This window comes from Silurus aristotelis (genome assembly GCF_946808225.1).
Source record: "Silurus aristotelis genome assembly, chromosome: 24".
In the NCBI taxonomy this organism is placed as follows: Eukaryota; Metazoa; Chordata; class Actinopteri; order Siluriformes; family Siluridae; genus Silurus; species Silurus aristotelis.
In genome coordinates, this window is record NC_139597.1 from 14,411,249 (window position 1) to 14,539,627 (window position 128,379).

At 37.2% G+C, this 128,379-nt stretch overlaps 1 protein-coding gene across 4 annotated transcripts; it reads left to right on the forward strand.

Moving 5' to 3' along the window:
- The first annotated feature begins 34,358 nt into the window (after window positions 1–34,358).
- Window positions 34,359–109,475, forward strand: sfmbt2 (Scm like with four mbt domains 2). 4 transcript variants are annotated; one of them, XM_083528351.1, is made up of 22 exons: window positions 34,412–34,608; window positions 46,341–46,491; window positions 54,646–54,740; window positions 58,572–58,812; window positions 64,628–64,648; window positions 83,111–83,199; window positions 84,351–84,594; window positions 86,509–86,606; window positions 90,489–90,590; window positions 91,031–91,178; window positions 92,606–92,688; window positions 93,679–93,805; window positions 95,288–95,401; window positions 96,196–96,238; window positions 96,655–96,719; window positions 99,510–99,649; window positions 99,893–100,002; window positions 101,759–101,934; window positions 104,117–104,286; window positions 105,644–105,883; window positions 106,772–106,903; window positions 107,088–109,475. In XM_083528351.1, exons 2-22 carry the CDS (start codon window positions 46,425–46,427, stop codon window positions 107,226–107,228), a joined length of 2,646 nt encoding a protein of 881 aa, XP_083384477.1. In that variant the 5' UTR covers window positions 34,412–34,608; window positions 46,341–46,424; the 3' UTR covers window positions 107,229–109,475. The 4 variants fall into 4 exon arrangements, with proteins under 4 accessions (XP_083384478.1, XP_083384477.1, XP_083384479.1 ...); XM_083528350.1 differs by having other exon boundaries at window positions 34,413–34,608; window positions 46,336–46,491; XM_083528352.1 differs by lacking the exon at window positions 64,628–64,648 and having other exon boundaries at window positions 34,359–34,608.
- The last annotated feature ends 18,904 nt before the right edge of the window (window positions 109,476–128,379 follow it).

Consider the following 128,379-nt stretch of genomic DNA (forward strand, 5'->3'; position numbering starts at 1 on the left):
AAATTTACTTGTGCACACAACCTAATAAGCTCAGACATTAAATTACAGCTATGAATTGATAACCTGTGCATGCGATATAGGACATTTTATTGCTCGAACAATTCTTCTATTTGACCAAGTAGATGCTTCTTTGCTAATTAACAATTGTATATCCAAAGAAATCAGTCTTTCAGATAAGATAAGTCTCCTATAATAAACTAAATGTTAAAATTCTTTTAAAATTCTTTTTTTTTTTCTTCTTCTAAGAAATCAGAATGAATAAAGGTCTCAGCAAAAAGGTCCTTCGGTGCCATTCAAATTTCACATACAATTTAAGCAGGTCCTCTAATAAATTTCTCCGAATCTTTTTTTATTTATAGATATTGAATAATTCCATTTATTTGAGGAAAAAAACTAAATATTCAAAATATTTCCTGTCCTTCTACAGCAGTTTTAGGCTTTTCTACTACTGTTTCTCCTTTGTGCAAATTTTCATACCTGTCTTAGTGCCTCTTTTCTCAGTAATGCTGTGGTTTTTATTCCCACATGAACTCTTTTGATAATTTCCAGGGGGTACACTAGGCTTTTTGCTACATTAATTCAGCCTTTTCAAAACCTGTTTTTACAACATTCATCTTCAATTTCTGTGCAAAATGATGTGTGAAATCAGACTGTACTTAAAGTTTGTGCTTCTTCAATCTACTCGGCCATAGTTCCATGTCACTATATGCTGAACCAGATATCAAGTCAATAGTTCCAGGCACGGTGCCAAGGTCAATGTGGGGGTTGTTAAATTCTTTATATAGATTATATAGATTCAATGCAATCTCGTCCTAAATCTTGTTAAATGACAGAATTTCATTTAAGATCTAGGGTTAGGGTCAGGGTTAGGATTGATACTTTAATATTGATAATATATACTTTTTGTGCTAGGTTGACATGCAACAGTGTTATCGCTTTCAATGCTTGAAGAAGGTTTACATAAGCGCTGATGATATGCAGGTTGGTTCTTGTAAAATCCATCTTTCAAAGGGATGAATACAAACATAATTCTTAATAAACAGGTAAAACTGAAACCAGTACAAATCCCATAGAGCACAACAAAAACATTTGCATTAGCATGGGGTTTTTATGAACGAGCAGTCGGATATAAAGCGTACAAGAAAAAGACTACCTATATGTTTTTATCCTTATTCAAAGGTCATTGTAGTTTAGTTGTGCATAGAACATGATGGAGAATAAACATAGAACAGGATAAATAAATAATAATTGATTACAAGTTTATAAAGTTGTAACAAGTTTATAAAGCCTATTTATAAAACTGACTTCTGGTCTAACGGTCTTATGGAACACACAAGATCCTAAAAGGTGGAGTTTTATGAACATGACCCACCTGATTCTTGTTAAAATTCTTGTTAAACGCACCATTTAATTATGCTACTACTTCTTTACACTATTTTTTTCGAAAACAAAAAATCAGGTACAGGCATTTCTAATCGAGACCAATTAAAGACTGAATTGATTAAATAAATGTAATAGGATTAAATCTAGATACAGTTACAGATTTATATTTTAGAATTAAATATGGATTGTTCCATCTTCACAGTGTGTCTCTCTATTTAGTCTCTAAAGTCCTGCTGATGACTTTTGCACTTTGCCTTAGGCTACACTTGTAAAGTTTTTCCTGCTAACAGGGGAATACTTGTATTTTTTGGGACGCTATAAATAAATGTAGCTGAGAATAATGAAGGAATGCTATCTGTAAGCAGAACAGCATCTCTGGGTAAACATCCTAAGATGCTCGGCAATAAGTTGAAATCATTTGTCCGTAGTTTGCTGATAGAGTTACACTTTAAACTTTAAAATACAAATATTAAAATAGTGTTTCTAAAATACTAAGTGAAATGTGAAAAGACTAATCATTTCGAAGACCGAAAGCAAAATGAAGGACTTCGAAAAACAAATAAACAAACAAACAAATAAATAAATAGGAGATTATCAGACTTTAGTATAAATTAAACACAGAAACACTTACAAATTACAGTCATGTAAAAGAACCTGCAGATATTTAAGAAAGAAAGACATGGTGTTAAAGATCACTGTGATTGTAAAATTGATAACGTATGATGCGTTTTATATTTATCAAATATTTTTTATATTTAGCAAATATTTATTGTTCAGTGAGTCCTCAGACCCCTGAGAGTTTCACAGACTGTAAAAAAAATAGTCTTTATTGTTACGTTTACTGAAGCCGAATGTGTTCCTGTTATAAAATTCGCTTTCTTTGTTTTTACTTATAAAAGAGAGTAGTCAAACTTTAAAATAGGACACAAGTATGAACTTTGAACTGTACACATGTTTGACTCATGTGGCAGCATGCAGGTTTATGAAAGTTTAAAGGAGCTTAGAGAAGTCTCTAATTAAATAAAACATACTGTAAACCCGCTTTTCCTTTCTTTAAATTAATGCTACTGAGTAAATCAAATCTATGTAATTATGTATAAACCATTGTGTTTTTGTCTTTTTGTTAATGTTAATGTCTTTTGCCTTAAAATCAAGTCCGTTCTGCTACTAATTATCTCCTATTGCTTATAAATCTTGTGGGAAATATGAGACGCCAGCAGTCAACGCCATTCTCTGGACACACAGGATGTGTGAGGCAAACGCTTCATGTTTTAAGCATTTATACTCTTGTCACATATGCACACGATCATACACAGTGTATTTATGTACCCAGACATTTATGCATCTTTAAAAAATGTTGTAAATTTAACTTCATACATTAAATTATATGTATAGGAATATTAATGATTTATAGGTATGGGAATATGAGGGATGCATAAAGTTTTGCATATACATATGCATAAAGTTGCAGATATGAGTGTCATAGTTAAAAGTTATTCTCTATCAATATGATAATATAATTATAATATTATATTATATTTCATTTTTTCCAAAAGACAGGCAGATAGATAGACACAGTTTTATTGTCATGGTTTAGTACAGGTGCTAAGTAGAAAAAAAAGAAACATGTACTAGTAAAGGTTTCCTCTGAAACACGATTCTGAAGAAGAATGCACTTGATGTCAAGATTATTTATTGAACTGAATGTCATCTTTCAAGAAGTTTCAAAAATCCATCCGCAGTTTTCCTTCTGTTTATCAGAGGGACACAAAGATGTCCTCGGTCAACTGGGTGGCTTTACGTTGGATTCTCCATAACATCAGCTATTAGAAACATGTTCCAAATGTCATGGCTCATGACAGATAAATAGATGATTTGTGAGGAACTGGCTTGCTACCAGGAAATGAGGGGATGGAGAAAATAGAGGAATGGAGAAGGAAGAGAACAAAGAGAGAGTAAGACCGGTCTTATATCCCCCATGGAATGGAATGATCTTTTGTCTCTCTGGGTCACGGCGATGACTCAGACTCAAACACACACACACGCACGCACACACACACACACACACACACACACACACACACACACACACACACATACACACACACACACAAAACAATGTGGTATGAAACTGAAAGGTGGCTCTGTGCTGTAACTGCAGTCACTGATACACAATAACACTATTGAATGTGGAGAAATACAGTACACTGTTATGCAAAACATAAATATCAACTACAGAAATCAACTGTTCATTAAAATGAATGAAATATTCATATTGAAAACCTTACAACTGAAACTATATTTTAGTTACAAATTGAAAAAACATCAAGCATCATTCACCAAAGGGATCAAAAAAAGTGTCAACAAAAGACAAACAGTGTAAGTTAATAAAGGTCTCACAGTGATTCATTTTTCCTGGAGAAAATCCAGTTGGCAAATTATGTCCTACAAGCACATGCCCACATCCCCACAAACCATACACTCATTTTTGTTCTACTATCATTATAAGGACCTTCCAGTCAGATAATTATCAATGCAGTTTGCTAGTAAAATACTAATGCAAAATCTAAACCTATCTATAACCTAAACCCAGTAATTCTATTTAAATAATTATAAAATATTTAAGACTAAATCTGTCAAATACATTTACAGCATCACATTCGGAGCAGCTTACATTTAGCTCATCCGAACAAATAAGTAAATTATGGGGTTTAGGGGTCTTGCTCAGGTGCCCAGCAGAGGCGGCTTGGTGTGAATGGGATTTGAACTCACGGCCTTCAGATTTAAGGCTCAATGCCTTAACCACTAAGGTACCATTTCCCCAAAGAATCCTGCCCTCCTGAACATTTGGTTAACATTCATATTAGAGCTCAAGCAATATGCTACAGATGCAGGTTGCAGTAGTGCGCCTTGGAGTGGCCAAATCGCAGTCTGATTTATTAAAGCAACAGCTTCAGGCAAAATAAATTTCCATCCATTTTAAATCTGACAGGAGCCCATGCTGTTCATTTCTGCTGGCCTTACAGCAGTACGTGATTTGATACTCAAACTGAAACGTACATTCGGTGATAGAGCAGCAGCAGTGCACCCGAAAGAAACGGTATGAAATATATTAATATACAAATATATATACAAACTTAAGTCATTGATTAAGATTTTAGGCCAGAGTTTAGGCTTGCAGAGAAAGTCTTGCTGGCTCTGATGGCCAGCCATATATACATATGTATGTATATTATATAGATAGTACTGTTTCCTGTTTCACATCAGGCTGCATGTAAAACAGCATGCCATAAATGTTTCTTGTTTAGTATTTTAGATATAATGCATAATTGTATGCTGATATGGTGCTTAGAAATTTAGGAAGACCACTATAAAAAATGCAGCTGATGGTACCGAAGATAACGAAAATAAATAACAACGGTACAGTAAATAAAACTTTACTTTTTTTTCGTCCTTTCTCCATGGGTAAGGGTAAATTCCTTTTGATTTTACACTAGATATGGTTAGACGATAGCCGAGACATAAAAATTAGGGAGTAATTTCCCCTACTGGGTCTCATTACAAAATACAGCATGTACTGCAGTAAAATATGAGCCTAAACAACAGCTGTAAAGAGAAGAGCAGAGGCCCAAAACCCACTGACGCACACACACACCCAGCTGAGCTTAGTCATCCATGTGTTTCCCCAGATTGTTCCCACACTGATCAAAGTAGCATGGACCACTGTGCTCTATTCACTGTCCTGTATTTTTATGTTATTTGTCGGTTTACACTGTCAATGAGCCAAGGTTATTTTAATAAACACTAAGCCATAACCTGTTATTATTTCTGTGTACAGTATTTATTTACAGTGGCTCTGAGTCAGAGTTGGAACATCTTAATATGTTTTTGTATACCAGGAGCACCAATTTCTTTTTACATTGTAAAACAATAATTTTTTTTTTTTAGACCAATTCTATATTTTTTACACTGAAAATCAGCTAACGGTATATTGCCTCATGGGTATTTGGAGAGGCATATAACCAATAAATTTCAGTGTTGTATTATGCTAAAAAATCTTACTGTTTCTGTGAAACCTTAGTATAAAAATACAATAATCTCACAAAAGTGAGTGCACCCCTCACATTTCAGCAACTCTTTTTGTATATCTTCTCAAGAGACAATACTATAGAATTGAAACTTGGATATATTTTGGATGAGTCAATGTGCAGCTTGTATAGCAGTACAGATTTACTGTACTCTAAAAATACCTCAACATTATTGTCTAAATAGTTAGTAACCAAAGTGAGTACATCCTAAATGAACAACAAAACTGTGTTCAAAGTGTCAATATTTTGTGTGCCTTAATCCTCCTAGATTGCTGGACACCATCTGAGCCAAACAAGTTAATCCTGATCTTATCAGACCACAGAACATGTTTCCAGTAATTCATGCTAGGGTTGTCTTTAGCAAACTGTTTGCAGGCTTTCTTTTGAGCCAACTTCAGAAGAGTCTCCTTCTGGGACAATGATGCAAAATGAATTGTTGTAGTGTGCGGCTTAACAATGACAAGTGGACCTTCTGCTTCTGCCACCTCTGAAGCAATGCTGCCGCACTCATGCGTCTCTTTTCTGAAGGCAGCTTCTGCACCTGACACACAGCAGAAGGACTCAACTTCTTTAATGGACCCTTGTGAGGTCTGAGTGAAACCTGTCTTGGAAAACCTCTGTACGACCCTGGCCACTGTACTGTAACTCAGTTTCAAGGTGCTACCGATCTTGTAGCCTCGTCTTTTTTTGTGGAGAGCAAAAATTCTAATTCTCAAATCCTCAGAAAGACTTTACCATGAGGTGCCATGTTGAACATCCAGTGGTCAGTATGAGAGATTTCTACGCAAAGCACTAAATTTTAACTGCTCTAATACAAGATACACAAATTGTATGGTCCTGACAAACAGACAAAAACATAAACATGATGAATAGGACATGTGGCTTTGCATGGTTACACGATGTACACCTGTAATCACTTGTTATACCTGTGTACTCACATTTGTTGCCAGTTATTTTGACATTAATGGCTGTATGTTGACTTATTTTTAGAGGACAGTAAATCTGAACTGCTATACAAGCTGCACATTGAATACACTAAAATATATTCAAGTTTCATTTCTATGGTATTTTCCCTTGAGAATATAGGATAAAATGGTTGCTGAAATGTACTCACTTTTGGGAGATGCTGTATATAACTATAGAAGTCGATCAACATAAATTTGGCTGCTATAATACATCATGAGCGATTTGGGATTTAAAACCATGACCTTTTGCTCAGAAGACCAACATCTTAGCCACCGAGTGACTTTCCCCATTCATTAGAGATACATTTATGGGGACTAATTTATGATGCTTAAATTTATATTCACAATCTGTTTACTTCAGCTGCTTTGGAAAAAATGTCCATTGCAAATACATACAAGACAAGTTTATTATCTGTTTTAGTGGTCTGTAATATTCTAGAAATTGATCATAATTGAGGTTTAGAAGCTTCTACTTGCCCAAGTTAGTTAGTTTATCCCTAATGAGTGAGCCAGTGACGAATGTGGGGTGGAAAAACTCCCTAAAATAGTAAGATGAAGAAACGTTGAGAGGATCCAGACTCAAAAGCGAACCAGTCCTGATCTGGGTGACACCGAATGTCCATTCATTACAGTTCATCATTGTAAGGGTGTGCAGTGATGGGTGGTTAAGTGCAACATGTGGTCCTGAGCCATCCTAGTAACTCATTCGCCTCCCCTGCCAAATTGCTGTAAAACCCCTAAACTAGCTTTCAGTATATACTTTTTCCAGTTACCTGCCCACACGTAGGAACCTATATAGGTTTTGTTTTCAGTAGCTTTGTGCTTCTCAGCTTTGCCATTAGGTGTCACTGTAGTATGAACAATAACATGGACTCAAACTATGTCCCCATTTCTCACAGGCCTTCTGATTTAATATACAGTTTCTCTCAAATGACCTCTGGGTTGCTCCTCTTTTAAATGACTCCGCATGTCCCCTTTTGTGGGATTTACTGCTTGTAGTAAACGCTCAGCACATTCTAATGGGTTCTTACACCGTTTTTTGTCAAAGGGTATAATTCTGTAAAGAACCTTTAACAACCGTGGAGCCTTTCCATTGTAAAAAAGGTTGTTTGTAGTAAAAAAGGATTTATATATAGAATAAATAAAGGTTCATCACACTCAAAAATCTTAAAGCCGATCATATATAATTTTATCATTAGCAGTTCAATGAACTGGACAGAATATGTTGGAACTGATTGTATGACGTATATAACCCTATATAACCAGTTAATAATTAATGTTAATATTTGATATTTCATTTGCTTAGACTTATATATTTATATGCCTTAACCTTAAGGCCTTAATTTATTGGACAGTTGATAAAAACATGTAACTGCACATGTGCACATCTGTCTGGTTTTTTTTTTTTTTTTTGGAATACATTTATTCTCATGTAGTTGATCTTTTTGTATTTTTTTTTATTTTCTCATTTCTAATTTATCAAAGGCATGACTAGTGGACTGTTCCAGATCCTATTGGTCTAGATGAGAATGTGAATGTGTATGTCCTTAGTTTAGTTCTTATAATCCAGTTCTTCCAGTGTATTTACTGTATCCAGCACATCTCTGTGTGTAAATGATGAAATATTTAACTGTTTTGCAATCTGATGTTGAGGTCTATTATTCTGAGATTGTTCCACATCCTTTTTCACTGATCTTTACCTCTGCGAGACTCTAAAAAGTGTAAAATACACTATTTATATCCATATATCTTCTAACTGACCGGTTGTCAATCTAATAAGTAGCAAAATATTTTTCCAATTGTTTCATAATAATAACATTGATACAATAACAATAATATTCTTTCCCTAAAATAGTACATTTCCTCAGTTTAAACATTTGATGTGTTTCCTATGCTCTATTGGGTTTAAAATATGGGTTTATGAGATTTGCAAATCATTGCATTCTGTTTTTTGTTTACATTTTACACAATGTCTTAACCTTTTTGGGAATTGGGGTTGTAAATGATATGATCATAGTCTGTCCTATCATCACAGCATCACCAGCTGACGAGAAGAACCCACTGCTGTAAACTGCTAAAACCATGTTTTTAGCACACTCTAGTGGCAGACTATGGCAGCTCTCTTACAGCTCAGGGTCAAACCCCCTCCTGTTTAGTGGCATAATGAATAGGCGTGCTCCTGTTGCTTAGACTTCTCTAATGCTTTGTTTATTTGAGTAAACAGACGTCAGCAGCAGGCGTTTTATACAAAGAGCAACGCGAAAAAACCCTGATATCAAATTTCATTGGGCATTTACAATCTAATTATATATTTTACTACGTTGACATATTCTTTCGCCTTTTTCATCTTTTTTCTTACTTCTGTATTTTTATATCATGTCTGCTATTCTTGGGATTCCTATTATTTGCAGAAATATTATAGTAAAACACTGGCAAAAGTTTTCAATTCCTAAAGAATTTGTGTAATGTATTCCTGCACAGTATACAACTAGTAAGAAATATTGAAATATGCAGAATGAAATATGAAGTCTATGTAACCACAGTGCGACACCAATAACAACCACAATAACAGCAAAAAGCACAGAGGCTCTGCACACAGGACTACATAAAATATTAACAACAAAATTGCTAATGCATTGCTCTTAATGCAGTAGAATGTAGTCCAGCTAGCTGAATCCAGTTTAGATATTCTCTTCAGTTTCTCCTTAGTGTACGCAAGTGAACAATTTGGTGTTTATCAGATCAACAAAAAATCTCCAGTGTAGACATCAAAGCAGAGGCAAATCCATAACTAAGAAAAAATGGCTGGTTTATAGCAACAATTAACCAATACCAGGATGTTTATCATTACAAATTGCTATGAAAGTGTTTCATAAACTAGACAGATCAGATCAACAGGAAGACAGTGACTAGTAGAAATATAGACAACCAATATATACACATACTTAGGAATACGGAGAGAAGGTGTGTGTGTGTGTGTGTGTGTGTGTGTGTGTGTGTGTGTGTGTGTGTGTGTGTGTGTGTGTGTGTGTGTGTGTGTTACTAGTAATTTGACAGAGAGATGGATGTAGCGAGTGTGATGCATTGATATTGCTAAATGAATTGAGAGTCTCTGAGGGAGAGACGAGGGGCTTCAGGCAGTGAGCAAGATGAAAAAACAAGATGTGTGTGTGTGTGTGTGTGTGTGTGTGTGTGTGTGTGTGTGTGTGTGTGTGTGTGTGTGTGTGTGTGTGTGTGTGTGTGTGTGCGTGAGCGTGTGTTTTGACAGAGTTTGAAATCTTAAATATTCCAATCCAGGCCCCTTAATGTACATCTATAGGAGTTTTAATAATAACTTATTGATCAGTATGAAAAAACACGGCTCGATTAGTCAACAGCCTAAAGGATTGTGGGTGGTGAATGTGGCCTGGAATTATTTTACTGGTGGTCAGTGGGAATTTTAGCCAATTTGAGGTTCCGTAAATGGAAAACTATAAATCACTGAGGAGTCAGAACAGACTGAAGGTCTGTAGTTTTTAATAATAATAATAATAATAAGAAGAAGAAGAAGAAGAAGAAGAAGAGCAAACATAATGTGAAATTTTTACATTATTAACACTGCCATTTTTCTTTTATATGTTTAGCTTACATTTATTCCTGCTTGCTGTGAAGTAGTCAGAGCAATGTATAAACTTTATACCCTTTTATTAAGTTTTCCATTCTTAGCATAATATTATTCAGTTAAATGCTTTCCATTAAACATCTGGTACACTGCTGTCCAGTGCCCACTGTTTTTTTCTAATTAGCATCTGCATATCAGATGCATATATCAAATATAATAAGTGTAAGTATATAACACATTATGTCTGTATTTAACCCAAGCCTCAGTATAGAAAATATCTTCATGTGGAAAAGCTAAAGGACTGCTCCAAGGTCAAAACTGTTACATATTCCTTTCGTGCTAAGATTTCAAATGGCAAGCAATGGTCTTATGGATTACATAGTGTGTGTGTGTGTGTGTGTGTGTGTGTGTGTGTGTGTGTGTGTGTGTGTGTGTGTGTGTGTGTGTGTGTGTGTGTGTGTGTGTGTGTTCTGTTCAGCAGCAGAAACACTTGGACACATTGTGTGCTGTTCATACAAGCTAAGATATTACAGATCTACTTCATCTCAAGTACACTGTGTTTCAGAGCATATTGGTGATATATACAATAATGCAAAAATTAAATGTGCTTTCAGAGCATTCAAAATGAGCTTCATTATAAGTATGATTTGCATTTCAGTACATACAGTGGAATAACCTCTCGTGTCTGTTTCTTATTTTGAGAATTGTGACATTATGGGGACTGATGATGTGGAATTACTATTGCCATGTGCACTTCATCAGGGACACCTGTACATTCATGCAGTTATCTAATCAGCCAATCATGTGACAGCAGGACAGTGAATAACCTCAAGCAGAAGCAGGACAAGAGCATCAAAATGGAAAAAGATTTTACATTAAACTGAAGTTCCTAAACTGAAATTTGCATGTTTGGCTGGTTTGATAACTGCACAATTGGCATGATAGGTGTACAGGTGTTCTTTATCAATTGTATGGTAAATAAATGTATTAGAAATGTGTTGTTTTTCATACAGAAAATGTTTAAATGCTTACATGCAGTAGGATGAAAACTAGAAGAACAAGAAATTCTTATTCTTTACAGTTAAATTGGGATTCTGTAATTGGGAGGTACAAATGTGATTTTTATTTTTTATGTAATTCAAAAAGACAATGTAAATTAATTAATATAGTTGATTAATGTTGTTTTTTTTCATTTAAATGTTAAATTTACTCTTTAAATCTGTAAAATGTAAAACTTTGAATTGTTAAATAGCATTTGTTTTCTTTAATGTATTATTATTATTATTATTATTATTATTATTATTATTATTAATATTTAGAAAAATCAACTATTATTTTGTAGAATTAACTGTACTAAATTAATATCACACATTATATTTTTATATTTATACAAAATGTAAAAAAAAAAGATTCTCGATAGTCATGATAGCATCAAACACATCAATATAACTTCACTTATATCACTTACATTTTATCCAATAAACCCTCCTGATTTAGATGCCAAAAATGATCAAACAAAATGAAATGTATTATTATTATTATTATTATTATTAAATATTATTTTTACTATTATTTGGAAATATTTAGAAAAATTAACTATTATTTTGTAGAATTAATGCTACTAAATGAATATACTTTAATTAACAAAATGAATATATATATATATATATATATATATATATGTGCTGGTCAACACATCAATATAAATTTACTTATACCATTTACATATTATCCAATAAACCCTCCTGATTTAGATGGCAAAAATTATCAAACAAAATGAACCTAAAATGAGGACTTTATTATTCTGATGTTTGCTTTCCGTAATCTAATTAATAAACCATTACTTATGTTGCACAGTGTTGTATTTACTCAGTTTTTACAGAACTTTACAGAACCTAATCATCAGGAAGAAAAGAAGTTGCTAGCAAAGCATATTATTATATGTGCATGGCATAAATATTTTGTCGAAAGAAATTGTGATTATGTAAACAAGGCGCAACATTTCCGGAAGAACAATGAGGAAGTCAGTTTTGTCAAAACACAAAAACATGTTTGAGCAGAGGCAGGAAGCACACTTTCAATAATAGGAGTAAGTGGTGCCTGCTGCCTCTCGGTGCTCGGTGCTTTCTCAAAAACTTACCAGAAAATCACCATTTTTATCATCACTCTTGGAAACGATGACTCAGGCTATCCTTTCGGTGCTCTCTCAGTGGTTTAATGTTTGACAACATCGCTGCAGTTTCACAGTAATGCACATGCACATAAAGGTCACAGGATTTCAGTTGTTTTTAAAATAGAGTCAATGTACATGTACATGTTCCTGCAGCATTTCAGTCCATAAAAGCACACATTGCGAAAAGAAAAAAAATCTGCGTAAAACACAGTGAGGCCTAGTTTGAAAAAGATAAGAATGGATAGCACAGTTTGCTCAGCTTTGCACATTTCGGCAATCCTGAGGCTGCCGATGTTTTGTTTACTGAGTGTACGTGTGAATTTACACATACCATAATATGTGTGTTAAATTACACTGTGCTTCACTTTCCAATTGGACTTGTGGACTTTTTTTCCACAATGTTGGTGTTACAAATGCTATAAATGTCACCCTAACTTCAGTGTATTTAGATTTACCTATAATTAATGTTCTGTAAATTTACATTTAGATATCAAACATATTCATAGTATTGCAACATTTTTTACAGGAAATTGCTATACTTTCTGATTATTATGTTTCCAGTAATATACTATACAATTATAGGAAAGAGGATATAATAAGCATGCTAATGCTGTAAGTTCTACTTATGACTTTCTGTTCTGTAACTTAAAATCTTAACCACTGAACCACCACTTCTTCAGCAGTGATTTAACCTCCTCTACACATGACTTTTCATGAATTGGTGATGCCTGGACTGAATAAACAGGTGTAAAAGTTAATAACATAACAGTCTATAAATTACATTAAAGTTTATACATCGGGAAAAATATGTTAATGTCGGTCAATTTTTTCAATGCTTCTATTATATGACAGCACCACCATTTAGACAATGTGTTCGATGAGGTAAAAAATCGATCATAGATAAAACATAGATAGATACAGTAAAATGCAGTTTAGCATCTACCAAATGGCCAATAGTAGCACTATGCAAATGATCAAGTGTACAAACAATTTGCATATATATACTTTTTTGAGCTGTCAATCGATTAAAATATTTAATCGCAACTTAATCACACATTTTTGTCTGTTCTAAATGTACCTTAAATTAATACTTTTCAAGTTTTCTAATACTCTGGATTCTTTGTATTTTTATTTTTGAAACCAAACTCAACATAGAGCATGAACACAAAATATTCTTGTGAATGTTTTTAATTAATTATAGTGTTTATAAATACGTGAATCATCAGGACACCAAACGGGACCTTTTCTGTGTTTCCACACGGATGGTTAATGAGGTGATACCGGAAAAACTGTACCCCTCCTAACTTTCATACGGATGACATAATCTGAGAATATTTGTTTTTTAGTTTATTTTAAAGTACACACCAAGCTTTCTATAGATGAATTTATTATTTTTGTGAGGTAATTATTAAGGCTGTTTTATGTGTCTGGGAAGAGAGATGACAGACAGAGAGGGCAGAGAACACCCCCTGTGTGTTTTTATTTTTTATTTTATAAGAGCACAGCGATTTGTTGTTATTATGAGTGTATACAAATTAAAGTAGACCCTTTACAGATTCAAACGATGTATTGCTCTTATCTGTACGGTCAAAAAAGACAAAAGAGGAAAAAATGCCACAAAATGCACTGGGGAGTTTGATGACCCCAGAGGCTTAATTGCCTAATGTGGGCATCATGGCAGATTTTGGTGCTGATTTTAAACTTAAGTAAAAATTATTTTTCGGGTGGAGTTTATTTTTGTATTTTTTTATATCTGAGTAAAGAAAGGATGTCGTAAATAAGTCAGTCAAGTTAAGTCAAGTCAAGTTTATTTCTATAGCGCTTTTTACAACAGACATTGTCTCAAAGCAGCTTTACAGAAATCAACAGTTAAGGTGAATGGTGTGCATTTCTCCCTGATGAGCAGCCGTGGCGACTGTGGCAAGGAAAAACTCCCTTAGATGTTATAAGGAAGAAACCTTGAGATAAGTGTGTGTAAATGGCCAAATGTTAGACACATGGAGCTTCTCCACCTTCTGCTTGAGGATGCCACACAGGTGCTTAATAGGGTTCAGGTCTGGAGACATACTTAGCCACTCCATCATCTTCACTTTCAGCTTCCTCACCAAGGCAGTTTTCATTTTGGGTTGTTATTAAGTTGGAAAACTGCCATTCAGCACATTTTCTAAATGAAGGGCATCGTGGTCTGCTTCAGAACGTCACAGTACTTGTTGAAATCCATGTTTCCCTCAATGGACCACAGCTTCTCAGTACCAGCAGCACTTATGCAGCCCCAGACCATAATGCTACCACCACCATGCTTGACTTTAGACAAGACACAATTTTTTTATTACAAGTTTATCTTATTTTCAGCAGACCACAGGACATGGTTCCAGTAATTCAGATTGTCTTCAGCAAACTGGTTGTGGGATTTCTTGTGAGCCAGCTTCAGAAGAGGTTTCCTTCTGAGACAACAGCCATGCAAACCGACTTGTTGCATGTATGGTGTGAGCACCAACAAGCGGACCTTCCACTTCTGCAACCTCTCTCTCTCTCTCTCTCTCTCTCTCTCTCTCTCTCTCTCTCTCTTTCTCTCTCTCTCTCTCTCTCTCTCTCTCTCTCTCTTTATATATATATATATATATATATATATATATATATATATATATATATATATATATATATATATATACACAGTATATACATACACACAGACACACAATAGTATACAATTACTATTATTATATAACTATTATACTTGCATAATACATACTTAATATGCATTTATTAAGTATGCAGCTATGTACAATATCAACAATGTATATACAAATAGAATACAGATGTAGATATATAACAAACTAGGATATGCTCATTTACAATTATATAAAGTTATAATTACACAGAGATTATACAGAATGTACAGCATGCTGTAGAAGTGCTGAATGATAATTACTGTAAGTAAAATAGTAAATACTTAGTTTTATGTATTCCTCATTGTGTTGTTTATACGGTGTGAAATGCTCTTGAGCTACTGAAAGTGTTCTCACAAAATTAGCACCAAAAAGCTAAGGCTTGATTATGTAGACTTATAATGCATAGTTTAAAAATGGTGTGAATATGCACCAAGATTTGGGACTGTAATTTCACATGTAGTTATGTTTCTGCTTCATACCTTTTAACTCACACAGAAAACAGAATTGCTATTAGAATTTTACAATTAAAATTATAGTTTTAACTTAAATGTAATACCAACTCATTACTAGGAAACTACATCAAGTTTTAGTTTAGCAATTTTTATTTTGCTCTACATAATCTACTAAGCCAGAACTATGAGGAAAGATGAGTTACAAAACATGCCTTTGCATAACCTACATAACCTCCTGTCCAAACATCAAGTTATTTACAAAGATATCCAAATCAAACAGCTCCAAAAACGTTTCACAAGTCATGTCAAATCTTTTGAGATAAAAATTTAGTGGGAAAAAAATGTGCTATGTGGCCCTCTATACAGAGTGTGCCACATAAACATGAAAGTGTGTAGGTGCATACATGATCTTTTCAAATGAATTACACACAGGCAAGAGAAAGAGGGACAAATCAATTGTCTGCCAAGGTGAAAGCACAGCATCAAACAGAACAGGAAACTGGAATTTCATTCATTTCATTTTCTGGAAGTTCTGGAAGTGAAACTGACACAACCTGTATGGGATGCCAACCCATTGCAAGACACCATGAACACACACACACACACACACACACACACACACACACACACACACACACACACACACACACACACACACACACACACATTTAGGGCGCATTTTTGTGAGTAGCCAGTGCTTTTAATTTGATATATTTCATGTAGATATGATGTAAACTGTTTAAGATGTCAATTAAGAAATAAGGTGCTGTAATCCCAGATATACATCCATATGTCATTCATTACTAAACTGTATGGAGTAAAATTTGATTTGATTTGAAAAGAGATATATTTTTTTCCATTATGTAATTCTGAGTTCTGAAGTTAATCGTTATCGTTATCGTTATCGTTATCGTTATCGTTATCGTTGTATTGTACAGCACCATCCCTTACGGTCCCTCCTGCAGGTGGTGAGCCCATGGGAATATTATATTATATTATATTATATTATATTATATTATATTATATTATATTATATTATATTATATTATATTATATTATATTATATTATATATTAACAGAATGCGTTCACTATTACCATAATTAATAACATCTGCAATTTCCTGATGTTTTAAGGATTACAAGTGATGCATTAAATCATTATTATGAAGGCATTTGTCATAAGATATTAATATTATACTTAATTGTGGTACCCATTTTTTATCACAGAATCCACGTCCTGTCAGGTAAAGGCAGTACATTTTTGGCTTTGAGGGCAAAATTTGCATTATAAAATATGTAAATCCTTGCATAGAATTATGATTTACATATTGGGTATTAGTATTTGCATAATAAGCAAGGTGACTACGGCACTTATAATATTTCTTGATTGGTTATTTACATATTGCAGATTTTCAAACAGGACAGGGTAATTAATGTATACATTTAAGCATATTTTTGAAATTCTCAGATCTTAAATTCCTAAAATTAGTATAATCCTGGAACAATTAACATCATTAAGTGATTCTTAGGTTCTTGCTAAAGGGGGATTTATTTATTTACTTATTTTATTGTTTCACAAAATGTCTATGAATATTATTGTGCCAATTTGGCCAGGGCTTGCTTGAAAAAGCCATTATTATATTTAAATTTATATTAGATAAATCTGAATACATAGATATGAGAATTATTTTATAACACATTTTATATTATATATTTTTCAGTAGAGACAAGCAGATACATAATAATAAGTTTGCATTCTTTTTTTCATATTCTGTTTGCAAATTTTTTGATTAGCAACAGAATTGAACTTGATTGAACTCTTTTGCTCTGCTTATTGTAGAAAAATGTCTCCAGGTTACGTATGTAATGGTTCCCCACAAAAGCAAATAGTGTGGATCCTGTTTCTGAAAAATAAAGGAGGTGCTGTGGGGATGCAGGCAGTGTGGCATAGAGATGCAGCGTCTTGTTACCTCTGGGAACCATGGTTACATACATAAACTGGAGATTTTCCCCTTCAGGAACTTGAGCTGCATCAAAAAAAACGCTTTGTGAACGAGAGTCTAATCAAGCCAGGCTGACCAATCCCTGCCTAGTGGGGGAACAGCTAGGACGAAGGACATAGGGGCCAGGAGTGGCACTGAGGTTTAGGCTATAAAATCTGACAAAGGTTAGTGGGTGAACGAGTCTGCCACGTTACAGATGTCCTGAAAGGAAACGCCAGATTACAAAACCTTAGAGGCAGCCACACAGTAAAGTAAGCTCTGACCCCAAAAGGAGCAGGAAGACCAGAGGACTCATAAGAGGAAGCAATAGCATCCACAATCCATCTACTGAGAATCTGATTGTTCACAGGGAGACCTTTCCTCGGAGGGCCATAGCAGACAAACAGCTGCTCCGACTTCCTCCACATTTCCGTTCTGTGGATGTATATGTCATTGTCGGTTTACCTTCTTTTGGTCTGGGAGCTGAAAAGGAGGAGGATAGAATGCCTGGAGCATAACAGGTCATGGGATGACCAAGGGTACCTTAGGAACATACCCTGGTTTAGGGTAGAGGAAGGCACTGGCCAAGCCTAGAGTAAATTCTGGGAAGGATGGGGCTACAGAGAGGGCCTGAAGATGAGAGAAAAGATGGCCAAGATAAACACAGTCTTGACTGTGAGGAACCTCAAAGGCACCTCGGTCAAAGGCACAAAAGGAGGGTTTTGACAGGGCCTCCAAGACAATGGCCAAGTCCTACGCAGGCATTCTAGGTCGTACCGGAGGCCTCAGCCTCTGGGTGCCACGGAGAAAACATGTCACCAACGGGTTCTTAACCAGTGACTGCCTCGCTATGGGGGCATAACAGCACTGAACCCACTGGGCAGTTAACTGAATCTAGGTGGTGGTGTTCACACCATGCAGTGAACAGGCACCACCTTGTGGCGTATGACCTCCTCGTGGAGGGAGCTCTGGATTAAAGAATGGTCTTTACCACCTCAATGAAGAGGCCCACGGTTAGGAGCTGCACCCCCTCAGGGGCCACAGCCACAGCCTCCACAGCTCTGGGTGGAGGTGTATTACTATACCCTCTGCCTAAATCAAAGATCTTTCTTGATAGGAATCTCCCAGGGAGGGTGTTTAAGAAGGGCTACCAGGTCCCACAAACCATCTGTTTTTCCACAAACCAACTCTCTCCAGAAAGGCGGGAAAGGAGAAGTGGTAGGGAAAACCAGGGGTGAGAGTGCGATGTCTTTTGAGTTGCAAACAGGTCCACCTGTGCTCTGAAAACTGTGTTCCCAGATTAGCTCCACCACATCCAGGTGGAGTCACTATTCCCTGGGCCTCGGCCTTGTCTCGAGGGGGCGTCTGCTCCCTCGGTTATGTTGCCTGGGATATATACTGCCCTCAAGGAGAACAGCTTTCTTCGGGCCAATAGGAGGATCTGACTTGACAGCTTGTACAGAAGACAAGATCACAGACCCCCTGGAAGTTGATATTGGAAACCACTAAAGTGTTGTCCATACTGACCAGCACACGGTGGCCCCAAGGTCTGTGAAAAAATGCCTCAGAGCCTAAAGCACGGCCAGCATCTCTAGGCAATTGATGTGCCACATCCGAATGTGGCTCCCCCAGAGACCTTGAGCGAAGCATCCACTCATGACCGCCCCCACCACGGGAGAGACGCGTCTGTCGTAAGCGTAACGCAATGACCAGCACCTCCCTGCACGGGGCCCTGAGTCAGGAACCCGGGATCTTTACACACATCTAAGGCAAGAAGTGCTCTCCAAGTGACCTTGATCGTACGGAGTAGACTGCCCTTCCGTGAGAACCCTAAACCACCACTGAAGGGATCTCATGTGCAGAAGGCCAAGTGGAACCACAGTGAGTGACTTGCCTTACCTCACTCTCTTCACGACTGTGAGGATGGATTCCACATGAGCATGGGACAATTCAGGATCGAATACCATACTATGCCTAAATGGGTGGTCCTCTTTGATGGAGAAAGCACACTCTTTTTGGCATTCAAACTTAACCCCAGTTCCTTCATGTGGGCAAGAACGACATCTTGATCCTGCACCACCAGCTGCTCTGATTGGGCCAATATCAAACAATTGTCAAGATAATTTAGAATGCGGACACCCTAAAGCCTTAGTGGGGCAAGTGATGCATCCACACACTTTTTGTGAAGGTGCAGGGTGAGAAGGCTAAACCAAATGAAAGGACCTGATATTGGCAAGCTTTGGCCGCAAAAGCAAACTTAAGGAACTTCCTGTGTGCTGGAAGTAGAACCTGGACTCTCTGTTTGATGAAGGGCTCACCTAGATGGCCACCCTCCTCAAGAGAGTATCCACTTCCTCTTCCATGACCAGAATCTGCTTGAGCCCTAACAGGGTGGGGGACACCCCATTGAACCAGGGTGGGCGAGACCCGATCTAAATCATATAGCCTCTGTCTACAATGTGCATTACCCATCAATACACGTCATGCTGCTAGATAGTCTCTTAAGAGAACCAGTCTTTCGAGACTGATCTCTGGTAAGCGTAGAGCCAGAGCAATGTCCTTTTGCAGCTTTAGGGGCCTCCTGAGAGGTGGCAAAACCCCCAAGTCTGCTATGGTGCTGGGTGGAAAGCTAGGAGCGTATACTGAGGTGCACAACGCCCCTTGCCAATGGGGTGCCCAGGTGGTCCTGTGTCAGGACTTTTTGGCTGAAACCTTTTGATTGAAGATGATGGTCTGAAGATCAGCCAGGGCTCTGTCCTTGTGCCTCACAATTCACGGTGGTGCTGGGTTGTGGTTGGGGCTGTGCCCGCCAAGCAGCTCTATGTGGGAGTGACGTGGGAGATATCACTGAAATGCCGCTGACTGCTTTTTGACGACACTTTTGGACTAAAGAGGCGGAAAGAATAAGGCTTTGCCCAAAACCTGGACCGCTCGGTCCGGATAAAAGGGTAGACTCCTACCCAGCAGGTGAGGAAGGAAAAAGGAACAAGCCTGTCCCCAGATCCTCTGCCAGGTCCACTTGCGAGGTCCAGGTCCTGAAACACCACTTTGCTTTGTCAAACAGACAAACGCTCCTAGACAAACACACACAGTGCGCTTCCTGAACAAACAGAGCAAACAGGGTTTACTCCAGGTGCTTTTATGGCTTCCTGGTCACTGCGCTTTCCATTGGACTGATTACACATTAAACAGAGCATAGACAAAAAAAGCGTTTTTGACGCAGCTCGAGTTCCTGAAGGGGAAATGCTATTAGCCAGTTTGCTAGCAGGCTGTTGAGTAGAGGTTTGAACTGTCCCAAGTTATAACATTCTCCTGTGTAACAAGATAAACTTTTGTTGCATCTAAAAAAACATTACTTTCTTATAAATTCAACAGTCCTTGCATGTTAGCATAAATTTTACGTACTAGCATTCCTATGCTAATTCACTGCTAAGTCAATGTTTTCATAGCAGCATCTTATGGGTAATATGCGCATTCTCCATGCTACTGAGATTAATGAGTTTTAAATGTTAAAAATATCAGCTATTTCAGAAATAATCAGGATCTATTGCTTTATGCATTATTTATTTTTTCGTCTGGTTACAGTTTCTTTCTCAGCTGCTTACAGCCATTTTCTAGAAATAGTGTGTCAGTTCCTGAGGTTTGCATGTGCAAAAACATGTGCAAACTTGACAACACCCATGAAGAAAACAAAACAAAACGTGCAAGCTGATGTCAAATGAGTCGCTCAAACGAGTAAAATTACACGTATCATCTAGCTTTGTGTATGTGCTTGAATGAATATGCAGTTTGAGATGCTTCTGCAAAAAAGTACACATTTACAGAGTCAAGAGACTTGTGGTAAAACATGCATTTGATGCCCACAGTCTGAGCTGCTATCTCTGAAAGTAATTTATTTTATTTATTTGCTTTTATAAAACCTGTAAGTTAGGATTTTTGGAAGACAAATTTCTGCCACTAATCAGGTTTTATGCCTGGAAGTGTTGGAAAAAACTCATAACAAAGTTGGTTTCATATTAGATGTTTACTGTCTGTTCACACCTCCGAAGCCATCTGCTTCAAAAACAAGGAAGTGAAAACATTTTTTATTTGCACATATTGTATAAGCATAACAAAATCCTTTTGGTTTGGTCTATGTAATGTATTTTGCAATGCATCTCACAGCCTCATACATCAGGATTTAAAAACTAAGCTCTCAAGTGCCCAAGCATCATATTTATATATACTATTCAATTCAAGTACATTTTATTTGTATAACAACAAGCATTGTCACAAAGCCGCTTTACAGGAATACATACTGTAGATATGTATGTAGGGATGGACAGTATTTATGATACATACATACGTATTTAAATTATAAAATTGGATTTTGTCATTTGTATTTGATGGTGTTGATGAAAATGCCTTTATATTTTCTATCAAAACTTGTTTTGTATTTTTGTACTTTTAAAATATGTAAACTACTTTGTAAGAAGTCTACATGATGACATCATAAAAATGCAGCCTCCAAATAATGCCTAATCAGCAGTTTGCCCAGACTTGAGATCAGAACAAAAATGTATCCATATGGAAGAAGGTGGTTAAGGTAAGAAACATGCAGCCTGCCAGCTTTCAAATAGGTGTCCAGTGACTAATAAATAAATATTTAATTGAGGAATATTGTACCCTAATTGAAGTAGCTATTTGGTAGGGTCATGATTTTGCATACGACTGCCTGACACATAATATGTTATTATATTTATGATTAACAATCAAATGGCAAAATAGTTAGAAACTAGTTGCTATAATTACAGGTGCTATCAGTTGTTTTCTCATGAATGACTTGTTTGTCATTGAGTCAGCGTTGCTGATGTAAAAAAGCCCTTCTTTACTGAACACCTAGTAACTAAATTACAATTATGAGAAATCACAGGGTTTATGTATGTACATTTTTACATATGTCATCTGGTTGCATATGTCAGATTTATTGCATGCTCTCAAAAATTGTTTACTTAATTAACTGGGTCAGTGTAATAGTGAAGAAACATATCAAATAGGCCAATTGATGAAAGGTTTGCAAAGAGATTTCTTAAAATAAAATTAAAATACAAACAAATAAAGTAGTTTATTTTGATTCATGGTGTGGATGCTGTATTTTGTAGTTTATTGTAATAAACCTAAAGTGAAGTTATTTGATATTGAATTTTTAAATACATTTTGTTTTATCTTTACCCAACCCTGTATGCATGCATGGATAGATTTTTTTTTACATAAATTTTACATTTATAATTTTTTCTCTAATGAGCAATCCAGAGGAGATGGTGACAAGGAAAAACTCCCTGAGACAACATGAAGAAACCTTGAGCGAAACCATCATTACTTCAGAGACACTGGATAGTCTGATTACACATAATTCAATATTTTTTTTATTTCTATAGCACTTTTAACAATGGACATTGTTTTAAAACAGGTTTATACAGAATCGTTTAAAAACAATTATACTTTGCTCTGTATGATTGTAAGTTTTTCCCTAATGAGCAAGCAAGTGGCGACTGTGGCAAAGAGAAAACTCCCTGAGATGGCATGAGGAAGATACCTCGAAAAGAACCAGACTCAAAAGGAAACCCATCCTCATCTGGGTGGCACCGAATGTGCATTCATTATAGTTCCATCATTGTTGAGGTTTGCGGTTTAGTGATGGCCACTTAAATGCAGAACTGTTCAGGCAAGCTGCGGTCCTAAGTCCAAGCTGCTCAGTAATTTTATTAGGTTTTTAAATTAATCTCGCAGCAATAGTGTTGCACAGAAATGCAGTGGATTTGATCTACTTAATTATAGCTTTACATATCCACCACTTAGAGTATACAAAGAATTGGAATAAATTGAGTCTTTTGCCTGTATTTTCACAGTGCTAAAAGTCTTCTTTCTTGGAGAACTATTTTCCTTCCATCTCAACATGTCGAGAAAACTTACAGAAAAGAACTAAGTAACAGACCAATCAGTTTCCCAGTGCTGTCATATATGGGTTTATACCAAGAGCTGACCAGAAAAGTTTTGTCTCAGTGGTGTAAGGAAAAGTCATGTGAGCTTTAACTATTGCAAAATGTGTGCCAGGCTGCAACCACTTTGTCTATCATGAAGATTATTTCTTAGTAAAAAAATATGGATTATTTTATTTGTTATTGTAACACCACTAGTGTGCCAGATATTTGTGTTTATCTTACAGGTGAAAAGGAGTGGCACATCAACCCATTTCCCTTCACATTTACATTTGTTTTTTCATTTCGCAGCTACTTTGGATATAAGTGCAAAGAGGTTGTGTACAAACCAAGCATCTCACTAAGTATCTACTATCTAGACAGAAGTTTTAGACAATTGTAAAAAGAGCAAAGGGACTTAAAGTCGGATTTTCCAGTTTTAGTTTTTTCAACCTCATCTGTGGGGTATTTGTGATTAACCACGGACAAGAATTTTCCACAGGATTGAGTCATTTTCCACAGGATTGAGAAAAGAACAGAAAACCTGTTTACTTGATACAGATTCATAATTGAGACAGCTGTTGAAGAACGCAGATGAATCCTTCAGGCGAAGGTATATTTCAATATTTGAGATTTGAAAGAGCTTTTTTTTTGTACAAAAATTAATTATATATATAGTAATATAATCTCACCATGTGCTGATGTGATGCCTTAGAAACCATCAGATAGTTTAGAAATGACTTTTTGTTCTTTTTTTCTTTTTTTTTGCAGTGTTCCAGAGTTGGCTGAAATTACACGCAGTAAGATCAACAATGGTAAGATGTTCTTTCGTGTTTTCCTCATCTCAAGCCCATTACTGCATGTTTGAATTTGCATTATACAGTATAGATCCATATATCAGCTTACAACCTACAACATTTAACACCTGACTTCCATTTTTAATTCATTGAATACATGGCAATAATATTGTTTCTGGTCATTAAAAATACGCTACAGATGGATACATGTTACTTTGTTACTTAATGAAAGATACTCAGCTACTTAGTGGAAACAAATTCTGTTGACTTGAAAAGATGTTCAACTTGATAGCATATGTTAAAATGTAATGTGTGCATGACCTGTGCGTATATATTCATAGAGTATCTCACAAAAGTGAGTACACCCTTCACATTTCAGTTTTTAGTATATCTGTTGAAGGGTCAATACTATAGAAACAAAGCTTGGAGATATTTTAGAGTAGTCAATGTGCAGCTTAACCCAGCCATTAGGGGGGCACAAGCCAGTGCACTCTTAGTGCCGGTCCCAAGCCCGGGTAAATGGGGAGGGTTGCGTTAGGAAGGGCATCCAGCGTAAAACGTGCCAAATCAAATATGCGGATCACAAATGAGAATTTCATACCGGATCGGTCGAGGCCCGGGTTAACAACGACCGCCACAGGTATCGTTAGCCGACAGGGTACCGGTGGAAATTGGGCTACTGTTGGCTGAAGGAGGAGAAGGAGAGGAGGAAGACGTCTACAGAGACGACAGGAAAGGGAGCAGTGTAGGAGAGTAGAGGTTCGGGTTGGTACTTTAAATGTTGGTACTATGACTGGTAAAGGGAGAGAGGTAGCTGATATGATGGAGAGGAGAAAGGTAGATATGCTGTGTGTTCAGGAGACCAAGTGGAAAGGGAGTAAGGCCAGGAACATTGAAGGTGGGTTTAAACTGTTTTATCATGGTGTGGATGTCAAGAGAAATTGTGTAGGGGTGATTCTGAAGGAAGAGTACAGTAAGAGTGTAGTGGAGATGAAGAGAGTTTCTGATAGGGTGATGATCGTGAAGGTGAAGGTTGAAGGGATGATGATAAATGTCATCAGTGCCTATGCTCCACAAGTTGGCTGTGAGATGGAGGAGAAGGAAAGATTCTGGAGTGAATTAGTTGAAGTGGTAGATGGCGTACCTAGGAAAGAACGATTGGTGATTGGGGCAGACTTTAATGGGCATGTAGGTGAAGGGAACAGAGGTGATGAGGAGGTGATGGGTAGGTATGGTTTTAAGGAGAGGAATGTGAAAGGGCAGATGGTGGTAGATTTAGCTAAAAGGATGGAAATGGCAGTAGTGAACACGTATTTTAAGAAGAAGGAGGATCATAGGGTGACGTATAAGAGTGGAGGAAGGTGCACACAGGTGGATTATGTTCTGTGTAGGAGATGCAACCTGAAGGAGATTGGAGACTGTAAGGTGTTGGCGGGGGACAGTGTAGCTAGACAGCATCGGATGGTGGTCTGTAGGATGGTTTTTCGAGGCGAAGAAGAAGAGGAGGAAAGTAAGGATTGAAAGAAGAATAAGATGGTGGAAACTGAAGGAGGAAGAGTGTAGTGTGAGGTTCAGGGAAGAGGTCAGACAGGTGCTTGGTGGTGGTGAAGAGGTGAAGGATGATTGGGCAACTACTGCAGGAGTGATGAGGGAGGCAGCTAGAAAAGTACTTGGTGTGACATCTGGAAATAGAAAGCAAGACAAGGAGACGTGGTGGTGGAATGAGGAAGTGCAGGAGAGCATTAGGGGAAAAAGGTTGGCAAAACAGAAGTGGGATCGACAGAGGGATGAGAAAAGTAGGCAGGAGTACAAGGAGATGCGGCAGCAGGTTAAAAGGGGTGTGGCGAAAGCCAAGGAAAAGGCATATGAGGAGCTGTATAAGAGGTTGGACACTAAGGAAGGAGAAAAGGATTTATACCGATTGGCCAGGCAGAGGGACCGAGCTGGGAAGGATGTACTGCAAGTTAGAGCAATAAAGGATGGAGAGGGAAATGTGTTGACTAATGAGGAGAGTGTGTTGAGAAGATGGAGGGAGTATTTTGAGCAGCTGATGAATGAGGAAAATTAGAGAGAGAGAAGGTTGGAGGATGTGGAGTTGGTGAAGCAGGATGTAGATAGGATTAGTAAGGAGGAAGTGAGAGCAGCGATTAAGAGGATGAAGAATGGAAAGTCGGTTGGACCAGATGACATACCGGTAGAAGCGTGGAGATGTTTAGGAGAGATGGCAGTGGAGTTTTTAACCAGATTGTTTAACAGGATTCTGGAAGGGAAGAGGATGCCTGAGGAATGGAGAAGGAGTGTGCTGGTACCGATCTTTAAGGGAGATGTGCAGACCTGCAGTAACTACAGGGGAATTAAGTTGATCAGTCACACCATGAAGTTATGGGAAAGAGTAGTGGAAGCCAGGCTGAGAGAAGAGGTGACCATCTGTGAGCAACAGTATGGTTTCATGCCGAGGAAGAGCACCACAGATGCCTTATTTGCTTTGAGGATGTTGATGGAGAAGTATAGAGAAGGACAGAAGGAGCTGCATTGTGTATTTGTGGATTTAGAGAAAGCGTACGACAGGGTGCCGAGAGAGGAGCTGTGGTATTGTATGAGGAAGTCTGGTGTGTCAGAGAAGTATGTGAGGGTGGTGCAGGACATGTATGAGGACAGTGTGACGGCAGTGAAGTGTGCAGTAGGTACGACAGACTGGTTCAGGGTGAAGGTTGGACTGCATCAAGGATCGGCCCTGAGCCCTTTCCTGTTTGCAGTGGTGATGGACAGGTTGAGATTGAGATGGTTTTGGACATGTGCAGAGAAGGGACATGAATTATATTGGTAGAAAAATGCTGAAGATGGAGCCACCAGGTAGGAGGAAAAGAGGAAGGCCAAGGAGGAGGTTCATGGATGTGGTGAGGGAAGACATGCAGGTAGTTGGTGTGAAAGAGGCAGATGTAGAGGACAGGGTGGTATGGAGACGGATGATCCGCCGTGGCGACCCCTAATGGGAGCAGCCGAAAGAAGAAGAAGAAGAAGAAGAATGTGCAGCTTCTATAGCAGTATAGATTTACTGTCCTCTGAAATAACACATGTCAAAATAACTGGCAACAGAAGTGAGTACACCCCTCACAGTTTAACAGGCTCTGTATTATATCTTCTCAAGGAACACAGGTTGTTGCTGGAATCCTCTTCCACACCTACATAATGACATCATGGAGATGCTAGATGTTAGACACATGGCGCTTCTTCACCTTTCGCTTGAGGATGCCCCACAGGTGCTGAATAGGGTTTAGGTCTGGAGACATACTTGGTCACGCCATCACCTTCAGCTTCAGCTTCCTCAGCAAGGCAGTTGTGTTTGAGGTAATTTTAATGTTGAAAACTGCTGTTTGGCACATTTTCTGAAGGGAGGGCTTTCACAGTTCTGGTTGAAATCTATGTTTCCCTCAATAAACTGAAGCTCAGCCTGTATCAGCAGTACTCATAGACAGCTCATAGTACTCATAAAGCATGCTGCTGCCACCACCATGCTTGACTGTAGGCAAGACACAATTTTCTTGGTACTCCTCACCAGGATGTCACCACATATAATGGACACCATCTCAGCCAAACAAGTTTAGGACATGGTTTCAGTAATTCATTCTCTTGGACAGGTTGTCTTCAGCAAACTGTTTGTGGGCTTACTTGTGAGCCGGTTTCAGAAGAGGCTTAGTTCTGGGACAACAACCATGCAAACTGACTTGGTGCAGTGTGCGGCGTATGGTCTGAGCACTGTCAAGCGGACGTTCTGCTTCTACAACCTCTGAAGCAATGCTGGCAGCACTCATGCGTCAGATTTTTAATGCCAGCTTCTGCACCTGATGCACAGCACAAGGAATTAACATCTTTGATCAACCCTTGCAAGGCCTGTTCTGAGTGAAACCTGTCTTGGAAAACCTCTGTATGACCCTGGCCATTTACTGTAGTTCAGTTTCAGGGTGTTACTGATCTGGGTTCTTTGCCATGAGGTACCATGTTGAACATCCAGTGGTCAGTATGAGAGAATTGAACTCAAAGCACCAAATTTTAATTGTTCTAATACAAGATACTCAAATTTGTCTGTCAAGCAGACAAAAACATGAACATGATGAAAACGACAAGTGGCTTTGCATAGTTACATGATGTCATCACTTTTGTTGCCAACGATTTTGACAATAATGGCTGAATGTTGAGTTATTTTCAGATGACAATACATTTATACTGCTATACAAGCTGCACACTGACTACTCTAAAACATATCCAAGTGTCATGTCTATGGTATTGTCTTTTGAGAAGCTATACTAAAATGGTTGCTGAAATGGGAGGGGTGTACTCACTTTCGTAAGATACTGTGTATACATCAACCAGGCATAACATTATTACATTATGACCGGTGAAGTGAATAACACTGATTATCTCTTCATTATGGCACCTGTTAGTGGGTGGGATTTATTAGGCAGCAAGTAAACATTTTGTACTCAAAGTTGATGTTAGAAGCAGGAAAAATGCGTGAGAATAAGGATTTGAGCGAGTTTGACATAGGCCAAATTGTGATGTCTAGACGACTGGTTCAGAGCATCTTTAAGACTGTAGCTCTTGTGGAGTGTTCCTCATGTGGGTCAGTATCTATCAAAAGTGGACCAAAAAAGGAGCAAGATTGAACTGGCAAGAGGGTCATGGCTCCCTCCTTATTGCCCATTGAGCCTGTACAAGGCTCATTGATGCATGTGAGGAGTGAAGGCTGGCTCGTGTGGTCCCATCTACTGTAGCTCAAATTGCTGAAAAAGTTAATGATGTTAATGCTCCACAGATCAGAACTGTTTTGGCAGCAAAAACGAAACACAATATTAGGCAGGTGGTCATAATGTTATGCCAGGTCATAACATTGTGTTTATATATATATATATATATATATATATATATATATATATATATATATATATATATATATATATATATATATATATATATAGATATATATAGATATATAGATATATAGATATATATAGATATATATAGATATATATATAGATAGAGAGAGAGAGAGAGAGAGAGAGAGAGAGAGAGATAGAGAGAGAGAGAGAGATTATACACTATTATAACAATATAATAATGCTGGGTAGTGTTATCCTTTGCTCTCAGAATTTAATGGAACTTCATGGGATTCTGGTGGAGGTTTTTATGCTTGCTTAAATCAATTGCTATAGCTTTTTCAGGTACAATGTCATGCTGCCAATCTACTGTTCTACCACATCCCAAAGCTGTTCTATTGGATTTAGGTTCAGTAAATGAGAAGGCCACTGAAGAACATTGAGCTCATTGTCTCACAAAACTAATTTAAGACGACTTTTGTTTGTTTGTTTGACATGGTGCATTATCTTACTGGAAGAAGTCATTTGAAGATGGCTAAATTGTGTGCAATTGTACTTAAACAAAAACAAAAAAAAATACAAATATTCCTCACCACATTACACTATCTACCTGGACTGCTGACTGCGCTGAGATACTTATCTATTTACCACAATTGTACTGTGGTCATCTGTGTTACTGCAGCTTTTCTGTCAAATCAAACCACCCATTTTCTATTGACTTTTCTCATCAACAAGGCGTTTACAGCTGCAGAAGTGATGTCACATTTTTTTCCAGTCTGACAGATGATGTGGAGATAACCTGAAGCTTCTCTCTCTCTTTCTCTCTAACTCTCTCTCCCTCCTTATTCTCTTGCAACTTTAATTGTATACACATATTTATAAACTTAGATAGATAGATAGATAGATAGATAGATAGATAGATAGATAGATAGATAGATAGATAGATAGATAGATAGATAGATAGATAGATAGATAGATAGATAGATAGATAGATAGATAGATAGATATAGTGAGGAAAATAAGTATTTGAACACCCTGCTATTTTGCAAGTTCTCCCACTTAGAAATCATGGAGGGGTTTGAAATTGTCATCGTAGGTGCATGTCCACTGTGAGAGACATAATCTAAAAAAGAAAATCCAGAAATCACAATATATTATTTTAAAACTATTTATTTGTATGATACAGCTGCAAATAAGTATTTGAACACCTGTCTATCAGCTAGAATTCTGACTCTCAAAGACCTGTTAGTCTGCCTTTAAAATGTCCACCTCCACTACATTTATTATCCTAAATTAGATGCACCTGTTTGAGGTCGTTAGCTGCATAAAGACACCTGTCCACCCCATACAATCAGTAAGAATTCAACAACTAACATGGCCAAGACCAAAGAGCTAACCAAAGACACTAGAGACAAAATTGTACACCTCCACAAGGCTGGAAAGGGCTACAGGGAAATTGACAAGCAGCTTGGTGAAAAAAGGTCCACTGTTGGAGCAATCATTAGAAAATAGAAGAAGCTAAACATGACTGTCAATCTCCCTCGGACTGGGGCTCCATGCAAGATCTCACCTCGTGGGGTCTTAATGATCCTAAGGAAGGTGAGAAATCAGCCCAGAACTACACTGGAGGAGCTGGTCAATGACCTGAAAAGAGCTGGGACCACCGTTTCCAAGGTTACTGTTGGTAATACACTAAGACGTCATGGTTTGAAATCATGCATTGCACGGAAGGTTCCCCTGCTTAAACCAGCACATGTACAGGCATGTCTTAAGTTTGCCAATGACTATTTGGATGATCCAGAGGAGTCATGGGAGAAAGTCATGTGGTCAGATGAGACCAAAATAGAACTTTTGGGTCATAATTCCACTAAACGTGTTTGAAGGAAGAAGAATGATGAGTACCACACCAAGAACACCATCCCTACTGTGAAGCATGGGGGTGGTAGCATCATGCTTTGGGGGTGTTTTTCTGCACATGGGACAAGGGCGACTGCACTGTATTAAGGAGAGGATGACCGGGGCCATGTATTGCGAGATTTTGGGGAACAACCTCCTTCCCTCAGTTAGAGCATTGAAGATGGGTTGAGGCTGGGTCTTCCAACATGACAATGACCCGAAGCACACAGCCAGGATAACCAAGGAGTGGCTTTGTAAGAAGCATATCAAGGTTCTGGCGTGGCCTAGCCAGTCTCCAGACATAAACCCAATAGAGAATCTTTGGAGGGAGCTCAAACTCCGTGTTTCTCAGCGACAGGCCAGACACCTGACTGATCTAGAGAAGATCTGTGTGGAGGAGTGGGCCAAAATCCCTCCTGCAGTGTGTGCAAACCTGGTAAAAAACTGCAAAAAAACGTTTGACCTCTGTAATTGCAAACAAAGGTTACTGTACCAAATATTAACATTGACTTTCTCAGGTGTTTAAATACTTATTTGCAGCTGTATTATACAAATAAATAGTTAAAAAATCATACATTGTGATTTCTGGAATTTTTTTTTAGATTATGTCTCTCACAGTGGACATGCACCTACGATGACAATTTCAGATATATATATATATATATATATATATATATATATATATATATATATATATATATATATATATATATATATATATATAAAGTCATTACAGACAAATCAGCATTTAAATTTTTGTTGGCAAAACTAGGAACGTCATTTTAGATTTAACAGAACATGGAGAGTTCTGTGGTTCTGTAACTGAACAGTTCTGGACTGGATCAGTTTCCATCTGTTAAATTCATTTCTTGTTTCCTTGCTGAAGTCATCATGAAAGAAGCTCCAGTGTCATGACCTTGGAAGGTAGAACATGTAGTATATGCTTCAGCACTGCAACACTATTTCAACACTGCGGAAGTAATGCAACAACAGAGGGCAGTGTGTAATAATCACTGAAGGACAATTTACAACAAGCATTTCTGAGCTGAAAATCAATTTGGCAAAGAAAATAAAAAGTATAGATTTGTTGATATTTACTGTACATACTATTTGGTATTATCTGTTTTATTTGGACTTTGGCTTATTTAGGTTTTTTTCCTGCAACAGATGTGTTTGTTCATGAATGAGTGAACAACACTTTCTGTGATTAGCAGGACACAACTTACAGACATGGACTTTGACTCTATGGTTGTATGTATGTATATGTGTGTGTGTGTGTATACATGTGTGTTTTGTGGCAACCAGTTGTTTACAGTTCCTACCATTTCACATGTTGACACTCTGTGAGGCCTATTTACAAACTTGTGAAACATTTTTATAGCTGAATACAGACAGAGCGGCCAAAGTGAGCAACTTATGGAAAGTCAAGTTTTTAAGAAAATGTACAGGATTTTCAATCAGTTGCACAAAAGCATTTGGGGGTTAAAAAAAAAAAAAAAAAAAAAGATTGTAAAAATGAATTAAATTAATAACTTAAATTGGCTTAAAACTTGTGATATAAATGCAGTACATTCATTCTTACAAACTTGCAGCATTATCTCATACAGGCTTAGGACATACAGTAAACTGCCTGTTTAAATATTTAACAAACTCATTTAGTGGTGAAGCTGCAGTGTTGACACGAGTACTACAGCATTAAATCAACTCACACAGTAGAGAATTAATGACATATAAAAATGTATATGTAGACTAATAAATTACTTAGAACTGAATAACCGGCAGCTCGAGCAGCGTTGAATGAATGCCTTCACATCTAAATCTCTTGGATTTGTGTTTCATTTGTAAATAAACTTATAAGACATACCGAGGTTTATTTAATCTTTTACACTTCCAGAACCGGCGCTATATTTTATACATACTAAAACAAGAGACACAGCAAAAGTATTTCAGTTGAATGTTTGGAGAAACGAACTGTCCAGATGCCAAGAGTGTGTAAAGCTGTTATTCATGCTAAGGGAGAATTTTTCGATAAAAATAACATGGAACATCTGTTCATTCACATGTGTTTGGGAAAGTGAATTTGTATATTGATAAATTACATAGTTTGTTGTATAGAATTAAAAGGAGCATGTATGTGTCTCTCAAAAACCATAAAAGACTAGGTGTTTCTGAAGTTCTGACAGGATCTGTACACTGTCCATCCTTCCAAACAGCTATAAAAGAGCATCTGGCAATTATTATTTGTTTAAAATAAAAATTAAAAATGAGTATAATTGTTTACATTTACAACACCATCGACAAACACATGTGTTAAAACGTTACTGATGGTGAATCACCTTTTAGACTGCTGAAATAACAGGGTTCCTCTAAGGGGTTTCCTTTGCAGTGAAAGCCTTTTTAGTGTCATGATGATATAAAAACACCCTACTGTTATGTGGATAGATATAAGAAACATCTACAGGTCAAACAAAGAACTGTAAAGGGTTCTAGATTGGTTTCATAAGATTTTAGTTTAGTTTTGTTTGTTCAGGTCAGTAGTCTGGATGATAAATTCGATGATCTTTGAAGACTGAAGATTTTATTTATTTGAAGACTAGTGTATTTTTTTTTTTCCAGAGATTTTGTATTGCTGCAGTTATCAACCTTCAAAATGTTTTTGTGTTGGGTTTCATTTTAATATTCAGCACATCTTCAGGTTCTGAATAGATAGATAGATAGATAGATAGATAGATAGATAGATAGATAGATAGATAGATAGATAGATAGATAGATAGATAGATAGATAGATAGATAGATAGATAGATAGATAGATAGATTTACATTTATATTTATATTTATATTTACATTCAAGAGTTATATTTATTTATATTAAGTTTGTAATCTGCCGTACCAGATAGATAGATAGATAGATAGATAGATAGATAGATAGATAGATAGATAGATAGATAGATAGATAGATAGATAGATAGATAGATAGATAGATATATTTACATTTATATTTATATTTATATTTACATTCAAGAGTTATATTTATTTATATTAAGTTTGTAATCTGCCGTACCAGATAGATAGATAGATAGATAGATAGATAGATAGATAGATAGATAGATAGATAGATAGATAGATAGATAGATAGATGCTTTGACAAAAAGGGAATAAGAAGAATTATATTTCTTTATTTAAACTCACATTGTTACATTATATATACATACATATATAAGATGATGTAAATGTTTTCACACACCAGATGAAAAGAATGATATCAATCTTATATTTGTAGTTTTACATTTCACATTTTCTTATTTTTTTTTATTTCTATAATGAATTGTGACCCTTTCGAAAGAAAAGCAGGTGGAATGGAAAATGATGAGGAAGAAGAGAGGACGAGGAGATGAAGGAGGAAGAGGTCTATAGAACAGAGGAGAATGAGGATAAAGGAGAAGGAGTGAGAGGAGGTTGAACAAGAGGAAGAACAAGAGGAACAGGAGAAGGAGGAGAAAGAGGAGGAGGAGAAGGAGGGGTTGGGTATTTTGGCCGTTTCTATTTATAATAGTGAGCTATTTTTTTTTTCACGAGGTTGCGGGAGTTGTGGCTGAGAGAAAATAAATGTGAAGATTTTTGTGTAGGACATGCGCAGATGCGGGATGCCATATTGCAGAGAGAGAGAGAGAGAGAGAGAGAGAGTGAGAGGGAGAGAGAGCTTCAGCCGGAGGTGGAGAAAAAAGGGGGGATTCGCTGAATTTCAGTCTCCAGGAAACTTCATTGAAGGTAAATGAGAACGCGTTGAATCTATGGGGATATTTATATATTTTTTATGTTCACACAGCGGAGTGTTTTCTGCTGTTAAATGTCCGCTTGTCTCGCGCTTGATTTCCGCCTACGGACGGCTTTATTTTTTTTTTTCCTCCGCGATTCTTAACAACATTTTGTCCGCACCGGGAAGCTTTTCTGCGTCTCTTTTTCCGAATAAAAAAATAATTAAACAAACAAACAATTTAACCCCTGACACAGTTTGGACCATGTTCAAAAACCTCAGGGTCATTCCGGTTTTATTCACTTATTGCCGGGAGCACTTTCGGTTCGGTTCGGGTTTATTCGAGATTGAGTGTGTGAACAATTTCAGGGTGGAAATTCAATATAATTGGTGTTATTATTATTATATTATAATTTTTTTTAAATGGACATAATTCGGATAATGATAGCTAAATCCGGATTCACAGAACTGGTTTAATAGTCAAGCAGTTTTTGACCTCGTTTCGGTTTCGAAGGACGGAATGATGGTGTGAACGCGATAAAAGTTCCGGATTGAATACGAATTATATAATACAATTGTGTCGGGGCTGAAAACCTGCTGTGTGTGTGTGTGTGTGTGTGTGTGTGGAAAGAGAGAGACTCTTTAACAGCGCTAAAGCACCGGGTGAGGGTGAAGGGGGGCGGCGGCGGCGGTGTGTCCGCGGAAACATGGCGGCTTCAGGTGGGGTAAAGTGCAACGCCAAAAGGTTTGAAGAGGGAAAAAACTGAGTGGCGCAGATGAAGCGGTCACTTCCGGTCTCTTTAACTGCTCCTCAGTCACCTTTAATTAATAAAACGCGTAACGAATGCGGGGAGGCGTCGGGGGAGTTTTTTTCTGCTGCAATAGTTTGAAAGTGTGTGTGTGTGTGTGTGTGTGTGTGAGCGCGGGCGCGCGTGCGGTCGTACCTTACGGCGAGTGGAGCGAGAAGTGATCTCTCTCTCTCACACACACACACACACACACACACACACACACACACACACACACACACACACACACATTAATCATTGCCTTTATACACTTTATACAAGATTCCTCATCAAAATCACTATATTTACACACACACACACACATGCATATACAATGTATACACATTTATATAATCTGTGCATACAAAGTACACACACACAGACACTAATCGTTGTCTTTCTGCAAATCCTAGCTTTATTTTGGCAGAATTTTGGAAAAATAATAAATTATTATTAAAATCAATCCTCCAGGAATAGAGTGATTTTGATCGAGATTCTTTTTAACTGCTAATGTAAGTAGTTTATTGTACCTAGATGAAGGGAAGGTCGAGTTTTTGGAAAATACACAGCATTTTCCACCGTACGATTCAAAACCCATTTAGAAATAAATAACGTATTAAAGACTTTAGTGTCATTTCGTCTTTCTCATTCTCTGTTGAATTCCTCCAGTAGTAGAAATCGTAAATGTCCATTCCTGTTTTTACACATGCAGTCGGGTGCTGCGTTAAATGTTTAATTAAGTCTTTCATTGTTACAGCCGCAGTTTGTTGACTTCCGCTCTGCAGGACATCAGTGCAAATATTCATTTAGAATTTGATTAAGATCTGACTTAATCATTGAAGGTGTTGCTGTGGAAATTCTCCAGTCAGATGATCAGATGTGACTCACTGGTAACTGACAAGGTGGTTTAGGAACAAGTAGATAGAGAATTTGCTGCAAGGTGGTGTAACACCCCCCCAAATAAAAACCCAGAATGCATTATATGAATATACGAATAATTGATGAAATAAATGACCCGGGAAACCAGTGTTAAGATTTTACTAAATGAGAGAAAAAAATGGAAAAATATTAAGAATGCAAACACAGAAAATGTGCTGTGTTTAAAGGGTTTAACGTAAATGCCACCTGTAAAGGACACCCTCTCCACTCCACCCCCACACATGATTGCTACTGCCTTGCAGACTGTACACACATCACACATACACACACACACACACACACACACACACACACATACTTACCCCTCCCTTCACACCCACACACCCACTATACACACACGCACACAACTTAATGCTTTGCCTGTAGAATAACTGCATTTTTTCTATTGCAACAAACCCTTAAATGCATATAGATTAATTTTTATTTTTTTTAATTTATTCAATTCTTATACATTTTTTATATGATTAGAATATATTTTATTACGGATAAGCGGGAGAAAATGAATGAATGAATATATTTTATATATTATGTAAACATATATTTTTATCACTAGACCTTTATTTTCCATAATATTTTATTTTCATCAAGCTCATAATTCTGGAGTAATTCCACCAGCCAAAATCTTCTCGTCTAATTTGCTGTCTGTTTTTATGTCTCAATTTTAAATCTAGTTTGAGTCGATTCATTTTTACATTTGGCAGATGGTTTTATCCGAGTGAGGTGACATCCAGTTCAATCCAATCCATTGCGATCCAGTCCAAGCGTGCAACTGAGCAGCTAAGGATTAAAAGGCCCTGGGATTTAAACACAGCCAATCAGGGACGAGCGCTCCCTTGAAACGAACATGCGCCGAACATAAACCGAAAAATCTCGAGGTGTGAGCAAAACACGAGCAGAGCCATCACCTGTAAACAGAGTCGAGAGATCTGTAAGAATTATCTGTAAAAAAACAATCCAACAGCCTGGTGTTTGTTTTCAAGGCCTTCCCTCACTTCTGCAAATAATTTTTACATGTAACTGGAAATGACTTACTCAGTATTTTAATAAGGACATTTTAAAATGACTATAGACTTTCTGTCCATCTCTCTTTCTCTCTCGTTTGATTTAATTGCTCGACGGCGCAGTTCTCTCACAGCTTTTGTTATAAACGACACTAATATTAACGAGTAATTCAGTAGAAAAATTATGTACAGTTTGAAACAGAAAACGGCTGCACGTTGTAACATTACAACACTCTCTCTGTGGTAATGCGATGAGGTCCACGAATCCAGTAATCAGATCGTTTGTCCTTGGGTCATGAAGATTGGGTGACTGCCTATCTTATAAGGGTTTTGGCTCAGCTTTGGGAAATTGGCAGTAATCATTTTTTGTTACATGTTCATAAAGAAATCACCCGAGCCAGCTGGTGTGGAAAGTTAATAATTGTTCTGGTTTATGATTAGGATTACTAAGTTATGTCTGAACTAAAGTTGTCTAAAAATACTATACTTCGGTTTCTACGTATTTCGGTTCGACTATAAGGTCGGCCCTCCGATTATGAATTTTGAACGTTTAATGTCCCTCTGCCTCATACTACAACATAATACTTTATAAAGTCTCAACCTTGTAGGTTAACACTTGTACCCAGAGTGGAATAGAGTACACATACTGTACAGTAAATTGATCCAAGTCTATAAAACAGTTTCCCAATCGAATGCTTTACAGTATATTTGTCTATATTAACAGTAATAAAGAGTAAACATGTTACCAATCCATGTTTCTTTCGTGCCTTAATGACTTAACCTTGCTATTTAATTATTGATGGCAAACCCACAAACGTTACACCCGCAAATGTGGAGGTCTGAGCGTATATCTTACACGCCATTAACACAGCTAAGAAGCAAAGCAACAGGCAGCCATTCATTTACAAATCAAATGAGGTATTTCTCTGTTTTATGTTGCCAGTTTGCATAAAAATGCAAATGATGCGAAATTCAAAATGATGCTGCGGTGAATCAGCAAATCTAAAAGGAAGAATCCAGTAAATTCCTAGTAGCAGTTGTGTGGTAGACAATGCTTTTTTTTTTTTTGCTCTGTTGTACTTTCCAGCTGTTTTCTGTTACTGGTAAGTTACTAGTTCTATAATTTTGTTGCATTTAAGTCACTTACAGATTTCTTTTCCGTTTGCCAGAAAACGTAACTGCTGGTAAAATTGCACAATTAGTCTGGTATAATAGGAGTATTCCATAAATAGGTTCTGCATTCCTTAATCTTGAAACCCTATAGGACACATCTACAAGAGAGACACGCTTACAAGAGACACACCCACAAGAGTCAGGAGTTTCTTTTTGAGTATTGATTTTACATTTGCATTAACATTTTCAGGTCATCTAGAGCAACTTTCATTATGTGACTTACAGACAAGCTATTGTGTGTGTGTGTGTGTGTGTGTGTGTGTGTGTGTGTGTGTGTGTGTGTGTGTGTGTGTGTGTGTGTGTGTGTGTGAGCAACGAATCTTGCAGAAAACCCGCATTATGCAAATTTCAGGATGTACACATTCACAGTAAATTGTTTCTTGTTTGCAGGTAGAGATGCCAAAATCAGATATTTCACTCGTGTCCCAGTGGAGTAGTTCAAGTAGATTATTAAATAAAGACTGGGGAAAAAAACTGTTGTTACTATGCAAAGAAAGGAAGCACCACTCTGTGTTTGCATAATTATTTAAAAAAACAACAACTCGAATTCCAGATTAAGCTCCCACACTTTGCATTCAGAGCATCTGGTGCAATCAGAGCTAATCGATTTCAAGAGTTGAAAAAAAAGAAAAAAAAAACCCTATAAAGCTTATGAAACAGGCCCTATCTGAGATTAGGTCAGATTACACACCAGATTTACACTGCCGGTTGAGAGGAACGTCACGGCACATTCTGTTTAAATAGTTTCAATCATTATGTTTTTATTTCAGAGATAAAAAAATATATTCGAATCAGTTTTTATATTAGTCGCAACAAGTTCTAGAAATGAACGGACTTAATTTCATCAAATATAACATCGGATATCTGCAGTTTGAATAATCTAAAAGAATCATGCAGTATCATACTACAGTCATTAACGTTTAAAGGAATGATCTGGCAGAAGATTTATCCTGTTTTCTTTCAGCGTCGGTGATTGCGCTTATGTTGAAGTAGTCCAGGTCACAGAACAAACAGAAATTCTTGGCTGATTGACTATGGACTGAGTTGAAATTTTTAGAAAGCATTCTTTTACTCTTCCAGGCGAGGCAAATATTTATCTGTGAGTCAGATATTACGCAGCAACTTTTGTGTCCTAAGTGACTAGCAAGAGGCACAGTCCAAACACAGAGCCGAACAGTTGATGTTTTAGATCATGTACAGCCACTATTGTGACAATGTTCCACGATTTGAACTCGCACGCGATTCGTTTTTTGAAAATAACGTCGAGGGCGTCACGCGCCATCGACTGTCTCGTCGTACGACGGACGGCCAATAAAGTTTGTGCCGTTTTGAACTGGATACAGAATCCTCGGGCTGTTTCTGCTGAAGTGCGAGCTAAAACCACAAAGAGCGTTTTCCCCATAGAAATGTCAGCCAAAACACACGCTCACTCATACACTCTCACACAGAATCTATTTACAGGATGACAGAAATTGTGTTGAGCTTTTCCCACGTGTTCCAGTTCGTGCCAGTCGACTTCATGCATAGTCATGGGGACCTGCCAAACGACCTGATCTCCATAATCAAAATCTATCAAATAGATTGAATCTAGCTGACAGGGAAGTTCTTCATCGCAAGTTGCTCCGTTTTTATTGATTGGTGTTCTCAGATCAAATGTAGTTGCACTATGGTGTGGAAAAGCTTTTTTGCGTGTACTTCTGCATTCTTTAAAAAAAAAAAAAAAAAAAAAAAAAAAAACAGAAATAGGTTTTAGTTTTTAGAAACTGCAAAAAAAAAAACGTGTTTATGCTATTAAAGCACATCAGGTCTATATAGGACTCAGTGTACAGTATTTGAGTGGAGCATGTTATATATGAAGATATAGCAATAACATATATGTTGATTTCCTCCAACGTTAGATGATAATAAAAGCTTTGAATTATGAAATGAAGTCAGACTGTTCATTATTAAAATATTCGGCTGCTAGATATTATGAACATATCTCGTTATTGTCATGTAATGAAGGCAGTGTGAGACGTAAAAAGCAGAATTTATTTAATAAGCGTAAAGATTGAAGATTCAAGAGTTTACCGTCAAATGCACAGAAAACAGGCCGTTACTGCAAACAATTAAATTGTTTCTGTGAATCCTTCTAGCAGTCTATAAATGACATGAAATATAAGTACAAAAAACAAGTAAACAATCCACTGTAAAACAATTACAAATGTAGAAAGTTCCAATAGTGCAAAAATATTGAGTGTAAATTATGCAGTGTAAACAGGGAAGACATGCTTTTGCAAAGTTTTGGTAGCTGTAGATTTGATTCCGTTTTGCTGTTTCTATTGTCTTGGTAATGCCAGTCAAACGTGTAAAAATAGCGCCAAAGTGGCTAAAAGTTATGTACAGAGGCGAGGAATTAAGATAACTTGAGTGAGAGACAACAATGAGTTTGGAAGACAAAAACATGGTCCAGGGCATAACCTTGATTGTTAAAACAGAGCTTATTGGCTACTAATTACCCATTGATCTCAGATAGTCTAAATGGCATCTGAAATCACACTGTAGTATAAAGCAGCGTTTTTTTTTGCGCCACGGACCGGATTAATGTCAGACAATATTTTCACGGACCGGCCTTTAAGGTGTGGCAGATAAATACAACCCAATAAAATGATATGACCGGCATAAAAACTGGTATTTTCTAAATATAATAATAAACGTGAATCCACTGTATTGTTTTTTGTTCATTTTGCTCACATGGGGGTTTGAATGTAGCGGTAATGTATTATGTGTTAGCGGCCGGAGCAGCTCCTTTTAGAAGGTAGAGGATGAATGTATGACATGTGACAGAAGCACCTTGACACGCATCAAGAGTGAGTCATAGACAGATGTGGCGGAGAGAATCCGGTAATTTTCCAAAATAAAACATCATTCAGAATCAGATAATAAATAAAACAGAAATGATGTAAGTTATGTATTCTTTCTGTGCGGCCCGGTACCAGTTGACCCCAGGGGTTGGGGACCACTGGTTTAAAGCACACTTCAAAATTGTGCGTATTTAAATTATTACTCAGCACTGGGTTATTTGCATTGGGTGTGTTCCTGTAATTCACCCATTGGGTTGCATAAAAGTTAATACATTATTTTGAAATCATTCACATTTATTTGTATGCAGCTGCAATTTGTATTCACACTATGCCACACTCCAGGTGTATGTTGAATTACAAATCCAGTAAATCCAGTCCCTATATGCACTGCCTTTATTGAATGCAGCAAGCCAAATCTCATCAAGTGTTCAATACCGAGTAACACAATGGCCTTAAACGAATATAATTAAAAAATGCTAATTGCACCGTTATACATGTTATCTTAATTAGACAGTATCTGGCAGGTTTTCTCAGGACATGACCGTGCTGTAAGTGAGATAATAAGGTAGGAAAAATAATGTCTGCTAACAAGGTAGCTAATGAGGTGGACATTAGTTACATAAAAGCAGCCACGGCAAGGGAGATATGCGGATGTGGGAGGCGTTAAGGAAAGCAACAGGCTGAATCTTATCTCAACAAGTTGTCTCCATTAAAAAAAACTGAACCATTTTCATATAAAATTCAGTCATGAGACTGGAATATTTAACTCCGGTACCAAAATGACCCATTTATAACACAAATATTCCAGTAAAGCTACTCGTTTTTAATGGAGGCAGTGGTTGGTTTAAAAGTTTTGTTTATTTATTAATTAATTTTTCTTTTATATTGCATGATTTTTGTGCAAAAATAAAAGAAATGTATTGAAAACTGAACACATAAAAATAGTTTATTTAAAAATGCCTTTTAAAAAAAAAAAGAGAATTTTGCATTGTTTCTTTAAACAAGTAAGTTTTCATTGTAGCTTTTTTATTGCTTGGAAAACATAATAATAGATTTCAGTTATATAGAAACCATATATTTAGTGTATGTTTTATATGTAGGATTTTGAATTGTCTACTTTTACTGCACAAATTATCAAAGCAAATTCTGTTTTGTTTCAATTCGTTTTTCATATTTCTGTTCAGATGGCAGAGAATCGTGGCAGTGGTGAAGAAATCGGATCTCTGCTCGGTTTTAATGATAGTTTAGATTCGAAGCTTCAGTATCAGAGTAAATACAGAGGTCATTGTACAGCCCGATTAGCAGAACACACAACTGTGTGTAACTCAGTGTAAATGTGTGGTAGTAGAGCTCACTCATTCTGAGTAATCAGCACCAGAATACATTTCTATTCAAATTCGATTTCCTTCTTTCCTTTTTTTTTTTTAATATTAATTTGACTTCAAGTGCAGGAAGAAGTGATACGTTTAATACACTGTCTTTTTTTTTTCACTACATGAAATAGTATGTAACATTACATTAAAATACAATTGTTTTTTTGAACCTAGCACCTAGATATATTAGCTAAGTATTCGCCAGCAATATGTCATATCTCATTATTAAGTATTTTTTCCTGCTTAAAGATGTCGTTATATGCTTGGCTGCTCATGTGTTTAGTTTTAATGAGATTGCAAAGTGAGAAGACAAAAACAATGTAGTCTGTATATGTGACTACATAGAGTAGTAGGGATGTGTATTTTGCTTATTTTGACAGCTTGAGTAATCAGAAGGACAGATGAGTAAGCGCCAGAAGATTAAAAAATCTCAGAAAATGAGGGGATTTCTTATAAAAAGCCTGTTTATTGCCTGTTATATATTTTCTTTTTTCCTGATAGCAACAGGTCTTTTTTTTTTTTTTTTTTTTTTTTTTTTTTTTTTTTTTTTAATGTGCCTGAATGTGATCCCAGTCTTCATTTATCTTCACAATACAGAATTGTGAGGTAATGGGACATTGTAGCAATAGTAGACTTTTAGGATAGCTATACATTGTATCAATTTGTATAAATTGTACTCTATTATAATTTATTAAAACTCATGGATTCGAGATTTTTGGAATTTTTTGTTCAGACTGGTAAAAAAGAAAGAAAGAAGAAAAACCTACTGCGAGCTTCTCGTGAAAACGTGTTGCGCCATGTCCTTTATTACCACTTGGATTAACCTGATGCCTAAAAGCAGCCAAATAACACATTCAGTAAGAATTCAAGCTCATGTCCCAAACTGCATTGCGGGTATTTAATAAAATGCCTAAATAGCCATTACACCATTTGTGCGCTGACATAATGTTTAGTTGGGTAGAATGTGGTTTGGCACACAGCCCAGGTATTCATGACTCTGAGGACATAGTTATCTGCTGCCGTTATCTCTTTTTCTCAGCAGCACATACAAAGTTTTACGCCGCATCGCCTCGTATTTTACATTGAAAACAGTAGCAGATTTAGGTAAAGCCGATCTGCGACTTCTGTCAGCAATGTGTTGGTCAGTAATTGTTTTCCCAGACTTTAGGCTTCGTTGTGATATAATTTATTGCGACACATATCGTGAAGGTTAACAGACTTGAAAGGAAGTCGGCTCTCATGCAGAGGAAATGCCTTTCTGAAACCCTTACAAACCATATTGCCCCCGGTTATTGTAAGGATCAATTATTTATAAATATTCAAAAATATTCAGAAAATATATGGAATATTGCTATAATACTGCTTTAAATATTACAGTGTACCTGCCAATGGTTTTTAATGCGTACTAATTTTGAAACCTTAGACTTTATAGTGTTTCGAGCCTATTCCACATTCCATAAGACTACATGGTCTTTTTTTTTCATTCAGACCTGGCAACCCCGGATACTTATATAGTAGGGTTGTGCCGATAGATGGTAGGAGGTCTATGGTGATTTCAAGGCGATATTTGGCTCGTTTTGCATTAATGCATTAAATGTTTTCATTTCATTATTAAATACAAAATATTATTATTATTATTGTTATTAATATTATTAATAATACTATATGAACTTTAATTAATTTGAGCAGCTATAGCCTACCGTTCAGATCAACAGCACCAAGAATTCGCCTGGTAGCTATTAAAGTTTTCATTATTTTCTGTAGTAGGATTAGGCTAGGCTATATTCGCATATTTTTAGAGAAACAGCAAACTAATAAATTAAGATTTGTTCGTTGGCACACCATTATCAGCACCACTATCAGCATAGTTTGAGGTAGATAGAGCTCTTGTCGTCTCAGCCAGCTGTGAGAGAATGCGCTGTTAATTAAACGACAGATGCCAAAAGCACGTTCAGTTCTTGCCTTTTTCTTCCTAATTCACTACCACATTCAGGTTATGACCAAAAACAGTTCAGCCATGGCCGTTTGACCCCTCGTATCCACCGCCGCAACAATATCGGCCCTGTTGTCAGTAGTGATGCAGGAAATTTTTTATCTCTTCTATGTCCCAGTCATGGACAGTACATCTGCAGCGTAGTTTTCCGGGATGAATGTTGTTTCGAAACATTTCGCGTTCAGTCCTCCAAAATATAATGAACTGTAACAGACATGTAGGGGGTCATATTTATACTTGACCACATGGTTTCGTTTTCTAAAACTTTCCCTTTCAACGGTGTGAAAGGAAACCATCTCTTTCGCGATATACTTCAAAATATCGCTCAGCGGGGTGGCGAGAACGCGAATGTGCGAACCGGTTTGTCATTCGAGACTCTCTTCCTGACACAACTTTGGTGCGAAGTTTGCAGATTGCTCGAATAATGTCCTCCGGCTCGCCTTTCGCATCTGGTTTAAAGCCCAAAAATCGGCGACGTGACGTTTATTTTGTTAACCAATTATGGACAAGGAGTCAAATTTCCCAAGATAAAAAATAATGTAAACTAAGTAGGGTTTTACAACTTGAAGTGTTCTTTTATTTAATGCAGGTTTCAGTATATAATGGCAGGTTATGGTTGACTAAGTCTACGTTTTGTCCAGTGTTTTTCTCTCAAAGCATCGCAGTGCTCTTTATACTGATTAGTGTATCTGAGTGTAGGAGAAATAAATAAAATTCAAATAAAGCTGTAGCATTCGGAGGCTGAGGTTATTACAGAAATTACAAAAGTAGCCCAACGGTGTTAACACTTCACACACTCATTTAGCCATTAGAGGGCTATCGTCAGGTCCTACACAATCCTACACAGGCTACACATAATGTCTTGTTCTGTGCTGTTTGTTTGTTGTGCTTTGTTTGCCTTGATCTTATCAATTGTTCTCCGTTCTGTAGCTTAGATAAAGATGCTTCAAACCTGCAGTATTCTGTGTGTAATCGTTTGTGTATGTCGGTTTTGAGGAGAAAACTTCCTACAAAGTAGTGTTTGTTTATTTACGGTTTATTGTGCTGCCTTTCTTTATTATCCACTTGCTGGCACTTATTATCTACTTATTTCTACAAAGAACAGGCCTAATATTAAAAAACAGCATGAGCACTATCAGAATACACGAGATCACATAATTGAGCAGTCAAATGAAAAGAAAATGAAATTTAAGTTGGAAAACCATCACTGTTTATACTACACTACATTTACAGCATATGATAAAGTAAAATGTATAGAAACAAGACATGATTTACTATAAATCTCTCTCACTCTCTTTCTCTCTTTCTCTTTCTCTCTCTCTCTCTCTCTCTCTCTCTCTCTCTCTCTCTCTCTCTCTCTCTCTCCTCTCTCTCTCTCTCTGGAGTTGAAGTCTAATCGGTTCCCATTCCTGTGTTCCTGTATTCCTGTATATCATAGTTCCTATGATGCAATAATATCTGCAGCATAATCACATTTCCACACTCTGGATGCCTATCAACTTACAATCTTGTCTTTCTCTGGGAATATCATGTCGAATCCTTTTCAAGACACACTATTAACGCTTTTGCTCTGCATTTACATTTGAGGATTATTATTGCTTAACTACGATATTGACCCTGTGTTTTTCAAGCGCAGGCCTCAAATCACTGTGAGTTGACAAAGTGGGAAACGGTCATCAGGACTCAACGTCTTCAAGGCAACAGCCTTCACAAGGAACCAATGATGACATCTGCAGGGAGGAGCACCCAGAGCCCATCCAATGGAAGAGCAGAGCACGGGCACTCAGGTAAGACTGAATCACCTGCACATATACCGCTTTAGTAGTTCTTATTACTACTAGGCCTCAAAGCAGCTAATGATGCGATACGACTCGATTCACCCCTATTACAACACAACGCGACTCAATGCAATACGTCACAATGGAAAAAATATGATGCCATGGTACTGATAGTTCACTTTTATTTCTTTGGTTTAGACAGACAGCAAATCATCAATTTACTTAAGCGCCTTCTGACCTCTAACACACGACCCTTTCACAAACAGGCCTTTGTAGTGCGAAAAAAGCTAAAAATAAAAAATGTAATAAAACCAGATGTTCTTTTCCTGTTCGGTCCCCAGACAGATGCAGCTCTATATGTTATACGTCTGCATGTTAATCTGTATTGTATGTCAGCGGTCCCCACCCTTTTTTTTTTTTTGCTAAGGACCGGTTTAATGTCGGACAATATTTTTCACGGACTGGCCTTTAAGGTCTGTTCAACACAATAAAATGATATGACCGGCATAAAAACTGGTATTTTCTAAATATAATAAAAATAATGAATCCACCATGTTGTTTTTCATTTTGCTCGCTTGGGGGTTTCACATTAGCGGTGATGTATTATGTGTTAGCAGCCGGAACAGCTCCTTTAAAAAGGTAGCGAATGGTGGTAAGACATGTGACCGATTCTTGACATGAATCAAGAGTGAGTCATAGGCAGATGTGGTGGAGAGAATCCGGTAATTTTCCAAAATAAAACATCGTTCAGAACCAGATAATAAATAAAACGGAAATAATGTAAGTTATGTATTCTTTCTGTGCGGCCCGGTACAAATTGACCCACGGACCAGTGCAGCTTATATAATAATAATATATATAAAAGATATTATAAATAACATTATGCTATGCTATAATGTGTTCACCAGATCACCCATTCCATGTACATGAGGTTTATTATTTCCGTGCTGTATTCGTAAAAGCAGGTTATAAAGATATCTTTCCTGCGATTTAGTCTGCTGTCTCTTGTATGATACAGTGTATACAGTAAATACTGACTTATTTATGTATTGTTCATTATCATCTCTGCTGCTATGAGTCAATGCAGAACCACTTTCTTGTCTCACGTGAAGTTGACTGTTTGTCAGGTACTGCTACTGTCGATAGGCGTGGTGTGTACCACTAAAAAGATTGAGGTGTCCGTCTGTCCTTCAGGGATGAATACGTAACCTGAAACTTCATCCGATGTATAAATAAACAGTTCAAGCAACCAACCACTTTAAAACTTCAGAGTTGATCCAGTGCACTGTTTTGAGCTCAGTATTCAGTATTGAGCTTTTTTTAATCTGAAAAAACAAACCCCCCCCAAAAAAAACCCACCGTCTACTTGTCTGAGACGTATCCAGAGGCTGTCACAAATTTCTCTCACTGTCTCTGCTGGTTCTCCATTCACTTCTGTTTCGGTGTTGCTTCTCACACTGCTGTCATATCATCGGTTTGTTTCCTGTTGAGGTTACCCGTCGCCAGGCTCCTACTGATTGTGCATTAGGGTGCGTTAAGTTACATATTCATCATATTTACACTTATCAGGTTAATCAGGCAGAACATAATGACATCACAGTATAACATTATGACCGGTGAGTGAATAACACTGAAGAGATCATCATCAGGACCTGTTAGTGGGTGGGATATATTAGGTAGAAAGTGAGAATATTTTCCTCAAAGTTGATGTTTTAAAAGCAGGAAAAGTGGGCAAGTGTAAGAATTTGGGCTACATTGTGATGTCTAGACGACTGGGTCAGAGCATCTCCAAAACTGCAGCTCTTGTGGGATGTTCCTGGTCTGCAGTGGTCAGTATCTATTAATAGTGGTCTAAGGAAGGAATAGTGGTGAACCGGCGACAGCGTCATGGGCAGCCAAGGCACATCCATGCACGTGGGAAGCGAAGGCTGGACCGTGTGGTCTAATCCAACAGACTAGCTCCTGTAGCTCAAATTACTGAAGAAGTAAATGCTGTTAATACTCCACAGGTCAGAAGTGTTTCAGCAGCAAAAGGGGGAGAAAACACAATATTCGGCAGGTGGTCATATTGTTATGCCTGATCGATGTATGTAATAGTTAAATAAATAACAAATTCATATGGTATTTATAATAGTAATATGATGTGCACGCCATTGTGTTTAGTTATGCAAGTTTCCCCTCTGTGGTCCGTGGAAAAAATTGTTCTCTGGGCCCCTACAGCAGACTCAAGTACACTTTGTTTCAATGGGAAAAAAAAGATTAACACTCATTGAACCACAAGCCTTTAATACGTCATTTTGGGCCTCATTTAGACGCATACATTCTCCGCTAGTCAGTGGTTGAATGAGTGTTTTTTGGTTTTGCATAGAAAAGAAATCTCATTCTACTGAGCAGTGTCCGGGGGGAACCGACGAACGACCACCAGACTTCTCCTCTCCTAGTGGTGATGGCTTATAACCAATTGCTGTGTAATTTGGCATTATTTGCATTTGTTATATTTAATTTCTAGCTGTCGCTGGCTAAAAATGTATTCAAGCCGATTTGGAATAATCACTTGGATGCTCTGATTTATGAGGAGAGACTTAGAATCGAACAGGAGGTCAGAACCGATGAAACAGAACACCTGTGCTTTTTCTATTACAAAAAACCCAGCCATCCCTGAAGCAGAGGTATGTGCAAAGGAACAATTTGTGTGTGTGTGTGTGTGTGTGTGTGTGTGTGTGTGTGTGTGTGTGTGTGTGTGTGTACCCCTAGGCTTATTATAGCCCTGTCTGAGGTGATGTCATGACCACTGTAATGATGTAACCAGATTATCGGTGTAAGAGAAAGACAGATAGAGAAAAGCAGAAGTGGTAATTTACCTAGTCACTTGCTTACGCGCCGAAGAGTGTGATGCAAGCGCTCAGCAACACTGTGGTCTATTACTGAGAAAAGAAACCAACCATAGCATTAAGTACTTGAAATGCTGCACTTTTTTATTTCAAAGTATCTTTAAATATAGGCGCTTTTCTGGTACACCATTGTTGCACTAGCTCTTCATCATAGACATGGATGTGTAATTTATAATGTTAGCATTATTATAGTGACATTAAAAATAATTGTGGCCATGGTTTAAACTTAATTTAGATTGAATTAGGAAAGCCTGAAATAGTATATGTGTGCACATATATACAGTATGTGTGTGTGTGTGTGTGTGTGTGTGTGTGTGTGTGTGTGTGTGTGTGTGTGTGTGTGTGTGTGTAGTGAATATTGCACACCTCAGTGTTCGAACAAAACACCAAACCAGAATATCTCACCTGTAGCAGCACTTTGGTCAGATGACGCAGGGGAAAGAATAATCAACACAGACTGAGTACAGAAAGACAACCAGGCTGTAGGTTTCTAACAGAGCTTATATAGTACAAGGTGAAACCAGTAGATTGGACAGAAAGTTCAAGCTATGATTTAATCCTCAATCACTGGTGCTGTTAGTTTGTTAGTTAGTTCGTTAGTTAGTTAGTTCATTAGTTAGTGATCTTTATTTAACCAGAATAAAACTCACTGAAATAAAGTCTCTTTTACAGTGATACAGTGACTAGTGATCTAGTCAAGAAGACAATAGCAAAAATAGGAAACAACAATAAGTGGGGAAAAAAATCTATTAAACCGAAGTTTTTAACGGTTCTAACCTAAATCCTAATTAGAAGATGCGGCACGACTCGAGGAGGAATCATTCAAACCTTGGCAGCATTTTATCATATTATATTAAATATCCCACTAACAAGATGGAGTCAAAGACTAGTAACTGGTCAGAAGGTGACTGTGTGGATTTATTGTGGCATTTACAGTCTAATAAACTGAAAGGAATTTCTTTTATGCATAGGCAGCATTTATTCCTGGTATAACTATACAGCTCAGAGTTGTTCAAAGCTACGCTCTCATAGGGAGGAATAAAGATCAGACTTCTGCAGTCTGCCTAAAACAGAGTGTGTCTCAGTTACATGCAGGTGGGATCTGTTTTATTGTTTGGCATCAGTCAGTCTAAGTCCAGCACCACTGTCTAACAGTTGAATCTAACCACAGCAGTGATTTTTTTATTTTATGATTTCAATTGTGAAAACAAAAAAAACACAGTGATACTGTATGTTAAATTTGTACCAGCACCACACATATCAGCTTGCCAGTACCACTGAAGCTGTCGCAAGAAGCTACAAATGACCATCACAGCAAGTTTGTCTTTGATTCAGTGAATTAAAAAGAAACATGAAATCATATGTTTACCTCAAACATCCAGGAAATAAGATTTCCTGCTTCATATGACAATGCTAAAATATCCTTTCTATCTGCTCAGTGTTGTGGGAAGGGCATGTACTCGATACTGTACCTCTTACCATGACTAATAGATCTGGGCAGAAGCTAGGCGTACCTGATTAACCTTTAAATACAGACAACAATTATAATGAATCATGCTTAATTCCTGAGCTCACTTCAGTTGAATTCAGTTTTCAACTTGAAGTATTTCTGCGATCACGAGGCAGGCGAGAGACCTAAGAGAGACGTAGCTAGTCGAAATTTCACAGTATGTTTCGCAGTATTGCTCACAAACAGCTGCGAACACAGTAGTTTTGCTTTTAATACTAAAGTGCTTGATGATTTATACGGTGACTGACAAAAGTTTGGAAACACGTACTCTTTCATGGCTTTTGAGGGACACCTGCATGTTTTGTTTACATGCCACAAACCAGGTAATTTGATAGTATTAAGATTTAATTTGACAAAACAAATACATGAATGTGCAAATGTTTTACTTCATACTTCATTCATTAAAAGTTTGCTTAGCATGGATACCAACTTTATACACTCTTAGCATTAGAAGGCATATTTTTTTTTTATGGTTGGAGATTTCTTTCTGACCTCGCGATCCAGTTCATCCCAGAACAGTTCCACAGGATTTAGATACAGTGACTTGGCAGACATCCCATGATAGATACCATTCTAGCCTAGTGTTTGCTTTGAGGTATGCTTAGGGTGATTGTTTTGTTTAACGGTGAATATAGTTTTAGTTAGTCGCAGTTCAGATGGATTTGCATGGTGTTGAAGTGCAGAATGGGAGCCATGTTGGTTTAATATTGCATTATATACATGATATAATGAGTTAATTAAGTTAAATTGCTCTGTTTGTCTTAAAGAACATGATTAAAAGACTACATTTCATTTACAAACTTTTGCCAGGCACTGAATATGATGATTTATAACACTAGAAAGTATACATTTTGCCTTTTATAGAAGGGAACCGAAAAAAGCAAGAAAAAAAATAAATTACCGTATTTTTTGGACTATAAGCCGCTACTTTTTTCCCACGTTTTGAACCCCGTGGCTTAAACATCTAAGCGGCTATTTTATGGATTTTTCCAGGGTTTTTTCACGGTTTACAAACTTCAAGCCAAAAAACTGAGCCACATAACATTAGACCAATGAAATTTCCGAACGGAAACGAAAAAACGCACCTCACCTGTGTTCTGAGCTGCACGGCATCGGGAGAAAAAACTTTCACCGGTGTTGATTTTTAAATGCAAGATGATGCCAAAAGATAAACTCTCGAGGGTAATAGTTGTAAAAGGAAGGAGAAAGACAGTGAACAATGACGTTCTTGGTAGGCTTCTGTTTAGATACAAGCCGTTGTAACGCGTTGAGTCTGGGTGAAGGGAGAGCTCGCTAACTCCAGTTGCAACAGAAATCATATAAGCACAGACAGGTTTCCAAAACTCGTGCTTTTTTATTTTTCTTGGCAACAGCGTTACGGTTTAGTCAAAGAAACTTAGAAATGAGCATCAGAAAATAATGAGGACATATTCCTCGGTCTTGCACACATGCAGTAATACCGGAAAAAAGGCGGCAGGCTATTCCCAAAATGCCGCTCTGCTCTTAAAGGAGCCACAACATATTTCACCCGTTACACCGTGTAACAGACACTGTCTTTCATTAAAGCCTGTGTAAAGTTCATTAGTTTCAGTGTAGACACCTGCGGCTTATAGACAGGTGCAGCTTATTTATGTTTAAAATAAAAATCTTTGTCAAATTCAGTGTGTGCGGCTTATATATGGGTGCGCATAATAGTCCGGAAATTATGGTATGACCATTTTTTACAATATTATTATTATATCTTCCCATCGCTTAGACCTTAGTGAAAATTAGGATTTATTAATTGGCGGGAAAGTTGTTTTTATACAAATGACCCCAAATAGATTTTCAGTGACCCTAAGCCCCAGCCTGCATATTTTTTTTATTTCCAGATTTCTAATTTGTAATGTGTTTTACATTTTGTTGCCAATATATTATGTTTATGAACCATAATGAACCAATGGAAAAAAAAGGAATATTCCTTTCACTGAGTCTAACGGGAAAGGAAAACTGCCATTTCTTGACTTTACAGGATGTTTGAATCATATTTTACAGTCATATGACTCCAAAAACTTTATGAAAATTCCCACAAAGTGGTGGAATATGGCCAAAAGCAAAAAAAATATATATATATACTTAAAGTGTGACTTTGCTGGTAGGTGCAGAAGCAGTGGCACCATGAGCAGCATTGTTCACATACTTGCCTGCCTATCTTATATATATCTTATGGACATTCCCTCGATTGCACGTCAGAGCCACAACATACAGTATGTGCCCTCCAGGGTTTTATGTTTCAGTGACTTCCTAAACAATGAACAAACTGGCGCATTCGGTTTCTCTTTAAAACCTTTCCACTGATGAGCTGATGAGCTGCATCTCAAACGTAAAAACTCAGATTTCAAATGTTTAACCAAATCTAGAAAATCTAGAACATTTATACAAAATGCAGACTCACAGTGAGTTTGAAGTCATCTTTAAGAATTTAAATGCTTATTGTAATAGGAAAACTGGTTAGTGTTAGCTGTTAGTAATGTATATTTTTGCCTATAGATATGTATTCAATTATTCCCAATAGACACTTGTCTCCATCTTATAACGTTTCTCTCGTGTAGCTTATTCTGAGGCCCTCTAGAAGGCGTCTAATCATGTCTGCATTTTCCCATCCTTTGATTGGATAGTCAGAGAGCGCTAGCAAACTGAGGAAATAGTTCGTTGGGTTTCTTGCTTTCATTCTTAAGATGCCTGTCTGTGATGCAGCATTCTGTTATACTGCGTTTTTGATGGTTTCCATAGCCGTGGCGTCGTAAGGATAGTATTAAGCGGTGGACTGATTCAGGTAAGGCACCACCGAAGGCCCGGGCGTGAAATGCACAGCCCGTGACTGCATTTCAGACATGAGGCCAGTTTGTTGAGTCAACAAATTTTTATCTACACCCGTGACATGATAGCGGCTAGTGGCACTTGTTGTTAATGTTCATTTGTAAAGGCAAATAAAATAAGCAGAAAAGTAGATCATGAGTTTTTCTCATGACCCTGTTTGAGAAATTCCCCCATCTCCCTCGGTTACGCCACTGGACCTACATATTATGATCTTGTCTTCAAACATTTATTCATTCACCTTTCGGAAGGGTTTTATCCCGATCGGGGTCACAATGGAGCCGGAGCATGTCATGCTTGTGATGCTGTGGTACACACTGTGTGGGAACATTTAAAAAAACTTATTACAACAGGAACTGTCGAATGTGGAACGAAATACAAATGTAAAAAAAAAATTCCAACAATGAGCCCGAATCCAGGGGATTTATCATCGCAGTCCACTGCAGTTCCTTTCCAGAGTGAGTGACTAATGCTGAGTGTCACAGTGGCGCATCATGAGGTTTAACACTTGAGTTTAAACATGCGTGGTGTGCAGCTTTTGCACTGCCCACAATGCTAGTGCTGTTTAGTGAAAAGAAGAGAGATGTGAACAGTTGGGGAAGTTCAAAAAGCTTGTTACGGGTAAGCAGTAGCTTATAAAGATAGCTCTTGTGTTGTCACTGTGTTGGCATCATGTCTTGCTCTTCAGATTTCTGCTTTTCTCTCTCTCTCTCTCTCTCTCTCTCTCTCTCTCTCTCTCTCTCTCTCTCTCTCTCGCTCGCTCTCTCTCGCTCATTCTTTTCACTGTATTTATTGATATAATGTAAGATAGGTCTCGGTTTCCTTGAATTCTCTCTATATACACTCTTTCTGTTTTTTGTTTTTTTGTCTATCTATAATTCATCGTTTATTTTTTTTCTCCGTCAGATATGGAGTGTGGAGAAGAGGAACTGGACTTTAACTGGGATGAATATCTGGAGGAAATGGGAGCCACAGCAGCCTCACACACCTCATTCAAACATGTAAGTTGTGACAAATCACACAGCACCCAAGGCAGATCGCTGCAAAGCCATGGCTCACCCCAGACACACACATGTCAGATTAAGGAGGAGAGAATGGTCAGCTGAATTTGTCTCAGTGTAATCCAGGATCAGATCTAAACACATACGTGCAAAGGAAATCTCGAATCGATTTTCGAAACACTCTTTTAGTAAACTGAAATTTTAAAGAGCTATTGTTCTCCTTAATTTAGGAGGTTTGCTATTGGCCACTGCGTATACACTGAAGAGACGTTTTATTAGGAACACCTTACCGCTCTCTTTACACCCTGACCCCTATATCAGCTATTCCTGCTGTCAACTTTAGTGCACTCTTCCTTCCTGTCGAAATTATCTGTAGAAAAAGACCACAATTTCTCCATTACTAACCAGATAATAGGTGCATTTCAGCATCATAACTGGTTCTATTATTTGTATTTAATTTGCACAGCACACATTGGGGTTAATGGTTTGTGGTTTTGATGCGGTTTCTTGGTCATGAACTGTAAACAAATAATAAACTTGTAAACTAAAGAACAAACAGCAATAGTAAAAAAGCAAATAGTAATCAATTACATGGAAATACACAGACCTGAAACGATGGACCGGAAAAACAGTGTTACAGTTGAAGCATGGGCGATGCACAGTGCTCTGAGAGGATTTGTGCGAGTACCTTTGTTGTTGTGCTACAGTCATTTGTCATTTAACATTTGTTGTCATTATACTCAAAAAACAAAACAACAATATGGCTGTCAAAATTAACGTGTTCACCAACACAAATTCGTTTTAGCTGCACAAATTTGATTAGCGGGAAATTGACGCAGCATGCATTTCCGTTTGACCATTTTTATTAAACATATAAATAATAAATAAATATATATAAAAGTGCCGAAAAGAAAACACACATGCAACACATGCAACACACATTTATTCACAACGTCCTTTCTTTAATCACAAATACATAGGCAAAGCTCCGTTTGGTGTCCTGATGATTTCCGTATTTAAAACAAAAAACAATAATTACAAAAAAACATTTACAAGAATATTTTGTCTTCATGCTCTATATTGAGTTTGGTTTCACTAATAATAAACATACATTTTCATAAAGCATCAATATTTGTTCATGCGCATGTTGATTAAAAACCTAAAAACATTTAAAAGTTTTTCACACAAGCTCCGCTTTGCATAACTTGCAGATTTTACAGTCTTCTTTGTTGTGTTTAATATAAAATGCTCCCATGCCTTGGATGATTTGGGAGGAACACTTGTTCCTGCTGCAGGTTGATCTGTAGTCTCCACCATTTCGCAAGTGGCTGCTATCTTCCCGGTACACTAACCCGTAACATACATATATATATATATATATCAGCGGTGTAACAGTACACAAAATTCGTATTTGTATGTACAGTGAGGAAAATAAGTATTTGAACACCCTGCTATTTTGCAAGTTCTCCCACTTAGAAATCATGGAGGGGTCTGAAATTGTCATCGTAGGTGCATGTCAACTGTGAGAGACATAATCTAAAAAAAAAAAATCCAGAAATCACAATATATGATTTTTAAACTATTTATTTGTATGATACAGCTGCAAATAAGTATTTGAACACCTGTCTATCAGCTAGAATTCTGACCCTTAAAGACCTGTTAGTCTGCCTTTAAAATGTCCACCTCCACTAAATTCATTATATTAAATTAGATGCACCTGTTTGAGGTCGTTAGCTGCATAAAGACACCTGTCCACCCCATACAATCAGTAAGAATCCAACTACTAACATGGCCAAGACCAAAGAGCTGTCCAAAGACACTAGAGATAAAATTGTACACCTCCACAAGGCTGGAAAGGGCTACGGGGAAATTGCCAAGCAGCTTGGTGAAAAAAGGTCCACTGTTGGAGAAATCATTAGAAAATGGAAGAAGCTAAACATGACTGTCAATCTCCCTCGACTGGGGCTCCATGCAAGATCTCACCTCGTGGGGTCTCAATGATCCTAAGGAAGGTGAGAAATCAGCCCAGAACTACACGGGAGGAGCTGGTCAATGACCTGAAAAGAGCTGGGACCACCGTTTCCAAGGTTACTGTTGGTAATACACTAAGACGTCATGGTTTGAAATCATGCATGGCACGGAAGGTTCCCCTGCTTAAACCAGCACATGTCCAGGCACATCTCAAGTTTGCCAATGACCATTTGGATGATCCAGAGGAGTCATGGGAGAAAGTCATGTGGTCAGATAAGACCAAAATAGAACTTTTGGGTCAGAATTCCACTAAACGTGTTTGGAGGAAGAAGAATGATGAGTACCTTCCCAAGAACACCATAACTACTGTGAAGCATGGGGGTGGTAGCATCATGCTTTGGGGGTGTTTTTTTGCACATGGGACAGGATGACTGCACTGTATTAAGGAGAGGATGACCGGGGCGACGTATTGCGAGATTTTGGGGAACAACCTCCTTCCCTCAGTTAGAGCATTGAAGATGGGTCGAGGCTGGGTCTTCCAACATGACAATGACCCGAAGCACACAGCCAGGATAACCAAGGAGTGGCTCTGTAAGAAGCATATCAAGGTTCTGGCGTGGCCTAGCCAGTCTCCAGACCTAAACCCAATAGAGAATCTTTGGAGGGAGCTCAAACTCTGTGTTTCTCAGCGACAGGCCAGAAACCTGACTGATCTAGAGAAGATCTGTGTGGAGGAGTGGGCCAAAATCCCTCCTGCAGTGTGTGCAAACCTGGTGAAAAACTACAGGAAACGTTTGACCTCTGTAATTGCAAACAAAGGCTACTGTACCAAATATTAACATTGACTTTCTCAGGTGTTCAAATACTTATTTGCAGCTGTATCATACAAATAAATAGTTAAAAAATCATATATTGTGATTTCTGGATTTAATTTTTTTAGATTATGTCTCTCACAGTGACAATTTCTCTACGATGATAGTTTCAGACCCCTCCATGATTTCTAAGTGGGAGAACTTGCAAAATAGCAGGGTGTTCAAATACTTATTTTCCTCACTGTACCTTGGTTTTTGGTTTAATTTCTGTATGGTTAGGGGGAAGGGATGCAAACCATAAAATTGCTTGTAATGTTTTATTAACGTAACTTAATATTATTATTAATATTTGTGATCATCAATATTTGAACAGTTTACATTAAAAAAATTTTTTTATGTCTGCTTGGTTAAATAATATATAAAATAATATTTCATAACTATGATCTCAAAAATAGAATAAATCTAATAAATGCAATATCCTTATTTTATTATAATAATTAATTATTATTATTAGCATGCTTATCCAGCAGTGTCTTGCGTTCGCATACACATCGGTGTGTGTGTGTGTGTGTGTGTGTGTGTGTGTGTGTGTGTGTGTGTGTGTGTGTGTGTGTGTGTGTGTGTGTGTGTGTGTGTGTGTGTGTGTGTGTGTGAAAAAAACAAAACAGACCGTTAGACCAAGATACCTGTATGCCATCAAGAAATGGTTACAAGCTTCTTTGTTTCAATTTGTAATCAGAAACCACCACTCAGTATGTCTGCAAAGCTCCTCCGCTGCACTCAGAATGGAATATTTTAATTGTATTCTCTCTCTCTTCACTTGTGGCAGTAAATAGTTTTGAAAATGCTTGAAACTTTCCTTGTGGTTGAAATACAACACTACCAGCCTGCAGAAGAAAAAGTAAAAAAAAAAAAACCACATGAAGGGTTTTCCGATGCCACCACAATTTACTACGTCATTTCTGAGATGAAATACACAGTATGGGAAAAAGGAGAGTCTGAACTTCCAAGGTGACGTGCAGAACTGAGTGCGTTTTTGCTTGCCCAGGTGGAGCTGAGTCTGCAGAGCAGTTTTCAGGCTGGGATGAAGTTGGAGGTGGCCGACAGGAGTCGCGCCGACACATACTGGGTTGCTACCGTTATCACGACATGCGGCCAGCTGCTGTTGCTGCGCTACTGTGGCTACGGCGACGAGCGCAGCGCTGATTTCTGGTGTGACGTCATGACTGCAGAGCTGCATCCTGTGGGCTGGTGTGCGCAGAACAACAAACTGCTCCAGCCCCCTGAAGGTAACAATCACACTCATACAAACACGCCTACGCAACCTTCACATGTGTATACAGAACATACATGGATTCTGTATATCAAATACAGAATGATAATAGCTGTACATTATAGCAGCATAAGAGGAATATCAGAATTGATTCATTCATATCAAATCTTTTTAATTGAGGTATGGATACACATACGGTATATTTATATATTATTGCAAATACACACAATTTTAATTTTTAAGGAAGTGGAGACATGGGATAAGTTAATGAAGTTCATAGTGTCCAAGTGTAAAGTAATATTGAGGAAACCCCTTTATGTGGATTATCTGCTAGTAATTGTTATGAAACTGGGATTTGTTTGCTTTGGTTTGGTCAGAAATGTAGTAGTGCATTAGCAAAGTCATAGTGTTAATACGGGTCAAAGTTTAATGTACAATCCGTTCATTAAAATGGTATTTAGCCGCCTCATTTAACAGCCATTCAATTCAACTTTATTTAAAAAGTAATAAGCTTTAAAAAACAATATTTAAATTGAAATATAAGTCATTAATGTGGCTATTGGTACCATATATGTAAATGAAAACCTTTTTCCTGGTTCTTTATCCCCCCCTGGTTAAGTGCTGTAGGCTGTGAATGTGTGAATACATGTGAATTAATTATTAAAGTAACAGGGTTGATATGGACAGTAATATGGCTGACATTTTGCTCTAATGGAGACTGTAATAAGTAGCATTTCTAATCATCAGAAATAAGAATCAAGTTAAAGAGATAAAAGAATAAATGAATACAATCTATTAATAAAACTAATTTTGTAAAAATAAGTATGAATAATATATTATGTTATTCATATATATATATATATATATATATATATATATATATATATATATATATATATATATATATATATATATATATATATATATATACACACAAACCATGTACTTCAGTAAAAGATAGAGTAAGTAAAATATTCCAGTAAAAGTAAAAGTGTCCCTTTAAACTTTCCCTTTAAAGTTTAGTAAAAGTACAAAAGTATTTGCCTTCGAATGTACTTAAGTATCCAAAGTACTACAATTTATTATCGCAATAATGTTTCTATTGTCATTTTAATCACAAGACTTTTGCTTAATCAACTCGGTTTATGTGAATTTTACTCTTAGCACACCAATCTATTCATAGAATATTAATAAATCCAACACTAATGAATATCTGTTTTAATGACCATGAGCCCAAATCCATCATTTATTCCTTTCCAAATGTTCTGCTTGCTGTTGAACTGGCGTTGAACTGTATGTTCATTCTAAAAAAAAAAAACACCCAAGCGGCAATTAAAAACAAGTTCAAAACACATAAATAAAAAGAACTGATTTCGCAAAATGTACGTGGTTGAGTAAAAAGTACGATATTTGAGTTAAAATAAAAGTCCCCCCAAATGGAAAATAGAGAAAGACAGAAATAACAACATAAATATCAGACTTGTTACATCTTTACTGTGATCTTCCAACAAATAAAGAACAAATTAATAATTGGGAGCATAAAAAAAAAAAAAAAAAAAAAAAACCGACAACACCCTGATAAGCCTGCACATTGTTTCGTTTACAGTAAATGGCATACTGTACACCTGCCTTCAAGTCAAGTGACTCAGATTAAAAGCAGATAAAAGTCAGCTGTTGCTATTCTTCTAAGAGCCATGAGCCACAAAGTGTAGCCAAAGAAACTGAATGCGAGAAAATGAAAAGACGTTTGAAATGAAATGAGACATTTCCTGAATGTCCGCCTCTAAAATGAAAGCACATTTTTTGCTTCTAGTCATCTTGCGTGTCAAATTGCAAAACATGACTTATGAAATACAAGATGTGATGCATTTATAAAAGATTACACTGGAAAGCAGAATGTGCTAAATTTGCGGCACTGAGGCCAGGACTGTAAACATTTACATCCTAAACATCGTTGTCGTTATCGGTTATGTTACCGGAGTCAGCTCTGCTATTCAGAGATATTTTGATAATACTACAATAAAAACATGATCTACTGTACGATGATATAAATAGAGAAACAGGATATGTACTGTAGTGCTACGTGTGAAAAGTTACAAATAATTAAGTGCACTATATTTCTAAAGTATTGGGTCACCTGGTATGTTGTTTTTGAGCATCGCATTCCACATTTAATCCCAATTTGCTCTTATAATTCTCTTCACTCTTCTGGGAAGATGTTCCACTAGATTTCGGAGTGTGCTTATGTAGGTGCTGATGTAGGTGAGGAGACCTGGGGTGCAGTCAGCATTCACATTCATCCCAAAGGTGTTCAGTAGGGATGAGATCAGAGCTCTACAGCAGGTCACTCAAGATCTTCCTCTCCAAAGCATGTAAACCAGATCTTCAAGGAGCTCACTTTGTGCACAGGTGCATCGCCATGCTGGAACAGGTTCGGGTTTCCAAGTTCAAGTGAATGCACAATTTCATTAAAGTGCCTCCGGCTTTGTGGTAACAGTTTAGAAAAGAACCACGTATAGCAGGAAAGGTCTGGTGACCCAAAACCTTTGGAAATATAGTGTATGTACTGCATTTTTTTGGTACCAATTTATCCGTAGCTCATTGTTTAAAGTGTGAACAGGAAAGCATGAGTGATCAAAGGATCACCATGCTACCACTCCTGGGCCCTTTAGTAAGGCTAATATACTGTAATATAAGTACTTTCATTATAAATTATAACATGTATATTATATTATAGCAGGGTTATTTTATTGGAGTATAGGAAAATATGCCCTAAATGTACCGCATTTGCTTAAGTATCTAGATTACAAAGTACCGCATCATTTGCAGCACAGTGTAAACATTTGATTTAGTAGATAGAGATAAATGTAGAGAGTTTGAGAATTACAGCTATGGTGTACAATATATTAGTTTTCCTTAAAAAGCCATTCTCCATGAAATAAATAAAAAGCTTTTAGTGCTGGCTGTAGTGTTCAATTAGAAAGAAGGTAAATGCAAAGTGAGCAGACAAACACGCCCAGCATTATGCACTTGGCCTGCCTAAATCGTCGCTACAGGTGAAAATTTATTAGCATGCTTATCCAGAAGTGTCTTGCGTTCGCATACACATCGGTGTGTGTGTGTGTGTGTGTGTGTGTTTTTTTTTTTTCCGCATGTATTTTTTTTCCCAGCATTAAATGAAAGCTCCGTTTGTCTCCCAGAGAACAACGACAGCTTTAGAAACTCGCACAAAAATAGAATTGAGACAGCTCAAATGGTACGGTGACATAATGATGCTGGTGCATGAGGATACATAGAGACCGCTGTAGACCATACCATTCACAGATTATATATATATATATATATATATATATATATATATATATATATATATATATATATATATATATATATATATATATATAAAACTAGTGGATCAATGTTTTTTCAATGTTTTTTTGAACAAATCTGTTAAACTCCAACCCACTTATTAGTGTGATATCAATTACATAACGGATTAATATCCAGGAAATAATAAATATTTTTTATGGTGTGAATATTTCTTTAACTGGTGCAGTCCTGCAGTCTTTATATGTGTTTATTTTTAGAGGAGAAGGTGTGGCCTTTGTGTCTGTCACTTGATCATTTTATTCACAAATAATTTAGTCCTCGAGATAAGAATACTGCCTCTGTGTTTTGTGCTTGTATATAAAAAAAAATACAAGCAGCTTTACTCAATTCCTGCTTGTTTGTGAGCAGTTTTGCTTTAGTTTTGCCTTCAGCAAAATATGTACAGCACAATTGTTTTCGGATCAGGTGTTTAACTCGGCCATTGAACAACATTTCTCTAATTTATTAAAAGAAGTCTTGCGTCACTTTCAAAGTTTGCTTTGGGTCATTGTCCATTCACTGGCAGTCTCTTTTATACACTTCAGAATTCATTCTAATGCTTTTGTCAGCATTCACTTTATCAGTATATACAAAAGAACCTGACACACCCAGACTATAAGATGAGGTGGTAGGCGTCACTTTTCCATACTTTTCCCAATAGTCTTCTGCACTTAATTTCCAGGTTTTTGTTTTTTTTTACCATCAATCTGGTCTTCTTTTTTCTTTTTTTATTTATATACAGTGGCACCTTGACCTACGAGTTTAATTCGTTCCGTGGACGAGCTCGTATCTCAATTTGCTCGCACATCAAAACAATTTTCTCTATTGAAAATACTTAAAATGGCATTAATCCGTTCCAACCCTCAAAATGACCCCCCGTTTTTATGTTTCATGTTATTAAATTAGGAAAATACATTTCTGAATAACAAATCTTGTATAAAAACATAATAGAAAGAGTATGTAAAGATATAATACGGTATTATTCAGTGTATTTACCTTGGAGATGAGACGACTTGAGCTAAAGAAGATGCCGGCGGAGGGGGGGCGGGGGGCGGGGGGGTTAGAGGCGATAAGCGGCGGAAGAGGAAAAACTAGATTTTTTTGCTACTCTCTCTATCACTACTGTACACTACATATCCCTAAACTTTAAAAATGTTACTTTTTCTTCTTTGCTTATCTTAATTTTCGTCACAATCTTCGCTTTCTGGCTTCGTTTTGCCATCTAGCAGCGGCGTCTCGAGCTCGTACCTAAATTTTTTGCTCGCGTAACAAAGCAAACTCGGAAAACTCGTACATTAATGCACTCGTAGGTCAAGGTTCCACTGTATATATTTTTTGACCTACTTATTGTATTTGGTGAAGTTTTCTCTTGATTGTTGATTTTGACGCAGATACACTTATCTCCTGGAGCATGTCACTGATCTGCCCAATTAGACTAAATCTTTACCTGGGCAAATATAAATTTTGGTGTTTTTAAGCTAACCCCTGCATTCAATTACCAAATACAGCACCAAATAGTTGAGCTGACCAATCTACATGATGGATAGGGTTTGATTTTTCAGGATAATGATTGTTTGCTTCACTGACAGCGACCCCACTTCGGACTTTTACCAGAAAACAGATTTTTCAATACAAACGCTACACTTGAAATGAGCTCTTATCTGATTAGCTGCTTACTTTTAACCCGGAACAGCGAAGCATCCAATTGTCCTATTACATATTCATAATTGACTAGAATATACTTCATTCCCGTGGGCTCACCACCTGCAGAAGGGAACGGAAGGGACGGTGCTGTGAGGATTGGGCAGCAGTCGAAGGCGGGGGCCTGCTTAGACTGCTGCCCCCGCGACCCGAATTACGGATAAGCGGGAGAAAATGAATGAATGAATGAATATACTTCAGTAAGAAGCCAAAATATAAAGAAACATAAAAAATTTTGTGTCCGATGTTTATCTGAATGCGAATTGTGTCGTTATTTTGGTGTGGGTCCTCATAATTCTTATCTGAAATTACTGGCTATAAAATATAGCTGACGAATCATTTTTGTCTCTGGATTTGTGAAGGTATAGCACTGTTCTAAAGCCTTAAAAAGCAGCATAACCATATGTCAGTAAGAACCAGTGACACTTCTTTAAGCTGTGATATCAAAACCGATGTAAACATGTTTAATGGCAACTTGTGTGTGTTGTTACAAACCTTTGCCTACGTAGATTTCTGTCTGTTGACCTGAAGAGCTTTTGTCTGATTTAATAATTACTGTTAATATGTTTAATCTTTTATATGACTGCGTAACGATTTCACACAAAACTTTGCTTTTGTATTTAGGCACAATACATTAAATACATGTTTATTTTGTGTGTGTATATGTGTGTGTGTGTGTGTGTGTGTGTGTGTGTATGTGTGTGTGTGTGGGTTTGACCTGTGATAGTCATCTTCTGTGTTCCTGTCTGTTTATTTCTTAGATAACATTTACCTCAGAGCAGGTAAGCTGAGCCTCTCTCTCTCTCTCTCTCTCTCTCTCTCTCTCTCTCTCTCTCTCTCTCTCTCTCTCTCTCCCTCTCTTTAATCTCTCTCTCTCTCTCTCTCTCTCTCTCTCTCTCTCTCTTTAATCTCTCACTCTCTCTTTCTCTCTCTCTCTCTCTCTTCTTTAATATCTCTCTCTCTTCTTTAATCTCTCTTTCTCTCTCTCTCTCTCTCTCTCTCTCTCTCTCTCTCTTCTTTAATATCTCTCTCTCTCTCTCTCTCTCTCTCTCTCTCTCTCTCTCTCTCTGTCTTTCTCTCTCTCTCTCTCTCTCTCTCTCTCTCTCTCTTCTTTAATATCTCTCTCTCTTCTTTAATCTCTCTTTCTCTCTCTCTCTCTCTCTCTCTCTCTCTCTCTCTCTCTCTTCTTTAATATCTCTCTCTCTCTCTCTCTCTCTCTCTCTCTCTCTCTCTTCTTTAATATCTCTCTCTCTCTCTCTCTTCTTTAATCTCTCTATTTCTTTCTCTCTCTCTCTTTCTCTATCTCTCTCTCTGTCTTTCTCTCTCTCTCCCTCTCTCCCCTTTAATGTCTCTCTTGCTGTTACTTTCTCTCACATACTTGACTCTATCATTGTCTTTCTTTTATTGTGCATGAGAAAATTAAACGTGTGAATTAACACAGTGTTTATGTAAATTTGGCTGAACTGTAAAGAAATTAACCACTCTTCTTTCTTTCTTTCTTTCTTTCTTTCTTTCTTTCTTTCTTTCTTTCTTTCTTTCTTTCTTTCTTTCTTTCTTTTGCTTTCTTTTAAAATTTTGTTTCTCTCTCTCTCTCTCTCTCTCTCTCTCTCTCTCTCTCTCTCTCTCTCTCTTTCTCTCTCTCTCTCTCTCTTCACTGTTTATTCTTTGGTTATTCTACTCTATCCATGCTCTCTCTTATTCCTTTCCACATTAGTCTTTATGGCATGCATATTTGCCTGAGAGAGAGAGAGAGAGAGAGAGAGAGAGAGAGAGAGAGAGAGAGAGAGAGCGAGAGAGAGAGAGAGAGAGCGGATGGAGGGTAAATTTGTGTTTAAATCTGCATGGGTGTGTGTGAGCGAAAATTTGCATGCATGCTTGTAGTTGAGGTTCACCTCATTAAAGTAGCTCATAGGTCATATGAAAAGCGATTTCTTCGTCTGGCAGGTTCCACAACACACCGCCACATGTATCCATGCCACACACTCATACACACATACACACTGTTTTGTTTAGGAAGTTTTGTAGAATGTTTAGATATATGCATATATATATATATATATATATATATATATATATATATATATATATATATATATATATATATATATATATATATATATATATATATATAATATACATACATACATACATACAACTACAAGTCCGGTCTTTTGATAAATTAATCCAAGTCAGTCTACAGGTCATTAAATTTTCTACAAAAATTGTTCAAGTGAAAAGAAAAAAGTAAGTTTTACAATGCGTGAATAAACAACATTCACTGTTACAGTTTGTATGCAGGTGAATGTACAGGTAGTAGATTATTGAGTGATTTTTAAATCATCTTTTGAGAAAGAAGTTAAATAGAGAGCATGTGAAAGTGATAGTTCAGCATTCCTCTCGAGAAGCCTTCAGGAACAGGACTGATGGGTGTGCATGCTTGCCATGCCTCCGACTGATAACATGTCTGATTTAAGCGGTCATTGTAATAGAAGCTTGTCTGCATGACTGAAACCTGCTCAGAAAGCATTAGATGCAGGTTGGTCTCATTGTGGAGTCAGTGGTAGTTATTATTGGGTATAGGGACCTTACATAAATAGTGAACATGAAATGAAACAAGTCTTTGACTTCTTTTGTGTTGCGGTTCCCATGGTGACGAACACCACCGTATTGTGTTTGTCATGAGTGCTGCTGCCTCATTGGTTTGTTGTCAGCCTGTGCTCGCCTGTACTGTGTTAAGTTCTTTGTGTTTTGCCGGTTCTGTCCCATGTACCTAATTTTCTTGTTATGGTGCATTTCTGTCACAAAACCAGTGTTTACTATGAAAGTAATCTAGTGTTACTCTGACAGTTATGTATAGTATGTCGATGATTACTCGGACCACCTGTCTTTAGCTACGGTAGTTGGTTTTCCCTGAATTAAAAAACAACACCGCAGTTTATACAGTCGTTTCCTTCTTCCCGGCAGTTCTTATAAAAGTTTGCTTGAGCACAGGAAAATAGCAGTTTATCTTCGTGGCTGTTGTAAATGAGGGTCTCAGGTGGTGGTATCACGTGCATATTTCTGGACCACAATAGTTTTTAAAAATCCCACTGTGCGGGCAGATTTTAAATGTCACACCCACATTTGTGCTGCTCCTTCCATGTCGGCACCGAGTATTAATATATGACCACAAAAATAGCATCAGGGTGGAAACAAAAAAAACAAAAAAAAGACCTGGGAGCACACAATCATTAACCAGGAAATAATGCTTTGCACTGGCATGAAATTGAAACTTTAAATAGAGAATTGAATTACTATAAACAAACTGAAAAATAAGCTCATATCTTTTTTTTAATATATATATTAAAAAAATACTGTTATCTATATCTATATCTATATCTATCTATATATATATATATATATATATATATATAGATATATATATATATATATATATATATATATATATATAGATTTTACAGTTTTATACCCTACAGTTTTTGTAGCCTGGGCTGAAGAAGAGGTTGCCATAAAATGAGTAAAAGTATTACATTTTAGATTCCTAATGCTATAAAAAAAACTTACCGTATTTTCTGGAATATAAGTTGCTACTTTTTTCCCACGTTTTGAACCCCGCGGCTTAAACAACGAAGCGGCTAATTTATGAATTTTCCTGTGTTTTTCCCGGTTTCACAAACTTTAAGCCAAAAAACTGAACCCCATAACAATAGACCAATTAAATTTCCGAACGGAAACGAAAAAACGCACCTCACCTGTGTTCTGAGCTGCATCGGGAGAAAAAAACGTTTTTTTTTAAACGCACGGCGATGCTAAAGGATAAACTCTCGAGAGAAATAGTTGTGAAAGGAAGGAGGAAGACAGTGAACAATGACTTTCTTGGTAGGCTACTGTTTAGATACAAGCCGTTGTAGCGCGTTGAGTCTGGGTGAAGGGAGAGCTCGCTAACTCCAGTTACAACAGAAATCATATAAGCACAAACAGTTTTCCAAAACTGGTGCTTTTTTTTTCTCTTGGCAACAGCGTTACGGGTTAGTCAAAGAAACGTAGAAATGAGCATCAGAAAATATTAAGGACATATTCCTCGGTCTTGCACACATGCAGTAATACCGGAAAATTCGGCGGCAGGCTATTCCCAAAATGCCGCTCTGCTCTTAAAGGAGCCACAACATATTTCACCCGTTACACCGTGTAACAGACACTGTCTTTCATTAAAGTCTGTGTAAAGTTCATTAGTTTAAATGTAGACATTACAGACAGGTGCGGCTTATTTATGTTCAAAATAAAAATCTTTGTCAAATTCAGTGGGTGCGTCTTATATATGGGTGCGCTTTATAGTTTTTAATAGTATTAATAGGCTTTTTATCAACGGGTATTCATTTCTAGATGTCAGTTTACCTCACGAGAGAGGAAGTGACGTGCTCTTTTTAGCAGTCAGTAGTTGTGGAAATAAATTTTTAGGTGTGTGATTGACTGGTGCTCAGTGTATGTGTCTAGTAGCCTGTGGTCCTGCACTGGCACAGATCATTGCTTAATACTTGCGTGTGAAACCTATTTTAAATTCTTTTTAAATAAAGCAATAAAATGCTTCCGTGTTAAATGGAATAAATGCTTTTATATTGTTGAAATTCACGAATCAAACAATCAAATTCCTCACTGCGGTGTCCTGCTGTTTGTGCATTAAACTGTTTTTGGTGACCAATTCAATTCATTTTTATTTGTATAGCGCTTTAAACAATGAACATTGTCTCAAAACAGCTTTACACAGATAATGTGGTGATTAAAATTAATAAGAAGTTCTTTATAAGTGATCAGCACAGCACACACCCTAACCCTAGGTTCTTATGACAGATTCAATTTCTCTGAGTCATTTTTTGGTCCTGCTTTTAGGCACGGCTTCAAATCCGTGTTTCTGAACTACGATTTTAATTAAATGAATCGTTCTTGCCCAATTCAGTGTATTAGTATTTTTCAGTTACTTAAGTATGAACTGATTTCTGATAGAAAAGTGTCTGCAAGAGTGAAAGGGAAAGTTTATAGGACTGTGGTGAGACCTGAAATGTTGCAATGGCGGCCGTGCATTTGGTACCTGGACCTTCAGTGGGGACTTACCCGACTTACCCACCTCTTTTTACCACGACTATCACGTCGCAATTATAGAAACCATCAATGCTATTCACAAATGCAATATATCAACGAGTGGCATTACCGAGAGAGAGGAATTTCACATATGGATGGTGAATACCATTTTACTAAAGCAAGAAACCCAGTGAAGATTCCGAACCTCTACACTACAACCGCAATTGTGCACCTACATCATCTGGAGCATTTCAGAATCAATATTTGTCTAATAACATGACAAAAACATAAGAAATTTTAACCTACTCACCAGAGATGCAGACTCATTATTTGCATTGCTCAGAGGCTGTAAGCCAGTGGTACCGCTCGTAGCTTCGGGGTTGGCCGACCTCTTTAAATTTCTTCTAAATGGATTTTTAAGTATGTCCGAGACCAAATCAATTTCTCTTCCTCCGTAGGCATAAAAAAAAGTCTAACTCATATGTATTAATGTGTTCAGCGCTACACACATGTTTTGCTAGTCGAACTCGGCTGTGACAGTTTCCCTCTGACCAACCAATCAGAGGATGGAAAAATGCAGACCCGTTAGTAATATTCACAATGGTAAAAGGGCCTGCCGGACAGACTTTGCAGGCCCTGGGCAGATTAGATTGACATGGCGGCACATAGAGGCTGAAATCTGATTGGACAAAAAAAATCCAACATTCAAACACATGTACTGGAAGCAGTGCAGTCAAGAGAAACGCAACGGAATAAAGAGAATAAACTGTTGGGAATAAATGAATAAAATTTTATGGAACAAATATTACAATTTAGGTTGTAATTGTAGGTCAGTGCTTTTGATAGTGTTTAGGCCAGCACAGAATGCTTTGCTGGCCCTGACCACCCACCACTGCGATGTTGTATGGTTTAGAGACAGTGGCATTGACTAAAAGACAGAAGGCGGAGCTGGAGGTAGCATAGCTGAAGATGTTGAGATTTTCATTGGGAGTAATTTCAGAATATTTAGAAAGATGAGCAACGTTTAAGGGACAAAGTGAGAGAGGCCCGATTGAGATGGTTTGGACATGTGCAGAGGTGGGGTATATTGGTAGAAGAATGCTGAGGATGGAGCCACCAGGAAGGAGGAAAAGAGGAAGGCCAAGGAGGAGGTTTATGGATGTGGTGAGGGAAGACATGCAGGTAGTTGGTTTGAAAGAGGCAGATGTAGTAGACAGGGGGGTATGGAGACGGATGATTTGCTGTGGCGGCCCCTAATGGGAGCAGCCGAAAAAAGAAGAAGAAGAAGTTACTTAAGTCTCAACAATGTAAAACAAGTGACTGATTTCGCGGCTGTAAACGGGCATGTAATTGGAGCAATTGAAATACAGTAATCCCCCGTTTATCACGCTGGTTACGTTCCAAAACCGTCCGCGATAAACGAAAAAAAATGTGATAAACATACGCCACCCCATTGTTGTTATTGTTCAAGCCATAAATCATCCTCCCACACACTTTAAACACACAGAAAACATTTGCAAGAATATTGCGAGATTAGTAAATTCATAGAAATCCAGTCACTGTATCACATTTATAGTGAGTACATGTACTGTACAGTATACAGTTCTGTAGTGTAGCTTAGTTTCTCTGCTTGTTTATTGGTCGAAGTGTCCTATGTCGTCAAAAAAATTATATATATAATATATAATTATATTTAATAATACTTTTCATTATTTTAACATAAAACTCCATAAAAACAAATTAACTACAGGTAGTCGTCGACTTACGACCACGATTGGTTCCGACAGACCGGTCGTAACAGGATTTGGTCGTAAGTAGAGTAGGCTATATGTACAGTACTGTGAAATGATGGTATAAAAATCTTTAAGTAGTATTTGTTCATTTTATGCCAGATTCACAAATTCTTTCTTTATCTTTAAAAATCGCGGAGATGGTAGCGCCGCCGGAAGCTGGTACGCACTTGTTGTACGCCGCGGCTTGTGGTCGTAAAGTCGAATGGTCGTAAGTTGCATAGGTCATAAGTCGACGACCACCTGTCTAGGTTTTTTGGTCTATCGTGCTCTCCGCGAGAAAATCAACCAAACAAATTAGTTATGTGGCAAATGCGATTCTGCGATAAACCAGGGGGCACGAGATTCGAACCGCGGTACAGCGGGGGTTTACTTTAATAGGCCTCTAAATGAACGAGACTTGGTGTTGGTCAGTACTGATTTTATACTAACTGAAGTAGCTCATGAATCTGCCCTGAATGAAATAAATGAACTGGAATTGCCATTCAGTTTCAGATCATACTGGTTCAACAAGCGGAGAAGTGCTATAAAGAGAAAGCAGCACTTTGAAGAAGCGTTTTATCTGTGCATGAAGTATTTCCCCAATTTATGAACATGTCATGGTTTATGCATGTTGTTCTTTCAGTTCTCTACTTTTTTACAGAGAAGGCAGAACAGTATTAGAAGTGTTTAACTATAGCTGAGCAGGTGTAAAGTCACTGCGATGAGTCAGAATGACCACTGCGAACAGAAAAGCGTTTATTAAACAGGGTTTAGTGTTTTTCTTGCATAGACGTTCAGCTTTTCGTTATGGTATTTAAAACAGCTTTTAAAAGGGGACGGATCATCAATTTGTTTGATTTATTTATTATTTCGGTCGCACCCCAAAAAAGCCTAGAGCCGGCCCTGACTGTTAGATAAATACGTTTTAATCTTTTGGCAGCGTACGGTTGCATCAGAGCCAAACAGAGATTACAGACTAAGAATTACAGTGTGTAATTACAGTCCAGAGAACCTTATTAGTGGATATTGTGCTGAGATTGTGACGAATACATACACACAACTGTCAAATAACAATTAGATGTAGTAAATGGCACCAGCTAAACATTTTATTTTCTACATTATTTAGTAGAAGTCAAAGAGTGAGCCGAGTTTTCTTTATAGTAGACCTTTCGAAAAAAAAGAAGTCTGAAAATTTTCAGATTTCCGAACATAATGTGTGTATGTAAATCAATGCTGCTGTTTGGTGCAAAAGAAAAGATAGTTAAACCGGTCAATATTTTGTGCCCGCGCGTGTGTGTGTGTGTGTGTGTGTGTGTGTGTGTGTGTGTGTGCACGCATGCACGAACGCATGGTGTATTATTCTGAGCTAATGTGATAAAGTGATCATGTTCTACTTAAGCGTGCAAATCACAAAGCCTAACCAGAATGCTTAGCTGCTGGGGAAGACAGGGGGTTGTTGGCATGGCAACAGCCACACACTCCCACCGCCTTGCTGCTTAAGTGATTAGCTCGCACACACATGTGCTGGGGTGATTACACGCTGAGCGACACAGTGCCATTCTGGGACAGGAAGTCACATACATACAAAGCCTCAAATTCTTGTTACTCTTATGTGTTGTGGCGAAGTCATGTAGATGTCGGACAAAATTCGCCTTCCTAACTGTCAGAAATGCCTTTTTCCTTCACTCTCTCAGACTAGATAGTGATTAAGCACATTTCTTTTCTTTCCCTTTCCCTTTTTTTTTTCTTTTTTTTTCTCCACGCTTAAATAAAAGGTCTACAATCCAAGAAGCAGTAATTTAGGTTTTATACTTGCGTATGTTCGAACATAAATATTTACTCACAAATTTTTTCCCCTCTTTGCTCTCATTTTTTTAGCAAACGATTAAAAAAAAAAAAAAAAAAAAGATTCTGATGAAACCTCCTGTGTGGCAATCCTTATAAAAGTGAGTGATGTTTACAGAAGGTAAATAATGCAGCATATTGATGTAATCCACAGCAAGAAATGTGGCTTATTTCTCAGTTATATCCTTTTAACAGCATATTAGTTTAACTTCAGCCTTACAACCATAGTGTATGGGGGGGGGGGGGGGGTCCTTAGCTGCAGCTTTAAACGATTATTAAATGAACCACATTTGCCTGTTAATTATCAGATATTGCTTTTTTTTTTTTTGCTTTTTTTTTTTGCTTTCTTGCCTGGTCCTTTACTTGTCTTAGATATTTTTAATGATCATTGTTCTGCTGAGATTTTTATTCCTGAGCTTTTCATCAAATTAGACCAATATTAAATGTTATGCTAATTAAATAGAATGCAAATATAATACAAGATGGTTCTAATATTTTGCGTTACATTACTGTCCTATTACATTTAGAGTTTAAATTCGGCAATTAATTCTTGTTTTTTGGTTTAATTATGAAGTAACAGATTTTTATATATATATATATATATATATATATATATATATATATATATATATATATATATATTTTTTTTTTTTTTTTTTTTTTTTATTATTATTATTTATTTATTTATTTATTTTTGCTGTAATTGTAAAATAACGAAATAATAACCGGAACTTGACAGATAAAGATGGGTGGTGGGGGGTTGGGGGGATATTTTCCGGCTGTTTAAAGCAGTGGAACTCGATGTAATCGTCTGCCATTGCAGACCGTCTGCCTCCAAGTTTTTGCGTATTTTAAGAGTGATTTTGTGAGTAACAGAAGCCTTTCTGTCAGCTTTAACCATCTTTCCATTGTCTCCTGACCTTTCTCATCAATAAGATGTTTTCCCACAGAACTGCCACTCACTGAGTGGTGTTTTTTTCTTCCCCCCCCCCCCCCCCCCCCCATCATTTTGTGTGAAGCCTATAGATTGCTCTGAGTGACTATCCCAGGAGATTTCTATCCCAGGAGATTTCTGAAATACTCAAACCTGTCTGTCAAGCTCCTGACCTGTATCGGTGTTAGTTTTACGCGTTGTTCTGCTGATACAGGATTTCCTAATTGGATAATTGCATGAAAGTGCAGGCGTGCAGGTGTTTGTAATGAAGTGAGTGGTGAGTGCATATATAAAGTTACTTCAGTGTACGCAAAATGTAGCATTGGCACAAAAGTTCCAGAGAAATAGGATGTTCAAGTTCTTGTAAAGCTGCCACAGATTGGACATTTCCTCCAAAAATGTCCTGGATACGTGTGATATCTTTACACACATTTTCAACAAAAATCATCAATAAATTTCAGATTAATCAAAAAAAAGTAATCGTACCGTACAAGGTTTTCTTTGTTTAAGTCTAAAATAACCCCAAATTTTAAACTTTCTGTCGTTTTCTTTGGCCTGAATCTATCGAAGCCTGTTTCCGCCACATAAAAAAAAAACATTCCTAATTAATTTTCTTCGCAATTGCAACTTTTTTTTCAAAACAAATATGATGAGGTTCAAAATAGGCTTGGAGAGAAACGTTCGAAGTGGAAGTGGAAGTGGTGTCAGTAGTCATAGTGATAATAGCTATAGGGTAATGGCTTTGTGCCAATCACAACTGAACAAATGGAAGGAGCATTTAAAGAAAATTGAGTATCGAGAGCTTATCGAGGCTGCGACGACTTGCATAAATGACATGTATGGAAATAGTTCATCTAATTTTGTAACGAAGAAATTAAACAGATGGACGCAAGGGAGGAACCTTCTCGCATTTTCTTGACAGCTGTCTATATATAACGCTGGCTAAATTTAAAGGGTTCCACTGAGAAATTACAAATTTAGAATGTTTTTCTATTGGCTGATGGTATGGAATTAAAAATAACCAAATAGATTCAGTATTTCTAGTCCAGTTCTAGATGAATTATATGCATGATGCAGAGCATATTGATCTGAAATAGCCAGCAGGTATATCGTCTGCGGAAAAAAAAAAAGAAATGTGACTAAAAATTGTAGATTCACACTGAAGGCATCAAAACTATGAATTAACACATGCGGAATTATATATATGTGACTCTACAATTTTTATAGTCATGAAAATAAAGAAAACTCTTTGAATGAGCAGGTGTGTCCAAACTTTTGGTCTGTACTGTATATATAATATTTGGTCTGTACTGTGTGTATATATATATATATATATAAAACGAAATACTGCTGCTTATTTAATCTCATTAGTGTCTTGATTATTCCATACAGAAATTATTTAAAAGTATTTCATTTTATTTATTTAACCCAGCCATTAGGGGGGCACAAGCCAGTGTACTCTTAGTGCTGGTCCCAAGCCCGGGTAAATGGGGAGGGTTGCGTTAGGAAGGGCATCCAGCGTAAAACATGTGCCAAATCAAATATGCGGATCACAAATGAGAATTTCATACCGGATCGGTCGAGGCCCGGGTTAACAACGACCGCCACAGGTATCGTTAGCCGACAGGGTACCGGTGGAAATTGAGCTACTGTTGGCCGAAGGAGGAGAAGGAGAGGAGGAAGGCGTCTACAGAGACGGCAGGAAAAGGAGCAGTGTAGGAGAGTAGAGGTTCGGGTTGGTACTTTAAATGTTGGTACTATGATGGGTAAAGGGAGAGAGATAGCTGATATGATGGAGAGGAGAAAGGTAGATGTGTTGTGTGTTCAGGAGACCAAGTGGAAAGGGAGTAAGGCCAGGAACATTGGAGGTGGGTTTAAACTGTTTTATCATGGTGTGGATGGGAAGAGAAATGGTGTAGGGGTGATTCTGAAGGAAGCGTACAGTAAGAGTGTAGTGGAGGTGAAGAGAGTTTCTGATAGGGTGATGATCGTGAAGGTGGAAGTTGAAGGGATGATGATAAATGTCATCAGTGCCTATGCTCCACAAGTTGGCTGTGAGATGGAGGAGAAAGAAAGATTCTGGAGTGAATTAGATGAAGTGGTAGATGGTGTACCTAGGAAAGAACGATTGGTGATTGGGGCAGACTTTAATGGGCATGTAGGTGAAGGGAACAGAGGTGATGAGGAGGTGATGGGTAGGTATGGTTTTAAGGAGAGGAATGTGGAAGGGCAGATGGTGGTAGATTTTGCTAAAAGGATGGAAATGGCAGTGGTGAACACGTATTTTAAGAAGAAGGAGGATCATAGGGTGACGTATAAGAGTGGAGGAAGGTGCACACAGGTGGATTATGTTCTGTGTAGGAGATGCAACCTGAAGGAGATTGGAGACTGTAAGGTGTTGGCGGGGGACAGTGTAGCTAGACAGCATCGGATGGTGGTCTGTAGGATGGTTTTGGAGGCGAAGAAGAAGAGGAGGAAAGTAAGGTTTGAAAGAAGAATAAGATGGTGGAAACTGAAGGAGGAAGAGTGTAGTGTGAGGTTCAGGGAAGAGGTCAGACAGGGGCTTGGTGGTGGTGAAGAGGTGCCGGATGATTGGGCAACTACTGCAGGAGTGATGAGGGAGGCAGCTAGAAAAGTACTTGGTGTGACATCTGGAAATAGAAAGCAAGACAAGGAGACGTGGTGGTGGAATGAGGAAGTGCAGGAGAGCAAAAAGAGATTGGCAAAACAGAAGTGGGATCGACAGAGTGATGAGAAAAGTAGGCAGGAGTACAAGGAGATGCGGCAGCAGGTTAAAAGGGATGTGGCGAAAGCCAAGGAAAAGGCATATGAGGAACTGTATAAGAGGTTGGACACTAAGGAAGGAGAAAAGGATTTATACCAATTGGCCAAGCAGAGGGACCGAGCTGGGAAGGATGTACTGCAAGTTAGAGCATTAAAGGATGGAGAGGGAAATGTGTTGACTAGTGAGGAGAGTGTGTTGAGAAGATGGAGGGAGTATTTTGAGCAGCTGATGAATGAGGAAAATCAGAGAGAGAGAAGGTTGGAGGATGTGGAGTTGGTGAAGCAGGATGTAGATAGGATTAGTAAGGAGGAAGTGAGAGCAGCGATTAAGAGGATGAAGAATGGAAAGTCGGTTGGACCAGATGACATACCGGTAGAAGCGTGGAGATGTTTAGGAGAGATGGCAGTGGAGTTTTTAACCAGATTGTTTAACAGGATTCTGGAAGGGGAGAGGATGCCTGAGGAATGGAGAAGGAGTGTGCTGGTACCGATCTTTAAGCATAAGGGAGATGTGCAGACCTGCAGTAACTACAGGGGAATTAAGTTGATCAGTCACACCATGAAGTTATGGGAAAGAGTAGTGGAAGCCAGGCTGAGAGAAGAGGTGACCATCTGTGAGCAACAGTATGGTTTCATGCCGAGAAAGAGCACCACAGATGCCTTATTTGCTTTGAGGATGTTGATGGAGAAGTATAGAGAAGGACAGAAGGAGCTGCATTGTGTATTTATGGATTTAGAGAAAGCGTACGACAGGGTGCCGAGAGAGGAGTTGTGGTATTGTATGAGGAAGTCAGGTGTGTCAGAGAAGTATGTGAGGGTGGTGCAGGACATGTATGAGGACAGTGTGACGGCAGTAAAGTGTGCAGTAGGTACGACAGACTGGTTCAGGGTGAAGGTTGGACTGCATCAAGGATCGGCCCTGAGCCCTTTCCTGTTTGGTGATGGACAGGTTGACGGACGAGGTCAGACAGGAGTCTCCCTGGACTATGATGTTTGCAGATGATATTGTGATTTGTGGTGAGAGTAGAGAGCAGGTTGAGAAGAGCCTGGAGAGGTGGAGATATGCGCTGGAGAGAAGGGGAATGAAAGTCAGTAGGAGTAAGACAGAGTACATGTGTGTGAATGAGAGGGAGGGCAGTGGAGTGATGCAGGGAGAAGAGGTGAAGAAGGTGGAGGAGTTCAGGTACCTGGGGTCAACAGTGCAAAGTAATGGAGAGTGTGTTAGGGAAGTAAAGAAAAGAGTGCAGGCAGGGTGGAGTGGGTGGAGAAGAGTGACAGGAGTGATTTGTGATAGAAGAGTATCTGCAAGAATGAAAGGGAAAGTTTATAGGACTGTGGTGAGACCTGCGATGTTGTATGGATTAGAGACAGTGGCATTGAGTAAAAGACAGGAGGTGGAGCTGGAGGTAGCAGAGCTGAAGATGTTGAGGTTTTCGTTGGGAGTGACGAGGATGGACAAGATTAGAAATGAGTTTATTAGAGGGACAGCACATGTAGGATGTTTTGGTGACAAGGTGAGGGAGGCGAGATTGAGATGGTTTGGACATGTGCAGAGAAGGGACATGAATTATATTGGTAGAAAAATGCTGAAGATGGAGCCACCAGGTAGGAGGAAAAGAGGAAGGCCAAGGAGGAGGTTAATGGATGTGGTGAGGGAAGACATGCAGGTAGTTGGTGTAAAAGAGGCAGATATAGAGGACAGGGTGGTATGGAGACGGATGATCCGCTGTGGCGACCCCTAATGGGAGCAGCCAAAAGAAGAAGAAGAAGATTTTATTTTATTTATTTATTCTACTACACTTGTATAAATCATGATGACAAGTGAAGTCCAGTCATTTTTTCTGTTTCCCTCTTCCGCCTGTCTATGTTAACCAGATTGTTCTCCCAGGGCATAGATCACACCCTTGTGAATGCTGTCACATGATACTCGGAGTTGTGATGTGGACATGACACACAGAAACAAAGTGTTTGTCTTCCTAGAGTGTAGTTATAGAGAGATGAATGTGAGATCGGTTTAGTGTTAATTACATCAATCTTGTGTCAGTTAAAATGAGTTCATGATTTTTTTTGCCAACATTGTCAGTGAGTTGCATATTTATACACACATTTATACATTTTACAATGGTACACACACATGGTTATGTGAGTCACTGAAACACAACTCGAATCCTGTTCCCTAACTTAAGTCAGTATCTCTGAGTGGATCTAAGACAAAAAGAATAAAATGAAACCCACCAGCAACTAAAATTTTCTATAGGTAGTCCCGATTAACGACTGTTCGATTTACGATTATTTTTGTATCTAACAACGATGAAAGCGATATGACAAACATTGCGAGTTGTACGTTTTGCACAGCAGGCAAACAGAGCAGCGTATGCTCAACCGTCCACTTGCGAACCAGTGCTTGTCCACTCGCCCACTGCCACATGCATATATACTCTATAGTTTATACAATATGGTGCTGTTATTTGCTCTGTTTTGCTAAATTATGTACCGTACTAATAAATTATTAACAAATAACAGTATACTACCCCATACTGATCACCATTCTTTTAGACTCTTGGGTAGGCTAGGCCATGTCGTGACCATATTTTCACGTTATGATGAGGTCATCGGAACACATCTCCATCGTAAGTGGGGGATCATCTGTATTTAGATAATGATGTGAAAAAATAGGACTTTGAAAAACACAGTAAATAAAGAAATATATATTCTTATTCACCCTTACAGTAAGTGGCTCTGGCTTTGCTCATGAGGTCCTTCTTTGAGTGCAAATTGTAGCAGAAAAGCTAAAAAAAAAGTAGTTATGTTAAAAAAAAGATGTATCCAAAAGGCGATTCTGAAAGCAGGTTTCTCTGGTTACGGATTATTAGACAAGCCCACTAAAGTCTTTCCTACTTAGGCTTTTCCTGGGTTTAGTTACTGTAATAGGATGACATCTAAATTGGCACTCCTTAATTTTCAGACCTTTGATGAATGCAGACAAACGTGCTACTTGGATTGTAGCATGAATATACTGCTAAAGCTCAATACGCTCAGAGGAGATACAAACTGTATACTTCCGTATACATGAGCTCAAAGATTTACTGACTGACTAGAATTATTCCAATCAAATTATGTTTTTTTGGACTCCTAGCCCTAGTTGTGGGATCTAAACATATGTTCTTCAGACAGAAAGTCGAATGCTTTTACTCTACCAAATGGTCAGGGACTCATTTCAAAATGGTCTGGAGTCATTTTTTAGTAAGGAGTGACTGCTGACCATTACAGTATTTAGCAAAATATTGATGACACTCGAATGCAGTGGTGGACAAAGTACACAAACCATGTAGTTGAGTTAAAGTAGAGATACAGTAAAAGTGCAAAAGTATTTGCCTTCAAATGTACTCAAGTATCTATGATTCTATCATCTATATCTATGAATCTATGATTTATTATGGCTATAATGTCCAATAATAATTTTTGTCACAAGACTGTTGCTTAATCAACTCGGTTTATGTAAAAAGACTCTGTTACTCTTAACACACGGGTCTATTAATAGAATGATAATAATAAGTCCAACAATGATTGATATAAATAACAAGAGGTCAAAACCTCTACAACTACAAAAAAAACACGGGTCGTTGTGGCGAGTTTGAGTCAGGAGTTTCTCCCAAAATGTATTTCTTTTAAAATGTTCTGCTTGTTGTTGAACTGATGCTGAACTGTATGTTAGTGTAAGTAGATTCCACCAAGCTGTAATTAATTTCTAAACAGAGCGCACACTCGACCCCGATTGGTGGATCGCTGCGTGTTCGACCAGTTACATTTTTATTCCATAAATAAAAAGGAACAACTGATTTTGCGAAATGTAGTTAAAACAAAAGTTATATATTTGACTTTTTAATGTAGTGAAATGAAATTAAAAGTCTCCCCCCCGAATGGAAATACGTTAGTAAAATAAGAATTAAGTACAGTAAAGAATTACATTAGAGAGCTATACAATAATACACACACGGTTATACTTTTTTTTACAATGATGCACGCATTGTTATATGTGTCTTTTGCTTGAGTATTTTTGCTAACTTTATTTCTTATAAACACCATACCAACTCAAGTTAGGGAATAGGATTCGAGTAATGTTTGAGTGACTCTTGAAGACTTCAAGAAAAAGTTTTATTTCCAGGTTCAGCAAAGAGCATATTTGTACTAGGAATTTGTCTTGGTGTCAGGTGCAAACATATACACAGATACGAAATGTGTACACAGTTTTTTAAATAAATTATAACAAATTAAATAAACTTTGTATACAGAAAGTGGCTTTGCATGAGAAGTTGCAATTTAGAATGAAAAAAATGTTAAAGTTAAAATGACTTTCCAAACATACAAATCTGATTCCAAAAAAGTTGGGACACTGTACAAATTGTGAATAAAAACACAATGCAATGATGTGAAAGTTTCAAATTTCAATATTTTATTCAGAATACAACATATATGACATATCAAATGTTTAAACTGAGAAAATGTATTATTTTAAGGGAAAAATAAGTTGATTAAAATTTTCATGGCATCAACACATCTTAAAAAAAGTTGGGACAAGGCCATGTTTACCACTGTGTGGCATCCCCTCTTCTTTTAATAACAGTCTGCAAACGTCTGGGGACTGAGGAGACAAGTTGTTCAAGTTTAGGAATAGGAATGTTGTCCCATTCTTGTCTAATACAGGCTTCAAGTTGCTCAACTGTCTTAGGTCTTCTTTATCACATCTTCCTCTTTATGATGCGCCAAATGTTTTGTATGGGTGAAAGATCTGGACTGCAGGCTGGCCATTTCAGTACCCGGATTCTTCTTATTAGCAGCCATGATGTTGTAATTGATGCAGTATGTGGTCTGGCATTGTCATGTTGGAAAATGCAAGGTCTTCCCTGAAAGAGACGACGTCTGGATGGGAGCATATGTTGTTCTAGAACTTGGATATACCTTTCAGCATCGATGGTGCCTTTCCAGATGTGTAAGCTGCCCATGCCACACGCACTCATGCAACACCATTCCATTAGAGATGCAGGCTTCTGCATTGAGTGCTGATAACAACTTGGGTTGTCCTTGTCCTCTTTAGTCCAGATGACATGGCGTCCCAGTTTTCCAAAAATAACTTTACATTTTGATTCGTCTGACCACAGAACAGTTTTCCACTTTGCCACAGTCCATTTTAACTGAGCCTTGGCACAGAGAAAACGCCTGCGCTCCTGGATCATGTTTAGATATGGCTTCTTTTTTGACTTATAGAGTTTTAACCGGCAATGGCGAATGGCACGGTGGATTGTGTTCACCGACACTGTTTACTGGAAGTATTCCTGAGCCCATGTTGTGATTTCCATTACAGTAGCATTCCTGTATGTGATGCAGTGCCGTCTAAGGGCCCGAAGATCACAGGCATCCAGTATGGTTTTCTGGCATTGACCCTTACGCACAGAGATTGTTCCAGATTCTCTGAAGCTTTGATATTATGCACTGTAGATGATAATAACTTCAAACTCTTTGTAAATTCTTCTCTGAGAAACTCCTTTCTGATATTGCTCCACTATTTTTCGCAGCAGCATTGGGGAAATTGGTGATCCTCTGCCCATCTTGACTTCTGAGAGACACTGCCACTCTGAGAGACACTTTTTCTACCCAATCATGTTGCCAATTGACCTAATAATTTTTAGGCAATATTTAGCATGACATTTCAAAATGTCTCACTTTCAACATTTGATGTTCTCTATATACTATTGTGAATAAAATATAAGTTCATGAGATTTGTAAATTATTGCATTCCTTTTTTATTCACAATTTGTACAAACAGTGTCCCAACTTTTTGGTTTGTATATACAGACATGAAGTATGTATGCAATGTAGAATGAAATAAATACTGTATACAGAAATGTGAGCTTGCATGAAAAGTAGTGGATTTTAGATTTATCTGGAGGTAAGTCAGACACTGTTCAGCAGGCTGACTGCAGTGAGGAAGAAACTGTTCTTGTTGCGTGAGGTTCCGGTCCTAATGGACCTAATGGAGAGTAGGGCCTGAAAGAGTTTGTTTCCAGGATGAGAGGGGACGGCTGCGATCTTGGCTGCAGCCGATCACCTTCTCAGCAGAGTGGATGACACACTGCAGCTAAGCCTTGTCCCTGCCTGTATCTGCAGCAAACCAGACCGTGATGGAGAATGTGAGAATAGACCCCCGATGATGGCTGTTTAGAAGTTCTCCAACATCTTTGCAGGGAGGAGAAAGTTCTGTCTGTTTTTTTTTTTTCTTCGTCAGACTTGGACTCAAGAATGATAAAAATGACTTAAGTGCGAGAAATAACCTGTGTGCTCTGACTGGATGAGTTGCCAGTACTATTTGCTGTAACACACATCTACTAGTCAGTTTATTATATTTTTCCATGCAGTAGATGCTCCTGTGGTAAATGGAAATATTGTGGTTGGTGATGGGAAAAACAAATGAACGAACAACTAAGCTGTGAAAGAGGATCAAGATTAGGGAAAACTACATTTATAAACACTCTATGGTAATGATTTTGATTAGCAGCAGCTGCCTGGAGCCTGACAGGTAGTTCGTGAATGATTCACTGGTAGCATGATGGATATTGAATGCTGCACTTGGAATGTCACAGAAGAAGGGCAAGCAAGCTGATTTACTGATTTTGTAGCTGTTTCTATAGCTGGGAATGAGAATCACGCCTGTATTGCATTTTGGTTTATACTGAAATTTGACACAATCTGACACAAATGCACATGCTCTTGGGTTTAACACTTTTAAAAATAACTAAACCACGTTCGATATCTGATGTCTTCTATCTCTTTTGCAGCTATCAAAGAGAAGTACAGCGACTGGACTGAGTTTCTGGTGAAGGAGCTCACAGGCTCACGCACGGCTCCAGCTAACCTGCTTGAAGGGGTGCGTATGTGGGAATGCCTGATGTATTCATTACATAATTTATACAGATGATATACACTACGTATGTATAGAGTGTTTGTGGAACCTGTTTAGGTTCACTGACTTGCTGAAGGGTTGGGAATTGTGTGAGTATGAATTTTACGAGCTGGATGGTAATTAGTGCAGACAAAAACAAACAGGGGTGAAGAACAAGTGCACTTGACACGTTTACTGGCGCTACACATGATATTTTCTGCTTCGATGTTTTTTTTACACAATAACAAAATATTTTTTTAAACCGAGACATGCAGCAAAGAAGCGCATGTCCGTCCATCAACAGTATAAATACATTCTCCAATGAACCATTGTATTTGTTGTGTTTGATTTTTTGCATTTATTTAGTGTCGTTTTATGAAACCTGAGCATTTTAGGTCTTTTGAACACAAATAGCATCAGCGAGTATAGCAAGCACTATGAGTAGACTTCAGGGAAGTACAGAACTAAAAGTATGAACTAAAACCAGTTGTAAACTATACAAGTTGGTATAAATACTCTGACCAGGCATTAATGGTCATCGATCAGGCATAACATTATGACCACCTGCCTAATATTGTGTTGCTGCCAAAACAGTTCGGACCCGTCGAGAATAAACACCATTAATAGGAGCTTGTCTGTTGGACCACACGGACCAGCCTTTGCTCGCCACATGCATCATGAGCCTCAGCCGCCCACGACCCTGTCGCCGGTTCACCAATGTTCCTTCCTTGGACCTCTTTTAATAGATACTGACCACTGCAGACCAGGAACATCCCATAAGAGCTGCAGTTTTGGAGATGTTCTGACCCAGTCGTCCAGACATCACAATTTGGCCCTCGTCAAATTCGCTTAAATCCTTACGCTCGCCCATTTTTCCTGCTTTTAACACGTCAACATATTGAGAACAAAATGTTCACTTGCTGCCTAAAATATCTCACCCACCAACAGGCACCATGATCATTATGTTAGAATTATGCCTGGTTGGTGTATTTTGTGCAACGGTTCTTGTGTTGAAAACATCTCGACTGATATTTGTGTATTTATTTCTATAAGGCTATTAATCTTAAAATAATTAGTAATGAAGTCTACAAATTGCTCTGGTCAGTAACACATCTGTTTTTTTTCTCCTTTCGTAGCCGTTGAGGGGTAAGAACACTGTGGACCTGATCGTTCCTGGGTGCGTGTTAGAGATTCGTGATGCTGCAGAGCCGTTTGTATACTGGGCAGCGCGTGTGCAACGCAACGTCGGAGGACGCCTCTGGCTCAGCTACGTAGGACTGGAAGAACCCACATACTACATCTGGATTTTCTACCTAGACATCAGGCTTCGTCCAATGGGCTGGGCCAAAGAGAACTGTCTTACAATGGAAGCACCAAAAGGCAAGAACAGGGTTTTATTCCTCTTCTACTATAGCAATTTGTCAGTGCTAGTAAAATCTTTAATATATTTAAGAACAACATTTCACACTTTTCTTCCCATTAACAGCTGCATCGCGTAGACGAAGCAATTGATGTTTATAAGAGCCATAAGCATTTCCGCTCACAGACTGGCTTGTGTTCATTTCACTCTTGAAATTAATAATATGAATAAAAATGCAGCATGTCCACCCCAAAGCCGTCCAACGTGAAAAAATTGCAAAACAAAGCTGACACTCGATTACACAATGAATAAAAAAAAACGAAAACCTGATGTCCAACTCTGTCTCCAGGAACACGTCCGATCTGAAAAATGGCATTCATAAATTTCCTTGGAAAAACGATTGTAGATGTGTGGCAACGAAAACATGAAGGAATGTTTCGGGATCGTCTAGAAGTAAAGTAAACACGGCGCAGAAACGAATACCAGTGCGTCAAGGCTTATTGCTTCTTAATCACATGCTCATTTAATAATAGCTTCCATGTTTCTGAATCATGCACGTTGAGTAATTACAGTAAATACAATACAGTTAGTTTTGTTAATAAAAAAAATGTGCTATGCTTCCTATTAGAAATGTAAGTACTGACCCTGTAGTGTTAGATTGTGAACTTTTATTAGATCCCTGAACAAATAAATATGAGATATAATAAGGAAAAAAACATGCAATGCAGGTGAGATACCCACTACAGCACACTGAACTAATACCAACATTGTCATCGTTTATTTTTTTTTCTTTTGTCAGGGAACTGAAAGAAAAACAGTTTGCTGTAGCAGATATTCGGCTTTATGAAAAACACTAGACTGTGCACCGTGTGTGTGTGTGTGTGTGTGTGTGTGTGTGTGTGTGTGTGTGTGTGTGTGTGTGTGTGTGTGTGTGTGTGTGTGTGTGTGTGTGTGTGTGTGTGTGTGTGTGTGCGCGCGCACTGTGGGTGGGTGGGTTGGTTTGGTAGGATGTGGGCGTGTGAGTCATTCTCTTGTTTTTCTAAAAAACAGATCTTTATCATCCTCTCTGGAACTGTGACCAAAATATCTACACCAAACGTGTGAAATATAAGATATCACCCTTTTCTTTCGGCTGCTACAGTGATCCAATGACGATGCTAATTGATTCTTCTCCTACAACAGGAATGTCCGGAAGTGTTTTGTGTTTTGCATACAGCAAGAATTTGTTTGCGCTAGCAATGTTTTTTTTTTTTTTTTTTCATTTAGCCAAAATCTTTTATAATGACAATTATACCATTATAGAAAAAAATGATATTTTTTAATGGTAAATTTGCTTGCTGTCATTGGTTACAATTGCTACAAACAGTCCCCTCACCAGTCTATTTTTTTCTTCCCTTACCTCTTAAAAGGCTTGTGAGAATCTTGGAAAGTGCAAAGTCATACTAATGAGTCTCCTGAGACTCCTTTAAAAATGATATCTGTTGATAATTTTTAGATTATGTCAGTGTTTACCAGATAATGTGAAGTCTCTGTGAGTAAACCGTTACTATAGAAACGATCAAGCACTACAATCTGAGCCGTTTCGAACCGGAAAAATAATCTGATTTAGGAATTTAACAACTCTGTGGTACACATTATAATGTCAATGGAGGGGAATGGAACAAAAAAAAAAAAGATAGATGGACACATGGTTATGTAGAGATGTAAAAGAACAGAGAGTTTGGTAGAAGAATCAATGTATACATAGTTATATACAGAATACAGCTTGCAGTGAAATGTATATTAGATCATGATTAAGCGGTAGTTAAAAAAATTGTGCAAATGTTTTTGGATGTGCGAAATACAAAATATAATGAGGTATGACAATAAAAAGAAAAACATTATATACAACAGTATAGCGCTGATGTATAATGCTTTTCTCTTTTCCTCTGCAGAAGTGCGTGATCTGAGGAGTTCTACGGAGTGGAGCGATGCTTTAGAGAAGGCCGTGTCAACAGCCATGGAGAAACCTCTGCCTCTCGAGGTCTTTAAGGTAATGGAGCATGTGTGTGGGCATATAAGTGATGGGGCTGAAATTCCTTTCAGAATGTTGAATCAGAATTATTATTTAAAAGACATTATTCATATTGGGCTGCAGCTGCCGATTATTTTAGTAGTCGAGCTTTCTACCGATTAATCGAGTAACTGGATAGCAACCAGAAGCACTGTTTATTAATTAGCGATTCTAAATAGACAAGCGACAATCAAGCGGTGTCTTAAAATGATTATATATATATATATATATATATATATATATATATATATATATATATATATATATATATATATATATCTCATAATTAAAATAGAAAAATAAAATAAAAATAATAATAATAAAAAATTCTAAAACACTGTATGGTGTTTTCTTTGTTTTAGTTTGAAATGATCCCAAACTTTGGAAACAGTCTGTCATTTTCTTGTCTTTTGCCTTAATCTTCTCCTCGCCCCTCGCCGTTTTCTCCCCGTTCCTCCATTTTTCATTCTGCGGCGCCTCCTGTGTTCACCTGTCCAGAGCGCTCCGGAGTTTAGCGTTTGGTGCGTCAATAATAACCGTCCGTGGGGCAACACAGTGCTCCGTGTGTAGCTAAATGGACTAATGGGCATTTTTGTATTCGATTTGTTATTCTAGGAATCGTAAACTTTGAATAGGGATTTTATTAATGTAAAATAATGCAAAAAATGCTTTACGTATAGGAACCGGATTGTTACAAAGGCTTCAATATGAAGCGGGTTTTATGAAAAGATACACAGTCCACAATCCAGTCGTTATTCAAAAGCAAGCCCTGTTGAAGTAAAAAAATTGGAAAGAAAAAATTCAAATTGGAAACAGCGTTTATTTTTCAACATACTCCCCTGCTACATTTATACACTTATCCCAGCATTTAACTAACACCTGGAAAGATTCGGCATCGAAAGATGTCAGTACGTCTGAACCATCTTAGGACAGCCTTCTTCACTTCATCATCAGGGAACCACAACAGTCAGGATCATCACCGATGGCCATCTTTGACATGTTTACTCCTTTAAATGTCTGCGGCTGGGCATCTCATCACCGTGCTGTGCTTGAAGTCTTCTGTAGGGTTCTATGGGCTTTACACCTTCGTTCAGAAGAAACTCACCACACGCTGTTCCATGCACGCATTAACACCGTTGTCTGCCATCTTGATTAGCGGTCTCTTGACTGTACTACCACGCTATGCTCCATTTACATACCTGTAAAAATCAAAAGTCCCGGTTTGACTTGAACGTCCTTAGTGCCTGCGTTTTAAATCTATTTCCCACAACACAAGATCTTGCCGCTTGAATGTTCTTTTACGATTACGTTTACAACGTATATACAGAACGCATTAAAACGATTGAGGCCTATCTGATTGATATTGAGCTTTAAGAGGTCACTATTTAAGTCATGTTCTACACACTTGTTTGAGCGTTTGCGCTCCTTGTGCAATAAAGCAGTCCATCAAGAAAACACAGCTCATGTTACAGATCTATTTAAAATAATTTTGAGGTTGGAGGAGCGGTAAGATGGATATCAAAATAACTTTCCGAGGCAGACGTAGGAGGGGAATTGATCTCAGCCTGGATAAAGAACATGTACCAGAAATTATTTCCCCCAGTAAATGATAATGTTTAGAACATTAAAGGATGAGAAGAAAAGATGTGTATTCTGGATGTATGGCAAACTGCTACACTGATATATAATGACTTTAAAGAAGTAATGTCCAACTTTAAACATAAACATTTAAACACCATTTAAAAAAAGCTGAACACACTGACCTGCCCAGACTAACACTTCCTCTACACAAGCACAAATCCTTTACATACAGTGTAAGGCAACTGTACAGAGCCTGTCAGAGGTTTGGAAACATCTAGTCTTTAATGGTTTTTGCGAAACACATGCAGGTTCCTTTTGTTCATATGCTACAAACTAGGTAGCGTATTTTCCGGACTATTAGCCGCTACTTTTTTCCCACATTTTGAACCCCGCGGCTTAAACAACCAAGCGGCTACTTTATGGACTTTTCCTGGGTTTTTCCCGGTTTCACAAGATTCAAGCAAAAAACTGAGCCCCATAACATTAGACCAATGAAATTGTTGAACGGGTTCAGGTGAACCAATGAAACTCTTTATATTAAATTGCGCTCCCACTGAATCGGGCCGCACCACATCATAAATATGGATGAGGTTCCTCTGACGTTTGACCTGCCGCTCACTCAGGCTGTCTACAGGAAAAGCGAATAATTTGTCACGCTGAAAACAACCGGGCATAAAAACACACTTCACCTGTGTTCTGAGCTGCACAGCATCAGGAGAAAAGCTTCACCGATGGTGATTTTTAAACGCACGACGATGCCAAAAGATAAACTCCCGAGAGAAATTGTTGTGAAAGGAAGGAGAAAGACAGTGAACAATGACTTTCTTGGTAGGCTACTGTTTAGATACAAGCCGTGTAACAGACACTGTCTTTCAACAAAGCCTGTGTAAAGTTCATTCGTTTCAGTGTAGGAACCTGCGGCTTATAGACAGGTACGGCTTATTTATGTTCAAAATAAAAATCTTTGTAAAATTCAGTGGGTGCGGCTTATATTTGGGTGCGCTTAATAGTCCGGAAATTACGGTAATTAAAATGTATAAAGATTTTGATGTTTATTTTTATTTAAAACTCCTCCCTTGGCATGAATAACAGCTTTACACATTCTTGGTATCTGGGCACTTTGTTTCTCCAAACATTCAGCTGAAATACTTTGCCATGCCTTTTAGAAAACTTTTCAAAGGTGTTCTTCACTAGTTGGATATTTCTTTTTGGCCTCTTGGATAATCCAGTTTATCCCAGAGCAATTCAATAGGATTTAGAAACTGGTTCCATGACAAATAACACTCCAGCTGACTGTTTGCTCTCTACAGAGCTTGGACATATGTTTCAGGTAAAGTTGCATGGTGAAGTTGGTTTCAACGAGCTACAGTCTAGATTGAACTGCATGGTATTGAAGCCGTGTTGATTCAGTCTCCAATGTTCCCTGCTCCAAAAATTCCCCAAACTATTATGCTTCTACCTCCATGTTTGACTGTTGGGTTTGAGGCAGTCTGCTAATATCTTCTCTCCTGTTCTCCACCTTATAGAAGTTGTCGAATAAAAAGAAAATTCGAATTTCGGACTTCGTCTATTGAACCTTTTTCTAGTCTTGGATTCTTGTTTGTTTTTGCCTTTGGCTTTTTTGTTGCATAGAAACAAAAGGAGCATGCGCGAGTCTCAAAAATCAAAAAAGACTTGGTGTTTTGAAACTTCCTCCAGGCACTGTAGATGGAAATGCTCATGCATTTAAATAATTCAGAATCTGCAACTCCAAGCATCATGAATCTCTTCCTATTGGTGAACATTTTTTGCATAAAAAAAAATCCTGTTGTGGATTGAGTTTCCTTCACGTCAAATGACACTTTCAGCCCTCTCTCTCTCTTTTTTTTTTTTTTTTTTTTTTTTTTTTTTTTTTTTTTACACCTACCTGCATTGGTCTCAAGTCATTTAGCCATCTAACTCTTTACAGAGCTCTTTCCTCATGTTTTGTTAGTCTCGGATAAGATTGTCGATGAAATGACTGTGGGCTAAATGGTAGAAAGACAGCGAGATAAACAAAGCCATGGAAATGAGTCAGTGAAGCAAAGTAACATTAATGACTAATAGGGTTAAGTGCACAGGATACTGTATATACCGAACACGTAATTAGCAACATTTGAACATAATGATGAGATGATGAGCTGTTAGTGGTCAGGTGGTGGGAGATGGAAGAATTAAAGGAATGACAAGAAATACATACCAGCATTAGAACGGACCGAGTTGATGCGCATGTGTGTGTGTGTGTGTGTGTGTTTGTTACAGGATCACGCCGATTTGCGGAAACACTCGTTCAAAACGGGGATGAAGCTAGAAATGGTGTCACCGCAAGAACCTTTCCACATCTGCCCTGTGTCTGTCACTAAAGTGAGTCATATTCCGATGTCCCTGTCTATATTACACACATACAATATATACAAACTATACACACACAGAATTACTGTGAAATTCACAAAGTTCATTCGAATAATAATCTATACTTTTAAACTATTACAACCGAATATTATATCAGAGAAGATCCTGCAATTCCTCCTTTTTTTTCCCTTCCTTTTACGCTTTGTGCGACTAGATGTGGGATCACTATTACCATGCTAGTACCTATCAACTTTTTTTACCCACATTTTATCGAAAAATGCTTGCCCAAAGCAAATGAACATGAGTCACACCCTCTAGCTATTATTCAAACGCCGTACAGTTGATCCTTCGCCTTTAAGTGAAATATGATCATTCACATAGTAGTCAGACTTGTTGTGACAAAATAACCAACACCTAATCGTTCTGTCTTTTTATTTATTTTTATCCTGTAGGTGTATAATGAGTACTACTTCCAGATCACCGTGGATGACCTAAGCGGTGAAGCCCCGCCCTGCTCAGTGCTGTGCCACGCCGATTCTCCAGGCATCCTGCCAATCCAGTGGTGCTTGAAAAACGGTGTTGGTCTGCAGAGGCCTAGGGGTGAGACAGTACAGCCATTTTTCTGCAGATTATACCACTGTTTAATACTCGATTTTGATTGGTTGATGAGAGTTGTGCAGTTTTGAGGTATGCAAGTGTTTTTCAGTTACAGTGAAATGTCGATTTAATTAAATTCTTTTTTTTATTTGTAGAGCGCTTTTAGCAATTGACATTGTCTCGAAGCGGCTTTGCAGAGATCAAGCTGTTAAAAAGTCATATAAAAGAACCTTGTACGCAACACATTTATTTCTGACGTCCTTTTTTACTCAGATCTAAAAAAAGAAAGTAACTCCACCCAAAATGAATTTTTTAGCAATTTATTTTAATCACTAAACTTTTATTCTCAAATCAACACCAAATTCTGCCAATATACACATCCGGCAATTAAAACCGTCCGTGTGAAAACATAGCAAAGTTCCGTTTGGTGTCCTGATTATTTACGTCATTTAAAACACCATAATTACCTTTAATTATTTACTAATAATAAAGATACATTTGCTTATTGATAAGGATCCATATTTTTCATGCCAATGTTGATGTTGAGTATTAAAAACTTGAAAAGTATTATCTTAGGGTACATTTAGTATATGTATGTATATATGTATGTATGTATGTATAATTATATTATATATAACATCATATATATATATATATATATATATATATATATATGTTTAATTATTAATATAAGGAATATTATATATTAATATGAATATTATATAATAATATTGGCAGTAGTGTGTATATATATATATATATACACACACACACTGTATATATTATTTAAACTTTTACAGGCTTTTCTGTCTTATTACTGCAATCAGACATGCTCTTTTAGTCTCTCTAGCAACTGCATATCAATGTCTCAGGATGTTTTGGTCTGAGATGGAATGCATAAGAAATTCCCTGACGAATGTGTTGAAGTAAAAAAGTAAAAAAAAAAAAAAAGAAAAAAAAAAAGAAAAAAAAAGCAGAACAAAATAATTAACAATGGAATTATTTGAAAAAATAATGCACACCTGCTTCGTTCCACATTGTGGTCATGTTACCACTTTGCATAATCATTTTTTTTTTTAATATTTCAATAAGGTTCCATCAAATATTCTTTATTTAAATTTGAATTTTGTATGTCTCTAATTTACCCTAACCTCTTTCTCGCTCTCTCTTTTGCCCTTTATCTCTTGCTGCATTTTCTGTCCTCTCTTTCTCTCTCTCTCTCTCTCTCTCTCTCTCTCTCTCTCTCTCTCTTCTCTCTCTCTCTCTCTTCTCTCTCTCTCTCTCTCTCTCTCTCTCTCTCTCTCTCTCTCTCTCTCTCTCTCTCTCTCTCTCTCTCTCTCTCTCTTTCTCTCTCTCTCTCTCTCTCTCTTTCTCTCTCTCTCTCTCTCTCTCTCTCTCTCTCTCTCTCTCTTTCGCTTCCTTGCTCTCAGGTTTTCAGTCTCAGGACTTTGATTGGGCAGATTATCTGAAGCACACAGGTACAGAGGCTGCCCCAGATGCCTGTTTCCCCAGTGTAAGAACACACTTTGATGCTCACCACACACACACGCACACACACACGCACACACACACGCACACACACGCACACACACACATGCACACACACATGCATGCTTTCATTTGCACTATGCACCCTTAACCTATTTTCAGTACTTCCAGATTCTGCTACTTTTTTTTTTATATATTTTATTATTATTATTATTATTATTATTATTATTATTATTATATTTCTTTATTTTTGTTTATTTCCTTTTGAGGAATAACTTTAATATTTTGTAACATTTTTATGAATTTGTTTATATAGAGTTGTTATAAGTCATATATTGGCAGTTACTGACTTTAGCTCATATTTTGCTCTACACACTTTATTAGTTATTAATAGAATATGATGTTCCTCTGAGAGCAGGACATGTTAGTAAAATAGTGGTGTGTGTAATTGTTTTTTTTTCCTGATTATATAAAGATGCTCGGGCATTTTTGTTGTAACTAGAGGATTTCCCCTTTTACTGTCAGTATTTGTCCAGAGTGTATCTCTGTGTACCTTTTATACACTCTTCCTCACCATATGGCACCTCTCACAATGCACAGCATCTCCTACACACACCTCGGTCTAAGATTTTTTTTCACTTTCAGTTCTTGTTTTGAACACAGTTGTTATTTACGCTTTTCATGCCTGGTCATATTTCCAGTATTGCTTTTCCTGGAAACAGTTTCGGCAATGTTGTGCGTGGTTCTGTTGTGAATGTGTACAGTAGGCTTATTGTTTTGTTTTCCAATTGTAAATAATTTACCAATTTCTTCAGTTTTTGAAATTACTATAAATCCCATCATTTATTTGCAGGACATGTTTCTGTTTAATTGATCACATGTTATTAATATTGAGCAGCCTTTAAACGAGCCTGTCTTGTCTCTCTTCATGTGTGTTTGTGGACGTCTTTATGTGCATGGCTTGTGTGCGTGCGCGCGTGTGTGTGTGTGTGTGTGTGTGTGTGTGTGTGTGTAGGCGTCTCTGAGTCGGGGCTTCTGTAAGGATACATGGTTGGAAGCCGTAAACCCACTTCAGCCGGGTGAAATCAATGTTTCACGAATCACTCAGGTTAAAGGTCGCCTCCTCTGGCTTAGATATGAAGGTAAGTGACTGGTGTTTGTGTGTTTGTTTGTGTGCATAACAGTGTGAGAGAGAGAAAGAGAGCAAGGGTATCGTTTCCTTCTCTTTGGTGTTAACTGTTAAGGTCTGTTTTTATAGTAACAAGGTGAAACGAAAGTGTCTGCTCTAAAAATGGCCTCTGGTTTGTAAATATCACACACAAACCCTGGTTTGTCCCATTACAGAACCTGGAACTCAGAAAAGAGGCTTTCATGTCTCCAACAAAGCAGGCAGGGGGACAGTTTTTGTCTTCTTGTTTTGCGCGAATCTCACATAAGCCTCAGCACTGTAACATATCAATGTCAGGTCTGGTTAGTGTGTTTGTTTGGCTGCACAATGAAATCAGCTTTGTGTAGCACTGTACTGAATGTATGTTAGTTAGTTAGCGTATGTTTGCACCTACATAGCTGGAAGTTTGACTCCCACCTCTGCACCTCTCTCATTTGCTCTGGGGGTTTCCTCAGGGTATTCCAGTTTCCACCCCCAAGTCCAAAAACTGTTTTCCCCACCAGTCCAAAAACATTTATTGTAGGATGTCTGGCATTTTAAAACGGTCACCCACTTGGTGTGTGTGTGTGTGTGTGTGTGTGTGTGTGTGTGTGTGTGTGTGTGTGTGTGTGTGTGTGTGTGTGTGTGTGTGTGTGTGTGTGTGTGTGCGTTAGTGATGGGTCGTTTATCCACGAGTCTTCAATGTGATCCAGAAGAACTTGAGGTCTCAAAGGGCGCACGTGAGAAAAGCGTCGAAAAAAACCACATAGGTTATGTTCAGGAAACAGAATTGAGCAGGTTACCTCTTGGTTCTTTTAGTCCGAGTCGTTCACTTTTATCATGTGACTTCCATATATGCTATGCGGTTATTTATACATATATGAATTATTGGAACTACAGTTTCCGTGGATCTGCTTATTGAAAATGGAGTAATTTCTTTTATTTCTGATCAAAGAAACGAAATGAACGAAATGACTCCGAAAAAAAGGTTTGTTCATTTTGATGAACGAGATTCAAAGAACCAAGTCACTAAAACGATCCGCTCTTCCCATCACTATTGTGCGCGTGTGTGTTTTTTGCATGATTGTGCCCTGCTATTGTTTGGCACACATTCAGTGTCCCCTGCCTTGTGCCCCAAGTTTTCTGGGATAATTTCCAGACTTCCTTAAGACCCTTTGTATTATAAGCAGTATAGAAAATAGGCCTAGAATAAGGGGTTCCAAAGTCTCAGAGTTCTCACAAGGTAAACAGCACATTAACCAAATCCAACAGCATCCTTTCTGGAAGGAATTATTATTCAGTACTGGACTTCTGACAGTAAAAATATATTTGAGGAAGCTGCAACAATAACATGTTTAAATATTTTTTGTCATGTTTAATAACTGGTGTCACTTGTCACATGGCGTTAGTAAATACACAAAGTATATGGGAAAAGTGTATTTATATTTCAACGCTTTGTATCTCTCTTTCACACCAGGCCTGACCAAACCCCTTGCTGAGTGTATAGTGGATGTTGAGAGTATGGACATCTTTCCTGTGGGCTGGTGTGAAGCTAACGTCTATCCGCTTACACCTTTACGTAAAGCAGTGTGTGAGTATGAAATGTGACTCCACTCCTCCCTGTGTCTTAGACTTTCTCACTTCTAACCCTGTCTCACTGCTAGACATGGAAATTTACTATTCTACAGTATACACACACACACACACTCTCTCTCGCTCTCTCTCTCTTTCTCTCTCTCTCTCTCTCTCTCTCTCTCATATCCATATTTTTCTAGATCTCTTGTCTTTCTTGCTGTGTTCAAACTTCTACAATGCACCTTCTTTTACCAAAAAAAAAACACCTCTCTTAACACACTGTTGAGGTGTATTGAAGGTGGATAGTTTGCAAACATACACAATATGGACAAAAGTTTTAGGACACCTGACCTTTTTTTGCCATATGTGGTTCTTCTCCAAACTGTTCCCTCAAAACTGAAGGCACACAATTGTATTGGACGTCTTTGGCTGCGGTAAAATAGGTTTGGAAATGGGGGGGAATGCAAAGGAGCACATACCATACTTATGACCAGGTGTCCACAAACCTTTGGCAATATAGTATATTTCCAAATGAAAGCACTAAAATTCAGTTGCATAAGTATGAGACGCTATCAATACAATCCAGGACAAAAATTCTGGCGCACAGGTTGGTTATTTAAAAAAAAACTCCCTGTGGTGTTTAATTAATTCCTTAAAAAACGGGAACAAATGCAACACAAAGACCAGAATATAATGACATTTAACACATTTTGACATTTCATGGGGAGGGGGTTAATACTTTTTGCACCTTCAAGTCCTCTGTTTTAGTGTGTATGTAAAGGGTTTTTTTTTTTTTTGTTTATTTTTTAGGCCAGTCTCAGAAGAAGATCGCTGTGGTGCAGCCCGAGAAACAGTAAGTTACCTGGAAAGTTCCGTCTCTGCTCTGCTTACACTTACATCCAAACATTTTTTACAAACTCTCTCACTGCTCCATACCCTTCAGCTAAGCCATACAAGATTAATGGTGCTGAGACATCAGCGTGTTAATTCCGTGTGCGTCTGTCCTCGTGTAAGATTCATCCCAGTCTCAACACTGTTCTGTTTCATTTCCTGTCTGCTCTACGGTCTCCTTCCAAACCTGCTTAGATCAGGAGACATGAGCGTTCTGCTTTCAGTCTAAAAAACACAGAATTTGGCTGTCCAGAAATGTACAACTGTATCCATAAAATATTTCATAGCAGTACGTTTTTTTTTTTTTTAGATGCATAAGATGTATAAGCTACACATTATTTCATGATGCATTCATTGTTAATGTTGTTTGTGTTGCAGAGTGACTCCTCCTCCCAAAGAAAATGTCTCCCTCGACCATTGCCAGTCTGTTCCCATGGACCCAGGTTGTTCCTCATTTATTGTAGTAGACATTAAATTTTGTTACACTATTGTACACTCCTGTAGCTCAAATTGCTGAAGAAGTTAATGCTGTAAGGGTGACCAACACAATATAAAGCAGGTGGTCATAACGTTATGCCTGATACCGACCCTGTCGAAGGTTCATCACTGTTCCTTCTTTGGAGCACTTTTGATAGATACTGACTACTGCATACCAGGAACAACCCACAAGAGCTGCAGTTTTGGAGATGCTCTGACCCAGTCGTCTAGCCATCACAATCTGGCCCATTTCAAATTCGCTCAAATTTTTACTCTTGCCAATTTTTCCTGCTTTCAACAAATCAACTTTGGGGGCAAAAGGTTTACTTGCTGCCTAAAATAGCCCACCCACTAACAGGTGCCCTAATGAAGAAATAAACAGTGTTATGCACTTCACTGGTCATAATGATGTAATGTCATAATGTTATGCCTGATCAATGTACATTTTATGGCATTTGGCAAATGCCTGATATCCGGAGTGATTTTACGAATTGCTTTGACATCTCTATTAATAACCATGTATCAGTTACCATCACACTCTGTTAGGAGAGAAAATAGTTAGTAATCAATGTTTTTTTAATAAAGAAATAGTCATTAAAGAGGTAGGTCTTTAAACATTGTGTGACTCGGTTGTTCGGGAATCAAGTAGAAGTGGAAAAGAACAAAGGAGAGTCTAGAATCATGTCTTTGTTGTACCTGAGAGATGGTAGGAGCATTCAAGCAGAGGTGTAAAGAGGGCCTAAATCCCACTTGAGTAAAAGTGTAGATAATGCAAAAACGTACTCCGTTACATAAGAAAAATTCTTAAAGAATCTGATTCAAATAGTATGTGGAACGTAGGCTCAAAGATGCACTGGTTCTCGACACCAAGACATGTTAGTGACAAGCCAACAGCTGTTGATATTATACTGTTTATTTCCTAAAATACAAATCAAATTGTACACCTGCAGCCTCAGAATTAAACAAATTGCAGAATAAATCAGTCATTGTCAATTAAAATATAGTGGAGTAAAAAGTACATATATTGAATCAGAAATGTAGTTAAATAGAGAGCGTTGGTTATATCTTTGATATTTAGTAAAACTAGGAAGTAGTCAGAAACTTACTTAAACACACTAACGAACAAGGGGGGGGGGGGGTTCCATTTTGAAGCTTTTGAAGGTGAGCATCAGTGTTTTAAATCTAATGTTGGCAGCCAGTGAAAGAAACGTAGCAGTGGGTCGGTGTGGGAGAATCTAGGAAAGTTGAAAACAAGTCGTTACAGCCGCATTCTGGATCAGTTGCAGAGGTCGAATGTCTTTCGGAGGCAGAGTTGCCATTAGTAGTCCAGTCTTGAGATGAATACTTGATGAAGAACTGAAGTGATACATTGTCTTGTGGGAGGTGGTAGCTTAGAGGTTGGTCTTTGGAGCAGAAGGTCATGAGTTTAAATTCAACTCCACTGCTCAGTTGTATGACTGAGACAGTATATAAGTCTATAAGCTCTGGATAAGGGCGGTTGCCAAATCCCGTAAAAATGTACAGTATAGCTGGAATTTGGATCAGGAATTCTTTTAATTCTTACTCAAGTGAATGGTAAAGGCCGTATAGAGATTAATATATATACAAATGCTATTTTAGCTCTGTTTTTCGAATAACCGAAACACAATAGCACTCAGTCAAGGTTGCATTTTGCAGTCTTAGCATAGCTACAAGAGTTCAATTTTAAGAATATCGGATTCCATTGAACTATGCGAGTTGAGGAAGTTTTTCAAATAAAAATGTGCTTTGCACGAAGAACACTGTTGTTGCAGGGGTGTGTGTGTGTGTGTGTGTGTGTGTGTGTGTGTGGCCCATGGCGATATTTCGCTTGCGGGGTTCAGCTCGTGTAGGGAATGTAGCTCGTGTGTTGTGTGCGCATACAAATAAGTTTAACACCACACGCCATTTAGATCAGATAAAAGGTAGAAAGATTCCAATACACACTCTTTTATTCGATAAAAGAAGCTGGGTTATTTATAAATTGAAATGGGAAAAATCTGCAGATCTCAAAAGTATAATTTGAACTTTTATTAATGCAATGCTGAGTTTTAATGAGAAACTAATTTGTTTATATATTTATTGATAGTTTTATAGTTCTGTAGCGATAGTTTTAACCCTGAATAGGACATTAGAATAAATAGTTTAAATACAATATATTTAAATATTCAGCAGAAGACAGGAGATCAGCATTTAGCACTTAGCACTGTCTCGCTATATTTTTTATATACAAATGCCACTTCCTGTCGCCAGATGCAAAAAATATTTCCCTCTTTATTTAAAATGTGCACACCTTCCTTGTCGTTTATCATTTCTCTATGCTGAGTGTCACATGCTTCTTTTCATTTTAACAACACTCTTAAATAACATTCGTTTTTCAGTGTGTAAAAACTACAATTATCAACTTCAATAAATATCTAAGGAAAGAGAAGTAGCTCTCCATTATATTTTATATTTTCTGACTGCAGAGTTTTATCTCTAAATCTGTTTCGCATGCAGCCTCTTGCTATAATTGCAGCTGATGCACAGTCAGCGTGTGGCCCCGAGCAGCCATTCTTTTTTTTTTATATCACCCTTTGAGATAACCCTACATTTATTTTTTTTTTTCCCCTTTTATTTGTTCTCTAAGATTATTGATTACTGAGCTATTGTTCAGTCAAAAGTCATTTTTTTCAAGTTCTCTATAAGATCCAGCTCAATTGCAATGTGTGTATGTGTTTGTGATTTCTTTACCACAGTTTCTGTAAATGGAAAGTACTGCTGCTCTCAGATCTTTGTGAATCATCGCTGTTTTTCCGGGCCGTACCTCAACAAGGGAAGAATCGCCGAGTTACCACAAGCTGTGGGGCCTGGCAAATGCACATTCGTCCTTAAGGAGGTACAGTGGCAGTCCCTGGCATGGTGTGTGTGTGAGATCAGTGTGTGAGAAATGAGAGAGGAAGTCTGACAGAGCATGAAACTGGCAGAGAGAGGAAAAAGCGATAAAGAGATAAAGATATGTTAAAACGTCAGCTGTGTGTGTGTGCGTGTGTGTGCGTGTGCGTGTGTGTGCGTGTGCGTGTGTGTGCGTGTGTGTGTGTGTGTGTGTGTGTGTGTGTGTGTGTGTGCGCATGTTTTGCAGGTTTTGACGATGTTAATAAACTCAGCATATAAGCCTAGCCGTGTTCTCAGAGAGCTACAGTTGGTTGGAGATCCACAGTGGAACTGTCTGGAGGAAACCCTCAAAGCCAAGTGCGGATACACACACACACACACACACACACACACACACACACACACACACACACACACACACACACACATACAAGACATACAACAAGGTCCATAAATAAATATCTACAAGGTTACTGTTATTTGAGGAGTCAGTATATTTTAGTTCAAATCAAATAATCAGTAAAATGCAAACTTCTACCTATAATTTGAGGATGTGATGATTACAGCTAAAATATGTAAATACTCAGCCTTTCCTTGGCTAGGTGCGTGTTAGTCCTTCATTATTTCACTTACAAGTAAACAGATAAAAGTTGCTTTCACGTGTTGCATTTGCATTAGGAATCGGTTGGAATTTGCTTTCGATATAAAGTCCAAATGATGTCATTGTTAGTAAAGGAAGTCATCATTAGGCTTTAAGCATCACAAAGATAACCAAAAAACTATTGATGTGGTCAAATCAACTATTTGGTACATACAAAAGAAAGAATACATGACAAAAGGCATTGAGGACCACATAAAACAAATGTGGTGGTTTACACAAACTTTTTATCTTATGAAGCAAACACTTTTGTGAGCACCCGCCAGGAGATTTTGAACCAGAGATAATAAGGGTTTTTTTTATTTAGCTTTTATTTTTTATATATATATATATAATTTTTTATATTTATTGTGTGTATACCTTCATGAAAAATTCAAGATTTTAAGATATACTACTGTAAAACCAACATTAATTATGATTTATCATATACCACATATATTTTTAAAAAAAAAAAAAATTATTTTTTATTTCATTAATGATTGACATTTGGACATTAATTTCCATTCATAGATCAGGTTATAGAGCAAGTTAGTTCCTAATATTCTTCTTTTTTTTTATTGAACCACCCGCAGCATTCACCACTATACAACTACAGCTTCCTTGCAAGCTTCTTCTTCTAATTCTTAAAAATTCACTTAAAAATGCATAAAACTAAAAGCAACGCAACTTTTTTCACGCAAACAAGTGAAATATCATGCAACGCCCAAGAGAGTCACCTGACCTTAAACTAATTGAGCTGCATTTTAACTGCTCAAGGCAAAGTAAAATTTTAACATCAGTAACAAGCAAACTGACAGCCCCGAAGTATAAAAGTTGTAGCTAGCTGAAGTGGCACGCTCGCACTGCGTTGTTTAATTGTATCCTTAACACCCATACAGTTTGGTGGAAATCTGATAACGCACATGCACACATCTTACTGTACAGAATGTTTCCATTTCACCTGCTTTTCTCAAAGTTTTAAGCAGTAAAGAAAGTCCCGTTGTAAAGTAGCGGTATTGCACAATGTTCGCTGCATATGTTTTCAGCAATTTTTGTGTGTTTCTAATTTCAATATTTAGAATGCAGTAAAACGTGGTTGGGTTTGAAATATTGCTCGAGTGTGTTAAGGACTACGCATTTCATTGGCCTTATCAAATCGCACAATACCGATCTGCCACAGGATTGCACTCAATACACAGCAAATTTATTTATTCATGCATGACAATAGGTTCCTGTGTGTAATAAATTTGGGAGTATAAACCCAGTATTCCTAATGAACAGAGTCATTTGCATAACCAGAGAGCCAATTTGCATACTCACACATATTTAATAGACTTGAAATTCACAATGCAAAATTTTCTCAAGCAGGACCCCACACCCCCTAAACACACACATACACACACACACACACACACACACAGATGGGTTGGAGGACACACAGACAGTGGATTTGTGGCTTTTTTTGTGTTCCTGCAGGTATAAAGGAAAGAGTTATCGTGCAAGTGTAAGCATCGTGTGTTTGGCTGAGCAGGTGGCCGATTTCTGTCGCAGAGTGTGTGTGAGACTGCAGTGCTGTCCGAACCTGTTCGGCCCCACACTCGTGTCAGACAAGTGTCCAGAGAACTGCTCCATACACACCAAGACCAAGTACAGTAAGTGTCTTCGTGTTAACCCGAAGAGACAGGAAGGGGGGAGAAGGGACAAATCTATTTTGAGAAGCAGATGTATATTAAGAGTTGAAGAGGAAAGACAGGAGATATCTTTGTGGAGAGAGAGATATGGAGACAGATATATTAAGAAAGAGACAAATACAGAGAGATATAGAGGAGAGGGAGAAAGTAAGGACATTCACGGACAGAGATTAAAAACATATGAACTATATGCATGTTATAATGTGTTTTCATTTCCTATCAAATAATACACAATACCTCAATGTATTCCTTTATGAGGAATGAAAGATTTAAAGGCATACTGCTATAGAAAAACTATTTCTAACATTCCTATCTTTTATATATATATATATATATATATATATATGTAGATCTGGTAAGTTATGGAGCAAGTTAGTTCCGGTTATTATTTATATTGACAGCTATGCACCATTTACACTTTATTTATATCTTTCTTTAAGTTAATAAGAGCATTCATTCACTTAGGAAAATCTCTGTCCTAAACTTCATGCCTTTAAATTTGCCTTTTCCTTTAAAACTGTTGACACTGGAGACTCCTTACAATCTGCATAATGTCTTCTCATAATAAACATTACCATGCAGTTATACAAAAATAACTCATACCAGGCTGTTGTGATACTGTTACCAAACAAAATAGATTATTTTCTGTAGAACTGTGTGGTATGGAGTGTTATTCCTTTCCTTACTAAACTACAATGGTTTTTTTTTAGGAGACATGGTGCTTTGTACAGGTTTATACTTAGATTAGGACTTAGGACCGAGACAAGTTCCTTCTTGTAATCACTTATGTAATATATATTTCCTCAGCAGTTTTCCCTCTATCTTTTTTTTCTCTCTCCTTCCGTCAATCTCCTAAAAAAAAAAAAAAAAAAAAAAAAACACCACCACATCAACAATTATATTTTTTATTTGTTAAACATGCTTTTTTTTTTTATCTATTAATGATCTTGAATTATTGAATAATCCACTATAACAGCCTGTACATATGATCAGCTCTTAAAGAAACTATAGCATATGCATGAGTGCATTAATAAAAAATGAACATTCATGTTACAGCCTGTAACTGTCTGAGTCATGCTCTTATACATACATACATATTACACACCCTCTTATCAATCAGGTTCGAGAAGTCAGTCATGCTGTGGTAAAGATCAGTTTATATGAGCACCAGCTATACAGAGCCGTTTAAACTAACAAATAAATTTAAGCCTTGTAACTGGAATTACTGTCAGAGCTGCTGATATAGGAAATTAATGATATAATTTCATGACCAATCAGAATCAAGCAATAAACCGCACTGTGGTTTGATGAAATTCCGTTTCCTCGACCTCCAATTTCAAGAGATTGAGGTATTATATCGTGTGCATTTATTATCAATCCATTGAGTCTTTAATGTACTTTGAAATACAGCGTTTAAAAAAAAAAAAAAAAAAAAGCATTTTGGGATAAAAAAAAAAAACAGCTGAAATATCCTATTACTATTGTAATACTATTCTGTCTATATTATTATATTATCTTATAATATATTACGATAATAATACTATCTAAATTTGGATTGTATTATAGCATTGTTTATCAGGTCTTCCCAGTGTTTATTTTAATGAAGACGGGTAAAAATGCATGTGCATTTGTCGGTTAGCAGTTTATTAATCTTGCTAATCTAGTAACTAATGACCCGCCAACTTGGAGTAATTAAATACATGTTGATGCATGCTAACATTTTATTTCTGTAGTTGCTGGGGTTCTATTATTAACTTCTAAATAACACCGTGTAATTATGCAGCAGTTCGAAATGTTATTTCAGTGTCGTCTTCATGAAGCTCTAACATGCTGTGCACTTGGATACTTTCCTTCTTGTTAGGGGTTTGAGGATTATCCTGAGATTTGTCTTTGTTCGGGCCCACTGACTTCTTCGCGCTGTAGAAATGTGGAATAAGAAAAATAAATCTGAGAAACAGGGGGATTGAAAGCAGAGACAAAGTTTGATTAGGAAAATGAAGAGAGAGAGAGAGAGAGAGAGAGAGAGAGAGAGAGAGAGAGAGAGATGTATAATAAGATGGTTTTACATTTTAATTAAGAATGACGCAGTTTTGCAGTGGATGTACTTTCTAATTGGTTTGGTAAAATGTCTGTGTTTTTGAAGCACATTACTATGGAAAGAAGAGAAAAGTGGGCCGTCCCAGCGTGGGAGAATGCACTCCAGAGGGCGACATGGCAAAACCGGCCCGCCGCAGAAAGAAGCGCAAATCCGTCTTTGTTCAAAAGAAACGCCGCTCTTCTGTTACAGGATACCACGCCATGGAGTCAGCACAGGTCACATATACATGCACATGAAACCCCCTGCATTCTGTTCACTACATTTTCCCAGGTCACTGCGTTAGAATACATTTAAAATACATTGCTCTGATACCCAACTGATTGGTATTAACCGCACTGATAGACGAGGAGCAGCAAAAGCTCTTTCCATGCTCCTTCAGATTGTAGGAGCTCAGGTTAAAATGCAGCAAGAGACCGAGCAAATGGGACGAGCAATTAAAACCGAGCTATTTCAGTTGTCATTTAATTGCAATATCATTTTCATGTTCATTTAGAAGAGCGATCTTAATCCATTTAAACCATTTTGCAGATAATATAAATAAGTTGAGTTTAATGCTTGAACAGCCATTTGGCAAAAACACTATTCCTTTTTCAGTTTATTTACCAGAAATGAGCAAACCTCAATGAATCAAAACATATAAGAGAGTAGAAAGATTACCAGTTACGTTTTTATCCACTCGTAAATTAAAAGGAACCACTGATTTTGCTAAATTTGTTTGAGTAAAAAGTAGGATATTTGACTTTGACTTGTGTAGTAAGAATAAACTCTCCCCAAATGGAAATACACGCGTGAAGTACAATAGGTGAAAAAACGACTTAAATGCAGTAACGTAAAAATTATATTTACTTGGTTGCTGCCCATCGCTGAAAATGACAATGTTTGAACATCATCACCTTAAAAAAAAAGGTTTTAACGTATTATTTATGCTGTGGGTGAAATTATGCAGCAGTTTGAAAGGTTATTTCAGTGTCGCCTTCACTTAACAAAAAGAATCTGATAAAAAGATAGAAGGGAAGACTTTTACTTGTCACATGTACATTACAGCACAGTAAAATTGTTTCTTGTTATGAAGCTGGGGTCAGAGCGCAAGGACCCCTGGAGTAAAGAGGGTTAAGGGCCTTGCTCATGGGCCCAAGTTTCACAGCTTGCCGGTACTGGAGCCTAAACCTCCAACCCAGAACCTTAGTTACATTAATATTGTGACAATTTAAAAAAACATTCAAAATGGGTCTATTTTGATCCTTATAGAGTTTAAGGGTTTAAAGGTTTTGCTTATTCTCATTCAAGTCAGGTTTCTAATATGTTTTGAATTAAGAGAGCTTGTCATTTTATGATTCCACCAGCCGAGAGAATATTTGCACACGTTTACAGACCCAAAAAGGAAACATCCTAATGCTTTAACAAATGTAATGCTTTGAGATTAATGTATGTTAATCTGCCCATTAAGTCATTTTGTCGTGTCTTTTTTAGCTAGACGTGACATTTGCCTGCTGCTTGTGGCCTGACATAGTAATGATTCAGTAATGATTAATCTCAGAAAAAAAATACATCGTTGCCCTTTCTTTCTAACAGGACAGCGATGATTTCGATGATTTCGATGAAGAGGAAGATGAGGAGTCGTACAGCGGGGAAAGCTCGAGCTTGGAGCTGCGCGAAGAGGCTCCTGTGCGCTTCTCTACGCGACGAGGCCGACCCTGCAGGTCTCTCACTCTGCCTGGGCCGGGGGCTTCTACAGAGCGCCCGTTACTGCGCAGATCCACGCGCTCGCTCTCTTACACACACAACCAGACAGCCAAGCACACAAACACAGAGGTGAGCCAGTCGCTATGTGTACTCAAGGTTTATCAGTTTATCAGTCTGATAAGACTAACCCTGGAGCACTGAGACAAGAAAAATGTGATATTCATCGAGATCTCAACGGATTATATTTTTCCGTCTCCATATCACTCTGTCCTTTACATCTGCCTTTTTCAAACCAACCACCTGCATGTCACCACATATATAAACCTCTCGGTTTGACTTAAATGCCCCTTGTGTGTGTGTGTGTGTGTGTGTGTGTGTGTGTGTGTGTGTGTGTGTGTGTGTGTGTGTGTGTGTGTGTGTGTGTGTGTGTGTGTGTGTGTGTGTGTGTGTGTGTGTTTCACGCAGATCAACTCAGATTACTTTGCCATGTTAATTGTATAAAACATTTCTAAAACTCCATTTTATATTAATGCTTGGAAAAAATCATATATAATAATCTTAACATGAGCAAGACAAGACATAGGAAATGGTGCATGATCAAATTAGTAGCTGACATCCAGCAAGATTTAGGAAACACACACACAACATTAAGGAGGTACTCTTTTACCTTTTATTCAGCATTTTGCCATTTTGAGCTGCATGCTTTTTATGGAGTTTCTATGGAGGCTGTCACTAAACATACATCAGCTGTGCAGTGAATATAATTGATGATTGGCATTTATTATACTATTATACATATGACACATATATACACACAACTTCCATGAAACTTTGATAAATGAGGTTTACTTGGACAGAAGGAATAGACTAATATAGAATAATATTGTATGTGGTACTCGCTGAGGCACAAGCTAACCAGCAGTGACAAATAAGCTCTCTGACTGTGTGATCAATGAATGTATTAAAGTGATTTCCTTTTGTACATATAATTACAATAGTGTATGTCTGTGTGTCTAGACGCCAAATACACAAGAAGAAGAAAGCTGCTTGGTTTTAGAGAGGAATCCTCTCGAGTGGAGCGTGTCAGATGTGGTCGACTTCATCATGTCCACAGACTGTGCCTCTCTAGCCAAGATTTTCCAGGAGCAGGTAAAACACACACACACACACACACACACACACACACACACACAGACTTGAAGTAATCAAGCAGAATTAGATCAGATTAACCAAATATTTAAAGCAGGCCAGGAATTGCCCTCATTTGTGAGCTGCATAACAGTGAAAACTCGTTTTTCTCTCTCTCTCTACCCCTCTCTCTCTTTCTCTGCAGGACATTGATGGTCAAGCCCTGTTGTTGCTGACCCTCCCCACTGTTCAGGAGTGTATGGACCTAAAACTCGGCCCTGCTATCAAACTCTGTCACCAGATCGAGCGTGTTAAAGTGGCCTTCTACTCCCAGTATGCTAATTAAGCTAACATCTGTTTTCTCTCAGTGGATAAATACGCTTGGTGCACACTGCTCAGGGGATCTCACACCGTCAGAACAACAAAAAAAAACGACACAACTGACTATACGCTGCAATTCTGAAAGCACAACGCTTTCCTGAAGAACTTCTGCAGTTAAACTTCCGCTGAAGAAGGTCCACAAGTTCATCAGAAAAGGATGAAATGAATGACAGGGGGACGCTGAACAAATATAGACATTATGGAAATCGGGGGTTCTGATGTTCTTCTGAGGCAATTTTTTTTTGACAGATCATTTCGATTACAAATAGCAGGCCCACAATACAGGGTGTTTCTCAATACCAAAAATGAAAGACTTACTGTATATCTCACCAACTACAATCAGTTCGACATGTTTGCGTTACTGATACTTGCCTTTGGATTAAATAACTTTTGGCTCCCTGAGCACTTAGGAGCAATTAAACGATTGCTAAGTTTGGATACTTGACAACTACGTGACGAATGGCTGCATGTACTGCACTAGGATCGGGTGTATCAGATAATATAAGAGAAAGTGCTAACAACTAAAATGAATTAAGGATCCTATATGCGAACTCTTATTAATAAGAAATGATACATCTCAAATCACTGATCTTTTCAATATTTATTATAATTTATTACCAAATATTGCAGGAAAATTTGAGACAGCTGATGTGTAAAAATAATGAAACGTGTTTAAACCGATATGAAAATGATTGAAAGCGCTATAAAGGTGAATTATCATCATCATTGTGGTCACATTGATCAGACGCTGCTGAGTCGACTCATAGAAGACAGCGATTTTTTTTGTATCATATTGTATTTTGTGCAAATCTCAGATTTACACCCCTTGAGTGAATGTGACAGTAATGCAAGCCTTAACGGGCACATCCTATTGCTTATGCGTACTTTTTAGTTTTTTTACCTGTGTAGGATTACACGTTGTGTCCACTAGGCTTTTAGAGACGAAGCATGCCTCACCAGCCATTAACCAATTTCCAAACAACAACAAAATAAACAGTGACAACGCCAGGGGTTGAATAGACCAGGAATTCATTAATCAAATCGAATTGCAATTGCACCACATTCCTGTTTCTACTTTTTATTTTTTTTTTTTAAAGAATGCACACAAAGTGCAGCAGCCACCTTACATAAGCACATGTAAAAAAAAACGCCCTGATGCCAGCACAGGATTTTAATGCTGACTAGTTAATTTTGCTAACCTGAGACTCGTCCTCATTCCGTCTGTCATCACTGTATTTCAAAGACATAAACAGCTTTCAGTTTATTCGTATTAGTCAAACGTATATCGATGAGTCACTGAAATCTGGGAAGCACCCAGCTGTTTTAACTGTACTTCAGTAGAAGAACTGAGCTTTGGCAATGGAACATGACTTAGAGCAGTACACAAGAACAAACACATTGAGAAACACCTGATGTTCCTGTTCCAGAACTGTGATAAGCCACTTATACCTGTCTCCGTTTTTCTCATTTGAGACCAAATGATATATTTATAAGTGTAATTAGATTTGAAGGATCAATGTATAAAAAATATCTTTGAAATATTTATTTTGGCCTGAAGAGCAGGTGCTCTCTCTCATGTTAATTTTTTTGTTTTGTTAGTTTTTCTTTCTTTATTCTTGTTCTTTTTTCTTGTTCTTTTTTTTTTTTTTTTTTTTTTTTTTTTTTTTTTTAAGGGGAACAGTACAGATTGGTACAGTGTTCCTTATCTTATACCACTTTGTAAAAAAAAGAAAAAAATATGACCAAACAAACAAACCACTAAAACAAAACACTGGATACTGTATGGAAATGTTTCATGCAAAATCTATGCAAAAGCAAGACTTTTCTTATGGACATTTTCTACTTTGCTGTATGACCCGATGCTTCCCTTAAAATTGTACAGAGTACATGTACATAGAATGTGTAAAGATTTTTTTGACCTAATAGTAAAATCTAGTTTTAATACAACATTGTGATGCACTCAAAAATGAGCTAATTATGTGTTCTATTATTATTATTATTATTATTATTATTTTGATGATGATGATGATGAAACAGAAAGCATCCTTGTTTTACAAGGATGTGGTTTGTAAGTTTAAAAGCAAGTATGATCATATGACCAGGACACTGAAATATAACCAATATCCTGTGACATCCCACTAAAACCGAAAGAAATGTTGAACGATGCTGTAAATCACTCATTGATCATAAAAGAGTGAAGACCTTTTCGGAATGTTATGGAGTTTGTTTTGCTCTTTTTTTCTCGACTCATGAATAAATTTGGTTACAATGGTATGCAAAGAAGCAAAGGTTAGAAATGATCAAATATTAAAAGTATAAAATATGCAATTTATATACTATTTCAAGAAATCAATATCTAGCCATATGTACAGAATACATACCGATCTGGCAAAACATTGACATTATGACCGGTGAAGTGAATAACACTGATTATCTCTTCATCATGGCACCTGTTAGTGGGTGGAATACATTAGGCTGCAAGCGAACATTTTGTCCTCAATGATGACGTGTTAGAATCAGGAAAAAGGGGCAAGCGTAAAGATTTTTGGGTGAGTTTCACAAAGGCCAAATTGTGATGTCTAGATGACTGGGTCAGAGCATCTCCAAAACTGCAGCTCTTGTGGGATGTTCTGCGTCTGCAGTGCTCAGTATCTATCAAAAGTGGTCCAAGGAAGACACAGTGGTGACACGGCGACAGGGTCATGGGGGCCCGAGGCTCATTGATGCATGTGGTGAGCGAAGGCTGGACCGTGTGGTCCGATCCAACAGACGAGCTCCTGTAGCTCAAATTGCTGAAGAAGTAAATGCTGTTAATGTTCAATGTGTCAGAACTGTTTTGGCAGCAAAAAAGGGGGACCAACACAATACAAGGCAGGTGGTCATAATGTTATGCCTGATCGATGTATATAAAATAAGTTTGAAGTATGTTTTATATATATATTATTATATTTTATATATATATATATAAATATATACAATTCTGTTTTTTGGTGACTATCAGAATACGAGTCAGGATTATGGGATAATGTCTTTAAAATGATCAATGCTTTCAAACCCTGCTGAATAATTCAGATTATTTTATTTTATTTTTATTTTTTTAGGGAAAAAAAAAAAGGTTTCTAACATGGAAGATAGCATGCAAATACTTCTTAACCAAATAATAGACAGGAAGAACAGGCTTCCTGTTAACATGAGGAAATGACAAAAACAGAAATTTTATGAGAAATATAAAACAGTCCTTGTTTACACTCTTACTAATGAAAAATGGTTCTGAAAGTACCCACAAAACATCATGCTATGAAAGTCACACAGGTAGAGAAGTAAATAGATGAGGAGATGACAACAAAACAAGGTTTCAGAGAACTATGAGTTCACACTCCTGTATACTGAGTCAGAAGGAAAATAAGTCTGTTGTGGTGGAAATTCAGCAGAATTTACTGAGATAACACAAAACTCCTGTGCGCTCAATCTCCTGTGGCTGATAATAAATTGTGAGAAGATCACCAGATCTATAAAGTGAAAGCGGGTTTCCCAGCCCTGTACTTTTAAGTGCACAAAAACCCCAGCACAATATGCACAATAAAGATAAACAATAGCACTGTTTAAACAATCCCTGTATGCGTCCCTGCTCACTAAACCAGCCCATCATGATTCATTTGAGTCAGAAGAGTTAGTTAGATTTGAGGAATAAGAGGTTGCTTAGGTTTTATTAGAAATGACAGGCACAGAGGGGGGAATAAAAAGAGTCAATCAGTAGGTCACATGGGAAATTGGAAAATTTGCTATTATGCTGCACAGATAAAGATACTGTACTGTAGCTCTCACAAACACATTCTCATTGTTCCTTTTTTCCCCAAATGTACTGTGGCAGGTCAGACGATGCTTGTGTGGTGTCTGAAGTTTGTATTTCTGTCGCATCCCAATATATTATTTGTCCTATTGATGTCATAAAGATGGTTTATAAAATTCATAACGTAATAATTATGGATACCCTGAAGTCAAAGGTAAATAAATAAATAAATAAATAAATAAATAAATAAATAAATAAATAAATAAACATTTATTGATTTATTTATTTATTTTTTCATTTATTTATTTATTTTATCAAATGGATGATATATCTATATAGACTAACCAGTAAAGAGAACTGGTTAGAATAGCATATTTTAGTTGTCAGGAGAGATCCAGAGACACCAAGCTAAATGTGCTGCGCTGCCCCTGGAGAATTTATATATACGTATACACACACACTCTCTCTCTCTCTCTCTCTCTCTCTCTCTCTCTCTCTCTCTCTCTCTCTCTCTCTCTCTCTCTCTATATATATATATATATATATATATATATATATATATATATATATATATATATATATGAATATAACTGAACTGCAGAGGTAGCTAAGCTCAGTAAAAAATAATAGGCCGTACTTCTTTATTAATTCATATTCAAATCCATTATTCATACTTTACCTTTCCAACCCTTTCAGCACCTGACCTGTACAAATTCCTAGGAATTGCCCATTATTAGATAGATAGATAGATAGATAGATAGATAGATAGATAGATAGATAGATAGATAGATAGATAGATAGATAGATAGATAGATCGATCGATCGATCGATCGATCGATCGATCGATCGATCGATCATTGTTTTGTGTAAGGATGGTCCTGCTGCTATGTCGTCTCATTGCCAGGCCACATTGTATTTATTTTTTTTCTGTTTGCTGTTCATAATTATGGAAGGGTTTGACAGTAAATAAGTATCGAGAATTGGTAAGAAATACATAACAGCTTAGTGCCAAAGTAGAAGACTCCTGAATAATCCATATACAGTACACTGCTTAATATACAGTAAGCAGCAGCTCAGCCAGATGTGAAGTGAAAATAATAAAATTGTGAAAATGAGCATAAAATTATTTTTATATAATATATTTTTTGTAAGGGTTTTTTTTTTAGGGATTTTCAGGATTTATTTGTTCTGGGCTTCCTGAGTTTTCCTGTTTTCATGTTTCATTTGCTGTTAACTATTGCTATTGTACTTCTTGTGAAACGTGCTCTGTTATAAAGATTGATCTGATGCACACTGCAGATGATGGTAGTCCTAGTATTTGATATTTTGTCATGATTGACAGTATTACTGAAAAAAAACAAACAATGTGTGTGTAATCAATTACATCTGGCCAACTGACACTATATAGGTAAGATTGAACATAAACCCCTTATCTTACACAATGTATTTCCTTTGCAGTGAAAAAAAATCACTAACAACAGCAGAAGACCACTTTAGGTTTCACTCCTGAAAGCTAAAAACAAGAAGCTAATGCAATATTGGACTCAGGTTCACCCAAACTAAATGGATGAAGACCAGACGATGTATGTGAAATATTACACTTTTTTCATCCGAAGATAAATACAATAAAAAAAGCCTAGAATATTCCTTTATTGGATGAACACTGAATCCTAGATCTGGGTTGATAAAACAGTCATGCGAGGAGGGGCAATGTGTGGTTAAGACTCTTTGATTTTTTAAAACTGCTAGCTAGAAGTTTTGCATGTATATTGGAACTCAGCATACAGTTTACTCTCCAAATGTGGCATGTGAACTTCACCACAATGAATATGAAAGGTTAAACCACACTCTCACTCAGAGGCACATTTGCACTTAGCAATCATGCATATTTATTTCTTTACCCTAAACATATTTTTACTGTACTGCAAACAAGTGCTTAACATTGAAAATAAGAGAATGCGGCCTCATTAAGCTCTATTGATGTATTGATGTACTCTGAATGAGAAATTAGTTTTTTTCATCATCTTTTAATAACTAGACTCTTTATTCGAGCTGTTTTTCTAGGTAAATCAAATTGTATAAATGGGACTCAAGAACCGTACTGAGCACTTTCCAAATGTTGACAAGTGTGCAAGCAAGAAAAAGCAATTACCGTCCTTTGTATATATTTCAAAAGCCTGTAATATTTTATGTGCATATTTATGCACCGATTTATTACTATAGCCGCTTATAGTTAAGGAATAATATACAAATGCAAAGATGCTCATGCGTCATTACAGCTGGATAAAAATAATCATTTTGTGTGGCACAGGATGAAAGCTATAAGCTGCAATGTGGTACAATATAAATACAATACTGCACAAATGCTCCCAGTTGTAAGTCACATCAGATGTGTTGCGGTTGAATTAGTAACTAAAGCCAGTGTTTGAATCAATTAAAGATTATAGAAAGCTTAATATGTAACAGTACAAAAAACTAAAATTAGAATAATAGTATAGGGCAATCAATCAAATTAAAATGCACACAAGCACAAGAAATAGGAGTGAAATAGGTTTAATAATTCTAGAACTGATTTCCTTGAATCTTATAACACCTATAATAATATTAATAAACAATTTCACTTAGTAAGACATCATTTACCGCAGTGTTATAATTGATTTTAATATCTAACATACGATTGGTTGAGAATAATTGCAAAAAAAAAAAAAAAAAAGATTCAATATTATATTGTAAAAATGAATGAATTTTGAACATAGATAATGATAGAAAGTTCACATCAGCAGGCCCACAATGTTCCATTAACATTTTCAGAACATTTTACATGAGTTAACCTGAGTTTTATTTGCTATCATAACAAATCTATATTAAACCTGTGAAACTGAGCACCAAACTGTGCACACTTGGTTCACAGGAAATGAAAGGAGCCGCACATCTAACCAGACCCTGATAATGCATTCACTATTTCTTTAACACAATTTATAAGTGTTTTTGCCATTTCACTGCCTGAGTTAATGGTTAGAATTCAGAAAATCTAAACTAAAGTATATACTTTAATCTTGAAACTATTGAATTGCTTTTTCTATTAACTGTTCGCTATAATAGCAATGTATATCTAGTGGAAATCTAACAATGTTAGACATTATTGGATTGATCAAATAATACAGAAATTGTATTGTCAACTTGAAAAACTTTTATTTTATCAAAAAAACAAACAAATGCTGAAGTGTATTAAGCTGATATCTCTTTCACACTATTTGCAATTTATTACATGTTGTTTGCCCGCTAATGAATACAGGTGGGAAACATGGAAAACTAGAGCAAGATCTTTAATGCTAAAGTCCTTTTTTTTTGTCTTCATTTCATCTGTTTGCATTTGCTTACTTCTCTGCATCTCCTCTGTAGAATTTGGATGGCAGCCTAATGGTTTGGGGTGTGTGTGTGGGGGGGATCACTGTTGAAGGTGGCAAATATCTGTGATAGTAACACACTTCTCACATAGAAAAATATTAAGGTCTTTATACAAGAGCAAAGATTCTCTTGAGATATTTTTCTCCTAATGGAAGTAAATAAAAAAATAAGAAGAAAAGGAAAAATAGCTTTTGGGAATGAGTCATAACGATATCCTTGAAACGCTTCAGCAGGATGACTAATTTTGAAAGAACATTGACAAGTGAAGCAATACTGTAACAACTGTGTGTGTGTGTGTGTGTGTGTGTGTGTGTGTGTGTGTGTGTGTGTGTGTGTGTGTGTGTGTGTGTGTGTGTGTGTGTGTGTGTGTGTGTGTCTCAGCACATTTTTGATCTGAAATCAAATGCGAGACTTCTTATAGTGCTTGTTCTTTCATCTTTAATTCATGTTCAACTTCTACAGCTGCATCAATGCTTATGTTTTTTATCCAACAGTGATGTTGAATGAATGCCTATGTGATGGTAGGGAGAATCATTTGTAATGAATTACCCCTTAGTGTCTTGCTTGATACGCTTTTCTCATCATAACCTGTTGTGTTTTGCTGCAACATTACTGTATGCTAGAAGACGATACCTTCTCCTTTAGAGTCCTGGTTCCTTGTGGAGTTTTCCATGCCACTGTTTCACTCATATTTCTCTTAAAATAACAGATTGCCACGTTCAAAAGTAAATGTTTTTTTGGCCAAAGACTAAAAAACGAGGTGCTACTGTATATCAATGTAAAATGCTGAGAGGGGGTTATTCAAAGAAAATGGTGAATTTGTTTGTTCTTGTTCTCTCTGTTACATGGAATTTCTACGTATAAGTTAAAATGCAATCGCAATGAAAAAATTTAAAACAAAAATTTTATTTGGAGAATAGCATCTTCCAAATGTAATCATGTCCAGATTTCTGATCATTTACACAAACATACATTGTATGATGTGCAGTGAAATTCTTTTTATACTGTCAGGGACATGAAAATAGAATAAAAATAGAATATGCATGAACCAGAATGTAAAGATATAAGCAACACTAGGATTGCATTATGAATAAAGTGCATATGTGCTCAATATAGAGTATGCAATATGTGTAAATTCAGGCTGTGGTTCATGGTATGGTTCATGGCTAATGCAAATGCAATAATGGGAGAGAGAGAACAAGAGAGAGAGAGAGCATAAAAGCATGACTGAAATTATAATAGGGTCATTAATGAATGCACCAGTGTATTCTGTTGACACTATACAAATGCTAATAAATAGTAAAACATGACTGAATTGCTGCTACGACTCATTTTTTATTACTACTTGTAAATAATTGTAGCAATAATTATTAGTACATTTATTACTATTGTATTACCATTACCATTACCCAATTTGTTTTATTTATATATCATAATTAAATATGTACCAACTATTTGTAATGGGGAGAACAATGCAGCGGAAATGGAAAAATAATATTTCTTGTCAGTCAGCATTGTAATGGAAATTCAGAAATTAGTCACTATTGGTTAATGCAAATGAATGCAGATTGACTTTTCTCATTTCTAGAGACTAATTTCATAGTAAACCATTTCATCTGGTTTTGCATTACAAATCCATAACTGGTCATTAACCACGTTTTTATTTCTAAAGCTAATAAAGATTTATGTTTTTCCTCTTATCAAAGTATTAAAATAATTCTAACTGCACTTATGTCTGTTTAATAATTTGCTTTATGGAGATTTGAATGCAAAATGCTGAAGTATTTATTAAACTTGACATTTTTATGAACAGAAAATCTAAATTCTGCATTATATGTACAGTAATTAGCTTTGGAGAATATATCATTGTATATGGGAGTGTGAGGGAGTCAAGAATTGTTGGAAAAATGTGATGGTTTTCAAAAAACACAGAGGACCAACACCAGCAGATGACATTGCACCCCAAATCATCACAGACTGTAGAAACTTAACACTGGACTTCAAGCAACTTGGACTATGAGCTTCTCCACCCTTCCTCCAGACTTCTCCACCCTTCCTCCAGACTTCTCCACCCTTCCTCCAGACTCTAAGACCTTGTTTTTTTTAAATGAAATACAAAACTTGCTCTCATCTAAAAAGAGGGCTTTAGACCACTAGGCAAGAGTCTGGTTCTTCTTCTCTTAAAGAGAAGATTTTAAAATGGTGCTTCTGTATATTCTGTAGAGTTTTGTTTTGTTCGCTCTATTAAATGTATATGTATAAGTTAAAATGCAATAAAAACATGTAAAACAAAGATTAACTTTAGAGAATATCATTTACCAAATGTAAACTTATCCAGATTTCCTTTAAACCCAAATAAACATACGTTCTGGAAGACATGCCATTACTTTTAAATATGTTGGATTGAATATAAAAGTAATTAGATTCTTCTTGCATTTTAATGAGTAAGAAAGTGCCTGAAACCCAAGAAAAAATCTCCTGTAAATACAATCACGAGCTCTTTGCATATAGGCATCAATAAAAATCAATTCTTTCTGTGTACAAATGTCATTTTAGGTTAATTAGCAGGTCCATATAAATCATACTGAATATAGCGATACATTCACAGGAAAATAAATCATTACAAGCAGATATTGTCAAACCGGGAACTGTGTTAATTAGGCTGCAGAAAACTAGCATTCGATAAAAGACGGTATGAGTTTGGCTTAAATACACAGTAATTCTTCAAACTAATGCCAAAAACAACTGGTTATTCCAATTATTTCATTCACTTAATTAGTATCATATTTACTCTGATATGCTTACACTGTGTATAGATGCGAGTGTGTGTGTGTGTGTGTGTGTGTGTGTGTGTGTGTGTGTGTGTATGTGTGTGTGTGTGTGTGTGTGTGTGTGTGTGTGTGTGTGTGTAAGAGAGAGAGAGAGAGAGAGAGAGAGAGAGAGAGAGACAGAGACAGAGACAGAGACAGAGACAGAGAGAGTTGGGATGTTCCCAGATAGTCGTCATCTCATTGGTTTCCTTGGCAACAGAAATAAAAAAGCGAAGGAACTCTCCCTAATGCAACACCACATTTTACTCTCTTGCTTTTCCCCTCTAAACCCCCCTCTTCTCTCTCTCTCTCTCTCTCTCTCTCTCTCTCTCTCTCTCTCTCTCTCTCTCTCTCTCTCTCTCTCTCTCTCTCTCTCTCTCTCTCTCTCTCTCTCTCTCTCTCTCTCTCTCTGTAGGCTGACCCCATCATGCTGTGTTCATTTTTTTTCCTTTCGTCATCACTCTCATTCCTTGGAAACAAGGAGGAAATATTCTTTCACAATGGTCCAAACCGCTAAATAACTCATTGTTTATTCAAAAGACTTCTTCTTTCTTCTTACTGGAAAAGTAAATTCCAGTCACATTATTTAAGAAACAAGTCATTTTCATAGTAAATGCCATTCACATGCCAAAAAAACATTATATACAGTTTATACCTTGTGTATTTTATAGTCTAACCATATGTTTGCTATGAATAAAAAAATCCTGATGCTTTTTTTTTTCAACTAGATTTAATTTGTTATTGTTATTATTCAGTTATGATTGTTGTAAACTTAACTGACAGAAAACTGTATAACTGTTCTTAGATTAAATCTTTTTTGATGGCAATGCAGCAGTGATCAGGATTAAAAAGGGTCTAATAGCTTATGAGGGAAGTGGCAACTTAGTAGTTAAACCTTTAGATTTTTAATTGGAAGGTCATACGTTAAAATCCCAGGATCACTAATTTGCCACTTCTGAGTCCTTGAACAAGCTCCTTAACAATCAACTGCTGGGTTGTAAGTCGCTCTGGATAAGAGAGTCATACATAAATAATGATTTAATATGTTGCTAGTTATTGCCTTGTTGTAGAAATATTTTATTTAGAAATCATGGAGTCTAAAGTACATTACATTACAACAGAAAAGATGTTTAGCTTAAATGCTAAATGACTATTTCTCATCTCTCCCGCTCTCTTTCCATCGCTCCTGGATTCATCATTTAAGGCTATACAATAGTTCATTTGACATACATTTGACATGCACTTAATAGACTATCATCACAGAGTATGCTGAACATGCTAATTAAACATGATAGCTGATAAATGAGTATGCAGCTTCCACACTGAGCGTTTCACTGCACCCCGATTGCAGCATTTTAGCTCCATCTGCTGCAAGAAGAGTCAGGTTGCCAAATTGTTCTTCCATTATTCCATATTCTTCATTCAAATTCTATTGAGTTTTATAAAATACATGCTTACATTAAAGCAAGAGGTTTGGTAGTGTTGGGGGTTTGCAAAATCACTGTATTTTATTAAGTCTACAATAATAAGTTATTGAGTTGATACAAAAAAAACAGGAAAATATTAATTATTAATGTGAAATTCATAGTGTAATTCCAAATATGTCGCGTTGTACTAATAGTACAATAACAGTAGAGTTAATCATAAAATATGGAATTATTAGTATAACTTAATGCTTGTCGTATAACATATTCACAGTTCACAACACAAAGGAGTCAAAGACAGGAGGATTCTAGGATTCAATTTACTGTCTTAATTCATTTTCTTTCTTTTTTTTATCAAACATATGAGTACAGTGGTGTGAAAAAGTGTTTGCCCCCTTGCATGTTTGTCACACTTTAATGTTTCAGATCATCAAACTAATGAAATATTAGTACACACATTATGATTTTATTATTAGTAAACACAAGTGAACACAACATGCAGTTTTTAAATGAAGGTTTTTATTATTGAGGGGAAACAAAATCCAAAACTACATGGCCCTGTGTGAAAAAGTGTTTGCCCCTAAACCTCATAATTGGTTGGGCCACCCTTAGCAGCAACATCTGAAATCAAGCGTTTGTGATAACTTGCATTGAGTCTGTTTTAGCACTGTGGAGGAGTTTCTGTCCACTCATCTATGCAGAATTGTTGTAATTCAGCCACATTGGAGGATTTTCGAACATGAATCGTTTTTATAAGGTCATGCCACAGAATCTCAATAGAATTCAGGTCAGGACTTTGACTAGGCCACTCCAAAGTCTTTTTTTTTCTTCTTTTTGACACCATTACCATAAAATATTAGTGAAAAAAGAGCATTAAATGTAGCTGCAGAGAGATTGTATAAACTAAATTTCAGTATGGATTTTTACATACATAATTTCAGTTTATGGATTATACAGAAACACAGTATAACAGAGTGCTACATCACAAACAGGCATCTCATGCAGGGAGAATGAATGGGTTTCTTGCTGTAGTAATGGCAACACAATTCAACAATGAAAGAAGGATATCCTAGTAATATTGTTTACATGAGCCTCAACAAAGGAAAGACTGCTTGACATGGTAAGAAAGAAAGACCACCCAGAGATACTATGTAATCAGAAAGCGTACTTCTAGCTACATGTGGTCCTAATAAAAGCACTTATCACTTATCAGAATTATGTAGAAGGAAGTTAAAAAATAATCCATTGTCTCATGTTCTTCACACATTCCTCAATACTAATAAGATGATGTCTCTCATCTGGCAGAAACATACAACTGTGTATTGCCAGCATAACAATGGAAGCTAATATCAGGTTTTTGACTAATTTCACCCAGAGGTAGCATATACTGTAAAAAGATACTGTAAAAGCAATGGGCCTACACAGACTCTTGTGGAACACAAAACTTTACCTCAGTAAGTGTAGCAAATACCAATTTACCATTACATCTAGGCTTTTCACTGTCTGGGACAATGAGGACAATAAGCAAACCAAGAGACTGCAATAGTGGTTCTCCTAAAGAAGTAGCATTCTCATGGAAAAGGTCTCAATGTCCACGTTGCCATATCCAAAAAAACACACTTCCTCAGGTTATCTCAAGTAATACAGATCACAAATACAAGGTTATCGCAGGTTATCTCAAGTAATATAAATCCACTATGAGCCTTTGCTCAAGATGATTATGTTTTTTATATACAATAGACAGCAAATTACACACCATAATGATCCAGGATTCTGTTCAATTGTCATTAAAACATGGATAAAGCTCCAAACCACCTGAAAAAAGGGTCTGACCTATTAGTGTAAAGGAGGATCTAAGTGGCATATTGGACTTGAATGAAGGGAACCTGTGAGCTGTGCCGTATTAAGAAATGTGGCTCAATTAGGATCTGCGGAGATCTACTGCAGTGAATTGTAAGTGGAGTTTGAAGTGCACACAGAAACAAACCTTCCAAGAGTGTAGGGTCAGGAATCAGTGATGGCTGATTCCTGACCCTGACAGGGGCTTTAGCAGTGTGCCACCAGGGGCAAACTCAAGCCAGTTTAAAGTTCCATAGTTTCATTAGCAAGAAACTAACGGGAAAAAACCAAACAAATAAAGGATATAAACAAAATGTAGTATCTTTAGGAATGAAAAAAAAAACAGATATAAAAACTAAATTACACCAGGGTAATGCAGGAAAAAGCTGGAGACACAGGAAGTCAAAACACAAAAAGCAGACCACATATTGTTAGAAATCGAGCAAAGAACTGACACAAAGGACAGTTCCACAATAATATGTTTTCTATTGAAAACGCATATTTTTTTTCTCCATTTTGGCCTTTCGTCCACACTGAGATCTGCTCTTTTTTGCATTACAGAATTACATTGTAAAAATCGAGGCTTTTGAAAACAATGATGCATATTTAGTAGTGTGACACAGTCATGTGACCAATTCAGTCAAGATGGTGGACAACATTGTCTGCTTTTGCAACAACTCCATTTCACTGTCGGTCCATTCTAAAATGCCTTACCTCCATATTGCCTCTACGTTTCAAAGAGCTTGAAATTAATAAACGGCAGGTGGAAATTAGGAAGGTTGAAGCGTCTAACTTTTTGCTAATGCACAAAGGGACATAGCGTTTTCAGACGTTTTAGTGTGGATGACCAACTTTTGGGAAACGATTGAAAACAACAGTGTGGGTGAGGTTTTTAAATGAAAAAGTCGTTTTCTAATTGATTTGGATTAGTATAGTGTAGTATTGTAGCCAATAAGGGAACTTGAATATGCACAGGGAGATTGATAACAGGTGGAAACAATGAGTAATCAAGAAAGTTAAAGGAAACACACTGGCATCATCTGGTGAATTAAACAAGGTAATTTTAGACATCAAAGAGAACTACTGATACTGAGAGGAGTGGTTGAGAATGAGATTTTGACGTACGGTATGAATCAGTTATAAATTGGGCATACATTTAATTTTTTATATGTGTATTCTCAAACAAAATATTTATAATTTATGCTTAAAATCTTTAGACTCTCCTTGTTTAAAAATTGGGGGGGAAAATCAGCCCAGACCTTTATTTAACTGTTTACTGCAAATGCTCTAATCGATTAATAAAATGCGATCTTTATGTGGAAATAGTGAGTGCTGGTGTGGTGGTTCTTTCTTTGCGCCCCCTGCAGATGGGCTGGCAGCATGCATTTTTGTTAGGAAACATGGTGAAAGTAAGAAAGCAATTGCAGACTCAAAACCTATCCGTCAATGAAGGTAGCCCACTTATTTCTTTTCTTTAATTTTTTCCCCCTTGCATTTTGCTTTCTAGTGTAAACATAAATATATATTGCTATATATATATAAATATATATAAGTTTTGTTCACAACATTTTAGTTTATTAGATTTTTTTCCCAGGCTTTCATAAGAAAAGTGCCTTTGCTTCATCAAATTCATTATTCTGTAAAAAAAAAAAAAAAAATAGAGATCTTTTTGATAAAATTGCACTAGGGGTGTGGTGGAAAGGAAATTAGATTAGATTCGATTATACGTTATTGTCATAGTGCAGAATACAAGTACAGGGTCAATGAAATGCAGTTAACCAGAAGTGCAAATAGAAATGTAAATAAATAAGTCTGATATAAATATATAAATGTATAAATATAAAATAAAAAATAAACATAATATCAGAGTACAATGGTACAATATAACTTTCTTTCTTTCGGCTTCTCCATATTACAATAATACTGTAGAAGATGTGAAGATAAACACAGAATGGTATTATCTGAAAGTAACCATACAGTGTAGTGACCAAAAAAGTGCAAGAAAAAGGCAAACCAGGTAGAATGTTGTAATTTGTGCAACAGTGAAAGAATGCGCAGCAGTAGGCAGTAACAGTGAGAGGCATAATGGAAGGGGAGGAAAAAAAACTATATACATTTACAGTATAGGGACATGTTAATTTACAGTGCATTCTTTATGAGTAGAGTTAAATTTGCTGAGTAGGATGTAGAGATCAGCGTTTATTTATAGTCAGATAGGTTATATTTATTTATAGTTCAGTAGGTTGACAGCTGAGGGACATCTCTCAGATGGGAGAGGAGTAACCAGTCCATGGCTGGAGTAAGAGGTGTCTTTGGTTAGGTTTCTACCCCTTTGTAGACAGTGTTTGTGGTGAATATCTCTGACTGAGATGAGCTGAACACCAGTGTTGTACTGGGAAGTTTTCACCTTCCGTTGAAGAGCATTCTAATCTGAGAAGTTGCAGTTTGTTGGATTTTTATGTCAGAGCAGGACTCAATGGAAGCATGGCAAGGTAATGAACATCAGTAAAAGAAGCCTAGTTTATGAGTGTTTGCAGTGTAGAAAACCTTGTGTATTTATGGAATATAAAATCTGAGGGTTAGGAATTTCAACACTTTATTAAGCACTAAGTGAACAATTTTGTCTCAATCTACTGTAAATATTCCTTGTGTTTTTTTTATCAATATTATTATTATTAAATGAAGTGAATCATTGCTGATTGTGAATAATTTAACACTCAATTTTGAAGCTTTTTTGCCTCATAGTTATGCTTTCAGAGCGTAACAAATTGCACTCCAGGGAAAGCATGAAGATATGAAGAGGTGTTACTGGTAAGCTGTTTAAATAAAAAAAAATGGGGGTGGAAAAAACACTACTTAATGTGCTCTTTAAGCAGTATTTCTTTTCCACCATACTTTTTTTTTGTTGCATTAAACACTTAAGTTTTGCCCCATGGTGGTGTTGTAGGATTGTGAGAAAGAGTGGGTGAGCTAACATCAACTAGAGGTTTAAATCTAATGAGAGTCTGACAAACACAGAGACGTTCTGATGGTAAACATTTCTTCTCATGAAACCTTGCTATTGTAAAATGTGTGTGCGTGTGTGCGTGTGCATGTGTGTGTGTGTGTGCGTGTGTGTGCATGTGCGTGTGTGTCCTTGAGTGCTCCTATTTTGGGGAAACCTTTACCTTTTATACTCTTCTGAGTAATAAGTCAATTTTTAAAAGTGTCTAAATGTGTGTGTAAATGTTTAAATGGCATTTTACTGTAGTAATATTTTACCAAGTGTATCTCTACTTTTACTCAAGTACATACTTTGTGTACTTCGTCCACCTCTGATTTTTAATACATTTTTGGCCATGAACATGTATTCAATTATTCCCACTTGTGTATTTTCTCTTTTCGAAGCATTTCTCTTGGCTGTAAGTCAAAAGGCAGAACAGAACAGAACAGTTCTTTTTAGTAAACAAATAACCACAGTCCTGTCCAATATATGAAGCCTGTAGAAAACTAAAGTTCCTGCTGCCAAAAGCTAATGTGCATTTTTTATGTCTTAATTCAATTGAATTTATTTTTATTTGTATAGCGCTTTTAATAATAAACATTGTCTCAATGCAGCTTTACACAGATAAAATTTAATTCCTCCTTCAGTGTTTTGGCATTTTCTACTGGCCTAAGATTTTATTTGTGTTTAGTCTAACCACTGCTTTATCTGAAAAATCTAGTTTTCAGGTGTCACCTGTATTTCCTTATCAAGGAATCGCAAACCCTAAACACTATGAGTAATCAGTATTTATTGATGCCCCTGGCTGTAAATATAAACCAGGGTGAAAAAAAAAAGTAAACTTGATAATAAAATAAAACTATATTGCAGTTTTAATGATATTACATGTTTATTATAGGGAACCGACCCCAGCCATTAGGGTTGCACAAGCCTTAGTGCCGGTCCCAAGCCTGGATGAATGGGGAGGGTTGCGTGAGGAAGGGAATCCAGCGTAAAAACATGTGCCAAATCAAAACATGTGGCTGGTCCGCTGTGCCGACCCCTAATGGGAGAAGCCGAAAGAAAGTTTTATTATAGCTTTTCAAAAAGATTTGTGAACATTAAGCACTCAAGTTTGAAATATAGTATCTCTGGGCATTCCAAACATTTTATTTTAATTTTTACAGCATTTTACCCCAAAAGGATCCACCTGGGATATTGCCCCAGCAGATGGAGCTAGTCACCACAAAGGGTGAAAGGGTTGGGCTTAAATGTGTACTGCTGAGTGAACACTTAGGGCTTTTTAGATTAAAAAAAAAGTACCTGGTAGTTGTTCCAGCAAAGGAAGTCTAGACAAACCGCCCTTGTTGTGACTAGAACTGGTTACCTAATTGCTACAGTTGTCACTTGAAGCCAGTGTCAAACCAGTACAGACTCTGGAATCTTTTAATCATTGAATCTTTGAAAATTCTCACATTTTTATTGTGTTCGTTAGATTACATTATTTCAGCTTGCATTTTAACCTCTTATAGATCAAAAACTAAAAGAGAGAAAATAAACACAAAAATATAACTGTCTCTATTTCTTGTTCTCTTACCTAATTTATATAATAACTTACATTCATACCTGATCAGCCAAACATACTTTGTGTAGCTCACCTTTTTACACTAGGATTGTTTTTCAAGTTCCCCGAAGTGACCTTCTCAGGAAGATTTTCCTCGCTACAGTCGCCATTGGCTTGCTCATTAGATATAAAATTTAAAATGATAAAAAACACACTTATGGACACTAAACTTATACATTCTTTTATACAACTTTATAGTTTATTTATCTCTGTTAAGCTGCTTTGAGACAAGTGCTATACAAATAAAAATGAGTTGAATTGAATTGTATTTTTTTTTAAATAAATCCATTTTACATGATATGATTGATAGACACTCATATGTAAGGATGAGTATTGTGCCAATAGAAACCTATGCATGTTAGTGATGTGCTTAAAAGATTCATTGGAGGATGCATTAACATTATCCATAGGAATTATGAAGGATGGATGTTGAGGATGCTGCTGATGATGATGATGATGATGATAATGATGATGATGAAGATGATGGTGATGATGATTATGGTGATGGTGATGAGGTGATGGGGCAAATCTGCAAAGGTTTCAATAGGGCAGAAAGTTATACTAATAAAGAAGTAAATACCAGCACAATGCAGTGCCGTAATGTAGAATTTTACTGTAAGAAACATGTCATGGTAATCTCAATATTGATGAATAAAACCAACCTTGCAAGACACAAATATAAACTTAAATAGTTAGTAGAAATGTACATTATCTGTTTACAAAGATTATGATCATGTAAGCAGTTATTTTTTTATAGACAAAACACATCTAATGGTACAAGCTCAATTCCCAAAAGTTGGGATGCTGAGTGAAATTTTAATAGAAACAGAATGTAATGATCTGTAAATCTTATAACCTCATATTTTATTAACAATAAAACAAAGAATACATATCAAATGTTTAAACTGAGGAAATGTACCGTTTTAGTAAAACACTGTTATACTTCCTACTACTCAAGGATCTACTGTAGCTACAAAAATCTCTTATTTGTATTTTTGTACCATAGAACTGTATTTTATTCTGTAATCCATCACTATCAGTTGCCTTTGTTTCGTTTTAACTTTTCTTTCAGATGTCCTCAAGGAGTTCCCCTTGCTGATGTGGCTTTCAGGTTCCTCATTAAAGGTGCACTTCTGGGTTTTTGTGAAGCTGCTTTGTGATAATGACTGTCATTTCAAACGTTGTATGAATAAACAGAAATCGAAATTGATACTGTGTGAACTAGAACTGGGACTAGGAACTACAAACAATGAAACCAAGCACACTGAAACGATACAGAGTATGTTGACTTAGAGATTATGTATAAAAATACACATGAATATAAAGGACAATAGGAGCACTGTATGTATATATATATATATATACACACACACACACAACATGATTAATGACACTGTTTATTTATTAATGCCAGGACCCAATCTACCTCAGACTACCTCTGTATATTTTGCATACATAGACAAGGAATAGGAATACCAACATGTACCCAGTCTACCTCTGCAGGATGTTACTTTGCACACTGCACGCTTTATATATGCACACACTTCTGTTTCTTGCACTATTATACTGTTGTGCATGTCTTTTGTTTTTGTCTGTTTTCCTTATGTCCTTAATTTATGTCATAGGCTGCTTGAAGAATTCACAGAGTAATAATAATAATAAAAAAAATTATAATAATGAACTACTTCTTTTTCTCCCATTAGGGGTCGCCACAGCAGATCATCCGTCTCCATTCTACTCCGTCCTCTACATCTGCCTCAAACAAACTACACATGTCTTCCCTCATCACACTCATAAAACTCCTCCTTGGCCTTCTTCTTCTTCTCCTTCCTGGTGGCTCCATCCTCAGCATTCTCCTACCGATATACCCCATGTCCCTCCTCTGCACATGTCCAAACCATCTCAATCCTGCTTCCCTCACTTTGTCTCCAAAAAGTCCTACATGAGCTGTCTTTCTAATAAACTCATTTCTAATCTTGTCCATCGTCATCACTCCCAACGAAAACCTCAACATCTTCAGCTCTGCCACCTCCAGCTCCACCTCCTGTCTTTTACTCAATGCCACTGTCTCTAAACCATACAACATAGCAGGTCTCACCACAGTCCTATAAACTTTCCCTTTCACTCTTGCAGATACTCTTCTATCACAAATCACTCCTGCCACTCTTCTCCACCCACTTCACTCTTGCACTCTTTTCTTCACTCTTACACACTCTCAATTACTTTGCACTGTTGACCCCAGGAATCTAAACTCCTCAACCTTCTCCACCTCTTTTTCCTGCAACTGCACCACTCCACTGCCCTCCCTCTCATTCACACACATGTACTCTGTCTTACTCCTACTGACTTTCCTACGCTTTCTCTAAATCCAAAAACACACAATGCAACTCCTTCAGACCTTCTTTATACTTCTCCATCAACATTCTCAAAGTAAATAATGCGTCTGTGGTGCTTTTCCTCTGCATAAAACCATAATGTTGCTCACAGATGGTCACCTCTTCTCTCAGCCTGGATTCCAAAACTCTTTCCTATAACGTCATGGTGTGACTGATCAACTTTATTCCCCTGTAGTTACTGCAGATCTCCTTTATTCTTAAATACTGGTACCAGCACACTTCTTCTCCATTCCTCAGGCTTCTCTCACCATCCATGATCTTGTTGAACAATCTGGTTAAAAACTCCACTGCCATCTCTCCTTAACATCTCCATGCCTCTACTGGTCCAACTAACTTCCAATTCTTTATCCTCTCAATTACTGATCTCACTTCCTACTTACTAATCCTATCTACTTCTTGCTTTACCATCTCCACATCATCCAACCTTCTTTCTCTCTCATTTCCCTCATTCATCAGCTGCTCAAAATACTCCCTCCACCTTTTTAACACACTCTCCTCACTAGTCAACACATTTCCATCTGCATCCTTTATTTCTTTAACTTGTACGACAACATTCCCAGCTCTGTCCCTCTGCCTCGCCAATCGGTATAAAATAATACAAATAATAATTAAAATAATAAGAATAACAATAATAATTAAACAGAGATTCACTATTAGCTGTATTGGAACTCAATAGACGATGTATTTTATTCAGTATTTCTAAAATTTCACCCAAATATTCCTTCTTCTTCTTCTTCTTCTTTCGGCTTCTTCCATTAGGGGTCGCCACAGCGGATCATCCATCTCCATACCCCCTGTCCTCTACATCTGCCTCTTTTACACCAATTACCTGCATGTCTTCCCTCACCACATCCATCAACCTC

Bases quoted from the DNA above. Each gene is read 5' to 3' on its own strand.
- sfmbt2 (XM_083528350.1), top strand. From the start codon at position 34,470: ATGCGCAGATGCGGGATGCCATATTGCAGAGAGAGAGAGAGAGAGAGA. The intron at 86,607-90,488 runs GTAATGGAGCAT...TGTTTGTTACAG, and splicing joins TGCCTCTCGAGGTCTTTAAG to GATCACGCCGATTTGCGGAA. The intron at 104,287-105,643 runs GTCACATATACA...TCTTTCTAACAG, and splicing joins ACGCCATGGAGTCAGCACAG to GACAGCGATGATTTCGATGA.